The following is a 112,484-nucleotide window of genomic DNA, read 5'->3' as shown; positions in this document are numbered from 1 at the left end:
ACTGGCCTTCTGCGATATTTACTCGACGGCATTTTTGATCAATAGAAAATTTGGATTTTTGTCTTAAATAAAAATAAATAAATAAATAAATAATAAATAAAAATCTCTGGAATATTGAAATTAAACATAGCATTTTATATAAATATATTTTTTGCTGCAAAAAAAATGCAAATAAAAAAAGAGCATCATGGCTTATATTTTTATGAGGACCACCTTAAAAAAATCTTCAAGTGTCCGGGTGATATTCACGATTGTTTGCTTGCCCGCTACAGGAATAAGAGGCGATTTTTTTCACACTTCAATGATACTTGTCTTCTTAAAAAAGAGTGACTGCCACTCCCCTCAACACACATACACAACCCCTCTCCAATGCACACTCACCCTGCAAAAAGGAAATCTTAATGATGCGAATGTTATAAATAGTCAAATAACATAGCTATGGGGGGTTGGAATTAGCAGAAACTGAAAATTGCAATGGCCAGTGCTGAGGCTGCTGGAGAGGCAGAAAAGACGGCATGTTAGTGCAGAATAAATAAGGCGCAATATAAAGGGAAATAGCCGAAGTTTAGTCAAGCCTTGAGGTACTCAAACCTTCATTTCAATCAGTTAAGATTTAATTAGGCAAGCCGCTGGCCTCCTTTTCCCCCTCCTCCTCCTCATTATATTCCCTTTTCCAGCACCGTGTTACAATGGCCCCAAGGTTGTCAACGTTTGACCGGTTTTTCAGTGAAATAATCACGGTTTATGGCTTGAGAGCCCATAAGATTGGGGTATAAATATGGCATTATTCCATTATGAAACGAAAGTCCTAACACTGAGTGGCGCAAATATCGATTCTCTTAATTTATGGGTTGTTTTCGTAAGTAGATTTTTTTTTATTCCTAATTTCCTTCGGTTATTTTGAGAGCTTAAAAAAATGGTTAGAAATATCTTGCGGGAGGCCGAGGGCAGCAAAGTGAGACATTTCACAAGAACTGTAAATAACAGAAGAGGGCTGAGGGAGAAGCAGGGGGAGAGAAGCGTGGATGCGCACACATAGTGGATTTTGTAAAATATGAAATTTCTCCGGGTTATTGATTAATGTGCATATTTCTAAAGGCACGATGCGCATTTCAAATCCATTAAATAACTTCAATATAATGTAGATGTTCTCAAGCGAGAGAGAAAAAGAGGGAGAGGGAAGGAGCGCGATCTGGAGACCCCCTCCCCACCACACCCTTGGGCGCAGTGTTATTACATGATGGCGACCCCTTCTGGGGGCCAGAGTAAATGTATTTATGGAAAGAGAGGAAGAAGAAGCGGTTTCTATGTCTTTCTCTTTGAGAGACATCAGCGTTCATTCGTTCATTTCCATTTCTGTGTTAAAAATTGCAAATAACATTGAAGTTTATACTCAGACGTGTATATTTATGTACATATACAAATACGGATATCCTACTTTTTTTCTTCCTTTACCTCAAAAGTTTACATACTGGGATCCCACCTTGGCTATTTCAACATATGAGAGAGACCCTGACCTGCTGCCGTAAATGTGACCTCAGAGACTCTCGTTTCATATTTACTCACAGGTAAAAGGCTCCTTATGCATGTATTAGGAGAGCACGTTGATGGTAAAATCAATAAAGATGGATTGTAGGGTCAATATAATGCTTTGCACCTGGGGACTTGTTGCCCGGCTCCCATTCCTGAGTGTGTGTGTGTATGTGACAGAGAAAAAGAGAGAGAGAAATGAGCAATTCATACGCGACCATCTCTGCAAGCTCTGTGTACGCCGGTGGCTGTGCGTCTGTGTTTAAAGAAAAGAGAGGAGGTTTGAAGAGCAGGGCAGCAGGGCTGAAGTCATCCAGCCGGGGACCCGAAGGACCCTGCTAACTCTGACATCATTAATCACGGCCCACTTGAAGATTATGGCTGAAAGTATAGAATCGGTAACCATTATCGTCTCGGATGGCAGTTAAAACCTCGACAATTCAATGGCATGCAGGCATCTATACGAAAGAGAAAAAAAGAAGAAGAAAAAGGAGCGAAGACAAGTGAAGGCAAAAAGAGGAGAGGGAGTCTGGTGACACTGGGATGGAGTTCCAGGCTGTGCGTCAACGCGAGTCAACGGTGCTCCACGTAATTAGCCCAGACTGGTTTAATATGATTATAAAACATAGCGACGACAGACTCCAAGCACAGCCAACCGCAATTTATTTAATTATTATTATTATTATTAATAATAATAATAATAATTTATAATAATAATAACTTTTCACACAGAATTGATCATTGATGATTTCTTATTTTAATAGCATCACATTGTTATTGAAATAAGTAATCATTTAATTTCGTTTAAATATGAACTGAAATGCGTTTTATTGCCTTTACAATAGTGGAAAGTGGAAATGGCTTTATATTATTTAAAATATTTTCCACAAACTTTAAGACCGGATAAGTTGCTCTTATTCAAATTACAAATAGCCCAACAACTTCGGATAATCATCATTTTATCCAGTGAAAAGCGGAAAATGACGTCTTAAATTTACATTACTTTTTTTCAGTCGCAAACAACATTATTTTGGTCATTTTAAACTATATAATCGGGCGAAACTAATTATTTTAAACTATCAAGATGAGTTTACTTGCAAAAAACATGGAATGTGCATGTGCGAAAAAATTTTTCACACAACATCCACGTCAGCGTATTATTATTATTATTATTATTATTATTATTAGTCATGTTTTTCTGCACAACACTCTAATAGCAGGTGATTCAAGGACCCATTTTATGCGGTGTCTTGCATTAAAATCGGTCGCTGTGAGCATTTTCACAAGCACACAGAATACAGGGGAGACAAGAAACGCTAACTTGTTCCCTGTTAGCAGGGAAGCTTCAGTGATGAAAAGCAATAGCTGGTGTCAAGAACTTTTTTAGCACGTCACTACAGCTGGTGGGAATAAATAGTCAACTGAAGAGGAGGGGTTGCAAGCCATGACATAAGGGTATTTGGGTATGTGGCCACAGGGAGCTTTCATATCTCCTCAACACAATAAAAGCCTTGTGTTCAACTGTCTTACAAGTTCAACTTTGTTTCACAACAAGGAGTGTAAACTGTTGTCAATATTCAGATAGCCTTCATCTACCAATAATGACAGGCAGCCGGCTTTCTATCTTATCTGTGGGTCAGGTAGCGCCATACCTGAGGGGAATAACTGCTGCGATAAAGAGTGCCTGGGCCAATAGAAAGGCTCTTGTCTGTCTGTGAGGAGTTAATGGAGAACGCCACTGGAGACAGGAAGTCCTCAGAAAGTGAAAAGCACTTTATTGCACACCTGAATGGCCTGGAATAGGGTTTCCCTCAAACCCAATGGGAAAACCACATTACAGGTCTTTACACAGGGTCATTACAACAGGGCAGTGGAGTTCAAGTGATCCATTGCATTTGAATGACAACATCACATCGCTCTATTCATTCTTCCCTCTTGTGTGACCTGATGATGATCCCTGTGGGATTGGGATGTTGTCAGTGGAGTGATGTGTTGAAGTTACAGTAGAGCATGTGCAAGATTTGGCCCATGCAAGTGTACATAAAAACCCACTCCAGCACACATGCGGCCCTCATCCTTTGTCACTAAATGTGAGTCAAGACCGTTGAGGTGATGTGGTTTTCTTGTATCAACAGGTTCCTGGTCCCATAAGCCACAGTACACTGCAACGTGACATCATCAGGCCTCTAAAACTGAATTGCAACATCGATCCCTCTCAGGCTGACCTCCCATAAGTCAAAGGCAGACAATGTGAGACGTGTGTTTAGATGGAAGTGTATATTTACCTGCCAGTGGGAACTCAAGGACATGGTTCCAGCAAGGTTATATCCAGCCACATCGTGGAGTGTTTTGGGGTGAAAATGAGTTGTAAAAATGACAAATGGCCTACAATTCTCTAACTGAAGCAGCACTGCAGTTGGCACTGTGTTTTAAGCAAAACAGTTAATTGCTCAGCGCAGCAAAGGCTCGATGAAACACTCATAAAACATCACAAAAAAAAAGCCAGTGCCTTCTTCTGTTCTTGTCTTCACCGTGCAAACGACTGCTTCCATCCCTGCTCTTCATAATTTCCCAGCGCAAAAATATTATGTTGCCTGTGGCAACAATTCAATAAAATACCCAATCACATCTGTTCTTTCATATATTTCCCAAATTAAGCTAAGTCTGTACATAATAGAGAAGTCTTCTCATCTGTGTGCTAGGATTTCAAGCCAGGATTTACTGCAGGGTGATAAATGACAATAAGGCTTGTTTTGACAAATGCAATGCTACTTTTGAATGAGCGAGGGGTTGGCACAGTGTGCAGGGCCAGACCCACTGTTATCAGCTGGATTAGTGGCTCTGATTATGCCCTGGAAGCTTTTGCTCTCAGCACCAATCAAAACCTGCGGTCCGTGCATCCCATAATAGCCACGTTCATCCGTACAGTAGCCCCACCTCCTCCCAAGTGCACTTATTTCATAATAACAAGCTTGCCACAGCTCTCATCAGGCCATAATGCTCACAAATAGAAGACAAGGGAGAGGGTGAGCCAAGGTTGTTTTGACCGAATCATTTTTTTCTCTCCACCTCATGCAACTAACCTTTTCCCCCTGACTAGCTCTAGTCGTATTTTCCGACCACGCAGCTCTAATCTTTTAGGATGTCACTTGTGATCATACATCTACTGCTGCCTTTCTGCTGTCTGCTCCTCTTCTACCTTTCCTCTACCCTGCTGCTTTCCTCACCCCTGCTCATCGCCATGCTGGCCTGAACCTGATTTTGGGGTTGTTACCGGGCTTCCTCTGGACCCTCGCTGTGATCAGGAGATATCACAGTTTCTGGGTCACTTCTGTCACAAACCAAATGCCATTCAAGGGGGGGGGCTGACCTTTCTAGTGGCTGATGCTGGAGCAGGCATACTCCATGCGGGTTGTCACCCCTGTGGTTCCAACCACAAACGCACATTCGGTTGTATTCCCGTTGTCTCTTTTATTCATTGCTATACATGTTAAAATAATACGCATGAATGTAGCTGGAACAAAAATAGCTGATGTATGACATCTTGGCTAAGCTCAGGACTGTGACAGGCCTAAGTGCTAGCTGCAGACACATGGTATATCAGATCTCAGAAGAAGGAACTCCAGATATGCTTCCTGGATTTATTTGAATGCAGCGGGTTATGCAGCAAGTGCCACTGTTTTCACAAATGGGAGCTTAGCTCTAAATGAAATACGTCAATCAGCAAGAAGCCAAGTCAACAGCTTTCTCTTTAAAATACTGTTGCATACCATTTCTATTGCCAAGCTGCTCATTTCAACTAAGAGCATGTTGAGTTGCTCATTTAAAGCTACTGGCCAGACCTTGGTTGCATGTGATCTTTGATTTTTGCAGGCAGTGCAGAGCTTTAAAATTTTGTTGTTGTTGTTTTTTTTTAAAGCTCCCGTTCGTGTCTTGTCCCATAAAGCCAATGAGTCATAGGAAACTAAATTATCCTCCCCCACCCTTCAGTGTGGATTTATTTGTCATAGTTGTTCAGTTTCCCTCAAACATACCATCTGTCCTCCATCATGTCAATCAAAAATCCACCGCGTTGCCATTTAAAATCCCCCCAACCATTTTTCTCATGATCTATTGTTGTTTTTAAATAACAGCCTCTGATTAGCGGGTAGAGCTTCCTAAAAATAAAAATGAAGTCTGTTCGCGTCTTCCTCGGCTCAGAGAAGAGAGACCGCTTTTTCCCAGTGCTGTTATTCAAGCCCTCACAACAAAAAAATAAATAAAAAATGTAAAATCTTTTTTGTTGTTGTTGTTTTCTCTTTTCTTTCTTTCCTTCTTTTTTTTTTTTTACATTTCATACTGGCTGTTTGGACTCTTCCTGGATATAATTTTATTTATTTCCATGCTGTGATGTCTGGCTGGCTGAGGGAGGCTGAGAGGATCCTTACTAAAAGCACTATGCTGCCTGCGGCAGAAACAGGCCAGAGCTCTCTTCACATAAATAACACAGGAGCGTGGAGAAAGTCCTTTTGGTGGTCTGCTAGAGGGATAGAACCAGCTCTTCCAGGTTCTCTCCTTTTTTCATTCTCTGTGTCTCAGTGGTCTATCTATGAGCTTGGATGAAGAAGCATAAAACAGCAGGATGTGGAAGAGATTGGTCCAAGATGTACATCTGAGTGGATAGTGGACTTCCAATAGCCTGCAGGCTGAGACCAGACAGAGTGGATGCTGTGAACTGCATCAAACTAATCTGACACATGGGAGTCCCAGATTTAAGAACTGTAACCAGTATTATAATAAGGTGTAACTAAATCACCTTACACATTTCTTTTTAATGTTGCAACAGCAAAAAATTATGAATAATATGATCTCAATTTTCCTCTTAAACTTTTTATTAACATGTGCATATATTGTATTCAGGTTTTTAAACTTTTGAGGTTTCCACATTTTATGGTCTTCTCATAATGCATTTAATTATTTTTTTAGTGTGTTGAGAGCATTAAGTGTGTTTTGTTAATTTATTAAAAGAAAAAAAAACATCTTTATTAGGTATTCAGATTCTTCGCTCAGTGCTTGATTAAAGCACCACTGGAAGCAACTGCAGCCACCGTTCTTCGTGGGAAAGATCCTACAAACTTGGAATCTCTTTTCTCCCTTTCTTGACAGAATTGTTTAAAGTCAATTATGTTGGGTTGGGAGTGCTGTTATGCAGCCATTTCCAGGTCTATAAATGCTCCTTTGGAGTTCAGGTGCAGACTTCACACAGTTTTCCCAAAACCACTGCTGTGTTTTTCTCTGTGCTATGCTTTGGGTCATCTTCTTGAAATGAAACCTTTGGTAACCTGAGACCCTGAGCACTCGGGATCGAGCTATATATTTCGGTTTCCCTGTTTCCCTCTATCGTGACTAGTCGCTCATAGCACAATTCCACCACTACTGTGTTTGACTGTAAGATGATATTAATGAGGTTATGCTCAGTGGCCTGTCTCCTCTATGCCATTGAGAACTGAGAACAGAAAGATCAAAATTTTTTTCATGGTCTGGAAGTCGAACTGCCTTTTGGCAAATCTGGGAACACAAAGTGTGCTGGCTTAGCCTCTGAGGGAAATGTTTGTATCCTTTGATCACTGTTTAGAAATGCAAAAAACAAGCAATACCAGTATAAACAAGTGATGGTTTTTGCATAAATTGTTACAAATGCCGACCCTTTTACTTTTCACATGGACCACTAGCCTCTTTGAAAGCAAAACCTGCTCAAATGTGTCTAGTCAATAGCCCCTGGACTACCAGAAAACTTCCTGAACTGCTTGACTTTTACCTACAGATTCTACATATTCATATGCAGAATCTCATCCTGGTGATTATCTTTTAGAAAACTCCCAGTGGGCTGTCATGTGTCTTTTAGTGAAGCATGGATTTCATCATGCCACTCTACCACAAAGCTATAATTGATAAAGTGCTGCACTGAGAGCTGTTCTGCACTAAGCTACTCCCATCTTCAAAAAGCAAATGGGTGGAAAGGTCTGGGGAGACTGTTGGTGGTTACAAACTTCTTCCACCGAGCTCCTGGGCACTTGACATAATCATGTCAAATATTTCTATGGCAAATTGCTCTACACACTTTAGAATGTATCACCCCATTGATAATTCTTTGGATCACTTGGCTCTCACTCTGACACACACAGTCAACTGGGGGACTTTATATAAACAGGTGTGCTTTTCATTTTGGTGAATTAGAGTTCTGTGAGGCGTTAGGTGGATTCCAGTCAGGTTTAGGAGCATCTCAAAGACCCCTCATAGAGGCTGATGTATTACAGTTCCAGTTTACTATGCTAATGGAGTATTTTTGTCTTTTATTTTCACAAATTAACAAATTACTTTGAAAACTTCGTATTACCTTACCTTGGAGTACAGGAAGAAGAGACCCCCCCCATCCCCTCCCCAAATAAATAAGTAACTAGTAACTATTAATTTTAATTTTAAGAAAATTTGGAAACTTACAACTTACAACTTTTTGAATAATCTATATATTGTCAATGGGTTTTTTTCCAGTGCAAAAAATAAAGAATGTGTAGTTTTGTTTTTGCTGTATGCCACTTGAGGATCAAATTTCTCCAGAACACGGGTGTTACCAGCCCCTGGAAGTGACCTCTCCAAACTGGCCTTATTTGGAGAGCACTCGAGTGCCCCATTGTTGTGACAGGAACAATGACTCTAACAGGGGTGGGAGAGAAAACACAAAATACAGACGTCTGGCTCTTAAAAATCATCAGAATGAAACTAGTTTTTCTATATTTGCACTCACATCATGGAAATCTGGTCACCTGACACTGATGCCGTGGCTCGCCTTTGAAGTCCGTTTTAAAAAAAAGCTTTATTTAGTGCACATTGTGTGCAGAACCTAATTTATAGGAGCTGACCCTGGCTACTCTTTTGTGCAACAACCACCTTGGAAAACAATGGCAGGAAGGCTTGAAACTTGAGAGGAACTGAATCTGCTCTTTTCAATTTTTTTTCTGCTCTTATTGAATGGAGAATTTTCCCTCCCCGAGTAAAATAGCTCTGTTTTTTTTGTCCAACAGGAGCCATAAAGTGATGTCTAAGCATACCATGACCAGGCATTCGCGCCGAGTTTAACTGGACACATGGGGACAGTTGTTTTGTACCACAGTGTGCAGAGAGGCGGGGGGGCACAGAGGAAGCCATGGACGCCTGGCGACCCAGTGGTGACCCAGTGGCCTCCTCATGGAGGGGATCAGGGCCTAGATAGGGAGTCGGCTTAAGGTTAGAGGTTTAAGGGTAACAAATCAAGCAGCACTTTAATGGTATTTAACCCCTACATACCATATCTCTCCAACTGTTTGAACAGTGCATAAATGCAGGCCAAACATAGGAACACATATTTTTGTTTCATATGGGGAAGTTGTCTTAAATAACAGAAAATGAGGCGGTCGGATTTGGTGATTAATAGACTGAAGACAAAAGCTTTCCACTAACTTTGCACCTGAGGTCTGTTTTGACTCATTTCTATGCACAAGAACACGTGAAGCCTGCAGTTTGAAAGCACACTATGAACAAAAATAGTTCTTTGTGAATGTACTTTCTGAGGTGACAGCATGTTCTTCACCCTTTCACTTTCTTTCCTCTTATCGTTTTGTGTGCCATAAAGAAAGGGGCAGGACAGGGATCCCCTATAGGCAGTGCATATCTGCCTCTAAAGCCATCACTCAACTTTATGTTCACTTCTGGTTCTCCTAGCCCGGCTGTGTTTCTTCCATTAGTATCCACTCATAAAATGTACCACGGTTATAAAGATGTGCAATAGACGACTACTAGACAGTCACTTACCTTTACATGGTAATCAGGTGTTTCTACGTACCTGTCTTTTACCTCACTTGCCTAAACGTGCCTGATATATAAAGTTTATGATTTTGACAGTAACGTGGGAACATATTAAAAATAGTTTACACAACACATTTATTAATATTTACATGTACAAAATAACACATGGAAGTACAGTAGTTTTACTTTAAATTGTTACAGGTTAAATGTGGGACAGAATGCAACAAATGCTGATTCTAATAGTCTTTTTATTTATTTTTTATTACTGTGAAACAAGTAAAAAAGCTCCTGGTTTTGATATTTTACTAAGTAAACACACTGGTCAAGCAAACGTAGGTTCACAAATGCGAGGATAAGCTCTTCACTTATTTTATATCCTTTTAAAGTGAATACTGTTAGGCTACCACATTACTCCCAATTTCAATATGGCTTTGCTTTAGGCAAACTGTCACGGCTATGCTCATTATTTTATGACATTATGCAGTGAAAAATTATTAATATATTCAACGTAAAAAAATAGAAAATTATTCAATTTTGTTCACACCTATTGGAAATTCTATCAATAACTTTAACTCTACAGTAAACATGAAGCCAACAAATGTAAAAAAAAAAAAAATTCCTTTTTTGTAAATGTATCAAAATTTGCGCTTAATTAGGTTAGTGGAACTTTGAATTTGAATATTAGTTGCGCAGTTAAGAAATAAACACTGACAGCAGCATGAACAGTTCTGTCAAGCATATGTGCTAACAAAAAAAAAAAGATTTTATAATGTGAAAAGGGTCACTGAGGGGCCAACCTTAATCAGAAACTATCCTGTTTATCCCGCTGGAGAGTGACTGAGAGGGCACTGAGTGACGCAGGTGAGAGACAGGCGTCACCCAGCCCCTAGACCGCACCTCTCTTATCTGCCTATGGAACGGAGGAGGAAGGAGTGACAAAGGCCAGGGCCTGAGCGTGATAAGGAAGGCCCTTATGTCCTGCTTCGGCCCTGGCTTGCACCGTAGCCTCCAGTGCAAGAGGCCATCCAAGGGCCAGGTGTTGACCACGACCAGAGCAGCCTCCCAGATCATGTTTTTCATTTACAGGTATGACTATGAGTGACGTCAGATATATAGAGAATGCTGGTGTGCATTTACATGCGGCCGCTTTGGAGCAGTGAATGAGAGGAAGAAAGGGAGAGAGAGAGCGAGAGAGAGAGAATGAGGGTCAGGTGAAGTTCAGGGCAGATTTTTTGCCAGTAGTCTCACACTGCAGGAAAGCCAAATTGCTTCCGGATCTAGGTATCCACCCCTGCAAAATTCAGTGTTCGTACCCTTCCCACCTCCTTGTTGTCATCCCTCTTTCCTCCCATTCATTCTTTCATCTGTACTTTGGTTTTATTCTTGCTTCTGATCTTTTCTCATTCTTTGTCTTTATTCTGGCTCTCAGGTGATCGGTCTTGTTGCGTGGCATGGCACAGGGTGACAATGTCTGTAGGGAAGCAGTCTTTGAGTAGGATACCTCTGTCTCTCTGGCAATCCAGCTCTCCAATAAAGCCATACCAGTAGATCACAAGGCCTGGACCAAACCTGCAGTGCACAAAAACAAAACAGACTGTTAGTACATTACCGCTGCTGTTTTCAAGAGTTCTCAGTGTGCAAATACTGAGATAGACTTTCAAATTCATATCTGAAAATGCTATTGACTTTGGATAGGAAATACAGAAAACATCAGGAATAGGTTAGTAAAGAGATAGAAAGATGGGACACTAGTGAGATGGATCTATGAGCGATAAGATGGCTTAGGTATTTTTCCTTTGATCACATCCAGGAAACTTGTGCTGAATCAAACAAAAACACCGCCAGGAAGATAAAGATCTTTCTGACAGGGTGATACACACTCAATCACATTACAATGGCAGTGAAATAACAATAATCTATCTATAACAAAGCACTACACCAAGGCCTCCGGATCCTGACATCAGAAGCCTTTGGTGCATAAGAGAGCATGCAGAGTTCAACACACTGCATATGGTGGTTAAGGTTAGCTAGTCAAACAGTGTCCAGCTGTTTCATTTACCTTCATTTTGAGGGGGAAAGCAATCTGCACTGCGGCAATAAAGATTGACTTTCCAAGCAAATGTGAGCTCAAATTAGGAGTGTTTAGATATAGGATGTTTTTGTTTATTTCCTTGTAGAACCTGTAGCAACTGTATCCCTAAAGATGTGCTGAAAGATGCAGTAACGCTTTAAACAGAGGAACTCGTCACTTGGAATGTGCAACTACATTTTATTATTTCTTTTCAAAAAGGAAATAAAGCAGCTTTCAAGATATTTATTAACCCCCAATGAGCCACCAGTGGCCCCTCTCTTCTTTGAACCTTAGCTGCCACGCATAAAGACGTGTCACAGTTGAACTCTTGAGTGGAGAGCACTGTAGCTGCTAGATGCTAGAGCAGATTCAGGGGGCTGACAGTACTGCTCTTCATCCTTGGACAGTTAACGCTGTTGTGGGGCCTCTGGAGGCCAAGACAGGAAGCTAGCTAAAGGGCCACAGAGAGCAGTACAAGTTCAGCTTCAAGGTAAAGTTCATAAAATCTTTTGACATTTTGGTTAGACTATAAGAACTATTATAGATGCTGTATTTACAGAAATCTTTAGTTTGCAATTTAAGAATTTACTGTAAACACACAGATTGCATTGTGACCACAGAAACAATAAATTCTCAGCCTTTGTTCTTTTTCCAGCTGTTACATATGTCTTGTTATAATGACTGGTCTCGAGGCAGTGCGCATGCTACATACAGTTCCCGTGTGCAGACAGACGCATGTACATGAAGATATGTGCACCTCCTTCTAAGCGGCCCTCGCAGTAGTGTACATGCTCCTACACCCCATCCCTGCATTCTGCGTTTTACAGCGCGTGATTTATGGTGCTGTATCTGTGAGCAAACAGGCCAAAGCCAACAGCCCCGAAGAAAGCCTGCAGATGCACGCTCTAAGTTCACCACAGTGTCACACACGTAGCTCACCCTCTCAACACTGCACAAAACTCAAACCCTCAAATTCTCGCCATTTCCACGCTCCACTGCTGCACATGGCCGTCAACTCTTAATATGGAAATGTTTTGGAAACAAAACCTAAACATTTACATTAGGTGGCTTCAGAAAAGGGCTTATGTGCTTCTTTTTATTCTGCCGCCGTTCTCTTTGTATTTCCTGTGTTCTGGATGTATGCGTGTGTTTGGGGAGGGTGAGAAGCGTAGAACGGGCAGACTGGTCGGCACACACTGGAAAGAGGCAACCTTCTGAAAAGGTTAAAACTGCACATCAACAGATAAGGCAGCCGTGCACGATTCATCATGTCCCAGGTCTGTCAAGGGAGGCTGAGTACAAATTGAAACAAGCAAAATTATAAACACTGGGGAGCCATGTCACCAAGGCCTTTCCATACCGTAAAGAAAATAAATGGAGTTTGAATCCTTCTCAGGATTAATACAAGTCAATACTACTGGGACCTTGAGGTAAAAATCTTGGACTGGGAATAGTAACAATAACACTGAAGGGGGAAGGGAACGGTCAGGGGGTCAAGACTAAGTCTGATGGTTCCAGCATGATTTTCTTGTGAAAAAGTCTAAAACTAAGTAGAAAGCAAGTAAAAATACACAGCAGGGTGCTTTAGGCACTACTACTGCGCATATATATATATATATATATATATATATATATATATATATATATATACTTATACTTCCTCTGAAGTTTGTGTGTTGGAACGCCGGAGGAAGTGAGTGGAAGTTCAGTTTAAATTTGTAGGTAAAATTATGGTTTATTATGTGGGCTGGCTCATTTTAAGCTGGCATGTGCTTATTACGCACACCACCTCGAAGTCAGAGTCAACCAACTTCCAATAAACACCTCGCTATGTAACGAGTTGGTGAAATTGTTTGTGAAATGTAGCTAATTTCAGCAAGAGGGCCACTTGACGAGCCTGGCCGTGGATTGCGGGCTGCCAGCCGTGCTTTCGTTAGTGTTAATGAGCTGCTGGTGGTCGCATTTTAAAGCAGGTGCCAAGCAGCTTACTACAACAGCTTAATGAGAGCGAGGCAGTAAGAAATAGAAAAAAAAACATGAATGGAGAAGAGGGAGTGTTATTAGTATCTGCCTGTGCACACACAACATGCCATGAAGCCAGCAATACGGAATATAATAAACACATGCGTAAAAATATACCAACTCTACCCTTCAAATAATTTGCAGACTTATTTCTTGATTTTAGTTCTTGCTTTTCTCATTTTGGGGGGGAAATGAAAGCATGGCTGAAAGCCCGTAATCCATGCATGGGAGGTCAGGTAGTGTAATCTTTTCAAAAATCTCTGAGTTGAACATTTCTGCTCAACACGCAGATCAAGGTTAACTTCCTTTGCTACATTTGGTGGAAAAAAAAAGAAGAAGCTTCAAGCACAACTCGGGTTCAATCACTTTTTCCAAAGTACATTACATGACATGACGAATTATCAATAAAATTGAGATGAATTTATGCTCGACTTTAAAATGCCCTCACTTCATTTTACACACCGCACAGGTCCACTTTAAACAAACACCCCAGCAATGATTTAGACAGTGCAAGCCTTCACCTGAGGGTGAAGTCTATGTCTCTGAGGTCTCTCCACAAAGACCTCTTTGTTTTCAGCATCCATACATCAGGTCACAAGGTAGGCAGCTAAAGCACTGCCAAACATTAGTGTTAGTCAGTCTTTTCTCAGTTTTCCCAAATGTCGTAATGGAACCCGCTCAACTTCTTTTAAGACAAAAAGCATTCAGACTGATTGTGAGAGAAGTACAGAGGCATAAAAATGTCTGTGTTGAAGTCTGACGAACTGCGTATGTAGTAAAAGACAGAGAATAAATGTGTAAAAGTAAGACTATTCTTTTGAGATCCCTTTGATAGATGTTCACCTATCAAAGAGTTATAAGAGTTTTCTTTATAAAAACAAAAACAAAAAAAGGTTAGATACTGGTGTTGTGATGTGTTATTATTTGCGAAAATTTACAGGGACGGCAGTGACCCAGAGCCTGCATGTCAGCAGGTGATACAGTTTTGCATGAATACTGTACCCAGCTTGTGTATTTTAATGACTTTGTAGTGCATTTTGCTGCAATTCAGCCAGACTGATGATGAAGACACCCCTGACAAGTAAAACTGCTGTGCACAAGTAGGATATTTTAAGGCTGGTTCTACCCAGAGGGGCGTCCTCGAACAGGGAGGTAAATAATCCCTTGCTACAAACTATACATCCGACTGTCCATAAATAACAGGAACTGAATGGAAGAGTTAACCTCCCACAGACAAGTTATTAACATGACCATAGCTAAGAATAGAAAACATTGTTTTGGTTTTTTTTACTTTCTCCACCCCCTACTTTGTCTCATTGAGCGGTGAAAAAAAACTTAATTCAACTTAGGTACTTAAAACACAATTATAAAGCAACCGCAGCACACGATTGTACATTATTATCACCAAAACCTACGCAAGCGTCGTAATTAAGGAGGAACAGAGAAGAATGCGGTTAATCTTTGTCACCAGTGAAGAGCATGTCATATTCATATGCATATGTAGTTTTTAAGCTAGAGGTGTGGAGGTGGAATGTGTAAGTATGAGAGTATGAGAGATGTGGGAGGTCAGGTCGACTCAGTGTGTTGTCAGTTTTATGTTGTAGTAGGAGATAATTTATGCTCACTAATGCAAGATAACAATACCAAAACAGAGACAAGAGGATTCCAGAGCTTTACTTGGTAAACACAGCAACCACTTCTGGAGCAGGATGTAGCCTGTGCCCTTTAAGGGATCACAAAATTAGTTGATGGTCAACCCGATTCAGCTTTAGCAACATTTCAGTCCCGTCCTACAAATGCAAAAGGTGAACTTTGTGCTCATTAACTATAAATGTAAAATAGGGAAAATAATATACTAATATTTTATATTTTCAATTCACCAATAATGCTACTAAAAGATTATATGGACAAATGGTTCAGCAATTTGAGAACAAAGTGTAATACTGCAAAGAATTTGGGAATTTAAAGATTCTGGAGAGATTTGTGCACACAAAAAACTAAGGTTAGAGCTTTTTCTATATGATAAATAGAGAAAACTGCTTATTTTTAAACATATGCATCCATAATTGTAAAATGTTTTTTTTTCTCCCCGTTAATTATTTGATCAGTTATCACTTTCTGGCTTCAAATTTCCCACAAGCTCCTATCACTTCAGCTACTTTCTCACAATAACCAAAACCTTATCACCGTACAGATACACAATCTGACATCCGACTGATACCTTGACTAACACATGATTATGTGAATGAGCAAATAAGCATTAACCTTATATTTATTTGCTGGCTCAATAGTAACTTACAGATATCCAACTTAATTACATTTGGTCCCAGTTAGAAACCATTCGCTCAATATCATGCTTCCAAAACATCCTCCAGCTGAAGGGAGGAGACTTAATCAGTGTTTTGAACTCGTTAAGTCCCTTAACTGAGCATGTCGCCTACCACATTAGCAACACATATCTGAGAAACAAGTGTGCACTGTGTGTGTAATGTGTGCGGGTTCCCTCTCAGATCTACGGTGTCACGGTCCAACACGCTTTGACACACTCTGGTCTGTATTGGATGTGAAGCAAAACTAAACAAGGTGTGGTCTGGCTCTAGATTTGTCTTTCCAGTGTTCAGAATTTGGCCCAAGCAGCGCAGAGTACACTACATACAACAAAGCGGCCTAATGACGACAGCTCTGTGGTGGCACCATAATCATAAAAAAAAACCCCAAAACTTGTCCTTCAGACAAAAGTGTCCTGTGTGTTAGTGTTTTGCAAAAAGGATTGTTTTGAACAGGCTTGTTAACATAAATGCAAGAAAAATAAATGTCCGTCTCGGTCTCTCCGGCTTTTAAAGGGTTAACGTCCAGGAACTAAGAGCACACCTGATCTTTTTTTTTTTGTTCGCAGATATCGACTCCTCACACTCCTTAATGACACTGTACATCATGAAAATGGCTTGATCTCTTCAGTTATGACACACTGAGTGGATATTCATTAACAGTTAATGCTGATATTAATGAATTCTTTCATGGTGATGACAGCACATAGAGTCTCTACCATATTGAACTGAAATCTTGAGCGGGTAGTAATTTTGTCTGGGAATCTTGATTTATGTAAATACATTTTAAATGTAGTTATAAGAACAAACAAAATAGCGGCGCTCGGGGATGAATATACTTAATGTTTTAGCAAACATTGAGTATATATAGTTTCAGGTACAAGCTGTCATCTGGAATGCCAGTGAAGCTGATGCCGGCTTATAGCTAGAATAAGTTTGTTTTACCTTTTAACAAAGGGTATACTTATCAGTGAGTGCCAGTATTTTGTTTGTTATCGGTTTTAATCGAGTTCCTATACATGTTTAAGATAATCTAAGTAAAAATATGATTTAAAAAAATAAACATCTGAGGTTTTCCCTTTTTTTAGATAATGCTCCAAGTTCTAAAAACTAAACATTGACCATAGTGCTAATTTGGAGATCAGTTGAAAGCCCCCCGGGCCTTTGATGAGTCCTCGTGTCTATGAGTTCTGCCTAGAGACAAGAAGCTCCCCATGGTAGTGGGCAAGAAGGCTGGGGGCTGGGAGGCTGTGCAGACAGAGAAAACCACATTGTCAAGGGGATACATGCTCCTTTAACCTGTTATTGTGAACTCCCAGCAGCCCTGGCCGATAATTGCCACCTGTCCCTGGGGAAACAGTCAAAGACAAGCATTGGGACAGGCATTTTTCTTTGACCATTGCTCCTTATGCCACACAGATCTGGACCTAATCCTGCCTTTAACCCCTGTAGCTAATGTGTCTTCAATTTAGGATGATCCCCCACTACAGGCACAGCCCCTAATCAACAACATTTTGTACTGTAACCCTATCCACCCTTGCTAGGGCAACATCAGTCTGAACGAGCGCCGGCACATCTAATGCATCCAGCGGAGGAACAATGTCATGCGTGTGTACTTATGGATATCATGTTTGCATATGAGGTCATGGGATGTGTGCCATGCACTCAGCTGTTTTTTAATCGACATAAGCTGTTGAAATAAAACATTTAATATCCACATGCAACTGTACTTAAAACCACAGAAACACAAACAAGTTGCATGAAATATATAATATGTAAGCCACAAGTATATTTTTTAAATGAGACTTTGTAAATTCGTATGGCTGCTCCTCATTGTTCTTCCATTCTGAAAAAGCCATGCTATCCATTGGCCCAAGGTCTCCATCAGGTTCAAGAATAAGTACTTCATTGTAAGTTCTGTTACCAGTTCAGTGAATCAAAAGTCATGGAAAGGCAGGTGCGAATGTTTGTTGTGTAGGCCTCTTGGCCTCTGCGTCCATGAGTACAACCCTGCCCCAAAATTAGAGTGTGGTCTCTATTGTCTCCCTGTGAGAGAAAGAGGCCTGGCTTTCGTCCAAGTCAGCACCTTTGGAAGTGCAGTCGTGTTACCACCACTAAATCAACATGTCAGCGCCCAGCCCAGTGAACTTCTTCACCCAAACTCCACTGCTTACAGCGACCCCACACACTAATGAATTGGTGTGAATGCCTATCTGTCTGCTAAAATGAAATGGGGGAAAGGAGATATGAGGAGTACAAGGGTGGGAAAAAAGTAGATTTGTCTTTCAGGTGTTACAAAAAATATTTGCAGTTAGGAAAAATGATTATCACTGTCCTGTTACTCAATCAGAAAACTACTGTAGCAAACCAGCCAGCGCCGGGTTACCGTAGCCTCCGCATCAACCTTGGCTTCTGTGTCCAAAATGGAACTGTCCCACTTTAGGGGGGGCAAGTGTGGAGAGAGATGCAGGCGAAGGACCACAGAAATCTGTGTGCTTACTCGGCAGTCTGTTTACATTCCTGAGGGTAATTTTAGCCCCTGGGGGGAGTAAAGCAGGGGGGGCCGACATGTTGTTGGGGCTTGTCAGTGTTCCACGGGCCAGCCGGCACAGTGGCGGCACCTGGACATCTGGGTGGTAAATATACATATACACACAGATATACCTCCTGCAGAAAAACCACTGGATACCTGCTTGCATCACTTATCAAGGTTAAGGTTATTATTAGGGAATTCTAAAGGTGAAGTTGCATTTTCCACACAATATCAATAGCTGCTTTGTAAAATGATTAAACAGAGCTACGCGATATCAACGAGGCCTTCTGAAAACCACAGGACTAGCCAACAGGCCCAACACAGCAGAGTGCCATTAGTTTTGGACAACACAGGATATCCCCAGTGTTTGTACTGACAATCTGGGGTGCAAATCTAATTTCACTGTAGTTTTAAAAAATTTGCTAAGCAAACAAAACAATAATCCTAGCTCAAGAATAGCTTAGGGCTTCTGTGTGCCTGTCGGGATTTGTCTTTTTATTACTCCCAGCCCACAGTGTCCCTTCAAAGTGAAAGAAAGCAAAAAGTCCATGTGTTTGCTGTGTTTGTGTGTGAATGCAATTGTAAGAGTAGGACAGGGAGATACAGAGAAGGAGGGAGGGAAAGAGAGACTCTGAGCTTATCGAAACTAATTAGGCAAGGGATCAGGATGGAAGTTAAATACTGGGCTACATGTAATGAAAGAAGCAGAGTGGGGGACATCTAGGGGTCAAGCCCACACCAAACAGTGGTCCTCAGGCAATCTGGTATTGATTTTCACTCGTTTGGGGATGAATGTGGATGGGAGGGAGGGAGACGAGGAGAGGCAGTAGGGCAGTCTAAGGGTCTCGTGAGTTGTCAACTTGACAGTTTAACCCCTTTTGGAGAAGAACAAACAAACAGAGGGATCTCTTGGGCTGACAGTGTTGATCTGTCATAGCGATGACACTGCAAAGCCCCACAGAATGGCCACACAGGAGAGGCGAGTGAGGAGGAAAAAAGGAGGGAGGGTGAGCTGATACAGATATGCACAGGCACATTCCTTAAGACTCAGAAGATAGGACTATGCTCCGCTCACCTTAAAATAAAAATTCAGGAGGACAAAAAAAGGACCATTCAACTGAGTCTTTAGTCTGGGTTTAATTTAATGTTATGAAAATCAAAAATAAATACAGTAACTTATCAACTAAATACTTCTGTGTATGGTTTTTCTTATAAACCTGTTTATGTTATGATGGCAGACATTAGATCAGACCAAAGTGGAACTTCAGGACCTATTTTGATCATTTTCCATGTCAAAAAGTATGGGTATCCCTGATATAGCAGTACTGGTAATGGTCCACAATCACACAGACACTCAGATGTCAGTGCTCGTCTCTTGTCAGTCTGTGAAGGCCATCACCCTCAAGCACCTTCCTTCTCATGTCCTTAAACACTCGAAGACCCTTCCACTCTTTCCCTCAGACTACCTCATCGTTTTGTCACATTGCCAAAGGGGACTCCATTACCCTAGCTAACTCTCACTTATACTTAACACACACACACACACACACAAAGGATAGTCACAACTAATGCTGCCCACATCAAATTAGAGAGGCCCCTATTGTCCCTATTACGGCCCGGCAATGCTCCATCATCACGGATGCTACGGGGTCCCTCACTTGTCAGAAGTTGTCAGACAGATAGGGAGACTGGATACACACAGCTGACAGGTAATCTTAATGTCTTCAATTAGCCCAATTAGGCCTGTCATAAACAATTCGATAAGTGTTCAACCAACGCAAACAGATAAACGCACGCACAAGCGCACCAAAGTACACACGCTCACACACCAAGGTCTGCAGGGTATTAATGAGAAGGGTAATGGGTATATCAGTGGACGGTTGACTTGTCTTTTGTTTCAAAGAGGGGTGTGTCCCCATCCTTTGCTCTCAGCTGTGCACTGCTGGCTGCTACCTGGTCAGTTCAAATTGTACCATCTCCTTTCATTAGCACATCGCCGACTGAGAATCTGAAAGGCCGTGACAAAATTCATTTGAGACGAGTGGGAGCAGATTGCCTGAAGCAGGTGCTATAAGGGAGATAAAACAAAAGCAGCACCTTTGTGAGGCTCGGTGTGCACATGGCTGCGTGTGTTTTCCATCTGTGTGTGTATGTGAGAGAATTTTCCCTGGTCTTCAAATTCTGTTCTTTTCCTTGCTGCGGTAAATGGGTAATGACACAAAAGTGCTTTTGACAAAAAAGGAAAGGTACCAGAGAGGAATCGGCCCAGCACACTCGGAGCATTTACAAGGCTGTGGTGAAATCTAAATATTATTTGAAGCGTGACTAAACAGGCCAACACCTTTCTGTGCAGAGGATGTGTGCTAGCTAACGCTGTTTGATTTGGTCTTTCCTTTATAATATCTTATCGCCGAGCAAAGGTGGCACCCACACTGCATCCTCGCCTTTTGTCCTCTATACGTTTCTTTATCTATTTGCATTCTCTATCAATACAAGTTTCTGCAGGGACGTGGAACATGTTGAAGGGGCTGTGAAGCACAAGCTTATGTTTAAAACGGAGATTCCACAGTTTGCAAACACGAGCGTTGTGCAAAGTTAGCATCAATATTTAAACAAGAACTTCACATCAACACTGCCTTGATCTTATGTGCAGAGGCCTTGAAATGCCCCCCGTCAAGCAAAACTCTGACATTTTCAATGCAGCACTGGTCTCGGGGCATTTTTTTCTTTAAATTTAAGGCAAGAAAAGAAATGAACAAAATACAAATGTAACAAAGTTAAAACAACGCAGTGATCTGAATGGTGAAATCCCAAGGCACATTTTCATTCAAGGAGTCAAACTGGGACATGAACACAAACCAACTGCTATCAGCAAGATCTGTGATGGACCTTTAACTCTACTTCTGATCCTTAACTCAAGTGACGGCTGGAAAACCATCCAAGAAAAAAAAAAAAAGGCAGAAAGAAAGAGAGAAAGAGAGAAAAGCCTTCACCGGGAAGTTGTAATAGGAAATTGCTCTTGGCAACTATTTGTTCAAGCACCAGATTTTTTTCGTCTTTATGCCAACCCAGTGAGCCCCCATTGGAAAACAGGGCAGGTCCCCCTAATGAGTAATCTATTTCAAAGCAGTCGTGTCTGGGCATGACAGTTTACTGAGAGGCTTGAAGAACTGGTAATTACCAGTGTTACGGGGCAATTAATGCATATTACACTGCGGCACTCATGGCGGTGACTGTCAGCTCCCCAATAAAAATGAGCACTCTTCAGCTAAAGGGTGACATTAATTGGACCCTTAATGACTATGCAGAGGAACCAAGCCAAATAGGAACAAAACAGGGGACTCGCTCTGACACTAGCAGAGGGCTGGAAATTGGACTAAAAATGAGATTAATTGCTGTTTAGAAGGAAAAAAAAGGAGGGGGGAATGTGGTGAGGGGAATGGGGAGAAAGAGGTTGGGAATTATAGGGTGCAAAGAGCAAGAACCGTTCATACAGATGACAATTCAATTAATTATTTTATATTGTATTTTCTATACCTTAAGAAGTGCAGACAGGCCTCAGGCCCATTTCAAGGGTTTTGTCTTGATATGGTGCTTATTGCATAAAGAGCTACATAAAAAAACCCTAAAAGGCAGCTTCAGATTCCATATGCTCTCGATTTAATGAACATTATCTAAAAATTTCATTCAACCATGTGCACATAACACAAAGGGGGAGTAAACATAGCAGTCAGGATGTAAATGGGGGAAAAAATAAAAAAACTCTTAAGAAGTAAATATTAAGCATTTCTGGGTTACACACTTTCCTATGAAATATAAGACTTTTAGTATGTCCTTTCACTTAAAAACAGTCTTAAAACCTTCAGCAGAGCTTTCATGAAAAATAAATCAAGTAAATCTACCAAATTGCAGGCCTTCCACCCACAGAAATGTTGGTTAAAAAGAGATCAAGGATATGGGGAAGACACGAAGTAATTCTGATTAATGTTGCTAAAGCTAGGCACGTACTGAGCACCACCTGAATATGCAAGCCCCAAATCATGAAAATATCAGCATGCAAAACATGCCGTCATTTGCATACATTTTGGATTTTGGATTTCCGTGCTATTTAAATATGCAGTTAGAAATAGTCCAGCACTGCCTCTTGCGCTGTCACGCTGCACACTCACACTGTCATTGGTCCTGATAGAACTCCTTGCTTCAAAGGGAGCTTTGCAATGGAGAAGAGAATGAGCAAATATTTGAATTGCAAAAACACATCATCTTCCAAGGGGAGAAAATTCAAGACAACTTTTTAGAGTTAAAGACACCCCCAACCCCCAGCAAGCTAACCCTCTGCATACGGCACAAAAAAAGTCAACATATTCATAGTGTAAGCACACTCCTCACTAATTTACCATATCCAAATTTGCGTAATGGGATATGACATATTTTAGAGGGGATTGCGGGGAAAAAAAAAACTTTAATTTGAGGAGAGAACCATAAAATGTTTAAGCTGCTCCTGTATTTAACCGAAATCCACCATATAAATCCAGGTTCTCAGACAACCTGACATGGGTTTGATTACAGACTGAAGTGTAATTAGCCACTTCAGTTATCCCGTAGAAGGTTGGAGTGAGCAGCACCACCATCCTTGCTAGATATTTTAGCATAACTAAAGAGACCTTTACATTCTACGGGAGTACCTTTCCTCTCAGGATTCAGCACAGCCAGTTTATAGCCATTTACACGCAAGCACTCCAGGAGAATCTCAGTCGCCTTCCAACTTTTGCAAAAGTTAGAGAGAAAGTGCAATAAATAATCTTCGTGACCAATCAATAATATGACTCAGAGCATATTTGAAAGTATGAGTTCCTCACTTGGTTGCCAGAATAAACAGAACATTTAAGCCAAAAGTTACAAGTCTAGAAATGAAGGCCATGAACAACATTAACGGTACTAAATACCCATCACCAGACATCTAAAAAAACACCCCTGCACAGGGGAAAACACTCATCTCCTCTGTTTATGATTGCAAATGTATATACCACAGGCTGAGAACTACCTTGAATTTTAAATGAGGGAAAATTTAATAGTTTTACACACATACTAAGAAAACAGAATACAAGGGGAATTTCTGTAAGTATGTCTCTATAAGTAAGGCTATCAGATTGCTGCTGGAGAAAAAAAATGTGTCTACTTTTTTTTTGTAATGTCTGCTTTAAACATAAGACGAATGATTGTGGATTCAGATTTCATACGATAATAAGAGGTTTGAATTAGATTTACAATATTAGCTATGTTTTAAATAGCAGTTTGAACCAGTAGTCACTGTTGCAAAATGCTACATTTTTGTGATCTCTTAACACGCACTTAGCTTTAGCCACCCAAGTCCAACCCTCCTGTGGCCTCTACCTCTTGTGAGCTACAAACCTATGCGTAGACAACTTGGAGACAAGTTTGAACAGAAATCAAACCTGAATGACGGATAGCTTTACTACACAATGACCTCTGTCACTAAGTTCTTGCCCTAAATCAATGCTGGCGATAAGAGCCCTGCGCCAGTGCTCACCTTGGTATGTTCAGCAGCAGGCCTTATCTATGGCAGGAGGAAGTATGAGTAATAACTAAAGACAAGCTACGACAAAACCACTAACCCCACCTTGTCAAACATAATTTACAATGTATATCCCTTTACCTCCTCACCCCCCACCCCCTACCTCCCACTGCTGTTAAAGAGTAATTATGGGAACCAAAGAGATTTGGGACTGAGTTTGGATGATTAGCCCATTATAGTATGCTGGGAGAGGTTTGAGTACAAGTCAGAGCAGGGCTCATATTTTCACAAGAAAAGTGAAAAAGTCAGGCTGCTGTAACTTTTGCTGTTCTGTTGTACACTCATGGTTTCATTCACAAAAATATGAATAACACTCTTATATGTCAGCAGTGCCAGATCCATGGAAAGTGGCCAAACTCTGGTGATGTACACAGTGAGAGGCTAAAGGTTAAAGTTGAAAGAAAGGCTGACAAGAAGTCGACTTTATGAAGATTATAGCACTACAAACTCTGAGACCTTTCAATAGTTTTTCATTTGACTGTGTCTGATGAAGTATGTGTGTGAGACAGAGAAAGACACATAGAGCCAGGCAGGAGAGCGAGCATGCTTCCAGGCAGTTGCATCAAAATGGAGCCAGAGACCAAATATGACATCAAACATTGCAATTAACTGACCCCTTTCTCTTAGAGTCACAGTTTGAAAAGCCGTGCCTTTAAAACCCTGATTAAAATATGTTTGCGCTCTCATTCAAAATGACATTTGACAAGGTTAGTAATATTTCAACTAACTGTAAAAACATTCTTGCAGACGTAATCCTTTTTTCCATCACTTTGCAGAGGCGCAGGTAACCTCCGAGTGAGTTTCCCATGAACTCAGTGCTAAAATTTGAAAACAAAACGGCTGGGGGAAGGAAAAAAAAAAGTTCAAAAGTTTCACTCGAGTGTGTTTTGTTTCACCCGGGCAGCTGAAGCTAAATGTTTTCTGATCATTATTCAGAGCATTTATCCCCTTTCTAATTCAAACCACAATGAGAATTTAAAACGCAGCCAGGGTTTTTTCACTTTATTCCCTCCGACCACGAACTCCATCCTTAGCAGGGACCCAAGGGGGTGAAGACTGTCAGCATGTCTGAGAATAGAGTTCCTCAAACCGTTAAACCCCCTCATCACCAAATTAGGAGGTGTATTCTGGAGCTTAATGGTATGTCCAATGGAAAGTTGAATAAAAAGTTATGCAAGATGTAATTTAACGGTGCATGACAGTATATATTTAAATATAAACTGTATATGAAATATTTTTTACATGGGTTTAGGAGTACCAACTTTGGTTTGGAATCAACTTTGAGTCCAAGTTTTAAAAAAAGGAACGCAGTCAGAAAACTTAAGTAAACAAAAAGAAAACAGCGTCTGAGACAGTCATTGGTTCTGACAAAACAAGTGGGAGATAAGCAATGAAAAAAATGGGAAGAGATCAGAAATGTTCAAGCCAAAACTCTGTCTGAAGTTAACAGTTTTCAAATCCATTCCAATCGCAGGAGAAGAGAATGTGAAGTGTCGGGCTGGACAGTGAGCCAGCAGAGGCTTTGCTGCAGCTGCGCTCAAATGGAAGTGGCACTTTCTATCAGAGGCCTTTCACCAGACAGCTCTATTCTGCCCGTTCACTTTTAACCTCACAGACACATAACAAAAAGATACGAGTGGTCATTTAAGACGTGCGCACTCGTCATTGAAGAGACAGATTCGGGGTTTAACATTGGGATAGACTCATGGTGCGAATGTGCCAGCTGATAGAGATATCACTCAAAATGAGAAATAGATTTCTTTGACATCTCTATGGCGGCCATTCAAAGGGGGTGGGGTCAAAGCCTCAAACTCTGTTAAGAGTTTAGATTTCACTTGTTCAGAAATATATGCCCCTGTTAACTTGCATCAGTCTAGAGGAAAAGGATTGCGTGCCATCTGTTTCGGCTTATGGTGAAAAATCACATCAACAAATGTTACAGGATTTTTTGTTCCAAAATCACATATAGACCTGCTCAACGAAGTTTATTTCAAAACAGTCATAAAAAAACAAACACAGAACAGAAATACTGATACCATCAAAGATGTGGTGAAAAATATATAAGCAGAAATTTTCTTGTGTTCATTTTATTCTACACAGTTTTCATAAGAGCCAGCAGCCAGACGCATTTTTTTCTTCCAATCGTTTATAGACCTGACAGAGTTTGTGCAGACAAATCTGCTGACCTGATAGATCCTGTACATTAACCCCAAGAATTGATGAGCGAAAGCAGAAGGTCAGCACTTGGACACAGGCTCCTCATGTGTCTTTGATTACACACTCCCACTAAAGGATAGGCAGGCAGAGATGTTTAAGCTATCAGGCAATCAGACCGCCGAGAGACGTGAAACTCAAACCAGAGACAGGAGAAGGAAAGGGCTGCCTGGGAACAAAGATGGGGGAAGAGGGTTCTGACGAAGCTCTTTAACAAATGCCAGGCCAGTGAGGGGAAAAACTCAAATGTGCTTATATCTCTTTCAGTGTTTCTGGCAACAATGCAAAGAAGTGAATTAATACTGAAATATAAAACATTGTTCTCAAAAATAAACATCTCTTCATATGGTATTTAAACTAAATTACTTTTGGTACATCAGTCACAATGACTGCTACTGGATACAATCGGATATAGGATTTAAATATGAGAACAAGCAATTCAAATGTACTTTTGAATAGAAATTAGGTCATATGACAAATGATAAAAATAGAAATCTCTTCTTAACTGCAGTTGAGAATGCTTAGAGTACATTTAAAATAGCATGGCTGCTTTTGAAGTCATTTGGAGGCCAACTGGTGTTTTTTTTTTTAAATATAATTTATTTTATTCTTTAAAATCCTTTCTGTTACTTGCTGCATTATCAGAGAAGAGTTTGTGAGATATAACGAAAACAGGAAGAACTTTGCCTCCTGGTTTAGAATATCAAAAGCTTTTTATAGGTATAAATCACCAAGAGCCTTTTGTCAGGATCTTTTTAACTTTCATACACACACAGATGAATGTGAGCCAGGAAAGCACTTAAAACTGCAGTACACACATGCATTGCAAGTGTACGGTTTTGTGTGTGTGTGTGTGTGTGTGTGTGTGTGTGTGTGTGTGTGTGTGTGTGTGTGTGTGTGTGTGTGTGTGTGTGTGTGTGTTTCTTCACTGTATATGATCAGAATTCTGCTGGTAATATTAGTTACAGAAATCCAATCATTACTTGTTTGATTAAGCGAGAAAAAAAGATACAAAGCTAAAAGCGTGGAAGCTAAATAAGAGGCTGAAGTCAGTGTGGAGGGGAAAAGGAAACAAGAATGAGCGGGAAAAAACAACAACAATAAAAAACAAGGTTATGTGAGGGACAGTGTGTCTATAAAAAGAAGCCTACTGTCTAGGTTATCTATAAGGAACCACTTATCACAAGCGACCAGCTTCACACAGTGACTGATGGGCCTCTACAGACCACGAGTACCAGCACATTATCTGGTACACACAGTGCTGCTCTTTAAACACAAAAGGCAGAAATATGAAGCATTGTTTCCTTGGTTGTCATTTGTTAAAAAATAATTCTTTTATTTTTGGACTGGAATAAAAAAAAAGTGTTTACCGTTTCCGTGCCAGCAAATACACAAAGACAATGCTGACCAACATAAATTAATGCTAAATTAGCCTAATTGAACCATTAATTTCTCGCCATGACCGATTTATAGCAGAACTCGCAGGTCTTTAAATGAAAAAACTAGATCAATATAACAGATACTACTCACACGTACTCGCATTATCTCTAGAACTTATCTAGATAGAAGTGAAGCTATTTAGCACCTGTGAGTGTGCAGGCCTTTGTGTGATGCATATAAAGCATCATGTAGTGTGTGACAAATCTATTTGTCCCGCTGTCAAGAAAATATTACTGCAGGTTTAACATCACATTGAGGGTAATGTAGATTTGAATGTCCTTTAGAGGTCAGACAGCCATTAAAATTCTCCTGTTAGACTGACTTTTACAAAAAGCCTTTCGATTCCTTGCCCACTAGTCTCTCTGTGCTTTTGACAAATGCTGCTGGCTTCTTCCTGGATTGAAACCCAGAAGGTCAATGTAGAGGAAAAAAGAAGGAGAAGAAGGCGGCGAGACTGAGAAAATGAGGGGGGGAGGAGTGAGTCTTTTTAAGTGTGATGACATACATCGTGAAAGCTGACAAAAAAAATGTACGTTCATCTTCAAAAAGTTCCATACCAAAACAGGAATTCATGGAGCAGACATGCTTGCACCTCATTTTACTTCAGGCTTTCCTCTCCATCTCACAGTGTCACAGGCAAGCAGCAAGACAGGAGGAGGGGTATATATCGCTGGGGTGCCGCTTTCTGTCCTGCTCTTCGTTTATACACACAGCGCGATGTCAAAGCTGCTCTCACATTCAATGGTAAATGACAAATTTGGATAATGCACACATACAACCCTACCAACATAAATAGGAGACATGGGGCTTAACCAGAGCTAAATCCTGAGGCTGCCAGAGACCTGAGAGTGCGGATTACACCCCAGACGTCTTAAACAATGCACCCAAATGTGCATCCTTAAAAGTATGAAATCCTTGAAGCATCACGGCCGACTTGTCATTTACCATTAATATTCCAAGTAGCTTGCTCTGTGAGGGCTAGAATTGCACTTCTGTGGGCTGACGTTCCCCAAAACAAACACTTGCGAAGCCCTAAAGGAACTACCACTGTGGATGGCTATTTTTCTTGCTGTGGAATATTCTACGTGAGGATGTCATAACAAAGGAAACAATAAAAGAGGCCACGTTCCTGCACTGCATGGGGCATCCATAACTATAAATAGCAGGAAGGCTATGCGGAGACAGTTATGCTTTATCAGGAACCCCCCCCCCCACAAAACAACTAGAATTTTCTATTGATATTAAGTGCCCAAAACTACACAACAGAAGAAAAACTGTAAGTCAGAAAAAAAAAGCTCTTTCTTAAACATCACAAGAGAATAGATTAATTGAGAAACTAAAAGACTGCTGGCTGGTGCTATAATGAATCTATTCAAATATTGTTTCTGTCACTTTAGTGACTATCAGCTATTCATTAAAGGCTAATATTGCCATGGATACTTTTTTATTTATTTATTTTTCACCCCCTTTCTTTGTCTTGCACATTTATGACAAGAACCTGAGGTAAGGTATGGCAGGGCACAGGTCTTGGAGGTGTCACACTGTCACCCCAGAAGCGCCAGTACCTGTCCTCAGGGATGGCCTTGTAATGTCCAGCCTCATTGAATCAGTGGCAGCCACGGCCTTTGGGCTCCCTCGCTCAGGTGACATCCCCTATCTGCTCTTCCTTTGTGATGTCCTAGATGCTGAGGCCTTTAATACTCTTATGCCACTGCATTAACTGGGACTATACGAGAAAACATGTGCAGAAGCACACAAGGTCAAAACATTATTTCTAAATATGAGCAGCTTCAGTCATATATAAACAGTTATTTAAGTGAACACAAACTACATTTATGGATCCAAATATCTAGAAGAAGGCCTTACATATTTTAAAGCTAAAAGTACCAGCTGATGAATTCAATAGGGCATATCAAACACCCACTGTAACATTACACTCCACTCCACTAATTAGGCATTCCTGTTATCAAGGCTTTAGAAAGTTCAACAAAAATGATGGACATGTCCATTAAAAATGGATGGCAATGTTCAATATCATGAATCGAGAAATTAATTTGATGTCGCAAATGGATTGACATTCTGAGACTAACAGGCTTAATGCGCAATTTCATCTGTAAAACCTACAGCATGCAGCCCTTGATATAACTAGAAAAAGTTCACAAAGAACTGGAGATTTCTAATTGTGGTCGTGTCAACTAATATAAAACATCACAAAAATCTTAGGTATGTCTATTTATGAGGTAATGTGTCAGCAAGCAGATTATTGATGTTATAGGAACGGTCTGGTGAGACTTTGGAATTATGACTTTCTCATTAGTTTTACCATTTCCTCCATCACAAAAGTGTAACAAAGGACGCACATAAGCAGATAAGAATGGAGATCAATGAGTGCTTTTGGTGCATGAGAATTTTATGCTACTAATTATGTGGGGACATAAATTATCAGCATTACAATAAGGCCTTCAAAATTACTGAAACAAAGGAGCCAGATGAAACATAATGCGTGTGTGTGCATTCAAGTCTCACTAAATTTGCAAGTGGTCAAGCCAGATGATGTATAATAGCAAACCCAAAAGTCTTAACCCCCATTTCATATGAGGGAGAAATGAGGCATACTGTCCCATTATTTTGCTATAAATCATTTTTTGTGGACGTCTGACAGCTTTTTATCAGATCTAACCTTTTCAAGCCTCCATTAAGAGTGCTAACATTTTCAAGTCTGACACATTTGCAGTTTACGAATCGCACAGCTGATTTACTTTGGGAGGAGGGGAGCTGGCGTCCACGCTCATTGTCACACAGGCTTTTCATTGTGTTCGGCTGGGTGGAATAGGGAAAGGGAACGAAGGGAAAGAGCTGAAAAGTGATGAATGAGCTCTGAATTACACTCGTTTATACCCACATTTACATGTTTAATCTACTAAAACACGATAAAAAAGTTATTTTCTTGGTTGCTGCATTTTCTGATTTACCTGATTGATTATTTTTGGTACACAAATGCTGCAATAAAGGCAATTAGCTACCTCAATGAACCTAAAAAGTCTGGCGGGTTAACAATAAGCATGCAATAAGGTTTCTGAGCCTGGATATATTGTAGTTTTGACAGTTTTCTGCTCTCCTGATAATAAGGACCAGTCATTAAACTTTAGCTCCATCAAGTATAAAAACTTATTTAGTTTTTTTTGTCCTTCATTCTAAAAAAGTAGCCTTTACAAGTGGTTTAATAAGCAACTATAATCTTTTTTTTTTTTAATTATCCAATTATGTCAACTATTATTCAGTCAAATGGTAAAAACCCAAATCTCTATTGCTACATAACTTAGGCAAATGTTTCAACAATATTTGAGTGCAAAAATAATCAAGAAGTCAGCAAATAATAATTATCTCCATGGTCTCTGGATTAAAGTATGAGATCACCTAGACAGACAAATGCATGAGCAGAATTTGAATTGCTGCTTGCAGAGTTATGGAAGGAACTTTGCCAAGCGTAATTGATATAAGTACACCATAATCAACTAGGGGCAGTTAAGGTGCTACCACATAAGAGTCCATATTTCATTACATGCTGTGTTTAACCTTATCCACTTCTCCTAAAACACACAAGAGGCTCATTATGTGTTTAATATTCACCAGCAGGTGAATAATTTTTATGCAACTCTGATAGTTGCGCGAGATGGATCACTCAATTATCTGAACATCCGTCAGAGCAGAGGGCTCACTGGCTCTGGAACGCCACCAGCTAAGATTGATGGCTGGAAGACACCAATAGCTGCTGTTTCACGATCTCATCCAGGCACTGGGCCTGAACACGCTGTCTGATTCTGCAGAAGACTGTCTTTTTCTCTCCATTTTTTTCTGTCCTCTCCCTTTTTTTCTTGGGAGCATTGTAGGTGAAGCGTCATTACCCCTCACTCCACTGAAGAGGGGTTCATTATGGGGTTACTGTGTTGGCAAGACTATTGTTTGGATGATAAATGCAGTTGGTGAGGGCTTTGGAGGGAAAATTAGTTATGTTTTTTCTATCCGTCTACAAAAACACATCCTTACTCTGTAATGCTTGAGGGCAAGTGAAGAACAATTAACACAGTTCTGGGTAACCCAGCTCAGTTAAAGCAAAGAAGGAATTCATGAAAAATAAGCAAATCACTGGAAATGTCAATCAGAGGCAATGAAGTAATTACAAACACTGGTGTGCCCTTCTTAGGGTGGTCAAAAAGGAAACTGAACAGTTTAGACTTTGAAATCGGACTGAGCAATGAAGGAATGGACAAATATTTCAAACATCAACCTGTTGGTTGATGTTTGAAACTTAGACCAACTAACGAGAGATGAAGTGAAAAGTGAAGTAGACACTATCTAGCCCAAAGCGAATGAGTTCTTAAACCAAAAACACGAGACATTATATCATGTATATGGAGTAGGGACTTACAGATAAAGATTTAAACAGCCCACACCTATGGCTAAATTCAACCTTCTTTTGGATCTCAACAAAACACCTAATTCTGTACATGCTGCAGTACTAACACACGGTCAACATCACACATCCAGACCGACTAACAGAGGACTGTTATAACATTGTCTTTGTTGTTGCCACTGCTTAAACAAAAGTCTCCAAGACCGCATTTGACATGTTAACAGAATCAGAGGAAGAAAAAAAAAACAGCCTTGCCTTCAGCTGGTAATGATACCGTTCTCTTTTCACCTGCTGCTCTTAACAGGTTATAGTTTTGTGTCATTGCGTTTCCAAACACAAACATGAACATCAGGGACTACACTTGTACTTCAAATGATCATGCGTATGGTCTAACAGAAAGATTAGGGCACATTTTGAAATGTCAGTTGTAAATGTCAAATAAAATTTACAGGGGTGCTGAAAAAGGTGGGGTCTGACATTTTTTCTTTCTCTTTTTTTTGACACAGAATGTTTGTCTGACTGGCTGCTGGCTGACGTGATAGGATCTACTTTGTCAGTACCTTAATATACTTGGACAAGGCTAGCCTTGTGAATATAAATGAAAGACACATATGAGCAAATATATAAGGCTCAGACTAACACAAACTATCCAACCAAGCTGCAAGTATTCCAGAAAGATCAGCATTTGGCTGCAACACTGATCAGATAGCATTTCACAGTGTCGATGAGCTCAGGTGGTAGAGCAGATCAGCTACTAACCGGAAGTTTGGTGGTTCAATCCCAGGCTTCTCCAGTCTGCATGCCAAATATCCTTGGGCAAGATACTAACCCAATGTTGCTCTCCGATGCATCCATCGGAGTGCGAATGTGTATGAATGTTAGATAGTAAGCACTTAACAAGCTTGTGTGAATGGGCGTGATTGGGTCAATGAATTAGTAGTATAAAGCTTTGAGTCACTCAGAGTAGAAAAGCGCTATATAAGAACCAGTCCAGTCCAATGCAACACTTTAAAAACCTCTTGAATCAAAGCTGAAAGCCTGGACTTTAGTCACATCTTGACTGTTTGATTTAAAATCCAGTGTGGTGGTGTTCACAGGTAAGATTACAAAAACTGTGTCCTTGTCCAAATACTTTTAGACCTAATTCTATGAATACATCAAATCTCAAACTAATCTCATTATATCACGTACTGCACACATTCTAATAAAACATACAGACATGAGAGAAACCTCCAACTGGTCATGGCAGATGGTTGCCCCTCCCAAGCCTGGTTTAAGTTTGTTTGTATTAAAAGGGAGTTTTTCCTTCTCACTGTCACCAAGTGCTTGCTCAAAGGGGGCAGTTTACTTGTTGGGGTTTCTCTCTATTATTGTAGAGTCTTTACCTTACAATATAAAGCACCTTAAGGTGACCGTTGTTGAGTACTTTGTTACTCTGTGTTTTGAAAAGTGCCATACAAATAAAGTTATCATAATTCACTGAACACAGCATCAATGACGAGAACCTGCACCACCATGTCAGCTAACCATTAGTGGAGGATCAGGGCTATAGTGTGATATGGGAACCTGGTGTCAGCCAAGGCTAAGATGTGGACTCCACTTGTTTGTGTCCACTCTATTCAGGTTTCAAATTAAATATTAAATAGGTCAGTATGTTCTACAGGTTATCACTTCTAAGATTCATTGAAAAATGTATTTGCGCACATATACCTCTGTCCCGCCACCGTCAGGACCTGCTCCTGTCCAAAAGTTCTCATGCTACAGAGGCCAGGCATTAGTCACCCATTTCCTTGCTTCCCTTCCAACACAATGTGTTTATTCAACAAAACAATCAAGCTCACAGGCAGACCATTCAGGCTCTAAAGGTCTCAGAGAACATGAGTGAATGTGGAAGTAGTGTAATGTGCAGCTGTAGCATGTGGAATCCTGTGGTTAAAGTGGCCTTTGCCAGAGAGGAAGTGGTAAGCATTGGCGGACAGAGATAGGAGTTCTTTATACAACTGAGAATACCTGATCATAGTTTCTAGTGAAAAAGGAGAAGTTATAAAGAATATGAAAACTGATAAAATAACATTGGCAAATTTTTGATGGCCAATAAAGTAAACAAAACAGATAAAAAAAAGAGAGGGCTCACCTGTTCCAATAGCTCCAGAATTGTTCATTGAGATAGGTTTGATGGCTTTGATCATCTCCAAAAGAGGCTTTGCTCTCAATCCAGTGTACAATGTGTCCTTCCACAGCTTTTCATAAATAACAAAACACAGCAAATCTAAGAAAACTAGTTAGACGAGGTCATTTGTTTTGTTTGTTTCTTCAGTCATATACAAAAAAATCCCAAAACTTTTTGACAATAGAGATGCCTAAGGTTGAAGTGAGGTTACATTCATAATGTAAATACTAACCAACTGGAACCTCCAGGATGATATCAGGTGTTTTGTCGTAGCCCATAGTTCTCAGGAGGTTTTCATCTATTGAAAATAAAAGTTTAGAAATGTTATGCTTGCTGTTTTGCAGTAACCTTCTATATGAACAATCAGTCACAGGCTGCTGATCTAACTGCTTTCACAAAGATGCTGGTAACAAACCGCTCAGCGTGAGCAAAGCAGAAAAACAGCAGTAGAGCACAGCCAGTGTAGTTAAACCATTATCTACATCTGCCACGTATTTGCTGTCACTGCACAAAATACTCTAAACTCCAGTTACAGTATTGCTCTCTTTGGCAGTGCGTTATAAAATATACAGAAAGGAGACAAGGCTGGCATTATAGTCTCTGCAAGCCTGACCCTTGCCTGCACAAGCTGTAGCCATTGTCCTTGACTTCTGGCGTGCTCTAGCCATTATCCCTCCAACACCTGATTTCTCCATTAAATCTCACTGACCAGGTCATTCAGTTCCAAAGGCCTGCCTCTTTGTCTTCAGCCAAGCTCAACTAATGGGGCATGGAAGAGAATTGTGGCTAGATGGAGGGTGGCGGTTAGTGCTGGTGAGGAGGTAGCATCAGCCACGGATGAAGAAAGAGAGCAGAGAGAGGTCACCGAGGCTACCAGAGGACTGTGGTAGATATCCAGGCATCCAAGGTGTTGTAATGTCGGTGTAGAAATGTGTTTGTGTGTATAAGGATGGGAACCTCTGTACACACCCACTGGGCTGTTGACATTCTCATGTGGCTCTGATCGCCTTTTTTAGATCAGCTTTGATTAAAATTAATGGTCCATTCCTGCTGTTGGGTAGCTTATTTCCAATCCATTTATCAGATGGGGTGAGGCTGCTTCAGTGGCCCTCGTGCCCCTCGAACTCTGACAGCTTTAGAACAGTCTTCTGTACAGCCCTGAAGAAAGGTCAGCACTCCATGTCCAAATAAATGATACGGCCGTAATGACAGTGGGAATGATTCTTATTCTTCATCACTCATCTGACCGAGTAAATGATGATGGGATGGGGTGATATGAGGATGGGGGGATTCTATAGTTCCATACCTGAACATTCCATCTTCATTTAATTTGATCTGAATATGGCAATAGCATCAGAAAAATAGATGATATTCAGAGAACAATCTGTTTGATTTTCTGTAAACATCAAATCCCCCAAAACAGCTTTACGCAGAGAGAAATATAAATAAATAAAAAATATTTGCAGTCAAGAATGTCCATATGGTTCCAATATGACTTATGAGTTGTTTTCATTTTCATGTTAAAATGTAATGAGAAGGTCAAAGGATGGCTTACCCAGAAAGGAAAGGTTCTTCTCCTTCAGTTTTTCCCGGAGCAGCACTTCATGCTCATGGCCTATGGCACTGAGAATCAAGTCAAGGATTCCAACAATACTACGATACATTTGACTTTTAAATTTAAATTCTCTGGAAACCAGAAAATTCAGTGCTCGACTACATGCACATGTTTACCATCAGTTACAGTTAAGAATCTGCTCTTCTCCATTATTGATTTACTATGCAAAGCAAAAGCCATTTCTCCTCATGCTAACATACAGTAAAGCATAATCAGAGTTCGGGTCAAGTTAAATCTGCTTTCACAACAAATCTCTGAAGTGCATTATCTAAATAAGAAAGAAAAAACAAATGCCAATTTGACAAAATGCATAAAGTGCATAGATGAGATACTCTGCCTAGTACTTTATAATATTTGAAGAAAAAATACTTTTAGAATAAATGCCATATTGTATTAAGGATGTGCAAAGCTTGAAGGCACATAAAAGGAAATATGCAATGATGATGGTTTTATTTTTGAAAGAGAAAAAGAAGCTCTTATAGAAATATATTACCCTCTAAAAACTAAAACAACCAAAATGGTTTCTAATTACATAAATATATATATATTTATACATACTGTAACTAGTAGCCACGCAACTGATTCAATGTGTGGATGACTTCTTTGAAAGAACATAGCAGTGCGGTGGTTATAATGAACTCTCTGTGGCAGAGTAACTGATTTTAAGTTGACACTGAGAGGACTGCCACAGAATGTTAAAAAAGGGGGGGATGTGGAAGGAGGGTATAGGGACAAGGTTGACTGGCTATGAACAGAACAACACAGCCCCACCACGGGCAAGAAAGCCTGGACAGACACAATAACATACGGACGTGCACGTGTACACCGACTCAAATAATTCTCCTCCCCTTGAAAATAGCTGATCTGCTACCCAGCTGGTTGCCCCTAAAAAAGCCCGAGCTCCATTCTGCCCCTACAGCCAAGGTCCTACTAGACGAGTAGGGGTGTGTGTAGGTGGGGAAAGTGTGTGGGAAGAATAGTAATGAGGTGGACAAATTAATTATAAATGAATAATAAATCATTACCTTAAGTTAGACAAATGTAGTAAAAACTTTCTGTAGTGCACATCTGAATAAAATGATCAGAAGTAAATAGTAATGAATTAAAATGCATTTAAAAATATGTATGTAACAGTATTAGCTCTTTTTCCTGTTCCAAAAAGCTTTTGAATTATATTTCTTTTCTTGTATCATAGAACATTGGGTCTGATTCACAGCATGCACATAGAGATGCATTTAGATCAGCCTATCCTCTCCTCCTCTTCCCTCCATCGCCTTCCAGCCCCTGTATGGATGATACTGGGATGGCAGGCAGGATGAAACACTTCCTCTGTGAAGCAGAACTTTTATGTCAGGTGAAGCCAGACACATCTCATCCCCTTCAATAGCTCCTCGTCAATTTCAGGCTTAAAATTTTATGGGATAGGATACTGTTTGATGCAGTCTACCAGTGGTCCATAACAGCAGTCATTTATTGTGCACTGAAAAGAGGGGGAAGAAATATTATGGCGTGCCAAAAGGGTGGGTGGGTGTAAGGGAGGTGAGGGAAGCCCATACACTGCTGGAAAAAAAAGGAGAAAACACAGGAGATGCTGGCAGACTGGCAGGCATGACCGCCGGCTCTCACGTGACCTCATCAGCAAACATGAGCCGCTGATGCCGTCTGTCAGCCAGGTGTAGAGTACCATTTTTTTTTGAAAACTCACTGTGCACAAGCAATTTTCGATTTGTTAAGTAGAGACACAGCAAATGCCTTAAAATAATAACATTTCATATAATTAAATAGAATTATCTCTCTCAGGCAATTAAACAGTTCTCTGGAAAATGTTAATTAAGTACAAAACTTAAAACCCTTACTTGGTAGACATTACTGGCCAAAATTTGGTCTGGAATTAAAGATGGCTCCTTCAGCATGCTGTTGAGGACTGATTTAGATGCTGAGAATAAGACAGCAAAAGAAGAGAGGGAGACAGACAGAAAAAGGAAAAAAATAATGACCAAATAATTTTATTCAAGAAAATGTCTAACTGCTGGATTTAACCAAGCAAAACAGTTAGTGTTATAAACAAAACCAGCCCGGACAGCCTCTAACCCACCAACCTGTGTACAGTATTTCTGCACTAGCCTATTAGATGGTTGCTTGGTGTCTGTACAGATTTTCTATAGATAAATGTTTCAGTCCAAAGCACAGGCGCTTCATGTAGTTTATCTATGTTATGAACGCTGACTATTCTGCATCTCTCATCCCTATTCTTGCTCTACTAACATTATAAATCAGAAAGGGAGGCCTGCGAATCGACTCGCTGTTACTGCAACAGCAAAAAATTCCTTAAATCATTTCTTAAAAAAGATTTGGATTAAATGGATTGTATCACCGTGTGACGAAATGGTTGAGGCACACCATTTTAGTGATATATATGTACACATGCGCCTGACAGATTTGGCGCATTAGAGACAATACATGGAATGTTTCTATTCACATTTCAGGCATGGATGGTGCCTATACCAACATCGCAGAAGTTCTCAAGCGCATCTAGGAAACTGCACACAGTATATAACGGTTATAGACACGATGGCTTATTTAAAAATTAATACAATTTTGAAAAAAAAAGTTACAAAAAAATGTAATAAATCAATTGATAGCCATCTGGATCATTAGGCCTCTGTTAGATAAATTTCACCCACAGAAAGGCGGGCTGTTCTTTTCTATGCTCTCATCCCCTACACACTTAGGGAAACTACCACAAACAAGATAGCCATTGCTATGATCCCTCATCTACACTGAAAAAAAGGGACTGACCATCTCTTGGATTTATGTAAGCATCTTGCATGCATTTAACACAATTGCCTCATGTTTTAAAGTTAAATGTAACTATATAGTGTAAAAACTACATGATATGCAGAAAGGGTGTATTAAATTGTTCATATCATGTTCAGGTGACGTAAGTCAATAAGATAGCAACGTTAAATCTCGTGAAACCACGCGTGATTTCATCTCGCGGGCTTTGGATCGTGGTTTAAAAAAGGCATCCATCTCAGTCAAGTCGAGCAGCCAACTCTACGTTTTTGGTATGTCTTGATTTTTTGAATTCATTTTTACCATAATTCAGCCAAATGTAGTTAAACGTCTAGAGTGTCGCCATGTAACATGCTAAAAAAGAGCCGTTAGCTTATTTGCTGTTTTATCTGTTGTCAAAGAATTGGCGCTTTTTCATTTGAATTTGCCTTTGGCACAAGAGCCGTAATATCACATTAAACCTAATTACGAGGCACTCATAACATAATTTGGTTTTCTGTGTGAATAGATTTGTCAACTGACTCTTCAGTTACATTGTGTATTTACTGCACCGTGGTGTTAGTGAGATTTTGGACATTGAACAGCTTTAGCTAATATCATCAGCGGCATTATGCTAGCTTACATCCCTACCCCTCCTGCCCTCACCTGCTGTCCTTTTGTTTTTGTTTTTTTTGCTGCACATTGAGAGATGACCTCTATTCTGCATTTCACCAGGAGTCAGCTGATGGATTGTGGGTTCAAGGTGTTATGGTAAGAAAGTATATTCTATTTTCGTTTCTGTAACTTAATTATAATAGGTTTTTTATAATTATTAGGTGCATGCATACTCACCCTATTAATACAACTGAGAGATCCAAAATCTGCCATAGGTTTAACTTATACCTGTATGTATTGCCAGAAAGGTGATTACTGGACTCGCATTAATGCACACTTGAACTGAAATGAGGTTGTAACTTGTGGGTTGTTGGGTTGCAAATCAGAAACAAACATCTTTGGATTTTTTTTTAATCCCATAAGATCTGGAAACACAGTTTTTATTCAACAAAACATTACTGATTAACCAAGCACAGTGCCTGCTGTTATTTCAAAATAATTTTATGTCATTTCAGATAAAATGCAGCATTCCAGTGCATCCCAACCATGCCTTTACAGTCAAGGTTTCTGACGGAGCTGAGTTTTTCTCTGACAGTCTGCTGAAAGTGTTTGCAAAGTGATCGGGGGAACAGGGCACAAAGCTAAAGGATGTAGCTGCCATGATGACAGTAAGAACTTTAAAATTCTTTAACTACAAAGTGTATATGTATTGCATTAGGTCAGTAAAAGATTTTTATGCTACATCCATTGAAACAGTCAACTATTACCTGTGAGTAATGATTCCACTAAAAGGATGCCATAATTTTCGTCATGCATTTACTGGCCCACTGAGAAAAAATTATCTTTTTTTAAAAATATATGTTCTGGAAACTATATATCCATAAAGTTGATGTCAAACAGGAATTTTTGATATTGCTTTGTAGATGCTGGTGTTGCATGTTGACTGGTTTAAAAAGTCAAGAGTTTTTGTCTGGGATCATTTTCTTCTGTGCTACTGAAAAGTTCACAAATCTCTGTTTTCTTTGTTATAATAGTCAAGGATGACATTAATGCTCGGAGTCCCTCATCAAAGTGCTCCGCATCTGTGTGAAAGACAATTGCAACATCTTGGTGCAGGAGTTCATGGTGAGTGTTTTATGAGTAGATTGTGGCTTTGCAACATTTAAAAATGCATTTAGTTATCCACTTGATCCTCATTGGACTGGTTAGGACCAGTAGTCCTCTTTAATAATTTGAAGTTCACATGAGGCCTGGTAGTGAACTCGGCCGCCGGCCCTTGAGGCCCCATCCCCACCCCTGTATTAGGGGTCACATCAGTGTGAAGAAACTTTAAATTTGTCATTCTAATGAACAAAGGAAAATCCCACCAATATTTATATTAGCTTTTGTTTGAAAAAATGACCAACTGACCAACAGCTAACCAAATTGTGGGGCTGAAAGTCTAAATTCTAACATCTTCTGAGTGACATAACCTGGATTTCTGATGGGCCGGTGTCTTTCTAACAAAAACTAATGTAAAGCATTTGAAATTATTATGTTTTTCACCCTCTCTTAGAAACTCTGTTAGACCATGAATGGCAGCATGGCAGGCCACTCTTTGGCTATAGCTATTTACTATGTTGCTTGCATTGGTTTAAATTACTCTAACATTAGAACTGGTAGATTCAAAAGAGATGAGTTTAAAAAGGAATCTTAAAGAAATGTTTTGTGTTTAACCAGGACTTGACTGAGGCCACTGCACAGATTGAGAAAACCACAATGAACATCTGTCTCCAGAGGATGCGGCAGGCAATGACTTTTCTGATGTTGTTCTTCAAGATCTGGATAACGTGACCTTTGCAGTAGCCATGCTGTTTGGACCTTTTTTATTCCTTCAACATGAGTTACCCATCACAACTCTGCTACACTTTTGAGGTGATTCAATGGGTGGTAATGGAGTTGGATGCAACTCAGCTCTCAAGAAAAGCTCACAACTAAGACAAAACTGCTCCTGCAACGAAGCTCACTGTTATGCATGTGAGGTGACCAGCTCTAGGTGAGAGGACATTTAAATCTCACACTTGTTCTGCTGCATTTTTGAAGCTCAATTCCAGGAACGGATCGCAGGGTTCATTTTTATATACTCTGCAACTGCCATGAGGACGAGCCGTTTTTTGTTGTTGTTTGTTTTTCCTTTTGCTCTGTACAAGTTCTGTTTGTCTGTTTGGCAGCATTTTTAAATTTCTCTTTGTATTTTTTCTTTCTTTTACTAGTGAAGAGATGTAGCGTGAACAGTTATACAGTCTAAATATCCCATATGGGTCGTGTGAAATGGTATTTTCAGTTTCATTCAGTTGAAGTAAAGAACGTTGAATATTTCTAAGTGTGCTGTTTTGAACCAAGATGTCACAGTATGATCAGTGCTGTAATTTTTGACAGTCACTGTATCAATGTTATTTTTGCGTCTCTTGAATAAAGGTTTTGACCTGCAAGTGCTAATTTCTTTAGTTATTGGGGTAAAATGGGTAGTGTTAATAGGAAGGTGTTTGCCAATTCAGTAACCTAATTTAATGTTAATGGAAACTAACATTACCTCAAATTGTTTAGTTATAATTGTTGTTTAACTGAATCTTGACGTTAGAGGCCTTAAATAGAATGTTTTGTATTGTTCTTTCCCAACATTTTTCAAAAGAAACAGTCCAATTTCTTTGCTGTGATTGATTCCAGAGAACACGGAAGAACTGACATTATTTAACTGTTGATTTATATAGATTCAGTAGAGGAGTAATGTCAGTTTAATTCTTTACCTACTGTCAATGCAGTGAAATTAGACATTTTGTTTTGAAAGGTTACTGGTGGATGCCAGCAACCATCTTGGAAGAGAACAATACAATCTGTTATAAGGCCTCCATTTGAAAATTGTGTATTTGATACTAGAATATAATAGCAAAATGTAATTTGAAGATAACATGTAGTATTTAAGTGACCAAGTAGTATTGGGTAAAAGTTATTGAATCATGTTGGGATAACATGAGAAAATTGTGAAGGATTAAAATATTCCAAGAGCTCAAATTACTTCATCAAAACATGTTTAAGTCACATTTTATCAACACAAATTGCACAAGTTTATTGAACATGAATAAATTGTGTTAATTTAACTCAATTGTTTAAGTTGCTGCCAAAGCAAAACATCTGTGTGCAACAAATGTCCACCATTGAATTAAGTAAATCCAACAACATATTTTTTTCAGTGTACCTTATGATGAAATAAAAAGTAGAGGAGGTGGAAGAAGAACAAAAGCGCCTCCTCCTTTCTTCGTCTCTATCTTTTCCTGCATAGGCTTTTTTTTCTTGTTTTGTGCAACCTGCTTTCTGTTTTAGTCTCTCCCAGCCAGCTACAGTGCTCCCCCCAGCCCATCCCATAACCCCACACTCCCTCTTAGAGCTGCAAGGCACAGGGCAGTGCTTTATTTCTCTGCTCATTTTTCTCAGAGATTGGTACCTTCACACGCAGATCCATACCATGCTCCTGTGCAATGCGGGTGGTGGTGAAGAAAGAGGGTTATATTTTCCCCTTGAGTTAGGACACCTCATGACAAATGATAATGGATAATCAATAAAGTGGGAAATATGAGGCAGCAAACTTTATGAAGCCAGGAGACATATTACTCCCCAACAACACTGGTTTCCCTTAACAAAGTCACTACTCGACTGTGCCTAATAATCTGAAGGAAAATCAAAGGACCCGCAACCACATCAGCAATATTGGCAACTTATTCCACTTTAATGGCATTTTGATTGATTTTTTCCCTCTTCCTAATGGTCTTTTTATAGATTTGACGCTGTTTCTGCAAAACAGTAGTGTGTAATAAACCTCCCTGAAGGCAAACGTTAGCCATTAAAGCTCTTGTCTTACTAGCACTCATAATTGGAGGTTGACCACCACCACATTTTGGTCTCTCACATAACACACACTTTCAGGACTAGAATTCTCCCTGTCTCTCAAGCTCTTTGATATTTTTTTGTCGACGGCCATAATAAGTGCCAGGATCTCTTTCGTCTGCGCTTTTTGAGGGATGGGGTTAAAAATAGCCATAAAGAGGTGACCTTGGCGCTGACATTGTGGAATTTCAGCCAAGCATTGACCTGATGAAAATGGAAGGCCAGGCTGCTAATAAATCAGGATGCTTTTAAAATGAGTTTACCCTAATGCTCATTCATCACGGGCTGTAATGCCATTTGCAGGCCCAGGATTCGCTGCTGTGCACAAACACAGCAGTAAATAACAACAGGGCCCTTGCATCCTTCGCATCGTTGCAGCCTCCAACATCAGCATACATTTATTAAAGACGCCCCCGCCTTGCACGGCAGCACACCTCTAGAACACCCTGAGCTCCTTTCTGCTATATGCAAACATACACACACAGAAACAAAAACACACAAGCAATGCTCTTTAAATACACACGCTCAAAGCACATACAGAGGCACACATAAAAATGCGTGCAGAAAAATAAAAAGCACAATCTGTAGAACACTAGACACGGAGAACAAAGCCCTGCAGCACAACTTTGCACCTTGTAAACATTCACCAAATTTACTGTAATTGTCCCATGCTGGTATAAATTCTGACTAAGGCACCATATCACACCGTCAACATCTGAACAAAAGGAACAGAGAAGAGGGGAATAATAGATGTGAAACGCTACACCTCCATAGGGATTTGCTAAAGAAAACAACCAGTGTAAACAAATCACAGGCCTGTTTTCATATGCAACTCCAAAACAAGATAAACTATATAAGGCAAGGTAACGGCAACAGAACCTTGGCATGTTTTCTCATTGCTTACTTTCTTTCATTTGTAACTACTGGGACTCCTCTTTTCTCCACTAGGGTGAAAAAGTCATTATCGCAAACACAAAAAAACAGAGAGAAACCTCATTAAATAGCAACATTTGTTGAGGGAGGACTGTAATAAACAATAACGGATGACGATTGTTATTACCCCTGACACTGATGAGCTCCTTTGTAAGTTTGTTTATTAATTAAAAAACCCACTATTTTCCACGGGTGGGGGTGGGCAGTTACCCATTTCCTCTATATGCCCACACCCCCGCACACTCCCCATGCGCAAGCCATTGAGCTGTGGAGGGGCACTCGTTCATCAAACTTCATGGAGCAAGGGAGAGACAGGTCCTGATAATGTGCACCGCTAAAGCTGATTTTCCATGATGAATCTCGGAGCATATAAATTGGCTAATATCTGAAAACATTTACAGATACTAGAGGAATTGACTACTTGTGGGACATGATGGATGAGGCTCTCCAACACTGGCCGACAGCTCTGCAAATCTCTGCGGTTGCCTAAAGCCCTCATTTGATTTTCCAATTTACTCCTTTTAAATTTATCCCCCCGCACTGAGAAAAAAGAAAAAAGAAAAAAAACAGAAGATGGGAAAGAGAGAGAGTGGGAGATAGGGGGTGGGGGGTATGTGTTTCTTTTTAAACTATCTGTGGTGGTGTGTAGGTGCTAGTTGATGATATGAGGTGGTATCTCCTGTGCAAGAGGAACTCGGTCCCTGAAGAGGTTACTGGGGCAGAACTGATCTGCTTCCACCTGATTCCTTCTGATAGCGGTGAGATGAGACTCCACATTTCTCTGTGTATGTGTGCGTGTGTGTGTAGTAATAGTAGATCTGGGGAGGCACTGCTATGGAGAAAGGCTTCCCAGGTCAGGCCATTAGACTGTGGCAGAGGCTGACTGGAGCTTCTCTGCTGAAAAGGAGTAATTAGTATACTTGTCAAGTGAAGTACCACGGTGCTGCTTACCTCCCTCGCAACCGCCCCCTTGCATACACACATGCACACACTAACACTCATGCTGTCTTTGCCTCCTTACTCCCTCCCGTCTTGCTAATGAAGTGCCCTTGCTCTCATTATTTGGAAAAAAAAGGCTTCATATACACACCCCATCTCTGCACATTGGAGAGGTGTAACAGAGAAGAGAGGAGCACTTGAACACAAGAGGGAAGGGACCATAACAGTCATAGCGACCACGTTGAAAATTTGCTCCGATAAGACCCAGTACAATATTCAGTTATCAACACGTTTTATCTGAGAAACATTAAAGTTATTATAAATCCTGTCAAGTAACCAAAGGATCATAGTAGACACTAAGATTCTCACAGTGTTAACATCAAACACGGGACATTTATAACCTTGCGTACAAGGCTTCTGTAAAGGAATGTGACAATAAATCTTAAAGGCGGTCGAATCACATAGTTACAAAACATGGAGTAGCAATCTAATCTGGAGCTGGGCCTTGGGAAAATGGAAAAGGTCAAATAGCTAGCAAAATTGCCTCCTCAAAAAGTATGTCTAAATCTAGAGGCACATCAACTCCTGTCAAAGGAGGAATAGAAAGAAAGATGAAGAGATAGCAGGAGGGGGAGAAGACAGAGCATTGGCTCCCCCAGTGTTTTTGCTGTGACTTTGAATCTACTACTAGATACGACCATCCTGTATCTAATGATACAGAATAGGAATGACAGTATAGCTCTCTGCAGTGTTATACTTTCATTTACAGAACTTTTCATTGGGCTGAGATGTGTTAGCTGTGCCTATAATAATGTTTTCATGAGATCTGTCCCTACCACTCCTGTTAATGCAAACCTTTTAAAATGCACAATTGTTAGTTCAGCTCTAGTAATTGTCGTTATTGGGATTCACTGCAATTCCATCCATCCACACATTCATTTATCTTCTTCTGCTTATTCAATTCAGGGTTGCGATGGGACTGGAGCCTATCCCAGGTATCAGGGCGTGAAATGAGGCACACCCTAGACAGGTTGACAGTCAATCGTAGGGCTAACTCAGCGACAGATGACCATTCATGCTCATATTCTCATGTATACCCGATTTACAATCACCAGTTACTCTAAGATGCACATCTTTGGATTGTAAGAGGAAGCTGGAGTACATGAGAGGACCCATGCACTGGCAGGCATGACCCCTTGTGACCTCACAAGAAGGTCCTCGACTTGAATCCATCAGCCAGCGAGGGATTCTCTGTGTGGAGCTGGCACATTCATGCTCACTGAAATTCAGTGAAATTATTATCTTCATTTTTTTTTCAATCACTTATTTGAAATATTTGAAAATGTATAAATATTTACAAAAAATGTAATCATTTAAAAATGTATTCCTCAAGATTACTGAATATTTAAAAACAATACAATTTTGCTTTATTATCATTATGTATACTTTCATAAAATGAAATATAGTATCCAGTATATTTATATAAACAACACAGACATAGATTTAACCAATAAAAAGACTTATAATAACCACTTGACTTAAAAAAAGTTTTTTTTTAAATTTATTAATAGTTTCATAAAACTTTTCTATCATATTCACAACCCTGACACATAAGCTGGATACAAGTCTGGAAAGAAAAACAAAGAAAGTACTACCCTGCAAGGAATTCTGGTGTATATACTAAAGCTGTGTCATTTGGGTGAACAAGTGACCCTCCCTATTGCCCAGCTTCAAAAGACAAGAAGCAAAGACCATTATGGATGTTGATATTGCATTCAATACATAATAAAACTGCTTTGACTGTATTGATTCATGTACAAGCATCACCAGATAGTCTTTCACTTTGCTTGACTGAAACACTCTCCAATATTTCTGCTTCAAGGAAGGGGGATGGAGTTTGCTGGTGCTGTTGTCATGTTGAGGTGTGGCAGTGTGGGTAGCTAGTGGGAAGGACGATGTGGGATTGGTGGGGGATAGGGGGTTGCAACAAGCAAGCAAAAAGCAAACCAAAAAAAACCCCACACACTAGGAAGGTACAAAAACAATTTAAAACTCTGTATTGATCCGGCACTAGTGATTGTACATATATTCCATAGTCCCAAAGGCCCCATTCATGTGTCTCTTAAATGCAAGGGGAAAGAGAAGAGGAATAAAAAAAAAAAAAACAACGACAATGGTAGGCAAAGGCAAGCCACTCACCCTGTTGGAGGTAATGTCCCTTATTTAGAAGTCTATTGATCTTTGCAGTGAGCCTGCCTGCCCTTCCTCTAGAGTCTGACTAAAACACACAAATACACACAAGCACACTGGAGATCTGTCCGAGGCTGGAGGGAGGATGAAAGATATGCCTGCCAATAGCACTGAACCAACCTGTTAGCTAATTGTCAGGAAAGACAATTATCCTTGCATTGTTTCTTTGTGGAAACAAATTACTGCACTATATATATATATATATATATATATATATATATATATATATATATATATATATTAAATATATATATTATCTATTTCACTAGATAATATATTATGCAAATATTTACAACATGCATTGCATGTGAAATTATTCTTTGAAGGAGCATGATATTATTTGCTAGCATCCAAAAAAGTGAGATGCTGTACGCCTGTAACTCTGCTCAAAATTAAACAAGGATTTTCTAGAACATTTCATCTGGTACAAATCTATTCTGAGCAATAATAAAACATTTTTTCACTGTATGGAGATGGACAGATGCAGTGTGCCATTATCTGAGACATAGTGCTTGTGGATGAATGCCCTGTTCTACAAGCAGCTCAGACTAGTATTTTGACAGGCAGCGGATAACGGTGGGTCCAAAGCAATCACATCTTTGACTTTGACAAATGGCTGTGCTGTGGCGAAGTTGAAAATAACACACATCCACTTTAATCTCTTTCTTGATTAAATTGGAAGCACGTCTTTTTGACATCATGTGATTCGCTCTCAAAGTAGTGACTACTGCACAGACAGAAAGTCCTCGGGATAGACCCACTAAAATAATATGCATATGTGTGATACTGGAAGTTCCAGAGTGTGGGGATGGGAGGGGAGAGGAGGGGGAGTTGTTTATTTTTTGTTATAAATTAACAATGTGACTAAAACTGGTAAAACGCAGGAATTTTGGACAAATACAGGAGAAAGACACTAACCAGACTACACATGGGCAACAATTCCCACAATTTCTGGAAAAGATCTTTGACACATTCAACAACAATATTTGTGTCTGTAATTTTGTTCTCCCACAGTGTGTCCATCAGCACTACCTAGAAATGGTTTGCTTTTTCTGCCACAGTCTTCCCTCAACTCAATTTCCTCTGCAGACCCCAGCAGGCAGCGAGGAAGAGAAGGGAATGAGAGAAGAGGAGAATGCTAGCGATAGATGGATGCATTGGGGGATGAAGGAGGCTGAGGGAAGAAATCAGGGGTGTTATAAATAACACTGATGAGGTGAGCTACCATTGATCCACACTGCAGTTGAGAGGTGGGTGGTCCTCCTAGTACTTAATTGCCAGTCATGTGCCCTGGGATGCAGCTACTACTAAATGTGGTCTATCTCTCATTAGGGTTTGACAGGCTGAAAATACAGCAGCTAGACTGGAATTGGGACTCAAACAGAAAGGGATTAAAAAGACAAAGTGCTACAATTAAGACTGATGGGGAGAATGATAGAAAGGACAGAGTGAGAAATGGAAAAGTGTTACTCACGCATTCCACCATCCTGGCCCTGAAGAAACCTGTCCAGGATGATACGAGCCATCAGCGCAGGAGACAGATCCACCTTTACACAGATTAAAAAAAAAAAACAAAAAAAAAAACATAAAAGGAAAGAAAAAAATCAACAGAAAAAACAAGCAGCTTAAATAAAAACAGACTTTACTATCAATGAGGAATTAATATTCACTTAAAAGATGGTGGAATTTATATTCCTCTCTGAAGAATTGCTTGAGAAAAAAAATCCCATATATCCAGCTGGAAGTGCAAACATATTTTAAAGAGCCTAAGACTTACGACATTGAAATTGAACAGCCAGTTTACCTTTGGCTGATGTCACATAGATAATAATGATCGTAATGGCTCTAAATTATATTATTGCGTTTCAAAACCTTGACCTTACTTTTGACAATCCGCGTGCAAATTGGTCTTTGAAAGCATTGCTTTGCATCAACCTTTCCCACAGGAACAAGAGATCGCTTATTACACAGCCAAGCTACCTGGCTGAATTGCCTTTCCTTCTGTCAAACAGACAACCTGAGTCTCTCATCTTGAAAGAAAAAGCAGCACATACTGTGCCCAGGCAAGAGACAATGGAGAGCTTTAATCATAGAATGATCACCAAGGCAAAACTATAGGAACCAATAGGACACACCTGAGGGATGGTGGGAATGTAGTCCTTAATAGGAAGGAAAGAACCTATGGCAGCAGCACTCTTTGAACACAAACACACCTTAGAGGTGAGCAGTGTTTATGGTCGAGTGCAAGGAGAAAAGTTGACAGGTAAGAGAGCACGAACGACTGATGGTGAATGTGTCTCTCTGATCAGTGCAATACATTCCTACATACTAAAATTGTTGTTATTATTACAATGTTTTATTAACATATTAAAAAAATACAACAGTTATTATAAAGAACAGCATGACAAAAAATATATATGGGTGCATTAGCATAAGATATATTTTTCCAAGGTCTACATTTGGCTAATGCTGAAACAATATACGGCGAATAAAAGAAGATGCATTAAGTCATTCACTACTAAAATTCACAGCTTACTCAGTATAGAGGGAATTAAAACATTGCTTGAAGACTTTGCCATTCCTAGCCAGCTCATTACGAAACAACATTCTTCCAGCCAAAGATCATTTTTCCTCTTGTTAGCATAATTGGGGACCAAAAGTGAATTTGCCCTCAGCTTGCAGTGAGAATGGAGTGTTTCATCTTTTCTGTGATGCTTCCTTGTAACGCTGGGAGCAGAGATGCTTCTGTCTAAACAATGTCTTTTTACCCACAGTAGTATTTGTTAACATCTCCATAATATTGCACTAAGAAGGCAGCTAGTAAAAAAAAAAAAAAAGCTTAACATGTCTATAATAATTAAGGGGTGAGCAAAGAGTTTACATCTTCATTAAGACCTCTGATAGTACTGACTCTGACTTAGCATTTGTAACCTGCAGTTACAGTAGCTTTCTTTCTTCTCTCTAATTCTTCTAATTTCCCCTCACTATCTTTTCTCCCTTCCCTCCTTTCTCTCCGTGCTTCCTGGCCGGCTCACAACTCAAACCATCGAACCCTGAATAACCAGAGAAAATCAGATTCTTGGTAACCTGCATCAGAGCTGACACATGAAAAATGGCAACATTACCAATGCAGGCTCAGCCTGAATAAAGACTACCTGATTAGTTGAGGTACATGCATCTCCCTAATTTTCATATTAATCATGAGTCCATCTTCATTCCCTGGTTATAACACACATACCTTCATGAGTTTAACATGTGACTAAGAATCACAGAGCCTAAAAAGAATTCGTTTTTATTAAAACTCTGGTTTTATCAAACTGTAAACCAAAATGGGTCGCACAGTGCAGCACAACTGCACCTGTTCTAATGCCATATTCAAGTAATATTTGCATAAAATTCCCATAAAGATAGAAACAGTGAATGTTGAGTCCATCTCTGTTTCATGAGCTTCTTCTAAGGGCAAAAAAATATCTATGAATAGTTTTCATCACTGTTAATCATTTTCCTCTGTTGGAGATATATTGTCTCATAAAGACATGAAACTACATCAATTAGCAGTCTGGGAGACCATGAGTGCTTGGTTTAGATGTTAAGTAGCATATTAAGATGACAGTTAAATGGTTCATAGACAGTTATCTCTTAGCTGAATTGGATCCTTTCAAGAAAAAAAAAAAAATCAAGCGTCAATTAAACGGAGAATGAATAATGGCAGTTGGCTTTGAGGTACCACTGATGCATGTGAACTACTGTGATTTTAGATTAAGAGACCCTCGAATTTCATTGCCTAGTGCACGCGCCAATCAAAATTCAAGTGCAAATTTAAATGTTTAAAAAGGTTATCGGGCCTTTTCTCTTCCTTTATAATCTGTAAGACGAAAAATGTCGTGAACTTACAAAAACTGAATGCAAAGATTTTCATTCATTCAGTAAGAAGTAATGTAACCATCTAAGATGTAGTGTATTGAGACTATAGTATAGTTGGATTTATATTTTGGAACACTTAACAAGAGTTTGGCATTACCCTAAAAATAGCAAACATTTACTAACTAGGTTTAAAATATAATAAATATAAGTGATCACTTAAATTCTGAAAGAAACAGGTTTCTTACAGCATGAATTTCCAACCTACCTGAGTTTTGTACCACTGAATGACATGGATTTAAGCTGCACATAAACAATTGCTGCTACATCAACAAGACTACAAATTCTTCACTGAACTCGCAAAGAAAATAACAGATCAAATAATAAAGAGAGGAATTAACTAATGACCCCAGTCTCACCTGTCCGCAGTTTGTATCAACTCTGCCTCAACTGCAATTTGGAAAATTACATAATAAAACAGAAAAAGTATTTTCACATCTGCTTAATGGAGCCGAGCGCTAATTACATTAAATAATTGATAATTGAGCCAACCATTTTACCAATTTTGATAATGACTAACAGACAAGGAAGAAAATCAAAAACTGCAGCCAACTGCTATCTATCCATTTATAGAAAAAATAAAGGATAAACTCAGATGTGTTTTTCATTGGCAAGTAAAAAGACATAAAAAAAAAGTTATGCCATTACCTCATTGGCCAATTCAAGCAGGACAGGAGCAGTAGGCTGTGCCTTGGCTTCACTCAGATACCTTCATTATAACAAAGAATAACAAGAGTAGTGAAAAAAAACATGACCCACAAAGGCAGACAGAAGGGTAGAAGGGGGCTAGATCGGGCTAGCCAAGACATGCTAATGTCCCAGATGACTTTGCCCTGGGTGGCATATGGCAGGCTCCGTGTGGTTAAAACAGCACTGCTTGAAGGGCTTCAAATTTCCAAGAAGCCAGACAAGCATATGATAGTTAGTTAACCCCTGCCGCCCAAAAAGCCTTTTTTCCCTCGCCAGCTAAACCTGCAATACACTTCAGATCTTACCCAGATCATCTCAGAGGTTTGTTGTTGTAAGTAGATTAGAAGTGCATTATCCAGCTTTATTTTCTCCAGAACAGTGGCCTAATAAGCTAGATAAAGGCTAATTGCAATATGCAAAGAGGCTTTTCCCAATACAGTCTGTTTTCAGTTCTTTCTTTCTTTCTTTCTTTCTTTTCTTTTTTTAAATTTAACCATGCTCATTGAATTACAGATAATCATCCCATCATAAGCCTGTGTGTAAGGCAAATGTCCAATGGTTGGTTTATTTATTTACTTTCCTGCTTTCAGTTTGACACGGAGAACAGAGCTTTAGCCTAGCAGGTGCAAGTGGGGGTCGGGAATGAATCCTGTGGGTGGTGATTTGTTTGTAAGAGATTATAATTGTCATGGAGGCCACACACAGGGGTCGGTGAACGATTTAAAGGAAGAAGAAAAACAGTAAGAGAGATGAGAAAACGATAAAGAAGGAGAACGATCTAGAAAGAAAACAGAAGAAAACAAAACAATATAAAGCACGGAAACACAATACCTTTGGTAGTAGCTTTCAATAACATCCGGCACATGGTGTCTTGAGAATGTCCTTTTGATCCATTTCTTTAAATGTAATAATAATATGAAGAAAAATGAAGATTAATGGCATAATAATCATAATAGCTAAAACAATTAACACGTACACACAGATACATACACATAGGCATAGATACAGCTCTTAAGTTAGTACTATTTTTAGGCACAAAGTGCTTTCCATTTCCGGTTGACCTGACTAAAATGCTAACTTGTTCACCCTTGGCTTCTCTTCCATGCTCTATTCTTTATGAACAATTGCAGCAGCAATTTAATTTCAATGATATTGGTAAGGGTCAAACTGTGCCAAGGCACTCTCGTTCAAACCAGCTATCTCCATCTACCTTCTTGATTCAAACCCTGTATTCACTTCTCCTTTTTTGATCAAACAATGACATTATTCCACATTTCACACCCTGACATTTCTATGCAATTCAATTGCCATCGTTGCCGAGAAGAAGGAGAACAGGGGATATAGCGGAAGAGCACTGGTTAAAAACAACTTATTTAAAAACTACTACACACAAAAAAATGTAATTCCACAGAGACGGGCAGTGTGACTGACACCTGTCAGTGGGATGATAAATGACTCCATTTTCTGCTTGTGCTGCCTTCTGCCACTGGCGGCAGTGGCCATTTATCATCATCCACTGTCAGCCGTGGAAAGCAGCAGTGACAGTGCGAGTCAGCAAACATTTAGCACACACAGCCGCACTACACGGGGAAATTATTATTGTCAGAATAATAATGGTTTAGCATAATTTATTACAGGTCCACCAAATAAGCAGGGGCTAGATGTTATTAGACAGATGGATGGGAAGGCTTGGCAGACATCCACTGAGGCTCAGGCAGGCAAAGGCCCTCAACGTGAACGTGAGAAGGAGGAGGGGGTGGTGGTGTGGGGCGAAATAAACGGGGGTATGGTGAGGGGGGGACATCCTCCAAACCAATCAGAAAGCTGGCAGTTCAATTACAAAGAAATAAAGGGACATTCATCATTCAATTAGGCACCTGTCAGGGCTCACAAAGGAAGAAAACTTCTAACCTGGTACTCCAGGGAGAAGATGCTCAGAAGAGTGGACTGCGAGTGACTGGAACAAATAAAAGAAGGACAAAGTTAATTACCAGAGTGCATTGCACAGAGACAAAGGGAGAAGGGAGCTTCAAAGCTGGGGCCAGCTGCCCTGTAATCTAAAAGAACATGAAAACAAGTGTGGCAAAGTTGTTCCAGATGAACACCTCTGACAAAAGGATTCCTGCTACGATGGTGTGGGGGAAGAAAAAAAAGGGAGGCCGTGTGGGGTATGAAAGATGAGAAAAATATAGCTCATTTTTGTTTTTTTCATTTAGTCATTAATACGTAGCATCTTCCTCTATCCTTTGTCTCTCCAGGAAAGTGCTAAACTAATCTTAATTCAAGTGCAGAGTCTGCTATTATAAAGTAACACGATGGCAAGAAAACTCCAACCAACCTAAAGATAACAAAATTGAAGAGAAATTTATATCTATGCAAATAATTGACACAGTTCAATATTTAACTAGTGAGTAAAGCGTGGTATTCACTAGCAATTACAGTCATAGTTTTCATAGGTTTAAAAGTAAGTGGATAAACTAGCATGACTATAAATATGTGGAAGCTGGAACAGTTGGACATAACCAAATGCTAGATTTCTGAGCTTGTGAAAAATGACCAATTGTGGAAATGGTGGATGTAATTCCTATATAATACTTTAGGTAAACCCATGAAATTAAAGCTGAAATGCTACACAATCATATCTGGATTGTCTTATTGTGAATCCATTGTTGTGGTGTAAAAACATTTTTTATGAAAATCTTCTTCTTCTCCAAGAAACATGTTGACCCAAGTGTATGCTTTTTACTTTAATCTGCAAAGTGGATGACTACTGTGAGTGTCTTTTTTTGTGTATGACAACATGTAGACACGCATAAGAAAAAAAAGTACTTTCTTTGATAGCATATGGACCGTTCTATATCATTCCCACTGCAACGGATGGGCTTTGAAATGGAAACTTTCACTATATGTGACTCCCGAGAGTCAGTCAATTCCATGGGTTGCCATAAGCTACATTTATCTCCAGCTCCAGTCAATGTCAAACACCTGGCAAAGAGGCAAACCCGGAAAACAGACAGTTCCAACAGGGACTTGCAGCCCATTCGATACCCACCTTAGCTGCCATTGTGTCCTTAGAGTTACAGATATTTAAATGAGTGACACAAATTATAGGAGTTGGACTGTGCACGTCTTCAGCTTGCATATCACAAAAAAAAGAAAAAAAAAAAAGAAACGTGTGCTCTCATACACACACCCACAAACTGCTCCGTAATTTTCACAAGTGGTTTTATGTCTCCATATACTGCACTCAGTACACTTGATTGTTAAATTTAATGGACTTTTCATTACAAGTCACCTGGGAATGGTATGTAAATACTCATGAGAAGCTGAAGCTTCCAATCTGTATTAAAATATTGAGTCTACACAGGACACCGACATCAATCACTAGAAACCGTAAAATACCCTTGTGACATGCAAACAAAGCCAGAAGAATGTCAAATCCTGATTTCTGTCTGGAATGTCTGTCTGTGACCATTTTTTAAAGAAAGCATCTTAACCATTAGAATAGTTCAGCCTGTTATGATGAACCAAAGAAGTCCTCTTGGGATCCCTAGACACCACTTTTAAACAATTTTAATCCTGTAGCTGAAGAACAGCTAAGGATACTTCCACATTAGGTACAATTAATTTGTACACTGTCCAAGAACAACTGCGACCCCCCCCCTCAATTCCCTGCTTATTTCCCAACCACCATATGCAAAATAAAACATGCACCAAATCTTACTGACACAACAGTTCTAACAACTTGATAATGTTATTGAAGTATTCCGAAGTTGAGCAGTATTTCACGTCACTGGTGGTTTTGTTTTGGGTGTGCAAATGAAGACGGTCCACACAGTCGTGCAATCCTTCAAACCTCATCTCATGTGTTTGATACAGATTTTTTCATCTGATGCACACGATACTCAAGTATGTCTCGTGCACTCCAAGTTTGGCTCTTCATCAAGAAGCAGGACACAAATCATCGTACCATGCCCGTGGGGCAGTATATAGTGTTCACACATATCAAACATACTAGACTTTGGTGTAATCGAGCACCACATGTTAAAGCAGCCCGATTCTCATCACACACAAAGTTACAAAAGTAAAGAAGACGACAAAGGAAGTTCTCAGAGTGTGAGGGGAAAAATTGTCTACCCCCTCAGCATTAATTTATAATGATGCTTAGGGGTGAAGGGGCCACCGCAATTAAGTGGGCCATTAAATGGTCAACTGTCAACATGTGGACACTTAAGGGAGGGAAAAAATTTCTTCCACACTTCAACCTTGCACCTGAGCATTTCGACAGTATTACAGCCTTATTGTTGGCATGGGACCATCATGATCCCCCTGTCGGACCAGACATCTGTTACGTTTTAAATGGATTACTCTCTATAATGAGCATGATTACTGCTTAATTGCTAAATCTATAGCCTGTTAACTTTAAAGGGACATAAACGACGCTTAATATCTATGAAAACATATCTGTTTCAAAAACACTAAGAACTTTGGGGACTTGTGTTTTCATTTTTACCTCAAGCAGATTGACACAAAAACAAGACTCGAACTAAACTAATTAGAGATGTGAAGAAATAGTTAAAAAAAAAAAGGAAAAACATTAAAAAGGGGCAAAATGAAGAGCTGAATGCAGATATCTGGATTAAAACCAAGACTTGTTTGCATTTTATAGAGTCTGTCAAGTTTTATGCTGCTATAATCCCCCTTTTTTTATTTAACAGACATTAACAATAAGTTTTTGCAGACTTTACATTAATGTATATCCAGCCTGTCCTCTCTTGGGCGCAGTAAGCTCACCTTATGCTAAAATATGTAGCCAATTGCCGTCTTACAGCGAGGATTTGATCTGCCTACTGAACAGGAGTATTACATTTTTACTATAATTCATGTATCCCATTGCCACACAGTACAAGCGTTTGTGAAACTCTGTCCTGTCTCAGTGGTTATAAAAATGAACCCAATTTGTTAACTATTCTAAAACCAGCTGCATTTCTGACTGTATTTTGTTAGCCTTAAACAAATCCTGTAGCTTGCATTTTATTATGAATTGCACACATGATACGCACAGCCAAATGCTTAGTGTCAATATGCAACACATGGAAATGTTAGGATATGATAAAACAGCTTTGAACATTTTTTTGAAATAAGATGATAAGGTAACAAGGTTTTCCACCTTTTCTAATATTTAAATATCTCTTGGTGATGTGGTTGTAACTGACAATGACTACGAATATTTAAAATAACATATATTAGACACTTGTCTTCCTAAAGTGAAGCCTAAAACAGTTCTGTGACTAAAGCTAGGAAGTCGTGAGCCCTTTGTGAATTGTGTAAATAAAGAAAGCTATTTTTTAATGCACTTGCCAAGGTCAACATATGGGTTCATTGATCGCTGTTTCACTTACTTAAAAAAAAAAAAAAATCAATCTCATCAAACAAAGAACACACAAAATATAATTTGAAGAGCCACGGACAAGAGTCTGTGACACTGCAGTGCACACTTACAGTGGCTTTTATGTAAAAAGCAGAAAATAAAAAATCTGCCCTTTCGGATATAATTTAGAACATGGGGAAACAGAAGGTTGGGAGACAGAAGAGTGGTTAGGGAATCATTCACTCTCAACCTAATTACCCTTCCTTACAACATAAGACAGAGCATTAATATGCACTGGCACCCAAAATAGTAAAGCAGCAGATTAAATTAAAAACAATTAGGGACTTTCACTTTGTCACTGAACTGGTATGGCTGTCTGGTCAGTACTTCAGGCTCTATTAAGCTAGGTTACCCAGTGGCTGTGAATCTGATAAATTCAAGTTTGAGTGCTGCATTAACTTATTTTCTTGTGCATTCAGGCTGTATCATTGCCTTAAACACGAACACAGTGAAAAGCCTTGAAATTCCCATCAACCTAATTAATAGGAGATGAGGGAAATTCAAACTATCAATTATATTTGGAAACTTCCTATTTACAAATAATTAATTATAAACAATAGCTGTAATTTGGGTAATGAAAGCCACCTGGCTAATGGCATTGGTATCATATGCTGCGACAGTATTTAGCATTTGGTGGATCTGCATGCAGAGTGTGTTGAATGGTGTGACTCTTCAGGGCATGGAACTGTCTAATAGCACATATTTTTACTGCTGGCGATGAAACAATTTTCAGAAGGGAATGACATGGAAGAAATATTTTGTGCAAGGAAATCTGAGAGGATAAGGCTTAGTTTAAATTCTACACCTATACTACATTACATTATTATTGAAGTTTAATTCCATTATTTTTTCACATATTTAGGTTTATTTACCATCAAAACACCTCATTCAGACAAGAGTGCTGACAATACTATATGAAGCACTTACTTTGCTATAGATCAGTATTTTATACAGCTGAATACGGGCTAAAACGCTGGATATGCAAATGTTGTTAATTACACATGCTGATAGGCAAAATGCTAACATCTGTTTCTCAGCTAAGCCTAGCGTCATCAGCAGCCAAACAAATGAGTTGAAAAAAAAATCTTTATACATTAATGTATAAATGTGATATATTCTGACAACGGATAGAAACAAACACAAATCTCAGTGTGTCATTTAGCTTCAAACAAATACTTGCACAATGAGCGCACGTGTTTAGAGTTTAAATATTTGCAATTTTTGTTCTGCAAAAACAAGTATAAAGGCTTTTTTTTCCTTTTAAGCACAATTAACATAATGACTGTTGCATTTTAGAAAGCTATAGAAATTTTTGTGCAATTTTTTTGTCACTTTTAAACAATATTTTCAAGATATTTCTCCATCTGAAGGAAGACTCACCAGTTTGTACTGTGAAGAAACCCCCACCCCCAACAATCTTACCGCAGCAGGCCATACAAACCTACAAGGCTGTAGGGGACCATGGACAGAAATGGTTTTAGCAGAGGCACAATATGACCCCTACTGAGCTTCCTTTACTTTATTACAATCTTTAAAATTTCTGTCTGTTGAGGTGCCCTGAGTTGTCAGAGCTGTTATATAATGGCGGTAAAAAGAGCAAGAAAACCTTTACAATCACCACTCTAATTGTGATTCCTCCTGAAAGCAAGGGATCTTCACCACTCCGTCTGTGCAAAGACGTGCTATAACTATAGTATTTTGCCATTGTTAAAGCATAATTACTGTCACTGCTGCTTCTGCAAGCTCTCATGGAAAACAGAAAATGAGGTTCATGCTATCCGTCAAGTGGCGAGTGTCCACTGGTCTGGCAAAGAAACACATTACACTGACCAATTGCCTATTCCCCCAAGCGCAGCTGGGGAACTTGTACCATTCTGGGCAATTTTGTTTCATTCTTCGTCTGCAATTGATTCCAGTATGCAAAGAGAACCCCAGGCTAGAGACTCTGATATAACTGCCCAGCTGAACTGTAGGTTTCCCTCAGAGTACATATGTTTTTTGGGGGGGTTCAGTGACAACACTACTACTGACACTAGCATACAGTACAGCAGATGCTGCTCTTATTCTTAGAGTACCATATCAATAGTTTTACTCTACTAATATTGACCTACTCAGTCTATCGCTCCAGTAAATGCAGTTTTTAACCTTCACGATAAGGGACCATGTAATTTCTATCAGGCCTAACTCAAAAACAAGCTGCTTACCTCTTTGTTTTTAGACCAATGAGCCAAAAAGGCTTTGCACTCTATGGAATGTGCTTGGACAACATCCCTCTGATATGAGAAGGAAGTAGCCATTCCTTTGCTTCCTAATCAAGTAATTGATTACATCTATTATTCATGAACTCCTTAGCCTGACATGAAGTTGTATACTCAGCTTCTCTTCTTTCCACACCTTCTCTCTGCTAACACTTCATTCATCCCTTCACCCTTCCAGTGCTCATCTAACCACATAAAGGCGTGGAATTATTTAGCCAGCCTTCAAGGGTTGTACCCCTAAGCCCCAACTGCCAGTTTGTGTTTTGTTCAATATGGGCAGCCAGAAGTGTGAGGCCATGCACTGGAAGCTGTCGGGGCTGGCCCCACAGGCTCTGCACTTGATCAGTCTCTGGGTAATGTCATTGCCACTTCCAGCCTACAAAATACTTGTGGAGTTCTACCTTCACAGCACAGCAGCTGGAAAGAGAAAATCAATTGATTCCACAGGGACAATCGTAGAAATCAAAGTTAAAACTGAGAAACAAGCCAGGAATTTAATACATATATGCCAAGACTTTGATATACCTAAAATGTGGGCAATGAGCCCTTGAAAGCTGTGAACAAATAATAAATACCACACACTGGGAAAAAAAAGCGATATTTAATGTTTTTTTTCTCCACCATATTATACCTGTTATCAAATCCTTAACTTTAACCGCCATGTAAAGAGGTAAACAATATGACTACAATAAATAATCAATGAGCAATTCCCTGAGCTTCATGCTGAGCTGAGATATTACCATCAAAAACAAAGTGTAGCCAAGAAATCATCATATCAATGGCACATGCCACAACAACCCTGCCCTGCACTTTCCTTCCAAAGATCATGCTAGATAAACCCCAAATAACAGAGAAATTAACAAATGCTTGACATTTGCTCAACATCCATTATTCTGACACTTCTTCAGAATTTCAAAAGGCTGAACGCATGCTTAATCAACATTCATATTCCCAGAGCGAGCTCCAGCACCATATTGCAGCCCGCCTCAGTGCTGATGAAAACGGCACATTAGGGCCCGATTCGAAAAACGTTCAGGGACTCCTCACCAGGGAACTGTGTCTGTGCGTGTGTGTATGTGTGTGTGTGAATAAAAGAGAGGCGCTGATTGTGTTTAGTGGGGAAAGATGCTTCACACTTTACTGTTTAAGCTTTTCTTTTTTGCAAATCAGCCGCATCTGCCCCGTTTTGCTCATTCTTTTACTTTCATCACTGTGAAAGCCATATAAGGAGCTGAATGGCATTTTAAAGAGGGGGGTGATCATTACATCCCAATTCATTCATAATATAGCACAGAAGGACACAGAGGACTCTCACATTCCCTCCCTCTTTATCTTGCCCTTCTTGCACCAACTCTCTCGGGGGACAAGTGGTAGAAGGACTGGGGTCCCCTCTAGACCCATGGGAAGACAGGCAAGGCCTGAGAGAGCAGCCCATCATTTCCAATTCTAATATGTGGCAAGAGAAGGACCTGATGGGACTGATGTCACATTTCCCCCCACACCAGCCTGCGATCGGCCCCCCATCCCCCTTTTCTGCCTAGCCACAGTCCAGATAGTAGACAGGACACCACGACTGGCTAAGAGGAGGGCAAAGAAGAGAGGGCAAGAACGGGGGTTGATATTTGCATGTCCCTCCATTGTGAGTGGGGGTAAAAAGTGACAGCACCGTGTCCAATTCTTTTCCCCCCAGAGCAGCTCGGGCCCAGCAAGAGAGGCCAGGCTGACAGATGACTCCCAACATCTGTGTTATGCAGCCGTTACAGATGAGGGACTCCACATCACAATCTTTCTCTTTCTGTCTGTCTATAGGACACTCCCTCTCTCCTCCCACAAACGCTTTTCATAATACAAGCAAAAGACCGACAGACTCTCTGTGGAAATTACCTTGAAATGGCCTATAACAATCTTTTTGTTCCAAGTTTAAATTCTCTTCCATTTAAGTTCCCAATCAAAAGCAATGACTATGAAATGATTTTGAACTCTATACAGCATTCAGATCCTTTGGGGTAATGATTATTTTAACAGAATTTAAAAAAAAAAAAAACAACTAAAGGGGAAAGAACTGTAAGAAATTTAACAAATAAAGATTTTTTTCAACCTAGTCAACATCTATCTACTGTAGATCTGTAGCTATAATATATGATGAAAGATCCTTTTTATATCAACTCCTTTTATTAATACATTTTAACTTTAATTGCATAAAAAAATGAATTCAGCCAGAGCAGAACTGTAAAATGACCACAGAGGACCATCAAATCATTTATGATTTCACCTAAAGTCAGTAACTAATAACTCCCTAGACCTAAATATATTACATCAGTAGGATGCCTTTACGCTCACCTGTGAAGTATTTTCATATACTTATTGGATAAATCAGATTAATGTAGCATAAAAGAAAACTATATGGTGTTTACTGACTCAAAGTCAGCCTTTAGTGGTTAACTACATGCATACAATTAAGGCACTGACTGTGCTACTTTCTTTGACAGAAATATGTGCATTTCATGCCATTTCTACTCAATATTGATTTTAACTGAGTAAATAATATTGCAATTAACAAAATGAGGTTTGAAAATATATATATTTATTACAGTGCTGGCTCTGGCTATGTTGGCCAAAGAGAAACCCTGAATAAAATACAATTACAGGGTAGCAAAATAATATCACTATCTAAATAAACTTCATGCCTCTGCTATTATACTTGTAAACAACACATGAATTTACAATTTATTCAACAGTTTCCATCCCCTGGAAAACAGGTATAGTATATTGCAAAATGATTTGGTATCAATGCAACTGTCTATTCTCCTGACTGTAATAACCAATTCTCTTGCCCATCCCCTTAGTCCAAGCCTGTCCACAATAAAGCCCCAAACCCCCTCCAACCCAACCACTGCCAGGCCCAGCCTGGCCAATATTTACGCAATGGCAGGGCTCCCACACAGTCTAAGGGGACAGGGGGTGTGTGGGGTGGGGGTGGCTGACTGCTGTGCCTGAGCGCATGCTAAGAGATGATGGATGGCCTAGTCGATATGTTATGTCTTAAGAGCCTGATTTCCTGCCAGTCCAATCACTAACCCTCCAGAGCCCAGCTCAGCTGATTGGACAACCAGAATAATTTCGCAGACTGTGAAAACACTGCTGCCGTGCCTGTCTGTCAGGCCCAGTGACGAGACTCAGGGATTTAAAGAGCAAGGGCCTCCCCGAGATTGGTTATAGTGAACGTAAAAATAATAACCAGCAAGACTAAACAAAAGAGCAAGCACCTCTGGGAGAGGAAGACTGTGAAGAATTACTGGAATGAAAACGGTGCAGTGTTTTCATTTAATTATTACACTCCAGTACAAAAGATGGCATTTGGTATGTTTGTTAAAGGCAGTTTGAGTGAGAATACAAAAAAGAAATAAACGCTAGACAGACTTCAGTGTTTCAGTGCTTAAACATGAGCAATATTGGATGCATTTTATATGCATGACATATTCCGTAAAATGCTGACAGTGAGAACAAAGGCAAACTGAAACTCCATGGCATCCCCTTTGGGGACCTGATACCTTCTTCTAGATTGGTGATTAGGGCACAATGGAAGTAGGAAGCTCCAAATACATGCGACTTTGTAAGTGACCTCGACGGGATCAGCCATGCTGTCCTGGAGGCCTTGGGGGATTACACATGTTACAGTCAATAACAGGAGGGCCTTCAGTGTCAAGGAGAAAGGCAAATACAACCATTAACCTCTCTCTTCGATTTCTGGATGTGCAGGACCTGCATGGCAAAACGCTGGCTAATGCTGTGGTGGAAGCCAATACAGAAACCTGTGTGGAATTAATTAGTGATCTTAACAAGTGAATTAAATAGGATCACAAATGCTGAAAAATAGGAGATAAAACTGAGGGGGGGAGGGGGATTACTTGGCTATGGGGAGCTGTACTCAGATGATAACAATATAATTTAAATTAACAAGCTTTCTGATACATTAATTAATTTCCAATAATCCAAAGACATCTTGTTTGGGCTTCTTTTGGTCTTGACTCATTGTTTTATAATGTGTGGTAACTGATGCTCATACGCAGCAGTTTGGTGTTTACTTTCTATGTCAGACATTAATATGCACTTGGAGTACAGTAACAGTCAATTGGCAAATGCAACGGAAACACACACTGAATGCAATCCAGTGTGTACACACTCACCTTGGAAACTTGTCCTTCAGTATCTTCATGCATCGGCGTGTAGGTCTCAGTTTTTCAGTCCATCGCACTATCTCTTTATATTCTGCTCGGGACAGTCTCATCTTTGAAGAGGGGAAGAGAATCTGATCAACACATGCTTCTGCACAAAGTTGTGACAACGCGACCTGCGAGGGTGTCAGGTCATTGACAGCTGTCAAAAACAGCTGTTTTACTGTTTTAGTAGCTGCACCGCTAACCAAACCTAGCTTTATGTTACACCTGCGAAACACTAAGGGCATATCATAACGTAAAACCTTCGGTCTCACCAAGGTATTAGTCGGCTTCATGTCTATTGTGTGCAACATGCTGCAAAAAATAGCTCAAAAGCAATAAATACCATGAAAAAGGGATCTTTACTCTTAATTCCTGCAGTCCTAGTACCGTCCCCGATAGCTGCTTCCCGCTAGGAAGTTGAAGGGGGTTACTTTCATGTGAACACCGAGTTGATTGGTAGAAGAATCCAAGGAGCTGAGTATGCCGACAGATGATTGGTTACTTTGTAGCGCGAAGGCGGTGCCTAGCTAAGACGTGTTGGTCACTGGAACTGCCTTCTCGTCGGCTGTTAACGACGCACGCAAAAACGAGTAGGTATTAGTAATGATAAGATACAGGCTCTCCTGTTACATTCTTCAAGTATTTTGCAGTCCAGCGGCTCTGGAATACATGAACTGTGCTGTTAGGGAAAACGCTTATGTTTTTTGTTCTTTTGTTTTAAGGGAAAGGTTGTAATGGAGAAATAGAGGCACGGTGACTGGGAGAAATAAGGGAACGCCTCCCTAATGCGTATGTGAACTACAGTTTCACTAATAGCGTGACAGATTTAACACATTTCTAGCCATGGTTTTGGTTCTGCGTTTACATTTATGGCACTCACTGGGGATGAAAAAAAAAACGATGGCTGAAACAAATAGTTTTTAGCTTTGACCATAAAGTTTATATTTTGTACCGCAACACTCAGTCTCATGTAAAGCGAAGGGTTCATGCAGCGATTTCAGACACATGGCTCTTTTGTTTGTACTTCTGATTTATTTTTTAAAATAGTTATTTACATTTTAAAGAACTGAAGACGCAGTATCTTTATAGCTGAGTCCATCGTTTTTCAAAAATTCTTATTTTCCGTATTTAGCGCAGTAATTGAAATTAAAGTGTCTAAATATATTTTCTCACCTTTTTATAGTGGTTCAATGAGAGTCATATGACATCTGTTACCCCTTGACTCCACAATTACCTCCTATGGGAAATGTTGTGGGTCATCTCCAGTCTTGGGCTCCCCCAGTATCCACCAGCATCCTCTCTCAGCAGTAAAGGTATATTGGTTCAATTTGCACGACATAAATTAGACGTAAAAAATTCAAATGGATTGCTGTATAGAAGAAACAACTGTGAAACTTTGAAGGATAAACATTTGCTTTCTGTAACATTTCTAACTTGAAGCTGTGTGTCTTTTAATGATTATGAATCTAACAGTTAAAAATTGGTTGTTTTAAACAACAGTGAGATTGGAGTAATTCTTTAAGACCAAATACATCCCTTGAGATCAATATAATTTTACAATGGCATTACTGTATAATTAGTCTCTGTGGAATAGTGCTAAAGCTCATTCACTAATAGATTTTCTTTTAAATCTTTTGTCTTCTTCAGTTCATTTTTGTTTGATTTTTATTTTCCTAAAAAAATAAAAAATGAAAGATGATCGCTGTCACAAATAACAGGACTCAAAATGTGTATTTTTTATTTATTTATTTATTTATTTTTAATCTGTATTATCACCTGTATGCCTGTATAATTATATTAGTCTCTTCTATGGCTGAGTCAAACATTCTTTTGGTTTTCTGCATTCTGAGTGAACAATGCATCAGTGAGCAGAAAGGCTCTATCTGACCTGTGCTGTGTCAGAAAATAGCAGTCATTGTTGTTGGGCAGTGTAGTATGATGTCTGAGATGAGCTGAGGTCTTAGGCTCTGTGTTCACCGGCATAGTGCCTGGGTCTGAAAGGGCTCAGCGCTCTGTAGCTGTTACAAAAGGGAGCTGTGTAGTGGGATTGGTATAGCTAGATAAGATCAGGGCAACTGAGGAAGTCTGGTCTGATTGCTACAAAGGGCTGAGGTCAGGGGCAGGAGGAGCAGTTTACCCATCTAGGTATCAGAGGATCAGGGGTTTTGGTGGGGAGCCGTGTGTGTAATAGGTATAAAAGGACCAGTGTAATGCAATGGTATAAAATGATAAAAATCAGAGAAGGGGTTGGAAGGCTGTGTATTGTAATGGCTTCAAAAGCTAGGGGATCAGAGATTTTGTTGTTTGCAGGTGTCTACTCTTGCCCTTCTATGTACTCCTATGTGTGTGTGTAAGCACACATTTTTGTATTGAATAAGTTTATATCTGTATGCATTTACTGATGGCTAAGAAAGCCACAGCAGGCTGTGATTAGAGCTGAAAGAGAGAGCGAGGTGATGGAGAGGATGCAGGGAAAAGATACCGGGTGAAAGATGAGTGCTTTGGAGACTGCGTGTAAACAGGGCAGTTGTACACCCAGTGTCGCTAACCAGCTGTGAAGCCGTCTCACAGTAGGAGATGAATTTACAAAGGATGTCTCCCTCTGATATCCAGGAGATGCTGCACTGATCTCTGCTCCACTGCTCTCGGCACACCATTGTAGTGCTAAGCACTGTTCCACTAATGGCACTTATATACCTTAATGCCTGGAAAACATTTACATTTTGCTGGCAGCAGAGGGAAAGTGTGTATCTGTGGAGAAGAGGAAAATGCGTGCATGCATAAGAAGTGTTTTTTATCAACAGTATCTGACAATGAATTGAATATTTGTGAGGCTGTGTAATTTCCGTTACTCATCACATAGTTTAAGGAAATTGCAAGCCCTCCCATGTCTTACACATAGTCCCTCCTTACCATATCTAGTGATATTACTCACGTTACAAAGAGAGCATTTTGTTACACTAGATCGTCAGCATTACTGTCATAATGTTCCTTTTTTTCCATTACTGAAGCCAGTGACTTCACTCCCCTGCAACACAGAATTGCTCTCCAATCTTCAGGGAGTCTGGGATCTTAGCTCTAAAAATCACAGTTTAAACATGAGGCAAACCATAACCAGGAAATGCCTGTAGTATTAGCAAGGTATCGGATTCATACATCCCCCCTGTACAGCATGACTGCCCCTGAAAATCCCACATCCATATTTTACATCATGGGAGACAAGACACATGTGTTTCACCTAAGCTTTCAAAGCTGTTTCTTTCATTTATTTTATTATCTTTTAATGAATTTAATTAGAGGACATGTAATTAAATACAATTGTGCTCATCCCCTTAACACAAACACACACACATATGTGCAAACATACACACACACATTTGGCTGTAAATCTGTAAATCGCCCAAAACAACATGTGCAATGTGAGCAAATTTACTGGATTAATAGGAGATTCATAATATTTTGGGATTTTATTTCACTCTAAACGGCTGCATGCGGAAACAAAGGCTGCAGCCCAAACTCATTAATCATAGTCAACGGGCTGCCCGAGTGCAATTTGCATGACCGAGGTGGCTGCACATGCTGCCGTTCGGCCTAGGTTGCTGGATCTGCCTTGATTTGGCCCGGCCGTTAACGCTGCGTCAATCAAGGATAACCCAATAACAGTATGACAGAGGAAGAGGGGAAAAAACATTTTCTTCTCATTACCCAACACCACTTCCCCTCCCTCCCTCTTCCTGGCTGCCCAACTTCTTATTTTAGTTAGGACTAATTATACTGGCCTGATGAAAATGAAGCCATTCTGGATCTGCATCTATTACTGAAAGCATAAATTCCTAATTTAAAAAAATATATACGATTTAAAAAAACTTGAATATTTAAAATAATAAAATATTTTTCCATCACTAACCTCTTAATGTATATTAATAGATGTCAAAGTGTGATTTGAACGTTGCATGTATTTTCAGAGAAAATAGAAGTCTAGCTATTTAGCTTTTTTATGGTGCAACGTAATTACTTTTATCTATAAAGAAAACTTTTTAGGTTGCTCTGTATTTTTGTCAGTCACAGTTTGGAGCCTCACTAAGCCATTTTAACTGTAGATAATTGGGTTGAGGCGTGATGCAGTGAAGTTCAAAATGAAGCACAATTTCACAATGCTCTAATCTCACCAATGGCTCCATACACTGAATTCTAATTATCTCGTCAGGAACTTTGAAAAAAAAAAAGTGGCTTTTTAAATTTTTATTTCTAGTCCATACGAGGTGTGTGTGTACAAGCGTTGGTGTGTGCGACACACCATGATGTGTGCGTGCGTGCATAAGTGTTTTTTTGTGTATGAGGCACACACACACGCACACACAGACACCCACCATCACCACACACAGACACGTGAATGCGGCTTGTGTCTGGTCTGGCCTCTCTACCTAGCTCTGCTGACGAGGCTCATGCTGTGCTCTCCCCCCATCCCCTAATATCCTGGAGGCATTTTTCTCATTATCAAATATTGTTTGATGTCTTTGTTTCTTGATGATTAACCATGGTCACCAAACACTGGTCTGGATTGTTTAAAATTTAATTTTGGGGCTCTGAAGTACCTGCAGAGGGCCGACTGGTGGGGACACCCGTATTTTATGTACGCTATTTTTCACGCTGAAATGCAAGAGGACACACATTGAAAAACACAATAAATCCTGGAGGAGAATCATTAGTGGAATACTAGTGGTTTTATGACCATTGTTATTCAATGCTGTATTGAGATGCAGTAAATTGTACTGTTTATTATGGGTTAGTGGATTCAGTTCAATTTTCAGAATAATTATGTTGTTTTTTATTTTGCATTAATAAAACTGCTCACTGTATACTTTTCAGTGTAAAAACTTAACGTTCCTTATTTACAGTGTAAATATTTGTTTCTCAAATCCAGTTTTTATTTTTGTACATCTTTTTGCTTATTCCTTGTGTTTTCACTTTACCGACCACATATATTTCACTGATAATTTGAACATCATAAAGACAAACATCTTGCTTTAGGTACCCAAGATTTATGATGGAATCAACATCATTGTAAGCAAACAAATAGGGAAACAACAATCTCCCCTAATGTCAGCATGTCAAAACTATATTGAATACTTGAAATATCTGTGTATCTAAGGCTGAATAGCAGCCATTGTATCAGTCTAATGATATTATCCTCTGAAATTTGGAGTGAAAGAAAAATGGCAGAAATGAGCAGTACCATTGTCTGCCCCCATTTTATCTAAACAAATTGCAAGTGCAGAGAGGCGCAGACTGAGGGAAAGGAAGAACAAGGGAGACAGAGAGAGAGACAAAAAGAGAGAAAGTGCTCTGTAAATGAAAGGTTATGCGCCGTCCCATGTGTTTGTATTGTCAATAACTGGAGAAGGCTGTCAAGAAAGTGGGGAGATAAAGGTCAATAACTCAGGCAAATGTGTTTGTATTTGTACACTCCTGCTGATAGCATAGCAAACGTCAGGGCCTGTGTCTGACACCCCACAACAATAACACAAACAGTGGGGCTAGCACTAGAATAGTCATTATTATTGTTGCTGCTGGAAATGAGAGGGAACCTCAGCACATGGCTGTGACAGCCGGCACAGTGTCACTCAAACATCACTCCATAATGAAACACGCCAGAGATCAGAAAAGGCGATGATAAAGTGTAAACACAAAGAGATTATGCTGCCGGATGATTCTGATATTTGCCTTATTTTCTTGTCTCTGAAGAAATATGATCGTAACCGTGATGTTTTGGAAGCACTTAACACAAAATGTAGGCACTGGAATAATTAGGCCTGTTACTTTTGTTTGTTTTTCTTTCAAAATAAAGTTTCCAGAATTTCCCTTTTATTGTTTATCCATCGCTAATTTTCAAGCAGTGAAGCATGCTTGTTTTTTAATAACGTCATTAACTTTAATAAAGTAAAATATGATAATTGTGAATGTAGCCCCTTTGATTAGATCAATGAGAATTTTCCATTTTATCCTGAAAGATAAAATAGCAAGTAAATTAAATTTGTAGGACTAAAAAAACAAAATACAAACACACACAATGTTAAGCTTTAATTTAAAAGCTTGATTCATTTTTCATGATTTATATACGTGTTTAACTGCTATTTTTTTTCGAGAGCGGTTTAGTGTTTCTCTCCGTGGCCTTGAGTGCAATAAATGTGCAATTAACAGACTTAACTAATTCATGAGGAACATTTTGAGACTAACGAAGGGCATAACTACTGTACAGACGCCACTGTCATCTGTGAATATTGTTATTGTTCTGCTTTTAATTGCTGGAGGAGGAGGAGGAGAAGAAGGAGGAGGAGGCAGCGTGTTTTGAATATACGTCTTCGGTTACCATAGCAAAAAAGAAACACAGGCTCCCTCTTGACAGTTATATCTAACGTCAGAGGTACGTGGAGGTGTTAACTTCTCCAGTTTAAACCAGCTACCAAACAAATGACTTTTAACACACAAAGAAACCAGATATAAGTAGGTATACCACAAGTAATGACATCGAGTCATTTGGCCATTCATCTGGATACGTGATCAAAGAAAAGGTTCCACAATTTTTATGTGCCTTTAAAACACAGACTTTTTTTAACCAGATATAATTTGTGTTATTTTAACTGTTATTGCAGTGGATTAAAAAACACTCAACTGTCTTTCTTTTCTTAGCAAACTGCAATGATTAAATAGTTTTAAGTAAAATGCAAACAAAATAGCTGCCTCGCTGTCTGTGATTTTTACCCAAGAAGCGTATTTTCTGTTGTCATCAGCGCACGTGTCCACAAAATTTGCAAACGTTGTGCTACTGTTGTGAGCGCATGAAGCAAAATGTACTTTAAGTGAGTATATAAGTCCATAGGGGAAAGTGGATCCCTCTCTCTCTCTCTGTTTCACCCTCTCCCCAGTCAGTTTGTTTATTGGCTGTGGAGCCTCGTAGTGGTTTACATTACATATGATTATGTAAATCTGGAGCTGTTCCTGTGCATTATGGGCCAATGCATTGTCAAGATCTTTTCTAAAGCAGTCAAGTAGCTATTTCTGAATTCTTTTATTATTTGAGAGTGCAACAAAGAAAGTCTTTTGTTCACTGTTTGCCGCACACACACTAACATGCATACACAAACACACACACACACACATACACGCGCGCTTCTGCTGCCGTCCATGACTTACTACTGTCCCCTAGTGGTGCTCGAGTCCACAATCCCTTAACTCTCCATTTCTATCAACTTTCCACACTTCCATTCACCTGACTTCCCCCTGTCTTTGTCCTGCTCCCCTTCTGTGTGCCTTCTCTCTGCCTTATCATGCTCAAACATTTAAAGGGTTGATTTGCAGTATTGTATGACAGGGAGCTCCAATTATGCATTGCTGTGTCCACAGTGACTTTGCTTTCAATGGAGGGCTCAAACAGTGTCAACAAAAACAGGAACCCTGATGTTTTGTGGCTATTGTGAGGCCAGAGCTCGTGTCAATAAGGTATTGTTTAGTCAGAGTGCCACACCAAAACGGCAGTGAGAATGTTATCAGACCTGTGGAAATCGGGTGTGCGTATAATAGTGCTAAAATGTAAGTATGATTGTTTGGACAAGCCCAGCACAAATGCATACAGGGAACAGCCTTGGAGCTTTGTCACCTTTCCACGCTGTTGTTTTTAAAGTGAGCAACGCAGCGGGAACCTTTATAGAACAAAAACCCTTTTTTGCATCTGTCGCTTATTTCATGATTCTAAAATTACTCCTCGATTATTTATTTGTTTTAGAATTATTTTTAGTCAGGTCAAAAGAGTACTCTCTTATGCCTGCCATCACCGAGTTGATCTCCTATTCCCGCAGATAATAGTATGCATTTTTATACTTTTTGTTTTTGCTTTCTTGATCACTGTTATTCCAGCTCTAATTGGTGTGATAACCTGGAACAGTGCTAATAAACAATAGGGTAAAGGGGTCAGCCTCCACTGGCAGTGCATGGACACACACAGTCAAGTCACTCATGTCAAATGACCAATTATACAGGTTATAGAGGATGGCACCTCCGTCTCCAGTGCCCCGTCCCTCCTGGGATAGCTTTCCAATGAGTGGGCTATCACTCAAAACCAAACCACATTCATTCATTAGTCCGTTAAGATGGGCATCAATTATTCATTGAGAAAGTGGCCAGTGGATTATTTCTGTCAGCACAAGGCTTATTGTATCAAAGGTTGATTATGGCTGTGTTAATTTAGCGTGCACTTTTGTTTGTGTGATTTGTCAAAAGGATAAATCTTAAAAACGAAATGTGAATTTAAAAAAAAACATCAAATACAATTTTTTCACTTAATTCTAGAGTTTATATAAATATATATAAAACTTTCACAACAATATATTTAATGATTTTAACCAAATGCAGAGCAGTTTTAACATATAGAGAGTGCATCACTTTCACATTGCCCTGCATAATTGAACTAAATGTAACTTGCTTGTGTGATATGGTGTCGTCATGATTTATGAGTTAAATATGCTCAACACCTTCCCTTTATTCTTCCTTTCAGTCACTAACAATCCTGTGCTCACATGTTTTTTTCATGGCATCATCCCCAAAATTCACACCCACGCCACTCTGTAAAATCGTTTTATTAGAATGTTAAAAAGTCCTGCGGGGATTTTATTTTTTTAGAGAGCTCAGTGAGAGGGGAACTAGTAAAACAGTTACCCTAAACTGGACGATTGACAAAGCCTTGGCTGAGACTGCAAACACAGACTCATGCATTGTTTTGCAGTTAAAGTGTTAATTACATCATGCATTAAGCCTTTTTTTAATGTATAAAAAAAATTTTATACCCCAAATTTTTATTAAGCTATTCATTTGTTGTTTAATTTCCTGTTTATACTCATTTTACAAAAAAGTTAATTTTCCTTATCAAATTTATAGTAAATTACATGATTATTAAAATGACATTTTCATTATTTTGTACTGAAATGTCTTAACATTAACCTACTTTCCCATAGAATACCCTTTGAAAACATGACTAAGTGAAGTGCTATTTAAGCAAACACGTTGCGAGTGAGGCAATGTTTTAGCAAATATATATATGGAGTGTTTTGGAGATTAGTATCCTGTTACAACACATAGCAACACACTTTAGTTTCGTGTTTGCAGGGTTTTTCCCAATGACAAATTTGAACTTCAGAAAACTCATTCAAAGCAGCCGATGAGGAGACGTGGTATGTAAGTGTACACCATGTCAACAAACTCCTTTTAGCTGGGAGCATTACATGTTATGTTAAAGGATATTATTGTTCTCGATAAAGACTTTAATAATATTGCCTTTTATCAAATGAAATATGGGCATATATAAATATTATCCCGCTATTTTTAGGATGAATGACAGGGATTCTCACAGACGAGTAGACACTTTATATGGTCAGAAGGCTCATTTGTCTTGACCTTTCCCCCCATTACTAATCCCTGCCAGTGATATCCAAGTGTCACCACGTTACAGGTTAAAAAAGTTCATTGATCCAAAAAAAAAAAAGGTGTGTCACTGTTTTTAGAGTTTTAATGAAGGATAAACAGTGAAGAAGTGACAGAGTGCAGACTTGGACTTGGCACTGGGCTTTGAGCCTCAGCAGGCACTTACATGTGATGCAGTGACAGCTCTTTGAGTTGGTGGGGAAATTAATTCTTGCTCAGTGTAAAGAATCTATTCATAACAGCTTTTGCTCGAGAAAACATTAACAATTTTTCATATGGATCAAAGTGGCCATCTGGTTAAATTCACACAGGCTATACCTTATTCATGCACCTCGTTTACTGCTCTCGGTGGATTACCTTAATTTTCTGTCTTCCCTTTTCCCTCAGGTTTGTGGAGCACTTGCAGAGTGAGACTCTCTCAAGAATGTGTCTAATTTAGTGGCTAAGAGGCAGATTTATACCTGTGCTAGTTATGAAGAAGGTTGCTCCCTCGAGAAGCCCAATGACTGTTTACGGGCGGCCTGACAATGCCTCAGCAGATGATGAAGCACCTGCCAGAGTGCCCCCCCCCCCCCCCCCCGCCATGTCTGTTCCATCCCCTCCTGTCTGTCTGCTCACTTCCCTTCCTCCTGCTTTCTTTTTTCTTCTTTCACTCTTCCTTCCTCCTTTCTTTCTTAGCGCTCCTCGCTCACTCCTGTCTCCCTCCCTTTCTCTCGCTTTGTTTCTTTTCTCAGAAGAGTCACCATCTCCTTCAGTTACCATGGAGTTGTGCATTTTACAACCATCCGCACTGCTCTCCCCAGAGTGAACCCATCTACTTACTCTGCCACTGAGAATAAGAGTTTTCCCTTCCATGTCCTTCTGCCATTCTTCCTCTATTCTTCCTCCCCTTCCACACATTCGTACACCGGATGGACAAATTGACAGCAGTGCACAAACACACACCAGCAAGCAGAACTGTGGTCAGGTTTTGTTTATGACAGAGAAAGGCAATATCAGGATTGTTTCAGAGTAGTGTCATCACATGAAATGTATCGCTGTCAGGAGTATGTTTTATATGTCTGGGCTCTTGGCTGAAGCCATTTTGGGAAACAGAAAATATCATATCGTATGACCTCCTCTGGTATAAAAGTAAACTATCAGCTGTAAATCTGATACACAACTACAGTTTTGCGTGTGTGAAAAAGAAGAGAATTGAGTTCACTGCAACATAAGTAAATGAAAAAACACTGTTTTATGAAGTTAATTCTATTTTTAAGTTAATGCTTTCTTACATATTCGCAGTGATCTAGTTTTTAAACTGTGATTTTTAATAGAATTAATTAAATTATACAGTTTTTCTGTGGTTTTTGGAAGGTAAAAGCAAGACACAAGACACAAGGTGAACCCTTATCATATATTTAAAAACAACTAGTTATGCGCTATTCATTTTTCCAGTGTAAGCATTTTAGGTTAATTTCCTCTTTTAATAATTTTACAATTTTATAAAACCAATAATTTGTCCTTCCTTATGTTGTATAATATGGCCAATTCTTCATCACAGTGTTAAATTGCATTTGTTCTTTCTTTTAAGTATCCAGGCTGCATTAAACTCAGTGGGCCATACACTCATTAATGTATGTTGTATGAGTTTGCACCTGTAATTAAGTGTCAGTTTATGAAACACACAAACACTAATAATACCCAGAGCTTTTCTTGGTGAGCCCAGTGGTGGCAATAGCCCATCCATCAATGTCCCTAATGAGGCTCATACAGACAAGTCAGCGGCAGCTTCATGAGTCCCTCAGACTTATTTTCTGTGCTATAATACATATGCTATGATAACCACCCAACCCCCCCTACCAAGACAATATGAGCAAAGATAGAGAAAATATGTGCGTATCTGTGTGTGTGTGTATACATGTTTGTGTGCAAGGCCAATAATAAGCATGTCGTATTAAAGCGTGTGTATTAAAAGTGTGTTCAAAGTTCCCATTAACCTCACTGCCACTTTAGTTTAGGCGATGTTAATCAAAACCAGCACCATTAAGTGCGAGGTCTTTAATATGGCTACTATTTTCAATGTCACCATTAATAATATGATGCTGAGTGTCCAACTTGAGAGCTAATGAGGTGTCATAGGTTATTTAGACCAGTCAGAAACCAGCACAGGGTATCAGTTATACAAAGACCTTGGCTTCGACACAGTTGTAGAATAGCGAAGCTATTATGTAAGGCACAGTCGACACCAAAACTCTGTTTGTACAGATCTTGTTTATTTATGGTTTCAGCTAACCTGGCTTTCACCACTGAGATTCTTCAGAAGCTTATGAATGATAATCCTCTTCCTGTTTATCCAAATCATATTTCTCTTCTCTGGCTCTCCGAGGCACAGTGTACAGAATGTGGCCGCCATATTTGGATAAGAGATATGCAGTTTTTAGAATCTGAATCCTTTGTTCTGTGGACAGATTTCATGGTCGGGATCCTTTCTGCACTCCTCCCAAGTAACAAACATACTTTTTTTGTGCATTTAGGGGGCACGGTTTTGAAATCACGTCCCCCTTGTGATTAATGTGAATTTATGTAACAATAAGGAGAAACTACTTTTGAAATACTTTAAGACTCCTTGATATATTTTTTTTCTGTTTGTCAGTATGAAAGCAGCAGCAGTCAGTGTGTCGGCGGTTAATGACAGAGGAAGTGACGTCTGACAACTATAGCCTGCCACGGTGGTTGGTTCTTTAAGAGCAAAAGGAGGTGGCCACGTCTCAACGCTAATGGAGGAGGAGAAAATGGCCGTGTCACATCTGTCAACGTATTATGCTTTAAACCTAGACAGTTGTTGTCGCTCTTGCAGGCCCATAATTTTATGCCATTAAATGTACCAAGGGGGGAAAGAGTCAGGGAAGAAGGAATGAGGGAGGTGGGCTCTGAAGTGAAAGCAGTTGTACAGTTTCTCTACCTCTTGTTTCCTTCATGCCTGATTCCCTGCCACTTTTGTGCTGGAAACTTTTGGCATTTCTTGAAAGCATAAAGACCAGTTGGGACTTTAAAGTGATCACAAAGTCAATCATGTTGGCTTGAATTACCAGCAATCTCTGTCAGTTAGTCCCTCTCAGCGGCTACGCCGCGATGTGTGGGAGGGGTGTAGGCAAGAGTTGAGCGTGTGCTCGTACGAGTGTATATTAACATACTGGAAATGCGTGGGAGTGAGGAAAAGTATGAAACTTAAATTACAGATGATGGCACAAAGGGACTCATTTTCATACCTAATTGTTTTAAGTTCAATAAAATGAACTCGACTTGTTTGGGAGTTTTTAGAGAAAACTATATGGAGAGGAAAGCAGAGTTTTAAAGGAAACTGTGCGGCCAAATTACAAAGCCCCGCAGGTGAGAGCAACTCTGACACTTTTTTATGAATTGCAACTAATCGAAAATGTTGGCAGGAATTACTGTCACTTGTCCTGATTTGTATGCATGGCAACCTTTTTCATCTCAAAGAATACTAGACCCCACAAGGTCTTTACATTATGGGCAAACATTTGCAATTATGATGAACTCTGCCAGCTTATCTCAAAAGGAACAGGTTCTTACTGATGGACAAGAAGACATTTTAATGAAATAAACTGCTTTGAGCTGATGAAATAAAGATTGCTCCACCTCAGGGCACACTCAAATTAAATTATCAAGATGACTGCATGCATGCCGCCCCCATTAACGCAGGTATCGTAACAGCCTAATCGCACTGCACTTGCTCTCTATAGCATTTGTGAAAGAGCTACTGTATACAGTGGATGATGCTAACACTCATCCTCTCTCCCACGTTTCAGCCCTCTTCCACCAAAGGCCTTACAGCTTTTCTTTTACTTCATTCAGTGGGATGAACTAATGTTGAAACCATATGTTGTCCCTGGAGGCTGAGCGAGTAGACACTGCGATGCATGCGGTTTTATGCGTGCAGATAAACATGGGCTTGTCAGATGTCTCTGGAAGGAGCCCAGAGTCCTCTGCCTTAAAACAATGTTGGTGTTGGGGCGAGAGACTGTGACTGGCAATGGGAAACACCTGTGCTGGGGTGAGCAGCCGGGCAGCGTAGGGTTAGGGGGGTGCAGGGACTTTACCACTGTTAGAAGAGGAAGGGAAGGCAAGAGGGAGGTATAAAGCCAGTTCGAAAGGCCACTACATCCTCAACATTTGCTTCTGAGAAGTGGAGGTCGAAGGAAATTAGTTACAGTAATGTCTTGGTTGTTGCCACTTAAATTTTAACACACATGTGCTGGGAAGTGAGCCAGAGTCTCAGCCTGGAAGAGAGTGTGCACAGCACTAGTTAGTGAAGACCATTAAAAAATTTGTAATGGTGGGGGAAAAAATATGGGAAATATGTGACTTAATCCATAAATAATTTTTTGATCAAAAATCACTCTTTTAATATCTTAAGGAAGGACTTTCCAGAAGTTACTACAACCACAATAAATAAAAAGTAAATAATTTACTTACAAAACTGTGTTAAAGTGGCATGAAATATTTATGTCGTGTTCTTTACTTTTGTATCAAAAAAGGGTTAAACTTGCTTAAGTGTTAGGGCAATGTGGGTGGCTGTAGCTCAGGTGGCAGAGCAGGTCAGCCACTAATCAGAAAGTCGGTGGTTCGATCCCAGGCTGCCTCCTAGCTGCATGCCAAATATCCTTGGGCAAGATACTAACCCCATGTTTGCCTACTGGTGGTGGTCAGAGGGCCCGGTGGCGCCAGTGTCCGGCAGCCTCGCCTCTGTCAGTGCGCCCCAGGGCAGCTGTGGCTACAATGTAGCTTGCCATCGCCAGTGTGTGAATGTGTGTGTGAATGGGTGAATGACTGAATGTAGTGTGAAGCGCTTTGGGGTCCTTAGGGACTAGAAAAGCGCTATACAAATGCAGGCCATTTACCATTTCTGCAGGCATTTCAGTTTTATGTTTGTTTGTTTCTTTATTTATTTATTGAAGAATATCTAGCCTAGTGGAAAAGAAAGTGTATGCAGTAAAAACATGCAAATCTCAAATGAAATAAAGAACACACAACACAGCATCAATTTCACAGCCAAACATCTTACCCCACCGCATATCCATCAGCCTCTCCTCAGCGGCCCGACGCTCCACACTCAAGTCATGTCGATCTTTCCATCTCATGCTTCTCTATCCTGAGGTGCTTGCTGTCAATTTATCAGACTCTTCCTTTTAATTTCATACTTTCCACCGTGTAAGCATCCATCTTCACTGTCTGCAGCAGTGTTAGAGGGTTCAGAGCGTAGTTGTGTGTAATAGAGGCTGATGTGTAGACCACGACTGACAGGGAGAACCAAGTTGCAATGGAGTAATGAGTTTGTGGAGAAAAAAAAAATTCTGTATACTGCATGCAGTGTGCGGGTCCACATTGTAAATTTTGTTGGCAGTTTTTTCTTTTATTTATCTTTTTTATTTCTGTACATGTGTGTATCAGAATCCAAAAATGTCAGTTTAAGTTAAAAATTTTGTGTATTTACATTTAGGTCTAGCTTTAATGCCCAGGAGTAAGGTTGTTGATATAGTTAATCTAAAATTTGTATCAAGCTACTTACAAGCCAGATGCCTACAGTATGAACCTGAAAATGTGTGTTGGGGAGAATGATGTAAAGTAATAGAGTGGATGTTGCAGTATCTTTGTTCTGAACTGACATTTATCAGTGGTTGAATCTAGCAGTCACACAGCCTTATACAGTCATACTGATGAAGAGAAATCGCCTGTATTTCTGGATTCAAGCATAAAATTAGTAGATTAAATTTTTGTTAAACTCCATTAGCTCTATTCCTTTGATTTGACACATCCAAAATGTGCACTGAATGTGACACATAAAATATAATAAATCTAATCTTTATTTTGGACTCTCAAGCCTTGTCTCTATAACCCTCTCCTCATTTTCTCATCATCCTTTCCTCTCGTCTACGTTTTTTTTCTGTCTCTGCATCTACCAAAATTAATTACTGTATGTTTTATTTTATGAAGGTGTCAGGATGAAATGATGAATGGCTTGTAATATCAAAAGATTAAAGGCACAATGCAATGAAGGACGCACCTGCTTACACTGTGATAGTGCTTACATGCGGGCACACACACACATTTACACACACAAAGCATGCACTCACAGTCTCTGGGGCCCCTGATATCTGGTTTCATATTTGATATTAACTACATGGGGGAGCGATTATGGCCACAATGTCATTACCAGTGGTAGAGGGGCATAATAGAAGTGAACTTTTCAAAAAGGTCCTTATAATTGCTGCCTGGGTCCTTCTTGATAAAATTCAATATTGATATGTACACCGGTCCCCTCATTACGGCCACAGATGAAAAAGAGCATTTCAGCATTCTTTAATGAGCGCTGTACCAGTGAAGGTCATCTTAATGGGGTTCAACTTGTTTTTTGGGAGCCAGAGGTAATATTCTAATGAGAAAGAGCTACTACACCACTCTAGTAATTCTGTAATTGCACCCATGGATGCCACTTTATTGTTGCCTGTGCAGCAGTGTTGAAGTCCTTTGTTGTCATTTGCAATATTGCTTGTCCTCTCTGCTCTGTTTTGGTGGTCCACTTTCACACATAGAGATGCACAAATGCACACATTACTGTATTTTAAGACACTATTCAGTGTTTACTGAAAACTGAAGTTTTTCCTTGGCTTACTTATGAGCAGACGGCACAATGGCTGTGCAGTGTTTAGCACTGTTGTCTCATAGCAAGAAGGGCCCGGGTTTGAATCCACAAGCTTGCCAGGCCTTTCTGTGTGATGTTCTCCATATGCTTGCATGGGTTTTCTTCAGGTACTCCTGCTTCCTCTCAGAATCCAAAAACATTCCTGGGATTAGGTTAATTGGAAGATCTAAATTGGTTATAAGTTGTCTATTTTTCTGTGTTAGATCTGTAACATTGCTAGCATTTTTTTTTTATTAGAAAAAAACAACCAAAACGCCACTAATTGTCCAGTGTTGCATTGCACTTTGAAGACTTTCTGTGTCCAATTTGTCCAATATTTTTAGCCTAGAAAAGAATTATTCACAGCAGTGTTCTTCAGCCACCTTTAATGTCCTAATCTTTAGATTAATCTTTAGACTTTATCGTGAAATGGGCTTAGCTTCTGCATCTAAAAATTAAATCCAATGCAGTGCCTTAAATCTGTGTTGTCTAATTACCAGTATAGAAGAATAACCGTCTGGTTGCAAAAAGAAGTCTGATTACGTCAAAGTCTTTGAAAAAATTACCCTTCTTTCCTATGAAAGTTTTTGTCTCGTTTTCTAGGTTAAGGTCTTTTTCAATGCATGATAGTCACTTTCCTTAAGTTCTCAGTCAAATCCCGTCTTTCCTTTTCTGTGCTTATAAAAAAATAAAAAAATGGGTAAGTTGCGACTTCAAAACAGCAGTCCTCAAACCAATTTGTGACATAATGGTGGCGATATTTATCTTTTATACAAAGTTTGTGGTACAATCAGTGGAGTTAACCATTAGGCAATTATAGTTACATCACAGATTACACAAGGAGCCTAGAGAAGAAGTGCACATTCAAGATTCCAGAGGTTGAATGTCTTTTTACTTGGTTGATTTGCTTCCCTTGAGTCCAGTCTCTGAAAAACCCCACGAGCTATGCCGACAAGACAAATGGACAGACAAACGGCACGTGGAGGCCATCTGTTGTTGCCATGGTTGCCTTTCCTCCATAACAACCCTCATATTATCGCTAAACTCAAAGAGAAAGCAGAACAGTGTGCACTCCACAACTTCCACTGGCGATATTTAGATTTACAGGAGCTTTCGGTCCAGTGGCTGTTAGTCAAAACTGCGTCAGAAATAATGTCTAAATCAATTTTCACCGAACAACAAATAGCTTTTGTTCTGTTAGCATTTAGCATAATTTGGATTATTGTAGAGTTGCATTATAAGTTGGAAGTTGGTTGCTCCAGATATAGTTTCTCTGTTTAAAAAAAAAAGCTGTGAAAATAGTTCTAAACTATACGAAGCTTCTAGATCTCCCCCTTTCCTCTTTGTGCTATTATTCCCTATTGTAGGTCATGTCAGTTTAAACAGGATCTTCAAATATTTTCACTCTGACTTGTATGCACATGGGAGATGCACTACAGAACCAGAGGTTAAAAGTCACAAAGCCTTTTCCCTTTTTGGACACAAAAATAATTTTCAAAGTCACGAATCATCAACATTCAGCTTCCCATCCAAAACAGTTTCAGTTCAAGACAATGATGAAAAAGATGTAACCCAAACTTGAGGGGTGAAAGCTTAGGGGCATATACTCTTTGGGGAATTAAAATGAGCAATTTGTCAAATTTCATTCAAAGCAGTGAGGTTTTAAAGCATGGGTAAATTTCAATCTCTCCTCTGTCTTTGACTAGAGAACGTGGAAGAGTGAACCTGCTCCGTAGGATTCAGGCAGCTGTGTAAAAGTGTGAGGGAGTTTTAAAGGTGATGAAAAAAAGGCAAGGCAGTGAATATCATCTTGTAGATAAGACAGCCACCCCGCTTTCCACAGGCTACATCCGTTTTATTGCATCTGGCAGCGAATTAAGGCATGTGTGGGGGAAAAAAAAAGGACGATTGAAAATGAAACCCCCGGCTAAGACCGCATTCAGCCCGACTTCTTTCCTTCCTCTGCACTGACATTAGACTTTGATTCTTCACATGAGATCCTCTGATGATGGTGATGAACCATAAAAAATGATATAGCTCAATAAAAGTACAAAAAGGTGCAAGTTCATAAAGCATACCTGGGGGCCATGTTAGGTTTGGTCCATCCCAATGCATTTCTTCTCCCTCTGCTGGTTTTTAGAGCTGATTACCTTAGTTATTTATAGATGAAACATTTTTTGATTTGGGAGAGTTAGTGTGGCTGGCTGTTTGTGTCTGCCGGGTCCCATGAGGCTGTTACAGTGGCGTCCGTTAAGAAAGATGTATGACCTATTAACTGTTACAGACTGGGGTAATACAGTATAGTACAATATAGTTGTCATTGCTGTTGTCATAAACAGAAATGGGGAAGAAAAGTCTTATTTGAATTTATGGAAAGTGATTGGAAAATTGCCTCAGTTAATACGAAGGACAAAGGAGACATTTGTTGGAATTGTCTTGTTGACCTTGAAAGTCTGTTTTTTCCAAAATATAAAAATAGGTCATGTGACTCAATATAACGACATCATGCCAGTATACTCAGCTTTGAGTCTATAGATTGTGGAAAATCAGCTGCCATCTACATCCAAGGAAGTGTATAAACATATCAGTTCTTTCCTTTCCTCATTGATCCTTTTATTGTTTCCTCTCTATTGAAAGAGTGCAGAGGCACTCGTGAGCAATGGCTCCCTCCTCTTCAGTCATGTGTGATGTGACTTGAGCTGTGTGATCTCTGTGAGAGAAAACCCTGATGCATACAGGAAATAATCAGGGCAACACAGGCAGGGTTCAGAGGAATGCAAATATTTTCAGAGTGCTTAAGAAACAATACCACACACACATACACATTGCCAAATATGGACCACCTCCACCCCACTCCCCATGCTCACATACACACGCCACATCATACACACTTTTAACCTCAATACATACCCACACATACATCACACACTGAGGGGAAAAAAACAAAAAAAAAACAACAACCAGCCCCCTGACAAAACTCTCCCCAAGTGCATTTGCATAAAACATTAAGCTTAACAAAATGATTACACCTGACAAGTTGAGTTGGAGGAAGAACATCGCCAGTGGCAGCCGGTTACTTGCAGATGCTGCAATCATTCTCTCGTCAAGCAACTGTTTCATGGCCGCCTTTGTAGGCACTGTCATCCCGCTGCATCGTGATTAATCCTTCCCTTTTGTTTTTCTTTTCTCCCTTCCACCCCTCTCAGTCCCTCCCACAAATCCAATAAGTTGCCCTTAAATCAGGTTACCCTGCACCTTGCAGATAGGAGCATTGTGATGGATATGCCAAAATGCATGCCAGGCAGCATGTTTTTGTGTGGAAGCACTGTGAAATTGTACTGCTGTGATTTTGCATTATGGTGCTAAGTGTTTGTCTTGTAATGCAATTAAATGTGCATGTAAGCCACCCCCACACTCCCCAAACTATTGTGTGCCGTATTTAATAATTTTATATACGCTCTTTTGTGACATTGCCATTTAACCTGAGGTAAAATAGAATAATTTAGAAAAGAATAACTTTAGAGTGTTTGCCATAGAGAACACAAGCTGGATCATTTTAGAAAAAAAAAAGATGACAATCAAAACATTAATATCCTTCTCAGTCATATAAGCCTGCTGAAAATTCTTAGCTCAGAATACTTTGCTGAAGGATAGCTTGCAGATAAAGAAAGAGAGAGATTATTGCCTCCTTTCATTTCTGCCCCCCTGGCAGCTCTAGGTATGGTAATATGGTTTTTGAATATTTGCAAGCATAAACTTAAGAAATGAGTGCTGATAAGGAGTGACAGCAACAGAGGCAGCAGAGATCTTCAGCATGACAGGCGATGTCAAAAACCCTGGTGACGCTGTCAGTGTGACAAACTTTTCAAAAGAACAATGCACACACACACCGTTATTGAAGTGAGCGGCTGCAAGCCTGTCTGACAGTGTTGTCCCAGCAGTTAAAAAATGGAAACATCACCTAATTATGCACGCCATATTTTTTATCGAAATACTTAAGCCAACAAACTTTCAACATATGTCAGTATACTTCGCTAGAGTCCCTGCGTACTACAGGCGCGTCGGTAGAATGAAAGATTTAATTTCGGGGAAAAACTTAAATGCGATTTAAAAAATGATCATTTGAACAGATTTTTCCACAGATGGAGAAAAATAAAATTGGGATTTTTTTGTTTGTTAATTTGGGGTTTTTTGAGCTTCAGTCTGCATTGGATTTATCCCAAATCTGACATTAACCTGCATATAGGCAGGTGTTAGTCTGACGCTCGGGTTCTATTGAGTTTTGCTTGTCTTTTCATCTTCTGCTTTACTTTTATTGGTAACTCTGCACACCCTGTCACGAGTGTTAGAAGTCATGAGGATCATTACTTTCAAAAAGAACCAGCTGGCCCATTGTTTAGGCTCTACCAGCTGTGTCTATTTTCATAACCCATTTCCCTTTTGTTCTGCTACACCTCCTTATAGTATAGAAACAGGAAGACAGAGTTGTATTTCACCTTTTTCATGAACTCTTACCCTCATGATAGCCTAGTGCTCAGTGTGCGCCTGCATACGTGTAGGTGTCTGTACATACAGACTGTGTCAGTGTGCATGTCTGAGTGACTGCAAGGAGGAAGGCAAGTTCTGTAATCACCTAATCCAAACATACACTCAGGGAATCTCATTACTGGACCTAACAGTTCCATTTTAACCTTATCTGGTTTCAATCAGCCACCTCTCATTTGGAGAAAGGCGCAGAAACTTGATTCCTTTTGTCTAGAAGTCTCTGCTATCGGGGGTCTCCTGTTTGTCTTGTCTATCACCATCTTTTACAGCTAACATTATTTCCAATTCCCCATCAGCAGTAAGAGAAGCGATTTAAGTGGCAGCAAAAAAGCTGCGACTCGTCATCCAGCTTCCAAGTAGCGGTGTGTGACATCAGCAGGCTTGTATGTGCAGAATGGGAACTCCTGTTAACCCCACACTCTTCCATGGTAACCCCATTTTTTGCCCAGCAACCCACTTCCACAGGCCCCCATCCTCATGCAACGGACATTAAAACGAAACCTGACCCTGGCCCTGGACTCTGTAAGGTACTGCTTTTTTTCCCCACTTCTTTTTTTTTTCTTCTCTCTTAAACAGGGAATCCTGTAGCTTTTGCATATGTGTGCTGTGTGTGCAGTGTTAAAATAGTGAAGAGGGGGTCAGAAAAAGGTGAGCGTGAAGCGACGTCAGCGGCTGCAAGTGAACTGTCTCAAGAATCCCCAGATTAAAAAACTCCAGAAGGTTGAGAGTCAGAGATAATCACAGGATCTGGAATTCACAATAACAAACTAGCCATATATCTACCTGTCTCCGGCCTTCCTCCCCGAGACGGCCACGGGGTCAAACAAATGGCTGCATTCCATCAACTGCTCTTTTTTTTCCTCCTGCTGGGCTCCCAATGAAGTGTCTGGAAGGATCAAATATGGCCTCTTAAGTGAAGCTTTTAACAGCTTTTTTGGCTTTCTTCACATGGATGTCTTCCATTATCATTATGATTCCTTTTTTTTAATCCAGCAAGTTTCTTTATTCTCATTTTTTTGAGCACTGAGAGTTGTCGTCATGTTATTTTTAGTTTTGAGAATAACTTTAAAATGGACTTTACCACTATAGCATCACAACTGTGACTCAAGCTAAGAGCTCATGTACCTGGAGGATCTGAGGTTAGAGGTCTGGAGCTTTGTGGTTGGGGTTAGAGCACTTCCTCTGAGACTTATTTTGGAGCAACGGGCTCAGTGGCTGTAGTGATTTCTGGGTTGAATTAACAGTTGAGCAGGGGACCTGTGACTAGTGTCTGGAGGGAGCTGTTGGGGTCTATTGAAGGGTCTAATACAGCAGGTATGATTTACATAGCTGTGAGAGAGTCCAGGATCTAAGTCTGCCCAGACCTTCTCTCTAGGGACTGTGCTAAAGGAGGTGCTGCATTGTGATACTTGTGTGATTTATGTTCCCCACGTACTCTTCCTTCCATTGGCTGACAACTTTATTATTTATTTCTGTTTGTTATAATTATTTACTTTTGTGCACTTAAAAATACTGTACATTGCTTCGCCATTCTGAAAACCTTGGGTTGCAGCCTAGAGATTTGACCGTGTGCCTGTCTTTTCTTCAGATCTGTTCTCTGTAGAGGTTAGCCTTTGTTGTTGCCCATGTACCTGTCTAGACACAGAGGGTAATTTGTCCCTTTGCTTCCTCCTCTGGTTGCTCCATTCTCAGCCAGGGAAATTACCTTACAAAGAGGGCAAGGGTTGCCGATTGAAAGTAAGTTATTTCGTCAGTGTAAAGAGTAGTAAATAGCCCGAGGTTAGGAAAAAATAATGATATACAGTCTCATCCAGAGGGAGACTACAGCATGAGACACAATCAAACCCTTGCAGAAAACTTTGTGAAATGCTTTCAGAGGATGTATTTCATCATGTTAGATTACTGCAGTGGATAGTACCACTACTGGATGGTTATATCATATTCATATCCTGTATATCTTGGCATTGTGCACCAAAATTCCTCGAGCATAGTGCATGGGATTTAGCACTGCAGGGCATATCTAAATTCATCTATTGATTAATGTTGCAGCAGGAAAAAACAAAACCAAAAAAACCCTTAAAAGACATCATCGTCTGCAGTTACACCACTGACTGTTTAATACCCCACTCACTGCTGCATTCAGATTATTTGCTTTCACAGTCAAAAATCGAAAGGTTGTAAAAATTGACTTCCTGTACAGGCAGTGAGAAATAAATTTCAGTTGTATTGACAGCAGCCAAACACAAAAGCTATTGCCCGGCATTTAATTATTGAAGAGATTGATCAACAAAGTGATTTGTTTGCCGTGGTTTGGTTAAAAGGCCTAATTGAGTCGAGGTGTTCTTTTAAAGGCTTTTATTTGTTCATTTGGCCTGAGTCAGATTGCACAACAACCTTTGGTCAGAAGGACACTGTTTAATTTGTGTGAATGCACTTAATAAAGTTGTTTGAAACCATATTTTAATTTATGTAGGTTTAAAAAAGGTAGTAGAAGTAAAAATGAAAGGCCGCTTGAGAAATACATTAGCGAACATCTGTAGCCTGAGCCGTCCGACCACGTTCTCACCTTTTCTCTATAATCTGGGAATCTTTTTCACAGTAGATGAGGACCTCCAGATTTTCAGCAGTCTTCTACCTCTCCCATCGATCATTTACTTTTCCCCCATTCTGATCAATATTCAATGAGTCGAATTCATCGGACTTGTATGCTGTATTGACCTTGGTTTCCCTGTGAGAGTTTAAAAGTGACTGACTTGTTCTTCACTTGATCCTGAGTATGCACTCTTTCCAACTTTGCAGACTTAAATGCATATGATCAATCAAATCTCTTGCACCAAAGATCATAGTTTATACAATAATAGTTTTTTTTTTCAAGTAGTATCATCATAACATTCTCTACTAACGTCCAGCATACGTATCATTAGAAATATAATGTGCAGAAAAATGTATTTGTTTGCATATGTTTGGGGGTATAAAAAGAGTGCTTTTAAACAAGTTTTACCTTCTTTCTATTGGATCCATTCTCAACCTCTGGCTCACACTAGCAGCGAAAGAAAGGAGGACAAGACAGCAGAATGTTTTCATCAGAACAATATCTTAACTCCATAGCAAGTGAGCGGTCTAATCATCTAACTTTAGACAGAGATGGGAATGTTGGAATTAATGACATTCCAAGAGGAGAGCTGGGGCTCCAGGTTCTGTCCTGCCATGTGAGTCTGGAGAGAACATTCAGACGGCATGACTGGAAGAAATTATGGAGTAAAAAAAAAGGAGGAGAAAATTAAAAGAAAGAGAGAGGTAGCAGCGGAGTGGTATCAGAGTAAAAAAAAGTGGGTTTTTCATTTTCTGGATAGATAGATCAGATGGGATGGAACCATGCGTCACAGTGAAGGCAGCTGTGCTTTTGGCAAGGACTTTCTTGGCACACACACACACAAGCACAGATATTCTCCCAATTCCATCATGCAAAATACACACACTACACACTCACGGCACACATGGAGGTGGGAGTCTTCATGGACAGATGAGGGTTAGCTTTACTATTAGCTCTCTGTGCTGTAGGCCTGGATGATCTCAGACACTGATTTCTCCTTGATTCTTCCTCTATGGGGCTTTCGCCAAGGGAGTAGTGTTTAGCAGGCCCTCAAGGCATGGAGCCATCTAAGCAGCACAGTCCTGGAACTGCTTCAGATTACCTGCTGTGTTCTTTACCAGATAATGCCGTGCGTCTGTTCCCGTGTGCAGCTGTGTGTGTTTCTGCGCACAGTTTAAGTTTGTTGGCGATTTGCTCCAACTGATGGTTTTATCAGATTACTTAAACCTCACATGCATTCTGCATATAATCCACTTTATGGGTTTCTATTACGGTCAGTAGAGGGCTATTTCTATTATTTCTATTTCAAGGTGTAGCTCATATGTTAGCACAGATTACATTTAATATATTCATATTAGATTGACATATTATAAATATAAATATATGTATTTAGAAATATCAGTTTTGGAAAATTGTTGAAGTTATCTTGAAAGTGCACACTACAAAGGACATCATTATAAAATGGAAATGATCTGCAAAATTTGTTTTTGTCTCAAATTTTGTTAAATGGTGCGATTTTTTTTTTTTTTCCGCTGTTGCCAAACACAAGGCACACACACACACACACACACACACACATGCTTGACCAAAAATAAACTGTTATCCTTGGAAGTGTCTTTATTGTAGTTAGTCACACATGCATTTATCATGAAGTTATAAATCTTTGTGAGTGAAGGTTGTTAATGACTCCGAGAGTCAGTGGTGGAAGTGCTCTGTCTCATTCATTAGATGGGCTGTGATTCTAGATGCAGAAGACAGGCACTGGGATAGTACTTTACCTGGCCCAGGGCTCCCCTGGGCTCACTCTAGTGGAACGCTCTGCTGAATGGGGGCCCTGGCCTCATGCTGAGCCAGTCTGTATCCAGCAGTTTATGGAGATGCCGCATATAGACTGACAGTGACAGTTTGATGTCTACTGCCCCTTACCTTCCTGTTTGAGAGTGCAGCTACACTATCCTCTATTTTTCTTAGTTTGTATTTCTCCGTGTCATTTTAATGCTGCAGTGCAGAATTTAGAGATGGTAAGAGCATGCACTGCATCTTGTCTGTTTCCTTAATATGAAGGATTTCTGTCAGAAAAAAAATTGGTCTGCAGAAACATCAAGGTGCAGTGGAGTTGTTTAATATTTCCTTTCCTCTGTAGATTTGGACAAGAGGGAAATATCCATCTCCTGGGATCCTGACCCTGTAGGAACTATCCATATTCCAGATGGAATTCAAACAATGACATTTAGACAGGGGCAGGGGGGCTATTTGTAGAGCTTGGTCACTTCCAAGGCATCGGCCCTAACCTTTCAGGCCCTCAGACCTTGGTCCATTTTTAGTGGTGAGTGTGGTGAAAATAAGCACCACCAGCAGTTTTTCTTTTTTACAGCCTTGCATCATTTCCTGCCTCCCCATTGCTTTTGATCATACGTACTCCCTTTCTGCCCAAACACATACTCATACGCAAACAAACTTGCAACATCCCAGACTCCTCCGCCTTTCTTCTGTCCTTCCAGCCCAAATGAATCTTTTAGCTGAGCCGTGTAAGACTTGCACAGGACGATCATTTTAGGGAGTATATCTTCAGTCTCTGTGCCTGGGGCTCATGCCAGGGACAGATCAGCCCAGATCCAAGCAGTCAGAGGAAAGTAGGAAATAGGTTTGTTTTGATTTTTTTGGCATCCACCTCCACCCTGCATATTTTTGTACAGTAAACACTATGCATAAATATTACTTCATTCTGCCATAGGCATTGTCATTACTTGAATTTTAGTAATTTAAGCACACATAACTAATCATGTGAGCTTATAACACACTGACAATGGACAAACTCCAAGGAAAAGCCAGGGGCTAACACTTTTCATCTTATAGCTCGGTAAACACGGAAGGAAGGAAAACTGACAAAAAAGGCAACAACATCATGTATGTTTATACTTGTCATGGACTCAAGTTACAAGTGCCCCAGCAGTTGTTTGCTGTTGCTTCAGAGTTATCAATGTGAGGTTACATGTTGGTGAAAGACCCGAGAGCACTAAGCTGCGGAGATGGAGCAGCACTTTCAGGTACATAAATCTAGCATGCAGCATGTGAGCACATTATTTCAACTTAAGTCCATGTGCATGAGACAGAGGAGGGCCTATCCAAACACTGTCCCTCTGAAGCAAGACTCTATGCACTCTGAAACACTCTCTATTTACTGTAGGCCTGTGTTTGGACTTGTGCCATATAGCACTTTGACCCAGTGAGAGGAGGTTGTTGAGACTTGTATCCAAGACGGGAAATAGTGAGCTATTGTGAGTCCCGGCACAGCAGGGTTTGGTTTTGATGGGGTTTATCAGGTTCTCAACTTACTGACACATATGATTTTGTGGTTTGTGCAAATCTTTTGGCTGTTTTCTTGTTATAACTTCACACATTATCTATGCAGACAATGTCTAAATTAGAGGACTCAGTTTGTAAAACTTTCAATATCCCTTGGTCAACATTGTTTATTTTTTACTTGTTTACTTCATGAAAAATATTGTGAAATACCTTTTTAGTGATTTAAAAGGAATGCTTATCCAGTGTCCAGTATGCCCCTTTCCTGCGCTCTTTTTTCTCATACACATACCCCATACACATCTGACTCAGAACTATAAAATGCACCATAGCTCCAAAACATCCCCTCATTGTTGACATTAGATCCCTCGAGGCAGATGCTCTTTGGGGAAGGATAGCATGGTTCCCTAGAGGCCTGGATTTGTGTTTGAACACGCAGGACGAATCAGAGCACCTGTGTTCATTTGGACATAGCTCTCCACATCGCGTGATCTGTCTGAGGTGGGGGCGCGTAGATATCCAGAGCTTATCCTGGCTGATGAGCACCTCCTCTGACCAACCCCGTGTCATTCCAGGAAAAGACTCAACCATTGCTGCCTAATCTTACTTATAAGATGACATCACACAGTTGATGTTTTTTCATCAACTTCTAGTCTGAAATTAGAATTTTGTAAATGGAAATGTCTCTATGCCCAAGTGTCTATGCCAAATTACCTCAGGGTGCCTCACCTAATATATTCTGTAATTTTACTTATTTTAAGAAATTATTATTATTTAAGAAATTCTGGGACAACCTCACAGCCAAGACATCTTCATAATGTTTTTATACAGCCACAGGACAAGCATCAGGTCACAAGGCCTGATGATGTCAGCCTTGCTAATCTTCCATCAAAGTGATACCACATGCTGGGGCCAGTGTTCAGGTCTGGGAAACATTATTTTGAGGCTAGGGCTGATGTAGACACTCCAAAGTAGCAACACCCCCAAAAAATAGCAGAGTGGAACAGAAGTGCAGCATTGTGCTATTGGCTAGTGTATTAACCCCAATCAGCTTATGAAAAGTATCCTCAAGCTAGAAAGAACAATCAAAGACCAAAGAAGAAAAACACTATGTCTTAATATGTCTTCTGCGATTTCTTTTATAAATACTTAAAGTACACTTCATCTCATGCAGATCAGCTCAGCTACATGTAAGGTAGCAATTATAATTTAGGGGAAATGTTACATTACATCATAATAATTAATTAAAACTAAGTCCCCTTAGGACAGTTTGAAAGGGTTTAAGTGACTATCAGTTGTGATGCGTAGTTGTCCTCTGCCTTGTTCATCCCCACTGTCACAGTAGATGACAGGTAAATGACCTCTGAAAGTGCAAATACTGTCACTCTACTGTCATAAATGCCCCTGCACTTCACAAAGCAACATGCATATTTATGATGTCGCATAAACACTGCCCTTGCATCACACCAGCAGGCAAACGTGTACTGGACCTCACCATGCCACTCATCTCCCACCCTCAAGAGGCCTGATGGCACAGAGCCACAGACCAAATGAAGGGATGTCAAAGGGAATGCCAGCCTTTGTCAAACTCTACATTGTGAATCCAAGGTACAAACCAGGAAAATATATTCTTTAATCTACCCAAAGGAGGATTGGTCTCTAAAACATGCTTTAGGAGTGTGGCCATGTCATCCTGTTTCGGTTTTGAAAGACTTATACTGCATTAAGGTGCATGTTGAGGCAGTGGTGCCCGCTCCTGTGATGTATCAGTCATCCTAAGCTGTTAGAAGTGAGGGACTTTGTTAAAACTCTGATGATTAGGGGTTGATGCGTCCAGACATGTTGGTGACTGACAGCTTCACCACCCAGCCAATACCACAATCCAGGAGGAATGGCAGGGGGTGAGGCCGGTGTATTAATCTCGTTATTGTTAACAACACAAATGGTAATCAGTGTAATAATAAAAGCATTCCAGAGAATTCATTTATTATTATTTTGCTGCGAGCTTGAATAATTAACATATTTTTACTTCCTGATGTGTTATGTAGAACTATTGGTTTCTTATATCCATATTTCTGCCTCTGAGGTGGAGTTGGGATAAATTCTGAGATAAGCCAAAACAATTGGCCACAACTGGTGTGAAATCCTTTTTGGTCTCCTGTGAGGTGCCCTGGCCACTCCACCACACCTCTGTCCATCTTTCCTCTCAGTGGGATGCCCTGCAACACTTCCAGCTTCCCCCGGTAAAGCTGCCAGACTTCCTGTATTTCTCAGCCATGAGATGTTGCATAAAGTATGTGCAGTTGTTGGCAAGGAAAATGACCAGTTAAAAATCCTGCAATAAATTCAAAAAGACTTCTAGCTGCTAAGTGGTTTATGCTCTTTTTGCTGTCCCCTTGGCTACTGTAGATAGTGACTTTACAATAAATAAACTAAGTTCTCTTTATATCTTCAAAGGGCAAATGAAGCTAGCAGATTTGAACAGGTAGAGAAGAAAGACACACACACATGCATGCACTCTCCAAAAGTTCAGTCTAAGCAGTAAGTGGCAAAGGAGTGATTAAAACCAGTTTTATGAAAGCAAATGCTCTCTGACCTTTGCCCTTCCTAAAAGCTGCCATCCTACCTTGAACGCTGGGTGAAACTCATTCAGCAGCTTCCCACAGGTCAGCTAATAGCAGAGACATTTGTGAAAGATGCTTCCTAAAAATTAATGTATTGAAAAATGTGTTTCCTCCCACCTTCACATTTCACATAACCTCTACTGTTAATGGTACTCTCATAGTGTCCAAAGCCTGAACAATAGAGCAGACTAGAGCAAGGATCCACCTGTGCTGGTCATAATGAGAAGACTGTCTGGTCAGAAAGTCTCGCTTTGGGGACCTGGCAACATCCGATGCAACTGGCTGTACCATCTCAAGGTATAACTATACCACACAGTCTTCCTGAGTATTTAGTGGATCTTTGCACATCACAATGTCCGCTGTTGTGCAAAAACAGAAAGTTCAGCCAAGAATGTATCTTAAAACATATTCCCGATGTAACTAAAACAGCTACACAGAACTCACTTTAACACATCTTTCAAAGCGCTGCCCTAGCAGATGGATATTTATCCTTGTAGGTGTGAGGTGATTGACAGGTGCTTTGGAATGTTGCGTGAAGCTGTCTTACAGTTCAGTGTCAAGGTTATGGTGCATCACACAAATCCGCACTAATCGTAGCCCCTAGTAAGCTCCACCTGACAGCAAGAAACTCTACTGACGATAAATTGTTGACATGTTTTCCGAAACCAGCATGCCCAGCACATTATTTTCCCTTAAGCCTATTCACAGTAATGGGGAGTGCTGAAAGGATTTTGATTGTCTGCTAAAGTATTTAATGCACAGCAAATATTTTAGACACTGCTCATGGTGCGGAAACAATACATACAGTTTCAAGCATTCTCGGTTAATCAAGCAGAACAAAACAAACCAAGCCAGTGGGAAGAAAGAGAAAAAAATACTGGTCTTTTGGTGTGTGTGTGTGTGTGTGTGTGTGTGTGTGTGTGTGTGTGTGTGTGTGTGTGTGTGTGTGTGTGGATGACCTGATTCAGGAGGAACTGCTGCGATTATTTTATTTTCTTAGTATTTCTCTTTGTAGAAGCACACTGTGACTTTTATGCATATGAATATTCACCTTTTTCTGCCAGGCTTGTAATAAATGATTGATAAAATCACAAAAGAAGTCTTTCCTCAATGAAATTTAAAAGCATTACTCTGAAATGAACTGTATGCTTCTGCCTTGTGGTGTTTAAAAGGATTACTGGAAAAATACAATATCTTCTTTGTCAGCACTTAAGGTCTATATAGCTGTGCCTCAGGATATCCCTTTCCCGAAAGGAAGGATTGTCCCATTTTTTTCAGCATTCATGCTGCTCATCACATTAACACCTCAGCTTTGCTCCAAAGCGATGACTCGCTCTTATAATGGGATTAGTCAGAGAAAAGTTGCTATTTTCTAATGTGCTACAGCCTTCTATTTTCCTTTAATACAAGATAAAAAATTGACTTTCTTTTTTCTAAATCACGTGTAATGAAAGTACAAAGAGTGTGAAACAAACATATCCTGCCTATTTTAGGTCCACTGACTTTAAATATTTCTTCCACAGAAATTGTTCTGCGTTGCACAGTTGCAAATTTCAACAGGATTATGCGAATCCCCATCCTCCTGTATCATCTCTCATCTGAGGCCCTTTGTACACCCTTTTCTCCCTGTCCCCTTCCAGATGTTCTTTCTTGATTTCCTCTCCATCTGCCATTCTGTCTTTCTCTGACAAAATCAATAGTGAGTCCATTTGCCATATCATACTGTAGCATCTCTCCAAACTCCGGATGGTAATGATGCGATGATAACCCAGGGGTGAGGCACGCAGGGGAGAATTTTAGCCAGATCAATAGAGCTGGTATACAGTATGACAAGGTTTTTATAAGGATGCATCATATGCTATTTGCTTCCTACATTATCATCAATCTGAATATTCTTTCTCACAAAAAAGAAACGTTTCCAGCTTTTGGTCTTGGTATTTATATGAACATATGCTTTCAATAATTGCACGTTATCATTTGCTGATTTAGGGTCACTTTATGGGTCAGAGACTTGAAATTTCTCCCTGTCCCTGGACAGAGCAAGTTATATGAGCTACCATGACATCACTCCATTAATGTGCTCCTCAGCCAGAGAGCCAGAGCTCGGCACTTCCTTGGGGGAGATTTCTGCAAGGGTCTTTTGCATTACTCCAGCAAAACCAGCTTAAAGCCAGCCTTCTGCTTCCTAAACATGGATTTAATACCCTCATTAATGATATATGACAAGGGAGATCAATGCACCTCACGTTAGAATCCTGGATATGTGTTTGCGTGTGAGTGCGAGCGTTTGTATGCGTTCATGTGTGTCCTTTCATGTGCGTGTGCGTGCACCATGTCATGCACTCTGTATTTAATGGGTACATGCTGTTGAACATCATAGAGACTGGACTGCCTCTGGATACCTTATATCTCACTGACGAAAGGCTGGGAATAGCAGGGTCAGATGCCTTCAAAAGATCATATCCACTAATTAGATTATAATGTAATCATATACATTATATAATAATATAATTACAATAAAATTGGCTGTGTTTTAAGTTGCTTGTTTAGAAAGTAATATTCCTCCAGAGATCAAGTTAGTAAACTTTGATTTCTGTGAGGCTTGTTGTTCTGTTCTTCTGAGTGCTATGTTTAGAGTCAGATTTCTGGCATAGCTCCATACCAGCCTGATATTTTATTTCTTTTCTGTGTAGAATTTACTGTACAGTTTACTATGGGCACACTGCCACAGACACCCAAATAATGTTCAACGCTGGGATTGAATTCCTGTTTACAGAGCATCAAGGTTAAAGCCTGAGTTTTAAAAGGTAAAACTAAAGTACCATCTACTTGACCCTGTGACACTCTATTTGAAGGGACCCATAGCTGAGGTGATAGCATGTAATAAAGCCCCAAGATCAAAGTTTGGATTTGATTTCCAGCCAGCATGGTCTGGTGAACAGGGCCCAACAAGCTCATCCAACAGCCATGGCAACCATTCAGCGCTTTATTTTCTTATTAGATTGCTCTCCCAGAATTCCATTTTTATCCACATATATCTGGCCAGTGAATCACCATTAAAGGGCCCATCAAGCTGTCAGGCCATCCGGAGTGCAGGTGCACCGGGGCCCAGTCTACTGTAAACAAGCAGCATAGGCCCCTGAATAATGGAAGCCCAGACTGTTTTATGTTGTTCAAGGGGACTTAAAGAGATTCATCTCCTGCTGCTTTTCACCAAGTTTGCTTCACAACTCGTAGCTGAGCTGCTGAACGCTACAGTCTTATATGAGGAGAGAGGGAGGGCTGGAGGAAGCGGAGGAGAAAGGAGGGGGCAAGGGAGACATGGAAATCTTTCTGTACATTCTCAGACAATCACTACCTGTGAGGCTGTGCCAGAAAGCTTTGTTTCTGGAACAGGGGTCTAAATGGAGCATTTTATGCCTGGCTGAGCATTGACACTAAAAAGCTGAGACTTTTTCATATCTGACAGATTTTCTTTCATTATTTTTTCCTCTATAATTTCTTCAGTAGTTAGCGGGCCTGCAGTTCTTTGTAGAGCAGCAAAATGTCTGACTTAACTATTCGAGACACCAGACAATTGCCCACTGGTCCTTGTTCCCCCAAGGTCAGAGGGAGAGAATGAAAGAGCCCAAGAAAAACAAATGCAGACCATAGTGTAGTTGTCACACGCTCCACTAACACATGTGAAGGCTGGCTCCTCTTTTATTCTCAAATAAATTGCCCTGAAGAAGTGCTCACACATAAATGTCTCTCGCATAAACCAAAGTAAGAGGGGCATTTTTCACAATTTGCAAAAATGGTCCCCAGAATTTATCTAGTGTCGCTGAGTTTGAGTGACATCAACCCTCTATTACATTATCACACCCCTACGATCCGCAAAGTTCTTTTTAAAGCCAATATTAGAAATGGTGCATGTTTACTAGTAGAAAAAAGAAAAACTACCCACTAAAAAGTAAAAGACAACAGTAAAATCACGTAACAGATATTTCAGCTAAATAAACTGAACCTTACATTCTATCTGGAAAATGTGAGCTGGGAAGTGTGTGAGATGTACTGTAGCTCTGTGGGGTAGTTAGCACCTTAGTGCCCTGTCTTTGAGGGTGTCTGGTTGTCATTAGGGGTGATGGGCAACAGTACAGGTAGGTGGGGATCACCGCTTTAGGTTGCTGACAGTTTCGCAAAACTGTAAAAGATATTATCCAAGGGGAATGAAAACAGCACTCAGCAGGTCTGTCAGGGAAGACAGACAAGTTAAAACAGATGATGCACGTCCCAGCGACTGCACCATCACTCTAGTGCCCCTCTACACGTGCAGCTGTAAAGAACCCTGGGTCGCCACATCTGGCTGGGCTTACCTCGAGGCTGAAGGCTGGGGCCTGGGGGGGACAGAGAGTGGAGACTAAAGGAGGCCTGTCAAAGCAGACCAAACAAAGTCTTTCTGGCTACCGACAGGCTAAACACAGAGAGAGCCCAAGACATGGTTTCTGCTTCTGTTTTGTCCCGATCAGCCTTTAAAAATGACACCTCCCCTGGAAGTGGAAGGCTTTTATTTCACCGTTTACAATATGCGGCTAGCTTCTGTTTATGGTAGCTGAGGGCTCTGATTTGATGATGAATCAGAGATGCCCAAAGCAGAGTGCACAGTATACACAGCTTTCACAGTTAAAGATGATGTAATATTTTGAAACATGTAACAACAACTTTTCTTCACTGAGGTACATACTGAGATTATTTGAATACATGTCAGAGTAAATATTGTCTAACATTTTGTCTAGAAATGAGCTCGAAACAAACAGTTTACCACGGGATAATAATATATCAACACATACTCAAAATCTTTTGAATATCCATAAACTCTAATTGCCTACAAAACTGTGATACTGCAGAGCGTTACACCTCATTGACATTACATAAACAGTAAATTCGGTAATGGGCGCTGTTTCTAGCCTATCAAACTCCTCAAACTGTATAGGTCCTGGCTTGTGGCTTCAGGCATTGAGGGCTTTAGAAGAGAAGAGGCCCAGGCCAGAGAGGGCGCAGGGCAACATGGGGTGACTGAAGGACACAGTGTGGGGTCACTGGGGGGCTCTTCCTGCTCTGCATGTTGCATGCTCCAGTGCTCTGGAGGCCAGATCCTGATTACTGCACTGGGATCCAGCCACAGAGTGTTTTCATTAGGGAGAGGGCCAAGATCATCCAGGAAGGTTCCGGCCCATTAATACATTTGAAACGGCGAACGAATGGGTGGGGGTGGTGATTGTTGGAGGGTGGTTTGAAAAGGGGGCCGTGGGTTATTTTGAAAGGAGAGAACCCTGTGGAACGACCATGAGAGCCTTGGTGAATAAATACCCTGTGGATCATCGTAAGCTCGTTCCTCTCTTTTTTTCTTGTCCTCTCTGTAAGATCTGCAGTCAATTTTCCTGCAATTTGGGATAAATTGTTTGTGAAATCCATGTCGATCCCTCCACTGGGAATCTATTCAGAAAAGACAGAAAGAGGAAGACTACAGTCCTCAGTGAGAATGGTAACAACAATATGGAGGATCTGGTTAATAACATCATCTGCTTCCCATTTAAAATTTATGCTTTTAATACAGACAATCATAACATGCCTTAGAAAGAGATTCTGCATTCGCACTTGAAGTAGCTTGGAGAGATCAAAGCCATTTGTGAAGCCGTACAATGACACTGACAGATGTTTCCACAAAGCCATGATATACATTTTGAAGTCTGGAGTCAATACATGCCTACAAATGCAGGAACTGAATTTGCCAGTGTGCATTTGTATTACTTATCATTCTCTCTGCTCAAATACATTCACCTTCCTTTACTTGACTGATGCAAAAAACACATACGAGGCCAGGTTGATCTAATTATGCTGAAGGTTAACTGCTCATCTTCCCTTTCTTTGGTAGATATGATGTTTCCTCGGCTAGCTTTTGCACTCCTGTAGGTGTTTATTACCAATAACCACATCAAGCCTTCTCTGCTGGAGGAAAAGAAATCTCCTCAGGTCAGTTTCCAAACTAGTTAATATTTTATCCTGCATAGTGGTGTAATGACTGCTATTGATTTTTCATCATCTCTTATTAATGCAGTCTGGTGCCACAGCAAAATGCTAATCACATATTACACCCCTCTACATCTTCCATGTTAACTTCTTCAATTACTGTAACTAAAAGTACATCTCAATTCAAGGCCTTCAGAACCTGACAGCGATGGGTACTTCAGGATTCTCCTGTAATGCCTCTCCCAGGAAGGTGTTTAATGTAAGTTGTTTTAGACTTTAAATAAAATGATAACAGCTCCCACAAGGCCGGGAAATTGCAGCCTGCGTATGTCTGCACTAATCATCTCAGTCATCTAATATATTAGCATGAACAGCAGAGACCAAATATGACCTTGTATGCTCCACTGGCCCAGCACACACCTCAGACAGCGACCCTGCCAATAACACAAAAGCTGGCCTGGATCCGCCAAGCTAGTGCAAAGTGAGCTGTTAAAGCCTGACGTGTGTTTTGTCATTGAAGCACGACAGGGAAGAGGCTGACGGTAAGCACTGAGCAGTGTTCAGGGAGCAGAGGGGGTAAAAAGGCTCTGCGACTTGGCAGCAAGGATGGCAGTGTGTGCCAGCACAGCTGTCCGGCAGGCGTCTCATTCAGTGCTGCTCCCAACGTGGAAGCGACGACCAATCTATCACTACAGCAGCCGGGCACACAAGGACACAAAGGTGTAAACCAAGCCTGTCGAGAAGAGGGGCTCAGCACTGCACTGACAGAGTGCAAGAGCTTTACACGTCATGATCTCCTCTCGCAGAACTGCATTTGCTAAAGTTGCTTCATTGACCTCCCTGTCTGTGTAGGAAACACAATATTCTGACACCTTTATTCCATTGATGGGTCAGTTTTTCAATTACATGCACATTCATACAATGTGCTCCTTGTGTACTTAGCCCTCATAAGGACAGCTACACACACTGTCGGGCGATGGAAAAGCTAGGGCAAAACTCAAATCACTTAAGTTTCTGAAGTATGTAATTCAGTCAACTGTTAATAACTCGCAGGGCGCCAGGCTTGTGGAATCTCTTTTGTCAGAAAGACAATGGTGAGAGAAGAGATTTTATGAGCAGGCGTTTCTCTTGTGCCAGGTTTTTGTTTGCACTTTCATTATATCTCTAGTATATTATCTGATGCCTACATCCTGAGTCCAATCTCGCGGTTAGGTTTTAATCTCCTGACGCACTCAGCTCACTCGCCCCGCTGTCCTGTGCCACACAGGGAATCGGAGAGGGGTTATATTACAGCGCATGAATCAAGGCAAAATGAAATGCACTCTAGACGCTTTCAGATGGTTTTAATTTATAGCCGAGGCCCGCGGAAACAAAAAAAATGCATTAAATGTAATCTGATCACTTTATTCGATGCTGAATTTATGAGCAATCGGACTCTGGCTGAGTGACTGATTTTAAAAATAGACCCTGTGATAGATTACACATCTTTCATGCTAAAATATGTTGATACCGGCATTAACAATAAAAAAGGGAGTTGGAATTAGCATCATGTTATTTTTAGTCCACATATCATAGGTAAAACATTCCAGTGACAATAATTTAAATGAAAGTTAGGAAGAAATTTTATTTACTAGTTGCAGCTGCTTTTGGATTTAAATTAGAAAGATGTATTTCATCTATTAAACAAATCAGCGACCTCACAAAATTAAGATAAAAGCAGATCAGAAGTATTTAATAACCAGTCACTTGAGTAACATGTTTGATTCTTCCAGTGCCAGTTTAGCAGGCATTGACTTTCTTCATGCCATTGTGGTTTATCTCCCATTGATGTTTCAATTGTAAAAATTCTCTAATTTTATGTCCTCTGAGATCAAATCAATTTATGAGAGCGGGATATCTGTCATTGGACCAAATCCATTACGGTCAATCCAACCCAGCAGGGCATTTGGCTACATTAAGAGGTCCACAGGCATTTACAGTGAAGTGAGGAGACGCATCATGTTTTAATGCTCAAAGCCACAGAAACCAATGAGGGATTAGTCTGACTCATTACTCAACACGAATGCCTTGTGGCATTAAGAGAGAAGTGCAAAATGCTGTTGAACAAATTTTTTTTTTTTCTTCAAAACACAAGTGATCTGTGGTTGTTTTTAATCTTTTGCTCTGTTGAGCAGATAATGCATGGCCACAAGCAAGAACATTAGCATACAGTCACACCATTTGTTCCAGTATGTGTGTGTGGATGCAAAGACATAGGAAGTGCATCCATCAGCAGTTTCAGGTCTATGGTGAAAAACAAAATGGCCTCTTCCTTCCTTAAACTTTGACCCCCGTTCAGCTAGTGACACCTGGTGAGTGAGGATGTTCCACTGAATTCAAAAGAACATGTCTACTTAATGCGCTGTATGTTTGGAAAAACCACAAGACGTGTGCTGTGATTCAGTTGCAGTGTTAGAAGGGGATCCTGAATATTTGTGTAAGGAGACTTTTCTCTCTTTCCCTCAGCATTGTGAAAATAAGATCAACTTAAGTTCAGTGTTTGTGTTAATCTTCCTGTTCTTTCAGAAATTCTTCTAGTTCTCACTACCAGCAGTGTTCCTTTAAGTAAGACACCTGTCACCATTTTTTTTACCCATGCTAGGGGATTGCTCTAGGGAAGGCCACTTCAGACTCCAGACTGAAATACTTCAGCAACTTTTAACCAGCAGGTTGACATGTTCTGCTTTTACTGAAATGTCTTGACAGCTGTTAGACTGGCTTGCCGTGAATTTTGGTACAGTTATCCACAGCACCCAGAGGATAACAGGGAATTTTTCGGTTTTTCCTTGTCTTTTCTTCTAGTTCAGCCATGAGTGTGGCACTTGTAGTTTTCAATAGAAAAAATTCTCTTCAAACGGTCCCACAGATTGCCATTCTGCAATGTTTTCCTCAGCGCTACCAGGCTAACTTCCAAACTAGTGATTTTAAAATTATTTTAATTAGTTTTGATAATTAGAACATGTTACCCTGCTAGTATGCTAAACTAAAACAAGAAAAAATTTTTTTTTTAAAAAGGTATTAATATTGAAGTGGCTCGAAAAGCATGTCAGTATTGACCTTGGGAGCAGGCTAGGAGACTGATGTTACACAGGTTTAATGGAGACGTATGCCATAGCTACATTGTAACCACAGAGCACTCTAAACTTCAGCGTAACCTGATGCATAATTAGCATGTATGTTACCTTATATTATCACCTCCTACTGGCAACAGTGTAGAGCGCTTACGTAGATTACATCATAGGTTCTACCAAGATTCACTGCAGACGACTGAATCCGTCATCAGATATGGTTAGCGAGCACCTAGCAACCACGGGACGCTAGGAAATAATGTGTGTTCCCTCACTGGTTGCAAGTATTTGGTGAAGTTTGCCGGCAGGTCCCAAAGTCCCAGTCCTAACTGATGTCACGTACACTCACTCTGATTGACGAGTCAGCCAACAAACACTCACCGACACATTTCAAAGGAATACAAATTTTTCCCCTGAAGCCACCAATTTGTTTCTAGGTCTCTGTGATTGAAGCCTTACAGACCGGTTGGTATAGCATTTGTTGTTTTCTAAAATTTGTTTTCTACAACTACAAAGACACATTAACTTCTCTCCATATGAAACCATTTGATTTTACTCAGTGTTTATAGGCTCATTTTTGTAATTGAACCTTTAACAACTTTCTTTTATCATATTCCATCAATAACACACAACTTTTAATAGCCTGTTAATCTTTACCATAGATGTTAAACTATCAGGAAAAAAACACATATCTTCAAGTCTTTGTTCAAAGCTGATGCACATAGACTCCAGATAAAGCCCAGGGATGATGCAATAATTCTAAGAGATGTTTTTGATAAATCTTTTCATTCTTTTGTTTCTCCAGCTGTACCAAACCTATCTGAGAGTAATTGCTACAATTGTCCTCTCAAAGTGGAATTAGATAACGCCTGTCTGGATGTAAACAAAATCTTTAGCAAACAGCAGAGCAAAATCTTGGGCAGCTATGTTTTGACAAGCGTGTGATGAGTGTCCATGCACTTCTGTGCTCGTTTGCAATTAGATAAGCTAACTGGTACCCAGAATTCCTTTCAGAGCCTGCCACCCTGACTATCTGTCTGCCTGACTGCTCACACTGCTCTTCTTTTCATGTCAAGTTCTGAGACCGGTTCTGCAAACTTTCTTCAGTTAAACAAAGAGAGTGTTCCATCTCTTTGCTTTCTCTACTGCAAGTGTTGAAATAGTTACAGGGACTTGGTGGCTAGTTCTGTAAAGACAGTGTGGAGAGAAAAAAAAGAAAAAGACTTTTGGATCTTGAAGAAATTATTAACGGCTGTAGTTCAGAGGAGTGCTCATATCATATACTGTGACAAGTGTGCAGCTCTAAGCACGTCCCTGCCAGCCTGGAACTCAGTTCTACATTCCTTCCACAGACACCATTAGGGCTCTGAACTGGGAGAACGACTCGTCATCACAATCACAGAGGAACAGAGGAACCGTGGTAGCATTTCTCCGATATGGCAGTGAAGTTTGTTTTGAAGGCTCGCTGAAGTGATCTGAAATTTTAGTTTTGCTTTTAGTCTGGAATACCATGTCAAGACTTTTTTTTCTTTAGTCTCCCATTTGTAGCTGAGAGACCAAATAAATACTTTGATGTATTTTGCATGTTTTGTACAGAGGTTTTTATTAATAGTTACCTTGAAGTCTAATTTATCATTTTTATTTGTAATGAATGTGCTTCAGAAGTTATTTCTATAACAATCAATGTTTTTTATTATTTTTTTAAAAAAGCTAAAAAAAAACAACAACCCCAAAACAAAACATAAATAAATGCATCAGTTCCATGGAGCAATTCGTTCTCCTTTATGGGACATCATTTTTAAAAGGGACTGGAAAAAAATGCACAGAAAATTCTTTCAAGCGACACCATGGTGTTTAATTGCCCTGTCCTCTGTTTTGAGGTCCAGACTAGAAAGGTTTATGCATTCAGAGATGATAACAAAGGAGCTTTGCTTTAGGCCGATGTGAGGACAATGACATGTCACTCATGTACACACACATCAGAGAAAGTGATGAGACTGGGGCTATCTCAGACTACCATAACGACCCAGCACTTTCCTCTCATGCATGTATTGAGATATGTGCGCCTTTGTACCTTTGGTCCATTATCTGTCTCTGACTAGGCCTCCAGCTATCCAGATGAGCTGGGGAGCAGAAGTTGTGCATGGCTGCAGACCTAGGGTTTGTCTGATGGGGGAAAAAGGGGTTAAAAAAAACCCCAAGCCTGTGAATTATGGAGTAAAGCTTGCTCAGAGCATTGTCTAAATTAGCCTGGTTACATATGCACAGTCATCCTCGTGCCCAGAGGTCATACACCAACCTTAGGACAATGATGGCATCACTCAGACAGCTTTTGCTTGGACAACCGAATTACCACAGAAATATAACCAAAATGGCCTACTTTTATGTGTTTTTTTTATACCAATTTAGTGGAAAATTGTCCAACTACATCTGTGTCCAATCTCTTGTTTCGCTCTTCTCCTGTCTATCCACTTGCAACTCATCAAACACAAACTCACCTTTATCACTAAATGAGAGGGAAACGCTGCCTCTTCCTGACAGGTTATTATTGATCGTTTTCAATTTGCTGTCAAAGCTAGATCTGGCAAATTGCAGAGTTGGTCTTAGCATGTTGTCCATCCATCCAGCAGCTGCAAGGCAGGTCACCAGCTGACCAGTCAAATATCTGTCTTAAAGGGCATTTCAGTTTTGACAGTGACAGCATTAGAGGAGAGCAGCCAGGGTCAAAAACAAACAGGTCTGTCTGTCAAGGCTGTAACAAGAGACCAGAGTCTTGTCTGCTTCAGATTGCTCATTCCAAAACCCAGAGGAATCAATTTTTAAAGCACTTCCTCGTACAAGTTTGAACAGATATATGGTTTAGTTTGGTTAGGATGGACTGTGAGCATTAAAGTCACAGATATATCAATAAGTATGTTAAAGTAATAGTCTAACAATTTAAAACAACTGGAAATGTGGTTGTCATGTTTGTATGCTACATGCAACATTTTCTTTTAGAAATAGTTTTGAGACACTTTAGCTTTTGTTGTAAGCTAGAGATGCTGATTAATGTTGAAAAGGAAATGACAATAACCTACAATTTGCTGTTAGGATCTTAAACAAAAGAGCCTGCAGGAAACCATTGTGCTTGGTAAAATATAACTATGAACATGTCTTTCTTATATAGAATTAAAAAAAACCCAATAATATAGCAGTGTTGTGTGATTATGGCTGCAAAAAGCCTCGTTCTTATATTTATCGTTACATTTTGTTACCAGTTTTTGGAACATTTCCCCCGAAATTTAAAGTATTACTTGTTACCTTTAAGAAAAATAACTTGTCACACTACTTGCTACATTACTTCTGCAGCAACACCAGAGATGCATTGTTACATAATTGATCTAATTAACCTGAGCTTAGCAGTTTACCATCATGTATTTGTCCTATTTTGGCTGTGAAAAAGGCAAAATGGGACAAGAAAATTAAAGAACTTGAAGAACTGATGTGCAATGCAAAGGTGCATTTAATGTTATCACAGTAATCTTTTATTTTGTACTGCATAATCACCAATCTTTCTCTTGTTAGACCGCAGCAGTATGCAAAAAATGCAAATATGCATGGAATTCCTTTAACCGTCTCTTAATTTGACATGAAGTTTATTTTTAATTAGTATTGATGATTAGAAAATGTTATTTAATAATTTTTTAGGTAATACAGCACTCAGAATCTTGTCTGTTAATAGTTGCACTCTCACTGTCCTCTTTCAAATCCAGATCCTTGAAGATGTATTTTTTCCTACCAATATGAGATGTTTTTCTATTAATATACTGCTTCTCTCATACTCTACTTTGATGTATCTTCCTGATTAATAGACATAATGCAACCTATCACTGCCATATGAATGCATGTTAGCTTCTTTTGCAGAAACTGTTTTATCTAATAGAAAGCGTACTGCAAATACGGAGCCAAAAATAGTTGGGCAAATGTTATATGCATTTCCTGTTGCTGTGAGTGTATGCATGACCTATTGTTTATGGGAGGGACTCATCAGGAGACTGGCTGCCTGTGTTGTCTGCCTAAGCAGAACCTGGTGAACCTGTGAACTTGCAAACCTTGAAATGCAGATCTGAAGCCTGCTGAGGAGTGATGACAGCTGTCATAGCTGTGCAATAAAGTCAAACGAGAGAGAGAGAGAGAGAGAGTGAGAGAGCAGAGAGAAGGAGAGAGGAAAAAGAGAAGAAGCAGCAACTTCAACACTTTTGTGCTGAAAACACAAGAGGATTTTTTTTTTTAGGGGTGGGGGGGTGGGAGGGGAGTGCGCTGAATTCTGCTACTCAGCATAAAATGTGTTGGATTGAGAAATAAATAAAAGCAGTGAGTGACCACATGAAACACCGCTGCGCTGCAGGGGATTCTGCTTCCTTTGTTTAGATGCTAATATGCTGCTGTGATAGCAATATGGAATGAAGGGGTCCTCCTCTGCCTTTGATACACATTATCTCTCGGCATCTTTTTTTACTAGCCTGGCACAACAAGCATAGTATCCCTTGGAGAGTAAGGCCCTTTTGTTGCAGGCTGACCTGCAGGCACTGAGCAGCCATTAACATAAGCATATGGGTAATATCAAACATTGCTGCATTCTTCTTTTGTGTACAAGAGATAAGAGTGTCTTAATGATATGGTTTTATTGTATATGCAGTAACGGGTCCTTTTACTGCTGTACTGTATGGTTTTATTTAGACAGAGAATGTTTCCAATTCGTGGTTCAGACATTCATATATTATTATTTAATGCAATATCTATGAGATATCATTCTCTGAGCATCATCTGCCACACAGGCTCAGGCTGTCTTATACATAACCTGGTCTGGTCCTTAGTTTTCTGTGTAAAATGAGCCTGTCTGCCGCACACAGGGTCAGTGCATTAGATCACTTTGCAAGCCACCATGTTGAGGGTGTGTGGGCAAACTTAAGAGAGAGCCCGAGCAGGAAATGGACAGGAGGGGATCAGAATGAGTGATGGAGAGACAGAGTATGACTGGGAAAAAAGGAAAACACCAAACTAAGAGCAAGGACCTTCTCAAGTTTCATTTTAATAGCGCAGGGCCATTTTTCTCCCTTTACGCAAAGCACAGGCCTGGCCATTAGGGCCTCTCGGTAGAATGTGTAAACCTCCTGCTATTAAAACCACAATTTGCACTGTCAGCTCCTATGAGCCAAATCTATGGCCAAACTGCAACCCTCCCCCCCTCAGCACGACGCAGACCCCTTTTCCCCTTTTGTAACAACTTTCAGGCCACAATAACCATCATCAGTTAAAGGCGGCGGGTCCATTACACTTCCCCTGTTCACACAGCTCTGCATTAAGCTAATATTATCTATTCCCAGAGTGGCCAAGCCCTTCACACACCCCATCAATTATTAATCTCTCTGCTCATAGCTAATGTTTGGTTTGAATTATTTAAACCTATCTTCATTTATCAATAAACATAAATGTTAAACAAAGAATGCTGATGAGCATGAATTACGCTGTAAACTAGTTTATGAGATTATTTGGATGGCAGTTGATTTATGGATGTCATATTCAACGGTAATGCTTCAAAGAAAGGACAGAGGATTGTAAAGGCAGGCTAATGCACAGAGGGGAAGAATTCTCACACTGGGGCCGGTCATCCTGTCAGTGCTATCATCACTTCAGCAGTAAGCTGCGTTTCAAAATGTAATTCTGTGCTCATCTTATTCTTTATTAATGAACGAATTTGTTCATGGCACACGTGAATCCAAATCTGTGTCCCAGATATTTGCTCTTGTTGAAAGCTCTTACATATTAGTCCAGTCCTCCCCAGGGTGCCATTACAGTTCAATACCCCTGCAGTGAGAACAAAATGAACCCGTGCCTCTGAGATGTCCAACCTGTTAAAAGGAGAAATGAGCAGACAAGAACACAACCTCTCTGTTGGGTCTGCTCTGAAAGAGCGTCCTATACGGCCACGGCTATTTGACTAATGGGGGAAAATAGGTGTATGTCACAGTTTTCCCTAAGCAAACACATTTGAATATAATGGATGACCTATAGAGGCAGGAATAATACAGACCCTGAAGGGTGTGAAAGGGCTCAGCTTGGGGATGGATGCCTAGAAGACCAACACCACCCAAGAAATTACAGTTACTTTGGTATTTCTGAAGTTCTTGACATTGTGTTACCAGACCATTCTTTGCAACAAAGAGAATGATTTGGAAAAGTTATACATACAGGTTGTGTTTACCTATTTGTAAGACTGTCCAAAGACAAAAGACAATCTGGCCCTTGACATGTCTTAAAGTTAGACCCAACTCTGTCCAAGCTTCAACTATGTGAGACATGGGCTTAAAATACTTAATGCAGAGGAGTTCATGGTCAACTCAGTGACTGCTAGGTACCCTGGTCATGTGGCTGCAAAACAAGCCTAAATCATCACCCCTCCACTGCTGTGCTGACAGTTGGTATGAGGTGTTTGTGCTGATTTACCATGTTTGGTTCTCACATGGTGCTGTGCGTTATGGCCAGACATTTCCACTTTGGTCTCATCTGTCCAAAGGAAATTATTCCAGAAGTCTTGTGATTTGGTTTAGATTCAACTTTGCACACCTAAGTCAAGTTGCTGTCTTCTTTTTAGAGAGATTATTTGTCAGTCCATCCAAACAGGCCATATTTGTTCAGTCGTTTTTTCTTATTGTGCTGTCATGAACTTTAACATTTAACATGCTAAATGAGGCCTGTAGAGTCTGAGATGTAGCTTTTGGGTTTTTTTGCAGTTTCTCGGGGGATTGATCTTGGGAAAATCTGCTGGGATGTCCACTCCTGGGAAGACTGGCAGCCCTCTTCATTTTTTTCAAGATAACTGCCAATCAAACACCAGATTATTTATTATGTTCTGATAAGCAAATCAGAACATAATAGAACTAACAGGGGGTGTAATTTCTTTTTACTATTACTGTATTTATGTATTTAATTCTTAGTGTTATAGCATTTTAAAGCAGTACCCCTATTTATGACTTGCACTGTACATAAAAATATCCTATCCTTTGGAGAGATGAGACTAATCTCAATATGTGAAGAAAAAGAAAAAGGAGGCTCAATAATAATTTTTTGCATGTTAAGAAATCCAGGTAAGGAAATCCCAGAAAGTTGATTCTAGTCATCAGGACAAAGCATTTTCACTGGCAGAAACATTTCATCATTCATCACTCTTTTCAGTCCTTGGAAGATTGCTAAATGCTACAACAATAGTCAAGTGCTGATGACCTCTGCCTTGCATGGGGCATGTTTGGTACAAAAAAACAAAAATAAAAGATCCATGTACAAAAATCAGCAATGACGAGAAAGTCAAACAGCAAGAAGGGCGTCAAACAGGAGCAAGAATTTGATGTTTTGTGTGATTACTCACTTCTTTGATGTTGCAAATTACAAACTCCTAGATTCATTCTGACAGCAAAGTACTTAACCAAGCACTGAAATCTGTAATAAAATCAGATTTACAAATGTCTAAATAATAATCATGTTTATTACCCACAATAGGCAAGAACTCACAAAAAAGAAAAATAAACTAGAAGACATATTCCTGGTTTCCCGGGAGAGTATGAGAAACAGCAGCAACACATTTATTGTCACACCCAGGGGTATATTTCTGCATGTGGTTTTAGATCACTCACTGACATTTTACTTCCATCATTACAATCCAGATTTGATGCCCGTCGTGCAGTACCTCGCCACACCACCTAAATCTCAACCCTCCCCATCTCCACGCTTCTGTCTCCAGTGTTGGGTAAACAAGGCGGAACCCTTGTCAGCGTGGCTAAGCTGGTGGCTCATGACAGAACGCTGAATGAGTGATTTAAGGTTTCAAGTGAGCAGCTTTCACAGTTAATTAACCTGCTGATGGCTGTGCATGTGTGGAGTGGAGCAAGGGATTCATGGGAGGAAGCCCTCTTCAGTTGCCTTGCCATTTCAAGTTAAGACAGCCGCGCACATTACTGTGACACTGGGCCTAAAGTCATCAAGTCGAGTGATCGCTCATTTGTTTCTGTGGTAGCTGCTTGTTCTGCAGGTTTAGCCTTGTCTTTTCTCTTCACCTTCAAAACATAAGACAAGGGATTAAACAGGAACATGGCTATCTTTCCACACCAAGCTTATAGGACATAAAGAGGAGACAAAATAAACAAAACGTACATTGTAAATATGATTTTCAGATGACTGCAAGTCTAGGGGGCTGTAATGATATACAGTCTATACAGTCTCATTCATTTTACTCTAAAGTCTGACAAAAAGGGCAAGAACAAATGCCAAGTTCCAACTCAATAATTATGAAAACCCTTAGCTACTCACTTAGGAAGCTTCCAGTAGGACACCAAAATACCAACAACTACATACTTCACTGCTTTAAATGTTCAGAAAGTTAACTGTAAAGCTGCATTTAAATATGACCCAATCATCCACTGTGGATTTCCAAAACATTTGCCATTCATTCTGTGAGGTCATGGACTAAATGTGTGCCTGATCTGGCCTGGGTCACTGCAGTTTGGGAAAAAAAATACTCACACTTTGAATGTGGAGCCTGAACACCCATCAGTGTTCTCACACCCACCCCAGGTTTCTTCAGAAACTTGATCTGTGGTGTGCTGAAAGCTGGGTCTTCACCTGTTAGCAGATCAACCACTAGTTTCTGGGGTCACTGTGTATTTTGCTTTGGTTTGCCACCCAGGCAGCATTGCATTTCAGTGGGAGGACAGTGTGTGTGATTCATGCCTTGATAATTACAGTGCATGTCCTCTTATTATTAGCAGCTGACTACCGGCATTCAAACAGATGCTATGTGCCCTAAGAAGGATTTGTGCTTTTCTGTTGATAGACTGTGACATGTGGACATGAGTTTATATTTTAATTGCATTTTGATGCAATACTTATAACGCTAATCTTGATTCCCAAAAGATAAATATAAATAAAATTTTTACCATTTTTCTAAAACAAATACCTCTAAGTGTAAATGGGCACTGCACTGACAATCTACATAAATGCTGTAATTGTCCCCCAAGATAAAGCTTTCGCATATTCATCTGTGCGGCAGTAATGCAAAATTTTACCTAATTTACATCATCCTTGAGGCAGTGCAGCAAAACAATTTCCAAGTGAGGGCAAAAGCTCTGATGAAACCAAATAAGAACATGTCCGTCATTATTGACTCTTAGCCTTTTTTAACTACTCTCCAAAGGACAATATAATTGTCTATATGTATATAGCTCTAGGTTGTATCAGATTGCGGTTTGATGAGTTCATGTGTGTAGTCTCAGTAAACTGTACAATCATGGATTGAAGGGTAATCAGAACAGCATTTCAAAACTAATTTCTCTATAATTGTATCCAATTATTTATGCTCTTTCTAATAAGTGCAGTGACTGACAAAATGAACAGGAGAGGATACGTTCCATTATTAATACTAACACATTGGCAAATAGATATATACAACTATGTAATTTGTCTCTTGTAATTATACATATTGGATCAACTTCAATGCACTATAAAAGTGTAGATTATTAGCTTCCCTGTGTAAAAGGCACTATATTTTAACAGGTTAAATGTTAAGTGAATTTTATATGTATACGTAGATACATTCATTTCTCAAAAATGGATATGGGAATGTGGAAAAGAAAGCCTCACTGCTGATCTATGGGACTCAATGATGCAGCTCTCTCCCAAGCCACTCTGAGATGCATTTAGGACATGCATGGAGAAAACAATGGCGAGTGTATTACCAGAAAAGATAAATCTATCTCATTAATCCCTTATTCTCCCAGCCTGGAAGACACATTTAAGAGAACATGCAGAAGCAGTTCTGTGTGCTAGGATCTCTCATGCAGATGGCAGAGAGGGGGAAAGGAAAGGAGGAGGGGCTATTGTGTCAATCTGTGCATCATTAGACAGTGCAGTGACGGCAAGAGGTAGAGCGGGATTACCAGGATGTGGCGTTCACAACAAAACAATCAGTGATGTCTTGTCAAAGAAAAGATGCTGTATTCCTTCTTCTATGAAGCAGTACATCCAAATTAAATGACTTTTTCAGCAAACTATCATTAAATATAAGCTCAGACATATTTATAATTGTATTCTTTTAATGAAGATTTTTAAGGTTGTAGCTATTTTTAGCATCTTTTCCTTTAAAATGTTTTAAGCCCTTGTTCTTCTTTCTCAAATTTCTGAAGATTTCAAATCACCACAATCAGTTCAAAGTTAGTATCAAATGGCCTTTGCACTGATTGTCCATACTTGGTAACATTTAAAAGCTAGTGGCAGTTGTGTCTCTGTTCTCAGTACAGGGACCTTCAGGGTAAAGAAGGTCTAAAGTCTAAAGTTCAACTATAGTATTTATTGATTGGGCTGAAATCGCCCCATCAATGGTCTTCTAGTCCACAATTCTGTTGTATCA

The 112,484-nt window shown here is 39.9% G+C and overlaps 1 protein-coding gene and 2 long non-coding RNA genes across 7 annotated transcripts; 2 read left to right on the top strand and 1 right to left on the bottom strand.

The window, feature by feature from the left end:
• Positions 1-9,462: 9,462 nt before the first annotated feature.
• cdin1 (CDAN1 interacting nuclease 1) lies at positions 9,463-64,127 on the bottom strand. 2 transcript variants are annotated; one of them, XM_085441199.1, is made up of 12 exons: positions 64,050-64,127; positions 63,674-63,774; positions 53,709-53,754; positions 52,629-52,693; positions 51,756-51,816; positions 48,661-48,733; positions 37,610-37,689; positions 37,184-37,233; positions 35,694-35,761; positions 34,371-34,436; positions 34,103-34,208; positions 9,463-10,920 (listed from the first exon to the last, which is right to left on the bottom strand). In XM_085441199.1, exons 1-12 carry the CDS (start codon positions 64,050-64,052, stop codon positions 10,752-10,754), a joined length of 888 nt encoding a protein of 295 aa, XP_085297325.1. In that variant the 5' UTR covers positions 64,053-64,127; the 3' UTR covers positions 9,463-10,751. The 2 variants fall into 2 exon arrangements, with proteins under 2 accessions (XP_085297325.1, XP_085297326.1); XM_085441200.1 differs by having other exon boundaries at positions 64,070-64,123.
• LOC146686357 (uncharacterized) lies at positions 38,544-41,614 on the top strand. Of its 3 annotated transcripts, none has more exons than XR_014916690.1 (4): positions 38,544-38,821; positions 39,236-39,299; positions 39,659-40,268; positions 40,863-41,614. It is a non-coding gene; the product is annotated as an uncharacterized LOC146686357 (long non-coding RNA). The 3 variants fall into 3 exon arrangements; XR_014916689.1 differs by having other exon boundaries at positions 38,544-39,299; positions 39,659-39,811; positions 40,178-40,268; XR_014916688.1 differs by having other exon boundaries at positions 38,544-39,299.
• A 112-nt stretch (positions 64,128-64,239) lies between the features above and the next one.
• Positions 64,240-73,630, top strand: LOC146686355 (uncharacterized). Of its 2 annotated transcripts, XR_014916975.1 has the most exons (4): positions 64,240-64,296; positions 64,429-64,495; positions 64,890-65,019; positions 73,568-73,630. It is a non-coding gene; the product is annotated as an uncharacterized LOC146686355 (long non-coding RNA). The 2 variants fall into 2 exon arrangements; XR_014916974.1 differs by lacking the exon at positions 73,568-73,630 and having other exon boundaries at positions 64,890-65,350.
• Positions 73,631-112,484: the final 38,854 nt, after the last annotated feature.

This window comes from Copadichromis virginalis, linkage group LG19 (assembly GCF_057382275.1).
Source record: "Copadichromis virginalis isolate Kocher_CV1m ecotype Utaka linkage group LG19, C_Virginalis_male_GT1.1, whole genome shotgun sequence".
Taxonomy (NCBI): Eukaryota; Metazoa; Chordata; class Actinopteri; order Cichliformes; family Cichlidae; genus Copadichromis; species Copadichromis virginalis.
This window is presented reverse-complemented; position numbering and strand designations above follow the sequence as displayed.

What these genes read in the sequence shown, in the direction of transcription:
- cdin1 (XM_085441199.1), bottom strand. An exon ending in GGGCCAGGATGGTGGAATGC is followed by an intron (nt 37,690 to 48,660) that starts GTGAGTAACACT and finishes TCTTATTCTCAG; the next exon opens with CATCTAAATCAGTCCTCAAC. An exon ending in CATCCTGGAGGTTCCAGTTG is followed by an intron (nt 34,209 to 34,370) that starts GTTAGTATTTAC and finishes ATTTATGAAAAG; the next exon opens with CTGTGGAAGGACACATTGTA.